The sequence below is a fragment of the Filicampus tigris genome, chromosome 2 (assembly GCF_054856515.1).
Source record: "Filicampus tigris isolate MCC_2025a chromosome 2, RoL_Ftig_1.0, whole genome shotgun sequence".
Classification (NCBI taxonomy): domain Eukaryota; kingdom Metazoa; phylum Chordata; class Actinopteri; order Syngnathiformes; family Syngnathidae; genus Filicampus; species Filicampus tigris.
This window is the reverse complement of record NC_141218.1, coordinates 20,982,768-21,115,590: the sequence shown is the minus strand read 5'-3', so window position 1 is coordinate 21,115,590 and position 132,823 is coordinate 20,982,768. Positions and strand designations below refer to the sequence as shown.

Below are 132,823 nucleotides of genomic sequence, written 5' to 3'. Positions count from 1 at the left end.
GCTGTCTGGAATTGGGGATTGCCTATTGTGTTCGCACCCGTGTGCTGCACAGCTGCGCATCCCGACGTCTTTGCTGTAAGAGCCATCCTGTTCTTGATTGAAAACAAGGGGGAAAAAAAATCAACCCGTTCGTCAACAAACAAGCCACCATTTCGTCACAACACTTGCATCGATCGCCTGCCAAACAGTGGGCTCGTTATGGATGACTCAAATAATCGAAGGCGACTATAACACTATTTCAGTTACTTAATGAGTCAGAAAGCCAGAAGATGGCACGAGCCCCCATGGGGAGTGCGGCGGGGGGCAGGGGGGTCGAGCGGGGGGACTATTTCGGTGTCGCCCGCGGCCACTGACACAGCTCCAGTGTTTACTGCTGTGCCCCTCGCTGTGGGAGCACTTGAAGGATGATGGCTGACATGATGGCGCCTCCAGCGTGTGGCGAGAAGCGGTGCAGGGACCAGCTTCGTTTAACCCAGCGCGCTAAATGCAACATGGCAGAATGTGCCATCTGTGCGGCCTGGCCGTAGAAACACCCTGCAACAATGGCTGCGGTGGGAACCTAAAAAAACACAAATAAATACCGGTAAATAAATACATAAAAAAGACGTAGGTAATATGGTATATACTGTATATTGTGTCTGTCCGGTGTAAATTATGTCTGTAAATTCTGTATAATCTATACAGGTTGTTTTTTTTAGCTAATTGAATTCAAAAATATATAATAATAAAATTGCAATATCTCAAACCCCAAGGATTCTTTTTTGTTTTTTTAATTAACTAACAAAACCCGAACACATTACATTACATAACAAAAACTCAAAAATGTTTTTGAATACATTAGTGACTGTGGTTTCACTTTGAAAACAAAAACCAAGCCTGACCAAAAGCAGGCCCGATGTAAAATGCATGAATCAAGTGGCAAACCAAACAATAATCAGCAATGTCAGGTTATAGGCGTTAGACGATTATATAGGTGGAAGAAAATGGACTTTGGCCTACCCTTAGTCTGTCTAAATGTTAACGTCTCCCGTCTAATGTTCATTGCCTACAAGTGGGTGTCCGTCATAGGCGGATAGAACGACCAGTCCGTCAGCTGGGCGGAATGCCCACCGCTGATATTTTTGCTTTTGATTGAAATGCAAAGCAAAGCATACAAAAATCTGAACATTTTAAACATCAAACGAACGTTTTTCATCTCACATACATCACAAACATTTTGAGAATATATATCTTTGCTCATGAATTAAATGTGTTTGCATTGTTTTGGGGTAAAAACAAAAGAAAAATAAATTGCAGTTTTGCGATGAAGGTAAAGTTACATATTTCATCTCATTATGTTGTTTAGTATTTTCATTTGCTCTAAGCAGTGAATTTCTTCACTGTGGGATCAATAGTCTTTTTTCTGTTCTTGTTGTGATTTAGTGAAACACACTGACGCAATGCATGCCTTGCCAAATGTGTTACGCAGACTCCCTCTAGTGGTACTCATAAAAACATACTCAAGTGCAATTCGGTTGTATTTAACTTTTAGGTTCTATACATTTGCATTCAATCTTTAAAAACTGTTTGTTTTAAACATTTGTTTTGCTGCCATTTTTATTTAGCTTGTGTGCAATATGTTTTAATTGAAACCGAAATTCTATATTTTTGGACTTTCCTATATTTAAGTGCATTATTATTGTTGAATACTTTGCAAAATGTTTCAGTGGCTTACAGCAATAACAAACATGCTTTTTAGGAATAAAAAGTCTGTCTCACTTTTGATGACCATTTTGGGCGTCTGCTGCTGTATTTTAATGTTGGCCATGACGGTGGCATTTGGGTGGTATTTTTCGTCAGTGATGCTTGTAAAAAATTGGCGTAGCGCTATCTTCTGCTGCCCCCTATTTGTAACAGAACGATGCTGGACATTGGGGGGGAAAGTGTGCTATTAAATGGTGTTCACCTCTCTTGACTCAAGATGGCACTGTCAACACATGCAGTCACAGGAGAGAAAAGGAGAGGAGAGTTTTTCCCTGCAGGTCATTCGAATGAACACAAAGCCCCCCCCCCCCAACTCATGCATTGCTCCCCACTTTGCTAGCCTGGCAACACCGCCATCTCAACGAGCACGAGAGGATTATTTGAAATGAAAATAAGGGGAGGCGGGGGGAATCCACTTTCTCAATAAGTAACGAAAGGAATTAAATTGTTTGAGAGCTTCATTTGATGATAGTGGCCCATCCTCGAGGGAGGCGAAGTTCCTTTGAACCGCACTCACCTGAGAGATGCTCATCCCCTCATCCAAACAGTGACAAACATCCGCCTGAGTGCTTCGAGGACGGATACTTTCAAGATGCATGAGAAGAAGGCTTTCATTTGAGATAAAAAGAAAGCAGAGTTCAACTGTCGTGATCTCAGTGATTAGCTTCATATTGCTGTAGGAAAAAATGGAAAATTGTATTGGCTTATCTGTTACTTATGCAATTAGGTCTGCCATAAGGCTTGGGCTGTAGGTTAACATCAGGTTAATAATTGACTTGATGCTTGATAAGGAGTGCCTAAGGAGCGTTACTGTATTATCTTGAGGCGTCAGAAAATGGATGGATGGAACTTGCATTGACTTATTTGTTATTTCAAACTGCATTCAATCAAGTCTGTTGTTGTTTTTTGTATTGTGGTTTAATATGAGTTTGATGCAGTATATGACCTGATGTTTGATAAGGAGTGTCAAACGCTGCATTGTACTGTGGCACTTACTAATAGAAACCCTTTTATAGAACTCACTCTGTTTTCAACACCACTGCAGATTTAAAACTGAGATTTCACTGGGAAGTATGGGTGGGAATGAGGCCATAGAAAGTATGTGGATAAAGGCAGAGCCATTAGGGACTGTAAAGTCAAAGACTGAGCAAGATGCGACAAAGCGTTTCAGTATCAGCCAATCTCCTTCACTTTCTAGCCTCAGTGACATGTGGCGAGGTTCATGGCTGGTGCGGTACTGACTCCTTTGGAGTTGGATATAAAAATTTGAACCCAAAATAGAAGATTATCCTGTATTTCAATTTTGACCTTCATTGAAACATGTTCCAAATGAGGTCAAAACCGATTTTTTTTTTTTTTTAAGTTTGCTTTCAAAGCTTTTAATTGTTTCAATGAATTCCATACTGTTCCACACATGGGATAGCAAGAAAAACAACAGAATATTTAATGTTAAGGTAGTTCATTGTTGGGGCGGTCAAATATTTGCTTCATGAACTTTTGTACTGTTTCTGAATTTTCCTTTGACTTTCTCAATGGATATTTTTGACAAATATATTAACACAAGAGAGCTTTATTTTGGAGAACCTCAAGAAAATACAAGGCAATGATGCAGCTTATAGCATGCTAGCACCCATGATGGGCAAGCCAAGTGTTTAAATTTAAAAAAAGTGCTCTTGGTCTTTTTTTATGAAGTGCAGCCACACTTTTGACCTGTGTCGAACATCCATAATTAGCACACCCCGCGAGAATTATCCTGTAGTCTTTGTTACTGTCTGTGTGTTGTCGGCACTTGCTGCTCGCGGGCGCGGCGTACATACAGTACATTTCCTATTGGTCGTACTTCGCTAATGTCTGTCGTTTGCTCCGCGCCACGTGCACACTATTGGTACTTTGTTTGTTTTGGGCGGCTTTCTCCACGTGACAGATTAGGGATCGTAATGTGGCACCGACATTTTAAAACCTGAACGATTCCGGGAGAACCGAAGTGCTAGTCCCGGGTCCACTCGGTTCCCGGTGCCCAACCCTAGTTTTATTGAATGTGTCAAAAACCAAAGACATGATTATGGACTTTAGGAAGTCGACTTCTATTCCACCGTCTATTCTTATTACAGGTGCTGATGTTGAAATGGTGGAGGAATACACATATCTGGGTTTGGTCCTCAACAATAAACTGTGCAAACTTTGAACCTCATGTTGACGTCACATCCAAAAAGCTTCATCAATGAGTTAATTGTACTTTTGAAGGAAAATGACAACCTTCCAAATTTCAACTGCGATGATGACTGTCTTTTACAGAAGTTGTATTGAATCGGTTTTATCCTTTCTGTATTGATGCATGGTTTGAAAATCTGACCTTGTCCGAAAAGAAGCATCTGGAGCCTTGTTAAAACTGCTGGAAAAACATCCAAATTTCGGTAAGCCGGGCTCTTGGCAATTGCTAGTTTGTATAGTCCAAAAAAGGGCTGTTAGATTTTGCCTAATAAGACAATCCCGATTATTTTCTTTCAAATCTAATTTTACGATTACGATTTCTTTGTAAAATAAAAAATAATGAAAAATGAAGTATTTTGAATGTCTTTTATTTAAACTTAATTTTTCTTTCATGAACTCAAAATGCCAGTGAATTTAACTTAATACACACAGAACAATACATTGGGATTAACAACATTTTACTTACACAATAGATTTCAGATCTGTTCTTAATTAAACCAATAATGCAAGAAGTGCACATACCATCTGAAACAAAATCATCAACATGAGAGAAGGTAGACAGTCAAGTCTGTAAACCAAACAGTCTGTCAGCAAGTCATTTTGCCAACCAGCTAAGTGACTAGCCTTTCACCTTTCTCCCTGGTCTTACTTAAACAAAAATCAATGATTAGTGCAAAACTTTCTCCCAATAATACAATGCACTGTCAATCTTAAGTACGGATGCATAGTGCAGCTGGACCAGATGTCCGTTGTAGAGGAGAAAAAAAAGGGACGACTTTCAGACGTTGAGTTACTTGCTCATGGGTTGTATTGTACATGCGGGGCACGCACTACACTACAGATCTGTTTTTGCCCGATTTATTAACTAAACGCTCACTTGCCTGAGCAAATGGAATCGCCGGTAGCCATGGATGTTGTCGTTGTTTCGGACTGCGCGCTCGTGGGAGGAAGCGGAAATGCAGAGGAAAGTACAGATACACCAAAAATAACAAAGTCGAACGTTCCGATTTGAACGTTTTTAACATCGTTTTATCCAGAAAATTCGATTACAGTTCAAAATCACTTAATCGAGCAGCCCTAGTCCAAATCATCCTCTCCAATATGAGGCTCAGCGTTTGCCCTCAGGCTGTCGGTTTAGGGCTCCTAGGAGGAGAACAAAAAGAATTCAGGTTTCATTTATTCATTTATTTATAAGTGCAATTTAGTTACTTAATGGCAACCACCTTTTTTGTTGCTCATGTTAATTGCTATTGCTTATTTGCGCATCTGCATGTTTTGCACCATTGCACTTTTTTTTTTTTTCTCAATAATTGAAAATAATTGTCTATTCATGGTATTAGCTCTGAACTGAACATGTGGTATTTTTGCTTTTTTTCCCCAAATGTCTTATGTTATTTTGTCATTGTGTATGTGGTCCTGCTGGAAATTGTATTTAAATTAAATTCCCCTTTCGACACAATAAAGAGATTCTGATTCAGAATTTAGTGGCACCAGCTCAGTCACCTCACTACAAGCGAATAGGCGAGATCACCAGGGACTCGTGGTTCAAGACGGTAAGTATGCACGTCCTCAACCAGCCGAGGCATCCACTCGTGATCATGTATGTCTATTGGCTTCGTCTACGCGTTGCGCCAATGGAGCGCAGCACTGCCACATGTTGGCAGAGGTACGCTACTTTCTTGCAGCCACCATGTATCAGAAAGACTAAATACTGGATATCACACGCATTCATGAAATATATTAGACAGACTGCTGAACGGCAGCACGTGCTGCACGTGTGTGATGGAACAGTTTTTTTTTTGGCAATAGAAAGACAAACAGCACCGTCTCTGGTGTGACTGCACGCGCCAACTGCCCGAGTCGGCAACCGATATGTGCGTGGCAATTGGAAGCACGGGACCTGGAAAAGCTTCACTTCACTTCCTGCCCATGTACTTGAACAGAAAATACACATTCAGCTATTTTAATGATAAAATCATTGATGCATATTGGATAAAGCACGGACCATAGAAGTAAAATGGAACATATATATATATATATATATATATATTTTTTTTTTTTTTTCTTTTTTCACTCTTGACGTGGATGAAGGAGTAGCAGGGGGCGGCATTGCCTCACTTGCCTTCCCTGAGAGCCTGTTATATATCGTATATATTTTTGCCGTTCCTTTAGTCTTTTGTGTTTGGACATCTTTGTGGTATGTGTATCAGTCAGGCAGGACGGTGCTCAAGTGGTTTTGTACATCTCTTCTAGGTTCAAATCTCGACTCAGGCCTCATGCAATTGTGCCCGCCCCAAAACAAAAAAAAATAATAATCAAACAAAAAAAAACCTAAATGTTAGGTTTATTAAGGACTCCAAATATTTCTGTAGATGTGAATGTGAATGGTTGTTTGCCAAAATGCCTTGTGAGTGTAACCCACCTTTCTCCGCAAAATCAAATGGGGTACGCTCAACAACAACCTGAATGAGGATAAGCACTAAAGAGAATGGATGGATGGATGGATGGATGGATGGATGGATGGATGAGTGAATGAGACAGAAGAAGGGTCAGTTCAAAGCATAAGACTGAGCTCCTCCCTGTCAGTATTTAAATGTACAATTTCCCCCCATTTTCTTTGTCTCTTTTTGTGCGTACATGTTTTCATACTGTAAATCCCTTGGTGATGCTAAGAATGGTACCAACAACAAGTAAGGTTTTCAATGCTTTCTCTTATTTGAGAATGAACTAAAATTGGTACTTCAAATACGACCTATACAGGTTTTAGAAGTTTTGTGATGGGACGAGTTTGACTTGATTCTATTTCTGTTGTTTCTGATGCTGACTAATTCATTTGCTGTAGACAGCAAATTAAAGATGAAGCTGTAACGTCATTGGCACATGTCACAAATCAATTGTCTCCTTGGCCGAACGATCACTCGAGCAACACGTGTCCACTTTATGCTTGATGTTTCGAGCCAAATGTAATGACACTCAAAGCTGTTACTCTTCACAAATCTGCAAATGCAGAGCTGGCGGTGAGCGGGCTTCCGCAGCCTCTCACCACCCGCCCCCACACTTCTCGCTCGCAGCGTACATTTGTAGTGACTTGTAGTGATGTGTATACAGTGTTCATATGTTGCTTATATGTATTATTTGGATTGCAAGGATTTTGTTTTTTAATGTTCTTGATTTGGTCAAATGCATTTGACGTAATTACGGACTTTCAAAATATAACAAAGTCAGCAAAGTATATACAAACTCAAATAATCAAGTAAGAAGAAAAATAGAAGATGAGCTCTTCAGTGATACGTTCTGCTCCGTTTAAGATCCAGCGGCTATGAAACCTTTTCCATATGTCACTGGTGAGGTGCTACATTCCGCAAATGACACAACAGGGATCCTTTAAATTTTCCAACTTCACACTTCCAGTCAGGGGCGGAGTCATGGGTGGGCCTGGGTGTGCACAGGCCCACCCATATTTTGAGTCATGAAAAAATATACATTTTTTGTAAATTATTGTTAAATTATTTTGTAATTCGTGTTTGTTATGTTATTGAATTTTAAGAATGGCAATTGTGGTTGTCTAAGGAAGATCTGAACTTCATATTATTCAGTTTGTCATTTTATTTGAATGTATGATGTGTCGGGACAGGAGGATTATGCTCAGTGAGAGAAATATTCAGGCCCACCCTGATTTTTCCAGGCCCACCCATTAGCCACGTTCTGGCTCCCCCCCTGCCTCTAGTTCTGATAAAACTGCTTCAATGGCAACATTCATGCAGTTTCCAATTTCTGTCTTGCTTTTTCTAGGCTTTTTATGAGCTCAGTGCAAGATAACAGTGTACCTCTTCAGAGCTTATTTATGTTAAATCAAAGGATTCTGTTTTGCTTATGCATTTTTCCCAAACCCATGAGAAAACATGGACTGTCATCATCGATAATAGCGCTCACTCTTTATAAATCGCGTCAAACTGTTTGGTTTTTCTGTACCTTTTTATTCTTCGCAAAACACTTATTCCCAAAAAAGGGGCAGCCATGAATGACTCATCACTTGTTCTCAAAGTCAGTGAATTTTACATTTTACTATCAAGAGTGGTTAACTTCTTTTTACACTTGCGTCCCAATTAATAATATTATTAAATCATAGGTTTTATGCTTTAACTGTTGCATAATTTTTTGAGTTGAATATATATACACACACACATATAAATATATATATATATACATATATATATATACATAAATAATTATTTTACAGACAGTTTGGAATCTCTTGAAAATGATAGTTCTTCAAAAATCTCCTTACAGTTAACAAAGCTGTTACGACGGCCACAGTTTGACCCCGGATCCAATTATTCCCATTACCTATGGTGAAAATAGTTTCAAATGACAATCAAATTGGATTGTGTTCGATTCAGCGCTTCTTAAAGCTCCAATTTTGTGGTTAATATTGAACGTGGTGTCCCAACAGGCGTGATGAGCGCTCAGTGAGCAGCCTTCAATACGCGTATCTACCAGTACTCAGCATTCAAAGGGACTCTCAGGGTTTCTGTGACAATTGACTCTCTCAACAACACAAAAGAGTCCTGGGAGACTTTTTGTGAGACACGCAAACAACCAGCAACGGCTTCTTGCGGAAGGAAAAAAAAAAAGACACCGTTTCTTTCACTTTGTGAATGAAGCAGCATCCAGACAAGCAGACTTAAATAATAAAGAACAATAATAAAGCTTGTGACGAGGTGGAAATAGAGAGAAATGAACTGCTTGTATGAACTTTCCCGAAGTGCCTCAGGTTTTTCGCCCGGCAATACACTTGTCAGGAAAATGACGTATGCTTGCAATTATTGCATTTGTTAAATTGCGCCACTATTCTTTTTACTCGACACGTTGCTCCGGGCCATCGACGTTATTGATTTAAAAATAACAATACGGTCGCCTTCGCCTGAGCTCAATCCATACGTATTTGCATCAGCTAATATGTCATTCCCTCTTTTTCATCCACAGGAAAATGGTATTTATATCAGTGACCACCATTACCACGAGGCACCGAGGTCAAGCCGCAGCACATTAGTGCTCTGCCTTGCATTAGGAACATACAGTACTTGATTGGCGTATCTTTTTTTTTTTTGCAGTGCAGAATGACCTGCATTGCATTACTTTCAATCCCACAATGCATCAGCTCTTACTCATTGCACTGGAGGGACATCATGCCTCTTTGAGGGCATTTGTATGGCTTTACTATACAGATATTGGGACATTTAATATTCGATGACATTTTAATTGAAAGAAATCAGTAAAGTCAATTATGATAACAAGTAGATTTTTTTTCTTTAACTTCTTTTGAAATAGTCAACAATACACTTGGGAATATGTGACGTCTATTAATCCCTTAGTCAGATATAACTCCTTTATGACAGATTGAAAGGTGTTTTGCTTTTAGAAGACACACAAATGATAAGTGAAGTGTGTCTGTGTATCATTAATATACTGCGCCATCTTTGTACAAGCACATGAAGACGCTTCACAGCTTGAGTGCTTCTATTTTAGCATATTGTACTATTTAATTGTCATTTTAATTGTCTGTCTCTGTGCTTGCCTGTTAAGTCCTTGCTGTGTTGTGCCCTCTCAAAAAATAATAGGATTTTATGCAAATACATTTGGAAAAATTATGAAAATATTCTAAATATATTACTGTATTTTTACTGTTGGCATCAATTTTAAGGCCTGAACGATAAAAATAAGTGCCAATGTTTGCTTAATTGCTGGGGTCCTTTAAAGGCATAACATAGAAAATCTTAAAGTTATTGCGTTTGTGGAATATGAGTTAAGCAGCAAAATCCATCCCTTTTCAGCCATCTCAGGCTGCGGCCATTTTGTCACTTCTGTCGACTGAAAATGACATCACAGATGCTCAGGGCTCAGATAACAACCAATAATGGCTCAGCTTCAGAAAACAGGTATACTATGATTGGTCGTTACCTGAGCCCTGATCAGTTGTGATGTCATTTTCAGTCGACAGAAATAACAAAATGGACACCCCCAGAGATGGCTAAAAACAGGTGTATTAACTCTTGTTCCATAAAAGCAATATTTATCAGAAAGCCTTGTAGTGGGCTTGCATAGAACATATTCTTGAAAAGATATGTTTGGGTTGACTTCCCTTTAACGTTACCTAATGTCTGAAAACTGCAATCAAGAGACACCAGTGTTTATGTTGATGTCTTTGGTGGTGTGGAAAGATAAAACCCTACTTTAAAAACATAATTACAGTTTAAAACCCTAATTTGAAACCCTAACCCTACTTTAAAACCCTAATTTGAAACCGTAACCTAATTTCAAACCCTACTTTGAAACGGTAACCTTAATTTAACACTCTAATTTGAAACCCTAATCCTACTTTAATTTGCTAATTATAAATCGTAATCCTAGTTCAAACCCCTAATTTGAAACCCTAACCCTATTTTAAAACCCTACTTCGGAACCATAATATGAGTTTAAAACCATGCTTTGAAACCCTAACCCTAGTTTAAAATGTTACTTTGAAACCCTAACCCAAGTTCAACACTTTACTTTGGGCGGACTTTTTCCTAACTTACCTTCCATCGATCCCACCATTTTGCCCCTTCATCTACGATTGGCAGATGCGCCCCCTCAGTTGGATGCCGGGGGCCACCGCCTCATTGGCCCCGCCCCTGCACACCCCTGGTTTAGCATTTAAGGCTGGGCACTGCCATTCTATTGCAGTGCACTCGTCTCTTGTTATTAAAAAATATGGACCTATTTCACAGAGATGCCATGGCCACATTACACAATGGCACATGAAAAAGTTGCAGCTTCACTTTGAAAAATGTACAGTACTCTCGCACGCCAACATCGACATATTAGCCTGCAAACCTTTTTTTCACTAAGGCCGTGATAGGCTGTTGCAAATAAGACTGGCCACCAATCAAAGTAAATCACACCATTGTTTCTTTATATTTTGAATGTCTGAGTAACTCAACATTAATATTCCTCAACATAAAAATAGCTACTATGATTAAATGAAAATTAAATGTAACAACACTTTTGGGTACAATGTCATACTACAATGTCAAGAGCATTTTGGACAATTAATGTTGACTAAGGAAGGAAAAAGTTTTATTCCATTTAATTTTTACTAACAGGAGTTTTATTATAAAACAGACATGAAAAACAAAGGAAATTTAGCCAAATATTCATAGAGTAATATTTTTTTTGCTATTCATACTGTGATCCTCTATGTAGATAGTTATATATCAGTGCTTTCCAAGCCCAATGAATAAAAACAATATTTTTTGGGGGTAGTGAAATGATTGACGTAACCATTCATTCCACAGGATCAACAGCAATGGCACTAAATGTGTAAATAAAAGAAGTTTATTTAAAAAGCAATAAAAAATGAAAAGTCTATTAAAAACCTCAACATAAATTACTGTTCTACTGTATGTAACGAGTCATACAATACAGCAATTTTCAACCCAAAATTTAACACACTCTTCCCAGAAATATTTGACATGGTCCAAACATGCTAGCATGCATTATACAGGATTGCGCAAAAATAAAAGCAAAGCAAATGATACCTGATGGCTGCCTTTTAAGAAAGCCTCCCAAATGCCCCAGGGCCCATTTAGTGTGACAAGCACGCCTCCGGCCAAAACTCAGCTCAGGAAATAATTAACGGCGGTCAGTCCGCTTTCATCTCACGAGTGGTGTAGCGATACATCAAAGCAACGATTCAAGGCGGACAACAACGCCCCCCTCTCAGATTCTCCCCAGCATGCGGGCGATCCACCAGTTGCACGGCATCACCACCTGACAGACGACGTGGCCTCCCCGGTAGTAGTACGGCCACGGGTTGAAGCCGCCGAGGGGCACGTGGTAGCGGCGGCAGAAGCGGTGGCCGTGGTGACAGTACTGGCAGCAGTAACCGCGCTCATCCAGGCGGTTGTCCAGCTCCAGACCCACACCTCTCTGTTGTTTGGGGGGTGGACATGAAATAGAGTCACGACCATCAAACACATCAACACAACAGCATCCGGAGCTCAATTTTAGAACCTTTTCAAGTTTTTATCATGCCACCTTCTCCCCTACCGTGTCTATCATCGTTTTGGGCTCTTTTAGGTGAATGTTTACATTTCCTATTCTGGTAAACTGTAAATAAAAATGAGGACGCTTGATTAGATGGACAAAAGCTTTCACTTCCCATGCTTGTTTCACACAGCTGCCACCAGGTGGCAGACTGAATTATTACCTCTGTAAATTATACAGTACATGGACCTCTTCGGAAAATCCAATGTCCTAATCTCTATGCCACTTTTGTTTCACCTTTGTTGGATTACGTCACCAGGTCAAGGAGAGATGAAAATGTGCTTCCTTTTCAACATAGGAAAGGACAGCATTGTTTCAAATGAAGTCAACTAAACTTTTCCTAACTGACATCATCGCGTGATTACGAGTATTGCTGACGTCTCGAGCTTGCGGAATTTACCAGCAAAATTTTTGCTTAAGAATGAAATGAAAAAGATGTTTTTCATTGATTTGGGAATTGACCATTCTCTAAAAATAATGGAAAGGTTTTTATCATTTTATTTCTGTTTGTGTGGAACCACATCTTTCTTTTTGCTTTGAACGTATATGTCTTAGACTCATTGACTCTCCACTTATGACCAAAACAAAACGTTTTATGAATATTTGTTTTAAAATGAGTGGGGTTTTTTCAACATTATTTTTAAAGCCTTGAGTGTGAAACTCGAACATCTTCGCAGAGTCTGTCAACTACGTTGGTGCCCCGTTGCTTTTTAATGTTGCTGCTGTAAAGAATTGTGGGTAATATCCTTTCGTTAGGTTTAGCCAGGAGTAACCCTTGCTTAAGGTGGCTTAAATGTTGCATCCTGCAGGCATCTTTCCTAATCATTTCTACAATTCAAATGATCGTATCCTTAAAGTACTTCCGGGTCAGCTCACTTGGATAGGATAGGAAAGGAAATGTTCGTGGCAAAAGCGAGAATCCGAAGAGTCCCATGACATACATGACAAACTTATGGTGCAAAATTAAATCTAACAGTTAAAGCAACAATGTGTCATGTGTCAGTTTTTGTTGATTATGGCGGTGCGATGTGGACAAAAGCGGTAGTGTTTTGACAAAAGGCAATCATATTTCCCATGCGCACCAGCGCACATAGTTGTCCTGAGCTCTCGCTGGCCTGCAAGTTGGACCGAATTACATTTCTATTTCCAGTGGCCGCGTGAAAGATGAAAGCAATGAGGTCATGAATCGAATTTTGTTTAAATAATACTTTTGTTTTGTTTTTTCGTTTGTTTTGGGGCTTCTGGTATTTTTGTTCAAACAATACTTTTTTTTCTTTTTTTTCCGTTTGTTTTGGGGCTTCTGCCATTATACCAGTAATAGCGCGTGGACGTTCGAATCGACTTCCGTCCTTGTAGCGAACGGAGGAAGGCGACGTATGCCGTAAAGCAATTCAGGACATTTGTATTTTTTTGTGTGCCAGGGTTACTCCCTCCCTCCTCAAAGTTGCTTAGTGCCATTAAAAACCATACAGACCCCCTCAGGGCATGACAAAAGTCCATTTCAACTGGTTGTAAGTCAATGTTTCATCAAAAGAGTTGTGAACATTCTTTATTAAGGTCGAATACTTGCCCAGTGTCACTTTAATGCAAAATGAATAAATAATGAGGTGGGTGAACTCACATAACGGACAATACTACTTTTTGGGGAAATAATTATCAACAACAAACCTGTAACTAATAACTGTTTACAAAAAAGGCCGCCGTCCGTCAGACGGGCAGAGTGGCCTAGAAGACATATTAATATCGTATATTGAATAAATATAATATCACTAATGTGATTTATTTTCACAATACATCTGTCAGAGCACAGGGTTATGACCAAAACTCAAAATAAAAACAAAACTCAAAGTCACTACAAAACACACCTCTAAAGGACAAACAAAACAACGTGACAGCAACAACGATCCGACAAAGACTGAAAGAAAGGAAGGAGGGAACTAAATACAAACAAGCATCCATTCCTGTTCCGGAGGCGCACGTCCTATGGCCGCCACCAGGTGACTGGTCCTGTTGTGCACCTCATGTTTGGTCTCTCAAAGGCTCACCAGATTGGCCCCATTGGGGTTTGTGTCATCCTGGTGCATTGTGTTCAACAATCAGCTCTCTCCAACACTTTGTTGTTACTTTGAGTTGTGGACTTTTCAGGACTTTGTTAGTGCGACTGTTTTTGTTCAGCGCTTTTGTTGAATAGTTTTGTTCAGTCCACCCTGCTTCTCGTGCCTCCCTGCTCTTGGGTCCTCTACCACACAACCATGACAACAGCCCTCAGTTTCATTTGGACTTTGGAGATCTGCACAATAAATCTTCCCTTTTTAAAATCAATTTGGCTCTGAAACATTTTTTGTTCATTTGGCGCGTCTGTCCTTTCACACGCAATATGTCAGCGTTCTTCTGAGAGCCACCCTCGGGGGACCTCGCAGGTTCTGATGGCGGCTCCTCAAGGTGCGAACGCTCTATGGAGAGATGCATTTGGTGAATTTGGGCCTGGCATATGTCAGCAGAATATGTGTAAAGATCAATGAAAAGAATCAATACACATGACGATGCAAGAACGTGATATGTGACAAAGAGATAGAGTTTGATTAAATCTTGGGGCAATAAAACATGATGCGATACCCTTGACCTTTCCAGCATGGTCAGCGGTGGCGGTGCTGCCATACACACACACCCACACCCACACACACACACCCACACGCGCGCACCCACACACTCAAAGTGTCATCTCTGACTTGTCCATTTCAGAGATCTTCAATCAAAATGCTCCAACGTGCCTTTAAGCAACAGAATTACACTATTTCATTCATCTCTGACCTCATAACTCCGCCGCAACGTCAGCCTTGCCTCCCTGTACGGCATCCAAATGAGCACCCTCCCCCTGACCTTGACTTTAAGTATGTGTCACATTCCTAAAGCAATTAGCAGGCTAATGATGGCCTAACAAGGATTCTTTCACTTGCTCTCGCCGGCTGTCTCTAAATTTATAGAGGGGCCAATTGGAGCCCAAACGAAAGGTAAATTAGGTAGATTTAATGACCCCTGGCGTTGGCCATTGTGCTGACTGCTTCACGCCCTGGAAGACTCGCGGGGCCCGCGCCTTTGATCAAGAGCAACGCCTAATGGGCTTCGGAGAAGTGCCACTTAACTCGACCGCCCTCGGTCCACATTGCGCCACATTTCAATCTCTTTTAGTAAATGGCTCTTCTGAGACAATCAGGCCGCGCCGCTCCGGGCCCGCGCCGACTTCGCTTTCGGAAAAACCTGCCGGAGATTTTTGGGAAGAGTCAAGTGTATTCATTGCTGGGGGAGTGAGTCACACGAGTGAGTCTCATGCTGCTAAGCTTTTGCTTGAGTTATTCGATTACCACGACAAGGTCACAAAAAATATATTAAAAAACGATTCTTGTATGACTCCACACATGGAGACCATGATGTGTGATGTGTACCTTTTAAGGGGAGAGGCCCGGTGAGGGACGTCAGAATTACGTTTTTCAACGGGGACGGCTGGGGTAGGGTCTGAAGCTGCTCCACTGTAAATTTCAAGCTTAGAAACAATTTAACTGTTACACAACGACCAGTGGATGGGAGTGATGCACTATTTTGGATATGAGAGCAGCCCGGATTGTGAGTCCACTGAGAGAAAAAAATGCATTTTGTTTAACCTACCTTTGTTCTTGGGGCTGGTTATAAAAGAACAGGAAGAAGTGTGAAAGAGTCTGTTCTTTCATTTGGTAGTTTCAGTGTATATATATTGTTTCTTAAATGGCATGTTTTAATGTTTCAATTACTATGAATAAAATATTTTTCTTCCATTACCCTTGGTTTTATTGGATTATTATAAAGTTCAAGTTTTTTTTTTGCGTCACCATGTAAAATCATTGAACCCAGTATACTGTGGGTCTAGATTAGTAAAAAATCCAAATGCTCTAAAATGGCTGGCACTAGCAGCTTGCAAGTATAAGATGCATAGAAAATACAAAACAAAAATCAAATCAAAATACAAACATTTTTTATGGTATAAACCTGAGAATACAACTCTTGCATGCTATAGTCACATTGAACCTTATTTAAAAGCGCTTTTTGAATACAACACAAAAACCACATTTCAACACAAATGTTCAGATGTTCAACCGAGAAATCTGCAATAAGTGCACAATATAGTGAGGGATTTCTCTACTCATATATTATACGTGGTGAGCATGTCTCCCTCACAGTCAAGCGGTATACATTAGCCTATAGGCTAGTCAACAGCCAAAAATGACGCATGTTTATTAAGACAAGCTTTGTTCTTTTGTCATCGGTCACATTTAAAAATAGACATGTGGACATAGCGTCAGTCAGCGTAGTGTAAACACATTTTGACACGATTCGGTAGTAATTGATTATATTTTCTCATGTCAATACTTGGAGGCTTCCGATGGGAGCTCTGATAAATCGAGTAAAACTACAAACTTCCGAGTCCTAAAACACACAGAAATGCTGCGACGGATGATATCTTGTTTAGGCGCGTTTGATTTATTACCACGACACGCAGAGGTAGTCTTCTAATGATTTATTGTTTCAGTCAAGTTTCAGGGTCATCAGCTGGCTGTCAACAATCTGTTATGGAAACAACAGCAAACCCCTCAATGGACCAACGATTATCTTATCAGCTTCTCACACAACAAAGTGGGACACTGCTTGGGAAAAATAGAGAAAATGTTTTATTCAAATGACGGCGCACCAGAAAACAAATCAAACAAACAGCCGAAAGGCAGCATTGTACCTTAAAGACAATTAATCAGAGCTAGCCTCTTAAAACGGGGGGCACATATTAATCACCGCGGCTTTGAGTCGCCTCCTCTAGTGGGAACGCTACGGTGATAAGAATGGCTCACCTTGGGAAATCTCAGGCAGTCGCTCTCAAACAAGCAGCGCTAATGAAGAGTAAGAACCATTAGCTCCCTTTGCTACGTTTGATTTGAGTGCACATGCAAGCGTGCACAAGCATACACCTCCAAAAACTGTCAGCTGTTCAATGAGGGAAAAGTTTTTCCTGCAGGTTTTCGAAAAGTTTCTTGGCGATACGCATTGTACAACTGAATGAAAATACTGTCCCAAGCTCTGTGGATTGACCGACTGTCTTTGCTGGCTGTGTTGGGACGGAGTCGGAGCGCGGATAGAAAACAAGATCGAGGGGTTGCGCGACCAGGGAGGGATGAGAAAACAAGGGGCACAACAACAGCCGTATCAACAACAGTAAGTCCGATGGGGACAGCAACATCGATGATGACAGTCCGTTTCTGTCACCACCATCCCTGACTTAGCCACCTGTCACGTGCATGCCAAAAAACACAACTATCACAAAGCCATCTTCTGAATAGTCAGCAGAATTCTGTATATGAATTGAGAATGCGATGTATTGTACTGCTGGTCACACCAGTTGTTTAGTAAATATACACTGAAGAAGTGGTCATGTAAAGTAAAAATCACAGGTTTTGTCCGTTTCGGGTAAAACAAAACAGAAAAAAAACTAAAAAAGTCAGAGACGGTAAAGAAATCATGGACGATCGCCAAGGATATAGTAGGTCAGTGATTCCCAACCTTTATTGAGCCAAAGCACGTATTTTAAGTTTGAAAACTCTCATGGCACACCACCCCCCAAAAAAAGCGACAAAAAGTGGATACATATGTCAATAATATACTATCTATGATACAATAGAAGAGGATTTATTTGTTCTGTTCTATAACTATAAGTCACTGTTATAGATGGGGAGGAACAAAGATACATTATTAGTTATAAGTAAATATTTTTTCAGCCAATTAAGTGAAATTTAATCATTTCCCACGGCACGCCTTAAGCGCTCTCACGGCACACTAGTTGAGAACCACTGCAATAGGTTGTGGCTGGACGTTAGTGATGCCCTTTGTAGTTCTCTTTTTATGTTAGCGCGTATGGATAAAATTCATATGGATTTCTCCAACCACTCTGCAAGCTCTGCTTAGCTTTTAGCTTTGACATGATTGTGGTTCTGCTCAGACCGGCCGTCGTTGGCGAAATAAAGATCAGGCCATGAGTGGAGAAACTCAAAAGGCAATATTTAAATGAGCCAAAGTGTGATATACCAAGCGGACCAAATGACATGCGGCTTGTTCAAAGACACATTTAATGACATAGGCAGGTCACAAAGGAGTTACTTGGTTTTTCAATTTCAAGAAGGAACTCCAGAGACAAGAAATTACCATAAAATGTCCCTTTAAAAAAACATTTTTGACTGGCAAAGGAACAAGTGGTAAACCATGTTCCAGCTACAAGTAGCAAATACATTTTAAAACTTGACGATACAGTGATTTATGTTAAAATGATCTGGCACAAACAAGTAACATAAATAGAATAGATTACTGTTTTATCTGTGTTCCACGACAATGTTGTAGGATGGGAAACAGCGAAAACCAAGTTTCGTTGAACATATCAGACACCATTAGCCATGCTAACAAATGACAATACTTGAGAGGAACCAGGGTCTGCATCACTGGCGTGAAGCTCAACAACTGCCGGCCAGATCGGGTGGCCGCGGAAGCTTGCTATGATCTCCTTGACTGTTAATCTAGCCATAAAATGATAAGAGCCAAATGCAGGGGCAAATGTGATGATGCAATTAGGGTTCGTAGCTATGAAAACACATTAAGTAAGGGACAAGAAATGCAACTGCCTTGCATTCATTCTCGCATCAAAAACATGCGCCATAACATTCATGCTCATTGTCATGCTTTTGAAAAGCGCCAGGCTACACCGCCTGATCTCAGATCAGCATCTCGCCAAGGTGGATGTAACTGAATAAGGCGATAGCTTTTTATTTGGCTAAACTCTCCAGTGACAAGCAGATTTGGCGCAACTGTAAAGATTCCTATGAGGGCGTCTTGCACTGATGGGTTTGAATTGCTACGGCTTAGTTTCAGTGATATGCTTGAACGCTATTTCATGTTTTTTTTTTTTTAATAACGCCATTTTTTTTTTTTATACATATTTTGCGAGATGATCAAGTTAAGTTTGTTAGTTTGAAAAAAAAAAAGACTGTTTAGACTCCTGACAGAGATGAGAAATTTCGATCATATTACCCCGATACTAGGCAATTTGCATTGGCTCCCAGTCCACTTGAGATGTGATTTCAAGGTTTTGCTACTTACTTATACAATATGCACGGCTTAGCACTTTCCTATCTTGTTGACCTGGTAGTATCATATGTTGGGCGTCCGTCAATGATGGATGTGTGGTCCATTTGGACTTGACCAGGTTCGTGATGATTACACAGACGGACAAAAATCCACTGCCGTCCGTGCTTAATCCGTCTTTATTTATTTTTCTAAGTTTCCCGTCTACCCTCAGCAAAACAGCCGTCTGTCAGTGATGGACACACGGACGGAATGCCCACTTCTGGTTATTCAATATATTACAAAATTAAATGTATAATAGACACCTATACTTGCTGCAGATGAGTTAATAAAGAGCTCTTGGCACTATTTGACAAAATATGGTAGACCATAACTTGTTTCCACTAAATTCTTGAAGACACATATTGTTCTCACAAATAAGAGTCAACAAGTATTGAGAAGTGTTTCTGGGACGGTTCTGATGAATGTGACCATTATAGGAAGTCTCATTTCTGCCCATGTGTCGCACTGCTCTGAGGAGACAGCGCCTCTGCTTTAGTGGCCATTCGCGTGTAAGTGATAAATGCGGTGTGCCGCGTGTGTGTAGTTATGGTTTGTTGTGTGCTTTTTCCTTTATGTCGGTGCCTAAAATATTTTTCTCACACAGTCATGGATAATTAATCTTGCACTGCTGAGTCGTTTGGATGCGATGCAGCAAAATATGCCGTCTGTCTTTCCCCCTTCATGTCGTACACTTTGATAATTAAAGCGTTGTTAATAAATTCAACTTATCCGCGCAGTAGTGAGTGACCTTGAGCGTGCTCCTTGTCTGGCGCGTTGCTCTGCAAAGTGGGAAAAGGCACTAAGAGGCGCTTTAGGCACAATTTGCTGCCTTGGAGAGGCTGGATGTTTCTCTCAATTAATGGAGGGACATTAAGAGAGTCTTCAATGAACTGGCCTTACTTAAACAGATATATAGAGCAATTTCTGTGCCCTCTGGTGCACAAAGTCAGCTTTAACATCAATTAGCGAGCAATTTATATGCGGACAAAGTGGAGGCAGAGCCGCGGCTAATTGAAGTGTCTCGACTGTAACCGGCGGAGGGTTCGTCGGTTGCCACAGCGCACTTACGTAGTCATTCACGGGAGGGTGGTACTCCACCTCGCGGGTGGAACGATGACCTTTGACCTCTGTATCGGGGGCGTCCACATGCTCGACCTCCTCATCCTCCAACTCTGAATCTGAGTCAGAAACACAAGTAAGATGTTCACACGATTGTTTTGAATGCTGAAATGTTGACAGAAATTCTTAATGACAAGCAATCCAAGAGGAGCCTTATGCCTCAAACAGTAGAAGTGCTGTTATGATGCTGACATGTAAAAAATAAAATTAAAAATCCAATATCCACATGAATATCTGCTGGCTGCAGTGGTAGAACAGAAACATCCCCCCCCCGCCAAAAAAAAAACAATCTAAAATTTTTTAAAACTTAGTTCCCTTTACATACTACAGTAATCTCCATAACAAAAGTATGCTACTAAGATTTGTACAATTTTTATCTGTAAAAATTCCTTTTTGGAATAGCATTAAAACACTATATTTCAGCATACGTCTAAGTGAAACTTACTTGGATACTGACTAGTTAATTTGACTAGTTAAAGTGACTATTATAGAGAAATGCACCGAAATGCAAAAAAATAATTGTATTTTATCTAACTGTATTTCATCTAAAGGCATATTGTAAGTCAGAGGTGGGCAAATCATTTTTCAGATGGGCTATGCAACTCAATAGTGCTAAATTTTGATTTAACTTTTTTTTTTATAAAACAGGATATTGTATTGTTTTAATAAGCAGCCATCGTGGAGAACTGGTGGCACGTTGTGAAAGCTGCTTTCCAAAATTCAAAATTCAATCCCACGCAAACTAATGTTCAAAAAAAGTTTGACATTTTTGCTGAAAAATAAAAACTTGAATATTACACGGGTTCACCCTCTTTGCTTTGACACTCAAGTTACTAGTGCTTGTGGGAGCGCAGCCTAAGCCAGAGGAATTATCTGTCCTCAATACTGAACAACAGCAATTTGTTGTTGTTGTTGTACTACTTTGAAGTCTGAAATGACACAACAAAGAGGAGCTATTGTCAAGTTCAAATGAGATTGTCAATCAAAATCATTCAATATATGCTTTGAATGCCATGTGTGCTCAATTCTGTACAGGGTTCGGCCTCTACAAACTATCCACATGGCTTGTACACACCCTCCCGTCCATGTGTTAATGGTGTGCATTTAAGCTTCGAAGCCCCCCGCCCCACCGTGACGCCTCACCGCTCAAGGGGAAGGGATGGATCCAGTGGATGGGCAGCTCCTGGCAGATTTCCCAGATCTTGGACTGGAAAAGGAATGCCGGGTCAACGATGGGCTCCTCGGCGGGAACCCACACTTGGGAGTCCTCCGTTTTGGTATCCATGGCATCCACCTGCTCGCACACAGACACCCGCAACCATAGTGAACCAAACAGCCGCATCAGCCTCATTGTTTTAATCTATCATTTCTATGACATGAGGTTAGTGACTCCCTGGCTCCTGTTGCCTGACCCCCTCCTCCTCCTCCTCCTCTTCCTCCTCCTCCTCCTCCTCCTCCTCCCTCTATCAAGCCTGCAGCATGCTCTTTGTATTACACATCATTGAAATTCACAGACGGTGATGATTTGACTTTCAAATGACTTTGCAAGTGATCTTCATTACTGCGCGTGTGGCGGCAGTATCGTTTAATGTGACAGACACAATAAAGCCCTGCATTCTCCTCCTCCTCATCTTCTTCTCCCCGCTCCACCACGATGCATCGCTTGGCATCCAAGCGCTATCACTGGAGCTTAATTTGTTGATACTGTAGTTTATGAGCTGTAAAGTAAACTATTATTGCTTAATGATCGCGACTACATGTCAGTGTTGTCTAATAGAGACATATGACAGGCACTGGGTAATACCCTCTGCTAATACAGTACACATATTTATTCTCATGTATATGTAAATAAACACACAGACTTCCAGGTCCTTCTTTAATTAGTCAGCCAGAAGAACAGTTCACTTGACAAATGTTTTTACAAGGTGATTTTGCCTCAGTTTAAAACTTAATTGCACATTAGTTAGACTTGGATCCCGGGGCTATCGTTGGAGCAGGACTCATTAATATTGGGCTGTGTGCCTTGTATCCACTTTTTCCCCTGTCACTCCTTATTAAAAATAGATCAATTTGAGACCTTCTAGAACCAAAACGCTCAGAACTTTACGTATCAGGGAATTGACACACTTTATTTTCACAGCCTAAATTAGTAGGTGGCAGTGGTGTAGTGTGGATGGTATTGGTACTACACTCTAAAAACAGTTGGGTCAAAAATAACTATTTTGGGGTTTAATTTTACCCAATTGTTGTGTTAAAAAAAGGACCGACCCAGACTTAGGACTTATGGTCAACCAAAAAATTGGGTTATTCAGTTTTGACCCAACTTTTAGAGTTAAATGAACATAACAAATTGGGTTAAAACAATGCAAATAATTGGGTTATTCCACTATTTTATTTATTTATTCATTTTATTTATAATGCTAAGGGTACTGTCCCTTCCCCAAAAATGTATTAATAACAAGTGAACGTTTAAAAAGATGTGTATTTATCTTCAGGTACATCATTCCTTACATTGACATAAATTCAGCAACAATAACAGTAGAGGATGATGTACATTTGGTCAGAGGTGGGCACGCCATCCCAGGGCCGGATGCCTATCTTTAGGGGTGACACATTCAAAGGTCTTGATTAAGCAAGGGCAGAAGTGGATTTTAGCCCGGCCCACTACTCTGTACTCATATGTGTGACATGGTCACAAGCTCATCTCAGCCTATTCAGTGATATCTAAACATGGCAGGGAGGTCATTGTTTGTTGTGCGGTCCTCAGTCATGGTTTCATAAAGTAGAACGCATACGTGTTCAGAATTTTGTTCAGCACATTCATGGTGGAAGTGAGAACAAGTCTAAATTAAAAAGTAGAGTTTAGAATTGTGGCAAATTTATATATTTTGTGTCACGGTGCTTTTCAGATATGAATTGAATGAATAAGACACCAACTGCAAAGTGGTGTCAGTGACAATAAAGTGACAATCACTATGATTGGCTCTCAGCCAGGAAATGCAAATCAGTACTTGAGATAAATGAATTTGTAAAATGGTATGCAATTTATTTCAGTTCTTTAAACCATTGCTTCCTTGCGATCATCACCAGACAACTGCCTCACACTATCACACGGGCTACGATGAGTTGTGGGTCCATCTTGAAAAGTGTGTTGAGATATATTGACCTCTTGAGGAGGTCAATTTTTCAATCTCCAAGCAAGGTAACCAGAACCACTCTGGTAATCATAGAAATGTTCCTGTGGATTACAGTAAACACATAAAGTTAATATGGAACATTATTTGGAGAACACATAGTTCTTGTGAAGTGTCACATCCTACAATGGCGGCAGACCAATGCCTTTTTTTTTTTTTTTTAACAATTTCAGCACTCGTCCTGTTCAACACACAAGTCAGTCACAAGCAACTTGTTTTCAAAACAATGTGTGAATTACTTACCAAAACAGTGTGATAAACGAAGAAATCAAAATGTCGTTGACTTGACCACGATGCTGCGTGTGTCGACATGAGCAGTATGTCGGTGGCTGTCATGGCCGGCAGTCATACTTAATTAAAGTGTACATCTGGCACCTGTGTATGGGCATGTAAGGTTGATTTTTGACTCAACATAAAACATTACTGGCATATAACCCAATATATAGTTAATTTGAACCAACAATTGGGTTAATTTATATGAAATAACCCAGAATTTTGACCCAACACAAACAATCCAAAAATTGGGTTAATGAAATAACCCAACTGTTTTTAGAGTGTAAGAAAAGAGTGATTATATTTTGAAGAGAGAAAAAAATCTACATTTCAGTCATAATGTCCCTTACTCTCCTCGCCTTGTGCCCCCTCCTCTACCAGTGAGTGATGTTCACATTATACAGTGATGTGCAGTTTGGCCCACAAAGGGGATGTTGCTGATATTCTACATGGCAGACTACTTACTAGACACACCATAAAAGTTGTCTTTTTCCACCTTTTTACAGCCTCTCTGTCTTGTAAGGCACCAATACCTGTAAATATGTCACCTTCTGAGGTAATGTCACACCCATTACACAGATGGAATGCTGCAAAAGTATTGGAGAGTGTGAATTTTAAAACCCCGTCTCATTTTCTAATTGTATATACAAAGTTTGCAGTGGGGTTGAATTGCATCATGAGTTACTTTGTGATTCACTCCTATAGTCAGTAATAACTAACCGTCCATCCATTTTCTATACTGTGCGCAAAGCCACAGGACTGGTCGCCAATCAGCTGCAAGGTATATACAGACAAATAATCATACACACTTACATTCTATTTAATTTATTTAATTTTCGTGGGCATCGTAAAACCTCTGCAGAAAGTATTGGAATCTCTGTTCATGGAGGATTAGGGTTAGACCCGATGTCGGTAGTTTTGCAGACGAGTGCAGGCCGGTGGATCTGCAAGATGGAGAGCTCTGCCACTTTGGGAGTGGTCACAGCCGACTTCTATCTTGGCCCCAAAGCCCCCCGAAGTCTTGAATGAACCTAAGGTGCTGGTTTTTGGAATGTGGGACAAGACGGAGTAGCAGTAGAAACCAACACAAGCATGGGGAGAACAAGCACGGCTGAAAGGAAGTGCTGTGACACAGACGTGCTAGCCACTAGATCACAGTGCTGTCCCAGTAATAACTAGTTATCTCAGGATAAACTTACGAAAGATCCAGTGTTGCGATTGGGCTAAATATGCCAAAGTACTGATTGTGTGCTGGGTTATGGTTAGTTGTGGGGGGCATAACTTGTGTGACTCACCCGCGTGCTGGCAACCCACCATACGCAACTGGGTCTGGCGTTTGGTTGGTCAGCTCTCTGAATTTTAAGTCAAAGCTGAGGAGCACAAACAGACCGTTCTAATTGGACCTCTTAACTGCTAAGGCTGCGTATAAAGTAAATGGAGGTCACGACACGTGGTTCGCAACATGACTTGGTTTTCACAGATGAGAAACGACTGCAATAACTTGGGAGTAAGTGGGAGGTGGGGGCCGGGCGGCACCCGGGAGGGAGGTGTGCTAAAAGGTCAGCCTTTTACCATGGGGCAGGGATTTCTAAATGCCAGTTGACATGAACAAAGACAACATGATTACAGTCTTTGCTTGATACACACTTCTCCAAGGCCCTTGCATTTGACGATTGACTAATCAGGTGTTGTTAGGACACAAGCAACTGTTTCTTTTAATCAGCTATTAGACCTTGAAAATAATGACAATTTGTTTTGTTATGAATACTCCCTGTGTATGTACGACATTCCGCCTACAGTGCTGTTGACTTAATTACACAACGCTTGTAAAGTTGTACGGTAGTTAATGAATTTACCCTCGCCTTCTACCGGGAGCCAACTGGGGAAACATTGGCCATGACACATTGTTTTAAGTGTTGCTACGTTTGCCAGAGATCAACAAATGTTTTATCATGGAACCCAGGAGCTTTAGTGCACATATCTGTATTTTTATGCGCAGTGCCAAGCAATGAATTGTAGTTGACATGTTTATATTGGCGACTTTTGCCATTATAGCTCTGTGATGGTGATGCTGGCATTTCAACTATGCAATATCATATCCATGAAGCTACCATCATACAGTATATTCATGAATCATGCTTCCTGAGCAGGCATATTAGCAATAAGGTCAATGGAAAGTAAATCATGTCCTGTAACATTTCAGTATGGTATAGAATATGTTGAGAGCACTTGAATGAAGTTAAATATCTTTAAATGTGAAGTTGACAACTGTATTTATGATATAAGCCATCCATCCATTTTCTATCCACTTACAAAACAAACAATTTCAGTTACTTCAATGATACTTCTGAATTTTTACTTTTATTAAAAAAAAATCCCCCCAGATGTAATACATTTTTAAAACTCTTGAATTGGAAAGTGCTTTTGAGTGTTTTATTTTTTACCACTCTCCTAAATGGTGTACTGCGCCTACCATCTTTCATCATAATATTGTACATCCTAAACAACATACTCCAGGCTCTAAATGGAGCTACTAATAGAAAGAAAACACACATATTTTTCATAATACAATATTAATGTGAGGAAGTTTTAGCTATTTTCTAGTTACCAGAACAACAAGGAAGATGAATGAGCAGCTTAAGGTGCTACTAGGCTAGCTCATGTAGCAGCTGCCTTACCATGGTTGTATTGTAAATCATCCATCCAGTGCTAGCAAGTTTGCACTGTTAGCCAGTTAGTTATCTGCCAAGTGTCATAGTCCCAATAGTTTACTGCTTTGGCCACTGACCTATCACAAACTATAACAGAACAATTTGGCCAAAGTAATAGACCCGGCAGAACAAGAGTTCTGTGTTATTTTTTCCTTCAAGAGATTTTGGCCACTCTTCAGAGCCTTTTTTTTTAGCTTGTGCATCCTGGGGACTTTGGTTCCCAGATAGCCTCAATAACTGGATCTGACATCAATGATGCCATTAACAGAGCTGGGCATTCCGTCGCAGGTATGGAATAGTCTGTCTTGGACGGAGGCCCATTTTGTGGACGAACGTAGGACGAGAAGTCTTTTAAAAAGCAAGGATGGAAGAGGATTTTCGTCCGTCCCTCTATTCACCCCTAACCGGGTTAAGTACTGACTGAATGTGTTGTGTTGGGTTCTTTTAAAAAGCAAGACCACTGTATGTTTTCTTCTACGCAGCCACCTTCTTTAAATGCATGCAAAACACTTTTCATGTGCTTCCCAGTAGTCACATTGCATATGCATCTTTGGCCTTCGAGTGGTTCAACGCATATAATACCATAGAGAATGCCACAGGTCAGTCAGGATGCAACAAAATGGATAGCAATTTTGTTTTGTTAACCGTTAACATGTCGTACTTTATCCCTTTGCAATGCAAAGTGTGTGGGAGATCTTTAAACAGTAAAAATCTCTGCCATTTAAACAACCCGGAAATGGAAGTCTTTGTTTCCTCTTAAAATAACCGTGCGTTATTTCGCAATACTTATTTTCTAAAAACTGAAAAAGTCTTGTGTTAAACGCAAAAGTTTTGCAATAAAACGCAATAGTATTGCGTTATTACTCAATCTTAAATATTCTCCTGTTGTCTCCTGGTTTGCTCCAGTCGGTATCATCAACACCATCTTCATCACGTCAAGATAGTCTTGTGTTGCAGCTCAACGGAATGTAAGGACGGAACCGCTTTAAAAGGACGAGGGTCGGAGGACGATTAATTTTAGGAATATGGACGGAGGGGTGAGGACGGAAGGGTACCCAGGTCGCGTACGGAGAACGGCGAACGGACCGGAAAAAAAGGGTCAAGTATCCAGCTCTGGCCAAGTGAAATATAACTTCTTCTTTGGGTAACAAGTAATGTAACGTTTGTACTTCCAGACCAATAACCACATTACATTTATTTATCCAAGTCAATTGGTGTGCTACTATTTGTGTCATATGTTTGATGTTATTTAGGTTACGTTAATTTTTTCATGTTATGGCTGTTTTTTTTGTCTTGCTCGTTAGGTTTTGTTTCCACCTGTTATCATCAGCCTGGTCCCTTGGGTAAAACAATCAGCTCCCTCCAACCACTCGTATATTGTCCAAGTGTTCCTCATTGTCTTGTCCGTTTGCTGGTATTTCGTTCTCTGGTTTCCTTCAGCCCTTGTCGGTTCATTGTTTGTTGTTCCTTTCAGTTGTCATTTCCCCATTTCATGATGAGTTTAGTCTGATTATTTGTTTGTTACGTTGCACCTTTTTTTTTTATACTTAATTTAGTTTCTTGATTATTCCAATGTGCTTTATTTATTTTTTTCCTTCCTAAAAACACATACAGTATTTGTTTTTTATTCCATCTTGTGAGGGGGAACGTTGGAGTGGTGGATCAGTTCATTCTACCTGCTAAGAGTCGCGAATAGCTAGTGGTAAGTGGTAAGTATAAAACACCAACAGCGTCGGAGCAACTCTGATGATCGCTAATTTGAATTAATAGATTATTTTGTTCATGACGTTGACAAAATACAATGGAAAAACGCATGGTTTGCACCTCACAGATTGAAGATACATACGGTACATACATGCCCATACATACAGTGTATGTTTTTGCTGGTGCATTTTTTCTCAATTAAACCATCTGAAAGCCATTCATTCTAAAAGGTAATGTAGCAAGATGAGTTTGAAATATTAACATTACCAATCATACTTTGGGGTACAAATACAGTTTAAACGATCAATATAGGCATTTGTGGCATTTGGGTTTTTTGGACAGGGACGTGTCAGAAACTCACAGTTTTTGGGTATTTAAAATACTACATTATCAGTTTTTTCTTTTTCTTTTTTTTCAATGTCGGGGGCGGTGTCGGCAGGCAGGGGGCTGGATGACACCTAGCATATGGTAGTGATAACGCAGTGCATTTTTACATGACTGCTAAATTCAAGCACAATATTAATAACCACATAATATTAAACTACCCGTACATTTCTTTAAACTTTTGTAATGGACAGTACTTGTGTTCTGGTGTGTACAGTATATCTCACCATTATAAACTGAGAGTGAGCTTTACCACACAATTCTCAGTGTCTCCAACATGTAGCTTCGTATTGCAAAGGATTACTTCTACTGTGTTCAATACTTTGTCATCACACACTTTTCTCTGGTGCTGTCGTGCTCCACTCTGATTTCTCGACGCATTCTACAGAAGGGGCAGCTGCTATTCTTGTACGACTTTGGTGTATTGGCTGCTATTCACTCATGTTAGCGGCCGTCTGAGTGGGAGGTTCTCGAATGCCGGGCAAGCGTTGGTCATCCATATTAAGTGACTGTTAAATGGAGCAGGCAGCATTCGTTGACAATAAAGGCAGCGAGGGAGGCAGAAGGCGACTTGTGTGTCAGTCTGGGGGAACCGAAATAAAGCTCAGGGATTACTCTCTCAGACGCGGCATGGAAGAGGCAAATTGAAAAGGGAGGGGTGGGGGAAAACTCTGCTAAACAATTCATGTTTGTCACCTGGTGGTGCCCTCGTATGGGCTGGATTTTGTTATCAGTTGCCTGCAGTTACTCCACCATTTTTCCATTGTTTTTCAAAGCCCACCGTGGTTGCTCTGAGCGCTAAAAGCCTGCGGCTGGGTTGAGCAAGGAGCCACTAGTGCTCGGCTTTAACCCTTGTGAGCTTCATGTGTTCCACCACTTGAGAAGGAAGTTGTGCTAAGCTTGGGCAGGTCAAACGTGGGAGGATTCTCACAGAGGACGGTTCAGGGGCTTCTGTCTATTGTTGGTGAGGTCAGGCCAAGGTCACAGTATATTTTCTAAACACAGCCCTCTTGATAATATTTACTGCATCTCTCCTGTGCCGATAAGGGTTTAGAGGGGGGAAAAAAATCCTGAGCAGCAGCACACAGTGGCATGGAAGTTGACTGATCAAGAAAAACTTTCTATTAAAGGGATAGAATTTGTCATATATGCTGAAAATGAATTCTTTGAATTTACTTAATTCAAACATGTACAGTACATTGGCTGGACATGATTAAAATGTGGTATGTGCGGTAGATTATTTTATTACTTGTGAGGAGAAGAGTGGAAAATGACCCAGGGATAGTGCCACACCGGGGCTAGCGGTGTTATTGCCCTGTCAGAATTTTGTAACCCTTGTTAAAATTGTTGGCGGACATCTTTGCGACCGCTTTAATGAACCCTGACGAAAAAACAACATTCGCTAGTTGCACACACATTTGCAAAGCTTTGCCACTCAGAGAGATACGGCCTTTTAATTGTTTTCTCAGCCCCTCTATGTATTGATCAACTCCTCCTTTAGCCCGGGAGAGAAAAAATCCTGGAGACATGCCTGAGCTTACCACATTTTAATCGTGTGCAACCAATGTACATGGTCAACTTAAGGACTTTTCATTCAGTCTAACTCCCTCCGTTGATCAAGTAATAAGGTTAATTCTTACCATTCACAAAAGAGGTGTCCAAAAAATGTTTTCGCGGGCCACATTGCAGTTATAGTCCATTTAAATATTTAATCACTTCATCATATTTTTACATATCATCGCTGTCCTGTGAAAAAACACTTATGTTGATTTTTTCATTTTTATTATTTTTATGTGAATGGTGTTTCCACGTTACAGACATCACAACGTGCAAAAAAAAAAATCCCAAATTGGACATGTTTTTCACAGGACAGCGACGGTATACAGTACACAACAAATTGATGGACAACTAGTTTTGAAGTCACAAGTCAAGAATAATTACTGTACTTGTACTTTACTGTAATTACTGTAATAACAAGAAAATTCACCGATAGCCACCCCGCCCCTGAACACACCACTGGGCCTGTCATGTCACTAAAGGGTTACCAAAAAGTGGGATGGTTCAGTTTGGATATTTTTCCAATCAGTAAAATTATACAGGGCTGAACTAAATTATAATGCTTGTTAAAAACAAAAAAGGGTGGAGGTGGGCAGTGTGAGAAGTCTGGGTGTTGAAAAAAATGGGCGGGTGTGGGTCTCTTGTGACACCTACATTCAATGAGTGTTGAGGATGTGGTGATAGGGACTACTACTTCTACTACTAATACAATGTTTTTTCAAATATTATTATTATAAGTTTTCTTGTGTCTGTGTTCACCTGAAGGGCAAAAGGCAAATTTTTTTTGACATGCGTGCTGCTTTTAATATCGTAACAATATCGTGGCAATTTTAATATCACGATATCGCCATTATCGTTACATCCCTACATTGTGGTGAATAAAAATAATTCATTTTTAGAAGCAAAAATTGTTTCTTCCAATACCGCCTCCTCGTCGAGGTCAAATTGAACACAATGTGCAAAGATCACATTGATGATCCTCAAGTAGTTACTTAAAACATGGTGAGGTTACTATAAATTGTTTATGTATATAAAATGTTTGGGATGAGGGGAAGACCTCTTCAAGTGGGATACAGGGCCGCGGATCACACCAAAATCTGGAAAAAAAATCCTAAAATATTTGCCTTACCGCCTTAAAGAGAACACTGTGATGTGGCAGTTTTCCCTAAATAACTGTAACATATAATCAGTATATAATTGCTTGATTGATTTTAGCACGTTTGATAAAATACAGTTGAAGAAGTTCATAGTGGCCCTTGCATCTTTCTGAGCTGTTGATTTTTCTGTACGTGGTCCTCTGAGGAAAAGGACTTAAGAAGAAGCGAAAATGCCCAACCCTAAACCCTGAAACTCATTTAACTGTCAATTATATACGATACTACTTTTGATAACTTGGCACTTAAATCTACGCACAAAATAGTTTCCCACTTAAATTGACATGCTAATGAAAACAAAGTGTGCCGATAGCTTTGAAGTGACAAACAAAAAAGGCTATCTTAACTAATGACAACAACTGAAGAGTACACCTTACCTGTATGTGCTTTCAAATTAGGCGGAGACTTTCTTAGTGCCAGAAGCTTGTATTTTTAGGGCCAGCACAAGACAATACATATTCGCCTCAAATCATGTTTGGAGCAGACAAGAATATCTTGCTTTTCCGAATCTGCTGCACCATTGTCATTTATGCTACGAATTCATGTTCTTCCATGCTGCTGCTGTCCCTGTTTTTTTTTCTGGCTCATAAATCCCCGAAATCTCAATGACTCAAAGATCTCTCTATTGACATTGTTTTTATGTTATAACTGTGGAGGTTGAAAAAAGTAACAAACTTATTTTTACAAAGTAAAGACTAGAAAGTAAGAGTATTCTTTTTAAAATGTACTGTATCAGTAAAATAAAGACTCAAGCAAGGTAGAGATACCTGAAAAGTGTAGTTAGTACTCTACTTTGGCATAACACTGTTGCTAATGCTACAGTTGATTCACATTTGTATAGCATGTGGTGGCTACTACTATTACTAGTACTATTACTACTACTACTGCTGTAAACCATGGCTTAAAAACACCATCTGAAATGTGGATTCCAGTGAACATGGACCAGAATCGGCCACACGGCATTCCCACGAACAGCGAGCACTATCTCGCCGCAATCACTTTGTTGGCTTTTGATGATTGACTTTGGAGCTGCCGTTTCGGTCAATTACACTTGGAAGTGCTCAAAAAGACATAAATTGTGTGGACATATGGTGATGGCCCACCAATTAATATCTGTTAGCATGGATCTTGCATGAAGATGAGAGGAAAACAAATGCGTGTTGCGTTACTTGGTTGCACCTTGTGTTCGTAAAGTTTAAAAATCGGAGACTTAAGTTTTGCTTGTGCTGACATTTGGCTGACTGTGTTTTTGAATGAAGTGGCTTTTCTGCGTATTTGCCAGCTTCTTCTTCTCAGCTTCAAGGTAAAATGGAAATGAGCGCATATGAGTGTGGATTTTCTCTTTGAACACGCTGCCCACTCAGTGAATTGCACTGTGACATAGAAAAAAAAACGGGGATTTTGATTGATTGAATTCCTTCCATTTCTTTTGCAGAGTTCACCATACAGCTATCTAACACCCAGAAAAGTCAAATGAATCCCTATAAACTTTGAGAAGAGGCTCACAAAAAGAAAACGTCTTTTACAAAGAAGGAGAAAAAAAACCTAACGTATTACAGGCATCCCTCTCAATCAGACTACAACCCCCCTTCCCCCCCTTAAGCTATCTGAGTGGAGCCTTTGGAGAACAGGATAAAAAATTAATTTTGGCTCAGGATTGACAGCAAACACCATTTGATGTGAGCCACAAAGAGGCTGTGGGGTTGTGGGCAGCTGACAGTTCCACAGGCACCACAAAGCCCAGTAAGAGGGACAGGATGGGATTGACAGGTTGAGAATCTGTGAGGCGCCCGCCGACAGTGTTTCACACTGCTTATCTCCCTTCAGTATGCATGGCAACTTTCTATATGCTACACGGGGCGCATACCTCTAAGTCGCCGTCCTCAGCCTCCACCTCTGCCACTGTGGGCAGTGTCCTGGTTTGGCTCCTGATATAGCATCTCTGATGTTCGGCAAAGCGTATCCCAGTGAGTCCCTTTGAAAATAGGGGGAAAAAAAGCTTGCTCAGAAATTCGGATACATCTTTCATTCATTAACTCGCTGTGATGCGCATCTCCCATTAGCACCGGGGCAGTTGTCCCGTATTGAAAGGTGTCCATTTGAAAGGCTAATCAAAGCCGTACGAGTTAAGACGCAATGCGTTCTTTTAAATTTCTTTTTTTGGAGCGCGTTCCTCAACTGAAGTGCTCACCAGGACGCTCTAAAGTGCAATAGATGGAGAAAGACGTGAGCGTGACAGCCAGCCATTATGTCCATAGAGGGGATGTGAAAAATGATCCAAGTTGATTTAGTTTTTGAGGAAAAGCTTAGATTTTCACCGTTTGTCCGCATTCGTCACTTCCCGTTCTTATCCAGTGCACCGATTCGCTCGCCCGACAGCCCGAACCGATTCTACATGTTGAATCGGCCGAACGTACCCGAGATGCCCCAACAACGGCGCACTACACCAAACAGACGGCGTGTACCGACTTTCAGACGGCCGACGTTGGATTGGTGTTTAGAGGCTTTAAAATGGTCTGGGAGTATCTCTGCAGACCCCTTTCAGATCTGTAGCAACCCAGCTTGTGTTTTAATTCAATTAATTCTTTTGGAGATTGTATTTAATGCTTTTTAATACCGTTTAAGGCCTTCATTTTCACAAAATCCCTTTTATGACTTTTAATGTTTTTAAATGACCCGCAGAAACTCTGTGTACGACAATAGACCCATGCCACTTTTTTTTTTTTTTTTTTTTGCAGCAGCATGTTATGTAATCGCAGACTATTGACCAATGCAGCAGTCCTCCTGCGAAACAGAAGACAAATGGCACGGGTGCTCTGCTGTGGCTGTGCAACACTTCATAGCGTATACGCCAGAGAGTTGAGTGACATGCTTGGAGAAAGAAGTATTTTCTGTAGAGTGCCCCCATTGAATTAGCCAGTCACAGGTTGCTCTCGCCTTCTTAATCTGTGCAGTCAAGTGTGGAAGTCACTGTCTTCAGCCGCAGCGGTGATTCTCCACCGGGCGCTCTGTTCAGTCTGACACGCTGAGCCTCAACGGGCACGAGTGAGAGAGGGAGATATTTTAATTCGCTCCACACTATTGTATGTTAATCTAACATATTCAGCCGAGAGAGGTTCTGAAACACGCGCAACAAGATCAGATTTTATCCAATTTATTTCCTGCAGGGAGCTGCTCATTCATCACACTGTATTAGAACAGACAGCAGGATCTACATCTGCCACGGAATGGCACCGGCTGAAAATTGTATGAGTGGTGCCGCGAAAATGAACTTGATTCTCTCTAAATTTAATTGCGGCAACCCGCCGATTGCTGTGACATCTCCTCTTTAATCAGTTAACTTGACCGTGTGGCCGCTGGGTCTGCATTGTGTTTTTATTTGGCAAGGTGCCGTCACTTAGAAAACAGACGGCGGCCGCACGTGACATGATACAATGTGAAGCCTGTTGTAATCTACCGGCTGTAATTTCATCTGCGTCGGGACAATAATGGTCTCAAGCACAGAAGCATGATGTTTATGCCTGGCTTTATTGTGATGAGTCTCTGTTTAATTTGGCTACGCCGTATTGAGGAGGAGCGGGCGGGAATGCAAAGGGCAATGTTGTGATGAGATACAATTATTACTGGGCTTGGTCAACCAGAAAATGAAGAAAGACACATTAACACACGAATGAGAAATGGAAAAGCGATGTCATATTGAGAGATGACGCAAGGAAAGGGGGAAAACAAAATCACTCCACGGTGCATCCATTTGAGAGATGCTCATCTGCGTGCGTCTATTCAACAGGATGGAGGACATAACGGCATGCATCATTCAGCTTCTGTGAAGAAAGATCTAAAGCAATGTCAGCAAGTCTCACACGGCCTCATTCTAAAAAAGTTACACTGCAGTTATTTGCATAATTATTTTCAACCTATATTCAGTTCAACATTTAGAGGGAGAAAAAAAATCATTAAAAACGAGGCCGTGCCTTTGTTACATCACGCTACTTCATCTCATTATCTAATCGCTTTTGTATCCTTGAGCAGTCCATGTAAATGCACCCCCCCCAAAAAATATATATATTATTATTACTATTAATAATAATAATAATAAAAATAAAAATAAAAATAAAAATAATAATAATAATAATAATAAATATATTTTTTAAATTAATATCTCTCTGACGGTGTCAAAAAAATAGAGCATTATTATGGAGTGAAAACTTCAGCAGGTCTTTGTGAAGCTTTATTCATTACTGATTGAATACCACGCTTGAATACTGGACAGCACACTGAAAAAAATGTTGTGCATTATTACTCAAATTTATTTTATTTATTTTAAGTGGTTGCACCAAATAAAATCATCTGAATCCAAATTGATTTTTTTAAGCCGACTATACATCTACTTTAAAAATGTATCCAGGTACAGATGATTTTATTTTGTGCAACCACACTTTAGGAATTAAAATTGAGTGAATTCAACCGTAATTTTTTTCAGTGCAGGCGGCTGGCCACCATAACCCAACAAGGAGGCAACGACAGCAAAGAGCAGGTGGACTCCGATGTTTGGGGGGTGGTAGTTCAGGATCCTTTTAGGATTGAACAACAAAATCATGTAACAGAAAAGTATTCAAAACAAGGTTGTTGCTATTTTGTTGAATTATTTTGTAATTGACAGCCCATGACGTAGCATATTTACTCAGTTCCATGACAAATGGTGAAACTGAGGTTGGGGCTAAGTTTTTCAAACCTTCCACTCCGGACTACTCAAGACCCCTAAAATACATTCATTTTCACCAAGGTACACGCGCTTGCAAAAATGTTGTCTGTTTCAGGTCGAGGCACCCAAAGTAGCGATTCATTAGGTGGTGTCAATTACAGCTTTTTAGTATTCACGGCAGGGCTCCGTCCCGATCCCATGGTACATTAAAACTTCATCATGCTCAGTTATCCACGTGCGTTCCGACAGTCAACTGGCTCAGCGCCACATCATATTTGTCTGGTGCTGCACTGGTAGCACTGGCCGTTCCATTAGGACAGGCTGCAGTCGCTCAGTCTGTCGTTTTATGGTCGGTAAGCGTGTACTCGCCAGTATTAATGGTGCCGTCACAGATGCGCGAGTCAGCGCATCGATGCCACGGGCGCCAAAGCAAACCCTCATTGAGACGCCGATGCTGACAAGTGGGGGGAGCAATCTGGATGTGGCTTTTCTTCCTGGGCCCAGAGGACACGCCATCCATGACGCAGGAAAACAATCTGAGACCATCGGAGCACAGCACACATCTGAACTCAACTGCACTTTTAATGTCACTTCTTGTGCGCTCCTCTACACAGTAGATGTGAAGGTCACACGGCTTAAAGGTCACGTGTTCAATGTTGCTGTTTTTAACATTTCCTCCTGATTTTACATTTGATGTTGCTGTTGGACAGTGGTGAAGGTTCAACCTCTCAATGATGTAGTTTAACAATTTATATTTACATGGGAAATGTCGAGAATAATTGGAGGTCTTCTATTCGTAGTCAGAATTTGCTGTTTTATAGGGAAAATATCTCATGTGATAAGAAGTACTCATCTCAAAGCAACACTAGTATCATGATGTTGGTGGGTGTGGTATCACACAAATATCATGATAAAGTTCTTGTTAGCACTCCCTTACTGTACATAACAGTTTGGCGACAAAGAGGGAGCTTCACTTGGTGCAGTTGTACTGTGAATATTTTAGGGCTAGTGATGACTGCTAGCGGGGCTAATCACTATTCACATCCACAATCATCTTATGTTCACACTCTCAGAGCCACGCCCAACCCATGACGACTATGTTGCCTTGTTAGCCGGACATTTTGCTACTCCACAAAGCCCAGCGACAGCAGCAGACGCCTAGTCGACAGACCTCCGTAAATTGCGCAATTGGAAGACAAGATGCCAAAAACATGTGATTAGCATGTAGCAGAGCTGGGCACTTGACCCTTTTTTGCCGGTCGGTCATCCGTCCTTGTCCGCGACCTGGGTACCCTTCCGTCTTCGTCCCTCTGTCCTTATTTATAAACATTTGCGTCATGTTACCCCGTCCGTCCTCGTCCTTTTAAAATGCTTCCGTCCTCGCATTCCGTCGGTCCGCCACCCCCCACCCACCGTGGTCGTTGGCCCATTTCGCCAAGTAGGTTGAGATGAACTTTGGCCGCCTCGCGACCATGTCACAGGCATGAGGGACGATTAGTGGGCAAGACTAAAATCCACCTCCGCCCCTTGCTTAGTCCGTCCCTTTTTTTAAAACTTGTCACCCCGCAACCTCTGTGTCAAAAATGGGGCGTTCGTCCGGGACGGACTGCCCAGCCCTGGCGGTTAGTCGATCTTAAGCTTTAAATGTCGATGCGAGTTGGGAAAGTTGACTGGTCCACGAACTGGTTCAACCCCTAGCAGTCAAATTGGAAAGAGTGATAAAAATATATATATATATAAATATTAAGGTATATTTGTAAACTGTATCAGGTCTATGATGTCAGACTTTTAACATTTGGGTTTCGTAGATGGCGCATTCAGAAATGCTGGCGTATCCTGATTTTGTTTGGAAAATTGGCTGACCGTGGGTTTTCACTTGCATAGTGCTTTTCTACCGTAGGTACCCAAAGCTCTTTAAACTGTTTCCTCATTCACTTACAGATGACGCTGCATCGGAAGCAACTGGGGGTTCAGTATCTTGCTCAAGGACACTTCAACATTGTCACAATGGCCGGTGATCGAAACCACAACCTCTGGGTTTGGAGACCACCACTCTACCACTGAGTCATGCCGCCCAATTTGATAGCAGAAAGTCATCTTAAGTATACAGCTGCTGGAACCACATCTAAGTCCGCCGCAGTAGACCTCTGGTCTCACGTGATACTGGTGAATTTGATCAGGGCACAGTCAGACTTTTATTCTGAGCCCTGGGGACATGTGTGTGGATGTCATCGTATTTCATTTATAAATAATAATAATGCAACCCCCTGAATCATTGTAGAAATCAATTTTAATGAATGCATGATTATTATTATCATTATTATAATTTTTAAATGATCCCGCGCATGAACGATCAGTGGTATTTATGACGTCCGATGACATATTTGAGTTGCCACGGTGATCACAAGCTCATTGCGAATTGAATGATGGTACCCGCTTGTGTTGTCTTTTGTCATACCGGCCAAGTGCAGTGACAATAACGCATGAATCTCCATGTGAGGTGTGAGTATGTGCAGATGTAGACTTGCCCTGTGCTGTACTTGCAGCGGTCATGAAAATAGATCCCCACGTGTTCCTGGACCTTGACCAAAGCCTCATGCCACTTTGGCCTACTCTGCAATGAAATTGACAGTTTTACTTTTTAAATGATCTCATGTGTTATGTGATGTGCTCCTCTCAGTCGTATTTTTTTCCTCATTGTGATCGACTAATGTGTGTGTATGGGCTACGAATTAAAATTGCATCATTGTTTTTTCCCTTCCTTGTAACAAATTCATGTTTCAGCGCAAGTTTGCAATCAATTTCAATAATTATGATGCTGCTTCTTTGCTCTCAGGATGTATTTTTCCTCTCTGCTGTTTATGAGTCACGAATTGCTGTGGAAGATAAGCAGCTGAAAATCATCAGTGGCTCTGAGTTCTGGTAGCATAAAGCCCAAAATGCCCTCGGGCTTGATGGGGACCGTGTCTGGACTGGCCAAGTGCGGTCATTTTCAATAACAAGCAACAGCCCCCTTTTTCTTTTTTTCCGAAATCAATTTTACCATCAGCACAGAGCTGCCTCTCAGTGTGTTTTATTCCACCTCGTTTTTCCATTCTTCTTTCTTCCACGCAGAATAAGGTTTGAATTACTGTGCTTACGAGGTTGTTACTTAGTCTTTCATGGAAGAGCAGTGAGTCTCCTCAGGGGATTTGCTTCACCAGCGCGAAGTGGAACAAGCAACAGGCTCATGTGCGTGTGTGTGTGTGTGTGGGTGTGTCAGCTTGGTGAGAAAACAGAGAAAGAGGAAAGATAAAGAAATTGTGGGGTGGGAGTGGAATGATTGTAGATGTTAACATTCTGCTGGCCATTGTAACTAAAACAACGACAAGTGAATATGTTTATTCTGATTTGAATTGAAGGTTTATCTATAAACATTTCACAGTTGAATTAATGTTCTAAGAATAATGGCTCTCACCAGCAAGTTGAGCATTAGGCTTCCTTGTCTGACGCGCTGCTTGTGCAACCTCCTGCACACTCGAGCTGGATTTAGAAATGAAAGGTAAACTAATGAGTTTTGCTGGAGACAAAATTACTACTGCAAAAGCTGTTGTGTGGAACAAATGGAGACGGGATTCTTAATGGTGTTTGTACCACAAACAACTTGCTACTATAGAATTAGTCTTTTAGAAAAGAACAAACCCTCTCCTGGGGCTGCTGTGAGTGCCTTTAAACAGTAAATCCGCTCTTCTAATGACTGTGTGTTTAAACGGTTATTACTGGAATTTGTGGTCATTCTCTCATTCATTATCTGTGCCAATTATCCTGTTTGCGGGGAGCTAAAGCCATTCCTGGCGGAGAGAAGGGGCACGCACCGGCCGGGGCAGACAGCAAATCACATATTAACGTTATCACTCGCACTCACACCTGACCTGCATTTTGTTGGTGGTGGTGTTGCAAAGTGTATAATTTAGCCTTAGCCTGCAGTGTACACCACAGTTTTATTTCTAGTGCCCTGCGTTCCATTGCTGTCCTGTGAAGAACATGTCCATTTTTTTCATTTAAAAAAAATGTTTACATTATTGGGGTTTCCGTGTTACAGATGTGTTTAATGTGAACATTAAAATAAAAAGACAACATTGGTCATACGTGTTTTTCACAGCACAGTAAGGAGTACCTGTAATAGCATTTTAAGAAATTGTTGTCCTGCTAAGTCCCAGTCGGTACTGTTTCCGCTCTATAGTCATCATCACACTTCCTTCTTTATGTTAAAGAGACACATGAATGGGCTGAACATTTATTTCCACTTAAGCTTTGCATGTAAAAATTATGTCAGCACTAAAATTCACCGCCCTAAAATAATTTGTTGGGATTTAAGTTTTTTTTTTTTTGTGATGACGTTTACCACAGATTCGTACGCCGATTTTCGGAGCGTAGCTTGTTTTTTTTTTCTCCCCATCTCAGCCTGTCCACATTATAGCGGGGAGGCAAGCATTGTAATTTGTATTGTTTCCTGGCCTGTAGCGATGTAATGATTCGCTCAAGCCCCGATTCAAACGATTTTCAGTTCCCGTTTTTTGATTCGATTCAATTTTTTGAAAATTGAATCGTGAAAAAAAAATTTCTGGATGAATTTAATCAATTCGATTTTTGATACTCGTTACATCCCTACTGGCTTGGTTTGTCACGTTCTGTTGTCACCTGTCATTAATCGCTACCAATATTCATATACACATTTCTACTCTTGTCAACTTCAAACTGTGGAAATCTAAAAACAATCTGCACAATATTTTGGATTTATTGGACATCAAATGTGAGCTCCAATGAGGAAAAAAACACCTCCACAAAATCAAAAATATTGTGCTGATCGTTTTTTCTTTTTTTTTCTTTACAGTGGACAGTTGAAGTGGACAAGAGTAGAAATGTGCATATGGATTTTAGTGGTGATTGGTCGTAGTCTTCGGACATTTAGCGACGCTAAAGTTTTGTTGTATTTCTATCGACCGACAGACAGGCAGGCATTCAAAGATGTAAGCTCCCACTGGCTGTGTATGTGGGGGTGCACATGACGTGTAGGTGTGGTGTGCGCATGCATGAGGAAGAGTGCGGTATTTGATGTGCCACTTGATTGAGTGTGCCACTCATATAAAAGTTAACACATATATATATATATATATATACATATATATACGATATATACATATATATATATATATATATATATATATATATACATATATATATATATATATATATATGTATATATATATATATATATATATATATATATATATGTATACATTTTATAAGTTAACTTATCATTTCATTTTTAGAAATGTAAATGTTAATTGAATGTTTATAGGAAATGTCATTTTTGTAGTTTGATCAGTGAAAAAGATATTTTATTACCACTCCAACATATGTTGTGACTGAGCAAGATTTTATGACTTGACTTGCAACTTGCTTGAACAAAGTAATGACTTGATTTGCTTGAAATTTGCTCGACTTAACTTGATTTTTTTTTCAAAAATGTCACTTGAGACTTGCTTGAGGCTTGAGAGTTGTGACTTGAGACTTACTTATGTGACTTGTTTATATGTGACTCACTCACATCTCCGCCTGATACCCCTGCCCCAGTGGTACTCATACCACTCTTTGTGAATTCCTGATCTAGATTATGTTTGATAAAGACAACAACAAACTATTATCATTAACAGCATTTAATTACCTGTTCGCCACTAACTCTTTCTCAAGGCCAACATGTAAACATGACGATCATTGCAATTTCCAATCTCACGGGGCGGCATGGATCTATGTTAGAGCGGTCGTCTCCCAATACAGAGGTTATGGGTTCGATCCCCGGCCCTTGTGACCATGTCGAAGTATCCTTGAGCAAGATACTGACAGGTTGCTCCTGACGCTGCGTCATCAGTAGGTAGATGAGGTACAGTGTGAAGCGTTTTGAGTACCAAAAGGTACAAAAACGCTATACAAGCGACAGCCCATTTACCATTTAGCAACATTTCTGCTGAATGCTCATGTGCATCCCTTCACTCACATGTTTAAAGTCGTGCACCTCGAGGACCTCCTGACTCCCATTTCCAATTCGGAAGATTTCAATCCGCTGAATCGGGTCAATTTCCATCAGGCTGTGTGTCTCGATGCCATCCAGCACCGCTTTGTACTCGTGGTCGTAGACCTAAAAGGATGGAAGCATAATCATCACAAAATTGTACACGGACACTACGAGGGTGCAAAACATATGAGGAAAACAAAATGCCTAAAGAATAGGGCAATGTTAAAATGCATGTTAAGAAAGATGAATGAGATTATTGATCAGAGCTTTCCTCAAGTATCTAAAATAAATAGTATAAGCGCTCTCTTCACTGTGGCCCTAAAGTGGTGCAGACACGCTTGGATGGCGGTTAAAATTCCATTTGAAAAACGATTCATGCCCACCAGCCGAAAATATGCCATTAATATTCATGCGGGGGTTGTGTTTGCGAGGAGAAAAATATCGTTGAGTCCATCTTCATCTTTCACCACCAATGAGGGACATTATTAATGAATACATTCAAACGGGACTCCGTCAGGATTTATGTACATCAGACACATCTGTCCTCCAATGCTCAAAGACAAAATTAGCTTTCACTTTACGCTCTCCCACACATTCATTGTTTTGTGTCTGCCTGCTTACATGCTGTCATCAGAAGCCCTTCTTGTTTAGCTAGAGAATAGTAAGGTGATAATGGGATATAATTCTTAATAGCAGATCACTGTAACAGTCGCATTGGCCTATAAATCTCCATTAACATGGGTCACAGCACCATCAGCAAAGGGAAGTAGAACTTAAAACTGCCAGCAGAAGCCAAATGAAGATGGCTTTGAAATTTACGCGTTAACTGGGAACTTTGTGGATAAAGTCGGGGATACTGTATTAAATAGCCCACAAGTCTGAGAAGGGAAGCATTCCTTTATATTAGCATATGCGATTGGGGTATGGATCCGGAAGGCTGATTGATTAACCCCTAAAAACATCCATCCATTTTCCAAAACAGCTTATCCTCACAAAGGTCGCAGGCGTGCAGGAGCCTATCCCAGCTCTCTTTGGGCAGTAGGCGTGGAACACCCCGAACCGGTTGGCAGCCAATAGTAATAATAATATTAATAATAATAATGAATTACCATCTCCCCCTCCATGAGCCATCACCTTACCATGGTGCAGATCCGTCACCAAGGGGGAGCAGGGGCATAGGGGGCCGTGCCCGCCCACCAAGATGCTTGTGACCCCTCCATTTGAGCCACAGATTTCTAAAAATCAACTTTTTATTATGATTATTTCATTTTATCATCGTTGCTATTTTTGTGTAGTGAAATAATAATGTTGAGTTGCTTATCACTAAGACATTAAACATATTTTTTATAAAAACAGTGATGTCATTTTTGTTTGATTGATAGCCAGTCTTACCTGCAAGAGCCAATCATGGCCTTACTGAAAATAATGTTTGGTACGTAGCAAGTGAACGAGGCATCTTCACAAATCGCTTCACATTGACACATCCAATACAGCTGCGGCGTCAACGTACTAAAGACGGCGTCTTTGTATATGTATTGTAAATGTTGCCTATGATAATATTTGCTCGCAGTTGTCGCAAAGGGCGCCAGTCAAGATGGGATCGGCAGTGCTACACGAATATATGGAGCAAAGTAATTGCTGTCTGCCGGGTATTAATATTAATTAGGCCCCCCGTGCATTTCATGTGCCTCCACTTATGGCTGAGCTCTGATGATGGGTCTTCCGTGGTGGAGGGGTTTGATTGTCCCAGTGATCCAAGGAGCTAAGTTGTCTGGGGCTTGATGCCCCTGGCAGGGTCACCCATGGCAAACAGGTCCTAAGTGAGGAACCAGACAAAGCACAGTTCACATGACCCCTAATGATGATGAATATAAATGGACATAGTTTTCCCTTGCCTGGACGCAGGTCACCTGCGCCCCATTCTGGAGTCAGGCCTGGAGGTGGGGCTCGTTGGCGAGTGCCTGGTGGCCGGGCCTGCCGCCATGGGGTCCTGCAGGCACAGATCCAAAAGGCAATGTGGGTGCCCCTTCCCATGGGCTCACCCCCTCTGGGAGGAGTCGTAGGTCTCGGGTGCCTTGTGAGTGGGTGGCGGCCAATGGGTCTGATCTCCGGCTACAGAAGCTAGCTCTTGGGACATGGAATGTTGCTTCTCTGGTCGGGGCTGAGCCCAGGCTGGTGTACGAGGAAGAAGTCATGACTAGTCAGAAACGAACTCGCCTCCACACACAGCTTGGGCTCTGGTACCAGTCTTCTCGAGAGAGCATGGACTCTTGTCCACTATGGAATTGCCCACGGTAAGAAGCGCAAAGCACGTGTGGGCATACTTATTGCCCCCACATTTTGGCTCCTATACGTTGGGGTTCAACCCGGTGGACGAGAGGGTAGACTCCCTCTGCCTTTGAGTGGGGGGGACGGTTCCTTACTGTTGTTTGTGCCTATGCACCAAACGGAGGTTCTCAGTACCCACCCTTGGGATCTCCTGAGAAGAGCTGCTTGAGTTTCTGCTGACTCCATTGCGTGACTTCACCTAGTCGACCTCAAAGCTGCTGCTGGCTGTGCAACATAATTGCTATTTTGACACCGTGAGAGAGAGAGCCTGAGTGAGCTGGGCTGCAACAAGTTGAAGGGTCTAAGACGATGCAAAACCATGTCTCGTTAAAGAGGGTAAAAAGGTATCAGTTAAGATTAGATAAAGTGCTAGTTTTCATTATTCCTATTGTGGTACTGAAACCTGAAACTATACAATAAAGTTCCACATATTAAATGTCACTGGGCTGCAAGACATTTAAAAAGTGCAAATTAATTAGCCTCACAGTGCAGAGATAAAAGTGCGTGGAAAAACTCACAACTTATGTTACAGTATACTTTCTGTACAAGAACCCTAAAAGGTCACCACATTGCTTTTTTCTTAAACAAACACTATATAATCCTTTTGAAATCTTCAGTGATCCTGCAATGACATTAAAACCAGTGACGCCGGCACGCCAAAATGTGCACGTTTTCCAGAAACGACTAATCTAACGCTTTACTTTTCCCAGTCAAGAAATCAAACTTAAGTTACTCATTAAACTCACATAACGTTATGTCATATTTATTTCCTGTATGCAGTGCGCATGTGTCAACAATGTCAACATTGACTCTTTTCCCGTGAAAAACACGTATGTCCAATTTTGGAAACTTTTTAAATTTTCACATTAATGCGATGTCTGTAACGCGGAAACACCATTCATGTAAAAATAATAAAAATGAACTAAAAGGAGATAAGTGTTTTTCACAGGACAGTGACGATATACAGTATATTCGTTTAATGTATGATTATTTGTGGGGAAAAAAAATGTGTAATGTATGTGATACATTATTGAAAAAATATTCAAAGGCTAATAACACTGTTTATAGTAGTTATATTTGTAGGGTGTAAAAAGAGGCTAAAGCAAGCAAGAGGAGTGGGCCATAATTAACAGTGGGTTAATTTTTTACATGTGACCCTTTTCCCACCACTTGAGCCCTTTTGACCCATTGTTAATTAAAATATTCATCAGAGTATTAATTAGGTTACGTACAGTAATGTCTGAATGATGTGTTTCCAGATCTCCAATGCACATTTAGCTGTACTTGAATAAACTGTTTCCAAGGAAACCACCCTGAAAAACGTAACTGCGTGTTCGATGGACGGCGCGGCTCTCTGAAAATCTCATTTTATCATTTGGGGGGATTTTGACAGTCTCCCAATTCAATTCACTGCCACTTTTTCATAACAGACTCTAATCCGAGGTTCAGTGCAGAACCCCTGTTGTCAAGTGTCAAGTGAACAAAAGCAACTGTCAGGAATGAGTAGTTCTTTTTCATAGAGATAAAAGGAATCTGAAATTCATGTTGATGCCCAAAGTAAATGTCCGCGATGTCTTTTTTTTTTTTTTTTTAGCACAAATGCCACTCATTTTCTTGGTTATTCTCTTGCACAATCTGATCCCTACTCTCATCAGGCGTTGACATAAAGGAAAATATATCCGGCGATCCATGTCAACCCCCACACACACTACTCTGTTTATTCACTCAAGGTTTCCGTCTGACGTGCTTCTTAACAACAGCGGCGAGATGCTTTCCGCCACGGTCTCACACTGAAAGCAGTGAATGAAAAGCGGCAGGCGCTGCCAAACCTGCGGGTTGTTTGTGCGAACCGGTTGTGATGGTGCTGGGCCCGGGGACATTAGGAAAAGGTCGTGTAGATGTTGTTACAGGTGACCGGATGGCTGGGTGCATAAATGCGTGTGAGGCGAGAGACAGCCGGCATATGTTCAGCGATGGGGAAGGCGGCGGCCGTGGGAGTGAGAGAGATGAGTTGATGACAATATGTCCTCTTCGTTGTCCTTGAGGGGAAGGAGATAGAGGCTGCAGTCAGGCGGAACTAGATGCCTGTCACTCACCGCAGGCGTGTGGCAGCGGAGGCAGCGGTGGTGGGTGTAAGGCGGGCAGCCGTGGGAGGGAAAGGTGGCGCGGGGGCAGCGCGGTGCATCGGGCCTCGGGGGAGCCATAGGCAGCCTTGTGATGGATTGAGGTGGGCAGCAGCTTCGACAGCTACACCGGTGAACACTGTGTCCTTTTGGGTTCACTCCTTATATGGTCCTCTCCACTTTTTCACACAACTCACTTGGCTGTTCTCATGCTGCCCGACAGCATGTGGAAAAACGAGGCATAGTCGATTTTCTATACAGCGAGCCTCCGTTTCATTGGCGACGATACATACCTGATCCACCCGAAACAGGTGAAAATCAGTGATAAAGACCTTCTATGGTTCTGTTTTTTATCCCACATGCTTTAACTACACAACTCCTTAACACACAAAAAACTACAAGCATAACATTTATTGAAAATATTGTAGCTATTCTAGTGGCTTTGCGTTAGATGTGCGGGGCTTAACGGGCTGGTGTGTGAGTGTCTGGACATGAGCTGTGGTCCACAGCAGCTCCTGCGTGAGTGTGCTTGTTTTGTTTGCGTTCGACTATTCTCCCCGCATTCAGTAAAAGGCTGAAAAGTTCATTGGTGACTGTAGCTCTCCTTTGCTCCAATTGAGGGCATTACAGTATGTATATCGTGAAAACCCATAAAAATGATTATAAACCATATATGTATATATATATGGGCGATATATATCGTTATCGATATCATCGTCAATCTTGCCCACACGATGTGTAATTTTACATTCTCGAGTATTGATACTGCCTCGAAGCGAGTCAGCCGACGGCCGCAAAGTTGGAGGGAATGCTGAAAAATCAGCGTGCATTGACGGCAGAGGAGGAGGAAGTGATAATCATGTTTCCTCCTCATTTCATGGAGGAGTGTCTAGCGGTGATTCAGAGCGAGGCCCGAGTCCACCTAGTACAGAAGTAGTAGGTGAAAATTGTAATTGTCACTTGTTGTCAAAGTTAGCTCTTATTGAGTTAACTGTCAATTATTAACAGTAGTTAGCTTCTTTTTACTCTTATGTGACGATTAGGAATTCTGAGATGAATTTGGCATGACTCACTCTACAGTGCATACGCCCTCCATCATGGTTTTACTAAGTTAACTTTGCACTAAATTTACATGAGGGCTTACGGTAGTTACTTATGATGTACTTGGGCCGCAGTGACAGTGTGAGGGTGAACAGTCTTTATAGCTGCCCTAAGATTGACTGGCGACCAATTTGGGGTGTAGTCTTTGTCAATTAATTTCATACATGACCTTTCAGGTTCAACTTATTTGTTTTTGTATTACCATATGACCTGATAGAAGAAGGGAAGTCAAACTATCATTTGGAAATTATAATTGACTTTACTTTATTACACAATATTTAATGTGACTTTTTTTTAATCTTGTATGTGACAAACACTCCATATATTCTATATATTAACAAAAACAAAAAAACTAATACTAAAGCAAAGAAAAAAACCCTGAACAAAAACAAAGCATTTTCTAGAAAAGATAAAAATGATTAAAACCATTCTAAAAACAAATTAAGATGAACTGCATTTAAAAAGCAAACGTCAAAACAAAATAGAAATGAACTGCAATGAAAAATACCAAACTATTATATCTCCAGGTATGAAGTAAAAAAAAAAAAAAAAAAAAAATTGCCAGACTTTAAGTGTAGTTTGAAGTTGAAACAGCTGAGCATGAAAAATCAGAGCGAGGCCACTTTCTGGCTCCTTCACTTCTGCTTGTGTCATGAAGTCGCCTGCAGCAAACTTATTTAGAGCTCATGTCTCTTCATATGGGCACCCACAGGAGGAGAACTACACTCGTCTTGCCTGAGTACCTCCCTTTAAAATGTTTCTTCAAGTATCACAGTCTGAAAAATGGAACATCTCAGCTACATCCTTTCTAAATTACCACTGCAGATTTGCACCTTTACAAATACAAGCAAGCCTACTGTTGTTTTTGCCAGAATAATGAAGCCAGGCCCTTGTATAATGATGATTAAAGAGACTTGCGAACACCGAGGTTTTATCAGCAAAGCAACACAGAATAATTACAGTATAGGTAATGAAAACAAACCTGGCAGCACAGATCTAGGAGGCAACACACATTAAGCTCAAACAAGAATAGCATCAGATTCATCCAAAGATAAGAATGGAAAATGAGGAACTACAAGGGAAATAATTCACAGCCCATATAGATTTTCCACCCAGGAACGAAGCCTGCTCACAGCCGTCACACATTTCTACATTTTTTTGTTGCCGTCAGCCCATGTGGGATGAACATTTGCAGATCTGCTTTCTTTCAAGAGGTGATTTGGATCTGGTAGCGTGGGGTCTCGAGACCATGGGGATTATGCTTGTGGACACTAATTACCAAGCCTGTCAACTCCCAAGGCCTGCAAGATTCAGATAAATGAAGTACGCATACTCTGCGGCTAACTAACACATGCAGCCTGCTGGGGATGCATCTGGTTCTGGATGGACGCCATCTTAGAAAATTCAGTTTGCAGAGTACTGGTCGATCACTAATGTGTCATCAACTCAGATGCTACAAATGAGGCTTTTTGCAATGTGCAACACTAATCTCTGTGAAGACGATGACAGTGAGTGCGCCGCCCCACGGTACGAGGTTCAGTTTGTGACCTCGACCCCACCAAACAGCTACGCGGTGTACTTGAACAGAGTTTGTGAGAAATTTCCACAGACATGCCAAATCATTTTACACCCCTGCAGGGGGGTGCTAGTGATCGTTTAGTTGGAATCGCTGACGGAAACCCAAATAAGGTTTTGCTGGTCAAGCAGGTGTTTGCTGTTTTTTTTTTTTTTTTTACTTTCTAGCCGAAGACAGGCCCCAGTTCCAAATGGGAAAAAAAAAGCCCCAAAGTATGATGCTTTCATCACCATGCTTCACTGTAGGGATGGTGTTCTTTTGGTAATGATCAGTGTTTTATACTTTGATCATATAACCACACCCACTCTCTGTCTGATGATCTTATTGTGCTGTTAGATGAGCGTAAACAAAGAAAATCAATTAAACTTTTTTTGTGGCACAATTTACATTAATTTATGGCATTAAGATTACATTTATTGATGTTTCAGTTAAAGATTGGGCAATATTTCAATTTGCACCATTTTATGAATTTGTCTAGTTATGCTTTGATTTTAAAATTCATGGGAATTTAACTCACCAATTACTCAGTACTTGAGTAGTTTTTATACTGAAAACTTACTCTGCTAATTATTTGGAGGACTGCTTTTTACTTACTTGAGTCCTACAATTGTAAAGTAACAGTTGAGTAAAATTTATGGTTACTCTACCCAACTCTGCATCCGATCCTAATGAGGATAAATGGCATAGAATTTGGATGGACTTAACATTCAGGAGTCAGAATCGTATTTTATTTTATTTTTTTTAATCGTGTGCTCTAAGCATATGAAAGAAGCGACTAAATATAAACACTTATAAAGTGTTGCTTACAGTACAACATAATTAGTACCATACAATTCTACAGTTAGGTTTTCATAAAGGGGAAACAGATGATCAATCTATTGAGTTTTTAAAAGTAAACACAGGAAACGTTGAAATATTTACAGATGCTGCGGTAACAGCGGAAGCCTTTGCAATTACTTAAATATAAGAGGGCCCAACAGAAATCACATTCTGAGTATGTTGTGTATGTAGCATTAAAAGCAAATGTGGCAGGGGATTCAAGTTCTTTTGGGAATCCATCCAAGCAATTACTTTGAGCATCCTTTTGATGCCAAAGACCAGTTGAAGAAAAGTCTACAATTAGCCTCTCAACGAATGAACTAGAACATGTCAAGATGTCAGGCTTAATGGAAAACTCTTACAAAACAAACTGTTAGTGGCATTTTACCTCACATGCAGCTGCATTCTGACTTTAATTTTATTGTGTGATATGTTGGACACGATAGCAACCTATAGATATTTCAAGGGGAGTTTAATCCCAGACACATGTAGAAGAACCCTTAAAAGTATCTCACATAAAGGTCAGATTTCCAAAGTCTCGCAGGAGCAAGAGACCAAAAGTTCTTTTCCTCGGTTCACCTTTTACATTGATGTTCAATAATCACATGAATCCTGTCGAGAAAAGGAAACAAGTTGAACATTCCCTCGACACAGACCTCACAACACGCAAAACAAACTGTGACATAAAGAGGAGATGGTCATAGCAAAAAGTAGATGCTTGACATTTCATCACAAACGTAAAGTTAATACAATAACCAATGTTGGCTGTTTGTCTTTAATGTGTAGCAGTCTGGAAAAGTTTGGTTTTTGTGCTGTGTAGACTTGTTGTCGGATCGCACAAATGGTCAGTGGTGAAAGATCAGTGCGGTGAGGTATGTGAACTCTTCCATTCGAGGCACGGCTGCCTCTGCAGATAGCCGTTTTTTTAAGGTTTTTGATGATTTGCTGGTTAATTAGTTGAAATGACTGTCGGTCTCTATTTTCGTTCCCAGCGCAAGTCTAGCACAAAGTACAGTGTAACTGTTCGCATGTCTGGAGTTGTATTTCTTTTGACATTTTCAAAGACGGGCATAGTTAGAAATGGGCGTTTGCGCCATGGTGGGACAGAACACAGCCGTGTTGATTCCTGGCCAATCAAAGTGGCTCTCCTCATTCCCTTTAAATTCACAGCAGGTGAGGCGCGCGGTCTACATGGTGGAAGCATAACAGTCTTCACAGTGGCAAAAATGAAAACTCTAGTCATAATCCTGCATCAACCATGTAAAATGACTGTCACAGGTGAAAATGAATCCATTTCAGTTCATCAGATGGTGGTACGTGTGGTCGGCAGCTGCCAACCTTGCAGACTGCACGACGGACGAGACTAGAAATCGGCGACTGAATCAGGCTTGAAATGGCCTTACTTGGCATGTGTGTCCCCAGCCTTACATTGGCCAGACTTCTTCTTTTTGTATACTTCTTAGAGCAAACAAAACGCGGGATTTACAAATCATCCGTGGTTTTATGACCTGTTAATGTAATCATTGACTGGTTTTACATGTCAGTTATATCTGCACCAATGATTGGTCATGCTGTGTGTGTATATGTTCATCTTGAGTGACATAATCTCACTATACAGCATATTCACCCCCTTCACTTTCCCACATGTTGTAATGTCACAGCCGTATTTCCTAAATGCTGAAAACATAATTTCCGCCAGTATTCTCCAAATAATGTGTCAAAATGACAAAGTCACTTTTAGGTATGCAAATGTATGGTTATTGAAGATAATAATGTAGTCATTTCTTAGACAAATGTTTTGAGTGAGCTTTCTGATATTTTACAGTGCATAATATATATTCTCCCTTAAAAAATAGAAGGGAGTTGAACTTCATTTTCCCTGAACCAACTGAACTAAGTAAACCATTTTTATTAGTCCTTTTTTAGTTGTTTTTTTTCATCATAATAGTGGATAACTAGTTTTCCTTTGTATTCTTAAACCAATATATTCGTTCTTAAATCCAGTGTACTACAAAAATAATAAAACATTTTTGTTTCAAGACCAACTTGTGCACCAGAAACCCATTCAGTACATCTCTGAGTGATGACCGCTCCAACCTGTGAGGTTGAGCACGTTTCCTGTTCACGGCGTTCTCGCTCATATATGCTGCCATTTTTTTTTCTTTATAAGTATCATTGCTCACCAGAGAAACCACAGTTGTGTCAGCAGCTGCCTGTATGATATATTCTATTCAAGCGGTCCTAAGCATTAAAGCACTATTGTGTCAGTTGGAAGAAGTGGCACTCAAGTACTACTCTTAACCCAAAGGAAATTGGATTTCTCTTTTGTGGTTTTTGCATTAAAAGTTGCATCGCCCTCCCCCAAGTTGTTTTCAAAGCACCAGTTACTTTTGTTTCACATTATTTTGTGTACTTGTGAAAAAATGCACAGCTGTCGCTTGTCAGTTCAATGTAGAAAAAAGCAGAAAGTCACTTTAAAATGTTTCCTGCAGTGCACAGAAAATCTAATTGGAAGTTGCTTCTTAAATGGAGTCAATTATGCTTACGCTCTGTTCTATATTTGCTTCTTCTAACTTCACTGGTCTTTTTTTTCTAGCTTAACTTACATACAGTTATCAGATATAGTATTGCCATGATTAGCCAAGTAGTCTCAGGTTGACCATTTAAAGACATACTGTATGTCAAGTGTCAACTTGCAACTTTTGGAGGAATAACACACAAGTTTTAGCACACAGCAATGGTATTGTCACTGTCTTATGATGGTGTATGTCGCATTCTTGTTTGTTTCTCAGGAGGAATAAAAAACTTTATAGCTAATAAAAACACAGGCACAGATGACTGTTACTAGACAGCTTTAGCACCCAGAACATAAATCTAATCATTTTAGAGCCATCACTGTTTGTTGTTCGTGGATGTCCAATATTTTGAAATGATTTACTGGGATTGTTTGTTCAGGATGTCTATACTATAACAAGGAAATACATGTAAATGTATTCTTGCAAACCCTAGTCTATTCACAAATTCACTCATTTGCCATTTTATATAGAACCAAACCAAACTCACCTACTTGTGTTTTGTGTGTTCTTAATGCTCTAAGATGATACCAGATGATGCCAATGCCCTAGTCAATAGAGACTAGTAATTGGTGCCAAGAAAGTATGCTGAAGTGATGCATCTCAACTGAGGGACTGCCATCTTTGTATCATGGGGTGGGGCTAAATTTAGCCTGGGTTGTTAATGGAAGTTAAAGATCGTTTTTCCGTATGTGAAATTTAAATGTGTTTTTGGTATTAATTTATTCGGGAAGACTGAGAATGAATAGCGGTATTTGATAGTATTCTTATGAGTGACCCCAAAACAAGTAAATTACCGGTACAAATCTTTACAAATAATCCAAATTGAACCGCACTTTTCTAGCGCTGATCCAAATAATTGGCCGCTGTGCGGAAGGGACCGACACAGTTGGGTGCGTCGGATGTAAATTTCAATAATACCTTATCTACTCAGGCCATTATTTTCAATCTTTCTCAAAATAACTTTGAAGAAATCTGTTTGAAGAACTACAGCAGGGGTGTCCAAACTTGGTCCTCAAGGGCCGGTGTACTGCCTGTTTTTCCAGCTCTCCTTGATGCAACCCACCTGATGATCGTTCTCAAGCTTCTTGATAACGATCATCATTATTATTATTAACATTATTTCAATGTGATTATTAGTATTGGGAAATTAAAGAAGACAACTTCTATTTTGGCATAGAGTGTTGCTCTTACACATAAATTGTGTAAAATCTGAAAACTCTATTTTATCCGGGATATTATATCGGGTTAAATGTACCCAACGTTAGTGATGGTGATACTAATTTTAACGTTAGTGTTCTAGGGTTAAGTGGCGCTCGAGGGACAATCAAACAAAATGTGTCGTAGCTAAGCTAACTCCTATTCCTTGTCAATTGATTTGTATAAATTCTTTCTTACTTACATCAGAGAGAATAAGGGAAAATAAACGTACATCACGATGATAGGAGTTGTCATTGGGTTTCCAACCATCCTGGCAATACAATTTCTTGGCCCACATTGGCATCATGGGGCAATCACACCTTTGCTGTTTCACTTGTGACATTCTACAGCCATGCATGTGCCCTTTTTTTTGCAGTATTAGTTGAAAAAATGATGAAAGATTGACAAAAAGAAAGATAATTCCGTGCCAGCGACAGAGAGCGATGAGTTGTAAGATGGCGCGTGGAAAAACATATGAGTGCTTACAGCAAATCGGCGTCCGGAGCGGTGAGAAGCGGAGAGAAGCAGCAAGAGCTTAAGTTGGTCAGACTTGTTTATATATCACATCTGTCATCAAGTGGTGATTGGTGATATTACAACTTAAAACTACAGTTGATGCATGCATATTCGCATATGTTTTCTCCTAAACCTTTGTGGAGAACGTAGATTGAATGTTTATATATGTATATGTTTTTTGAAGGTTTTGGGTGTGTAAAAAGGAAAAAATAACATTTTATTATTATCACTATTTTATTAATCAAGGTTCCCACTGAGAGTGTGGTTGCCGGCCACCGCCAGTTGCCTATCCTATTGGCACAAAAATAAATAAATAAACTGTGCTAATTCCTTTCAGTTTTTGACTGCTGCAGGGCTTGATGTCCCTCGCACATAGTGGGGGTTTACTGCTTTCCTGAAACAAATGTAGTGAAATTCTACATTGAAAGCAGAATTTACCGTCGGCCCATTTTAGCCCTGATTGTTGATATTTGGTTCATTAAAACATTGTAATGGTAATCAGCCTTGTCGTCTTTCCCTTTCCCTTAAGTGGAAGTACAGTGGTAACCAGCTCTGGTAAGAATATATCTGGTGAAGATATTAAAAAAAGAAGGCCTGATTGCATTCGTTGTTATCATTACATGCAGGTGACCACAGGATCTCATTAGCAATAATAAAGTACAGAGATGAGTTGAATCTGATTCGGTAACCTAACGGTAAAAACATGCAACGTTTAGAAACAAAAACAACTTGTGAATCAAAAGGCTCTTCAACAAGCACATTTTTGTCTGGAGTAATGAACCATGGCTTTATCTGGGTGGGTGTGTGGCCCGGTGGAATATATGGAGCATATGTGCAGCTACTCAAGTCGGATTTTGGCAGAGGCTACAGGCTATCATTCTTCTGCTGTTTTATTTCCACTGTGGAAAAATCAATTAATCTCGCAACCTCTGAATCTCAAACTAGCCTCTCTCTCTTTCCTGTCAACCCACTCCAACCTGAAAGGAGTGTAATGACCCACTTTCTCCTTGTCCCCCGGCAACTCTGCTGCTCAACGCGTTTGACCACCTCGCCGTGGTCGACTACAGTGTGCAGCTGCTGTTAATTTACAGGAGCGCCGTTCGCCTTTCTCCCCCTGCTCTGAAGCATATATGACTAATCACGGCAGTCATTTCAAACAACTCGAGCTCTCGGTGGCAATAAATCACCTTGATACGTGCTACTGTACCGATAATAGAGTCACGCTCATGGGGGAGAACAGAAGAGGTAACTTTTGAGAGCCGTTGGCTAGCGCGTCATCGTGACATTAACCCTAGGACTGGGACATATTGTTGCTCAGTGTGTAGTTCACTGTGAAGATCCAACCAAAATCAAAGCGAAAACAACAAAGGGTTGTATGGTCTTTGTGCAACAGCCAAGGGGAATATGATGCTTCTTCTTTGCTCTTAAAAACACATATTTTCCTTTCTTCTTTTCAAACAATTTTGCAGTTGTAACTTTTTACAAAATCCACAGTGTTCTCCGTAAAGGCATCCTGTAAATATGCTGTGGGGGATACACATTTTTTTTTAAATGAACAAATGTTGCATTTCTGCTCAATTTGAAACGTTTCCCAGGTGTCTTAATAACATACTTTTTGCAAAATACCCCAAGAATCAAGAAGTATAGCTCATCTTTCTATGTTATCGCTTAGATTAGCCTGTTTTGAAGCTGTGGTCCTGCTTTATCCCACTGCACACCTTCTCTGCCCACTGTACCAAGGCATAGTACGGCTTTTGTTACCATGACGGCCAGACCGAATTATGGAGTTGCGTCGAGGTGGCTGGCTGCTGCTCGCAAAAATGCAAGCGTCCATAAACACATTAAATACATTGATTGTATTTTCCTTCATGGAGGCAGCACTTCATCACCAAGGCGCCGGATTATAGATCACAACAATTTGGCACATATTTTGAAAATAGGCAGATGACAAAAGATTCACTTGGCAGGGTGAGTTTTGTATTTGATGGATGGGCAGACACTCCTGAAATCCAAATATGACACAATGTACTATTGTATGCAGTATACACAATTTTCAAGTCGATTTTCCATAATAGAGTCATCAATAGGTTTTTGTCCTTTAACCTCTGTTGTAAAGCATTCATTAGTCGAGTGGTGCCGGTATGCTATATTTAACGGCTTTATAGATTATGCCTCAACGGCACTCTTGAGGGAGGCCCAGACTATTTAGGCCTTGCCACAGGGCATTTTAATGACGTGAACTGCTCTCTTGTAACTAGTCCCAACATTGTGATTTTCCATCCGCACTGGATACCAACCCTAAAACATTCATCCAATAGTCGGTTTGAAACAAAATTCTTAAAGGGTGAGCTGCAGCACGTTTTTCAATACATATTGAAATCAAACGATATCACTTATAAACGCCCATCCCAAGTCAACATTGGATAAATGTTGAGCACAACTGTCAACTGCAGTACTACAGGGAAAATTATAGTGGATTACAGTTGATAATGGGCCTTTGATTTGTTGCCGTTTTAGATAGCGATTTTCCCCACTGAAATAATGAAAATACTGAGTATAATATACGCATATGTATTTTCAACCCGTCCTTGGCGATGACTGTGATCTGCCAAATTCTCCTCTCCCTTCCTTCCAATTTGTCGGTTGTTTTATGTTGCACTTAATGCCTTTAGCAGCCAAGAAAGAATGGCGCCCATCTGAAGACCAATCTGCTCTTTGTCAGCTCTTTGTTGGACGGACCTATTTATTCTTGCCGTAAAGATGCAGTTTTGAACGCCACTCTAAACTGTAATAAGAGTGCAGTATCTCGAGAGTCGGATGCATTGAGAGGCAAAGCAGCGGACCTGCGGCAGACCTCGACCAAGATGACTGTAAGCTGCAACTACAGTACATCCAAGCTTTTGATGCTGTGTCAAAAGAAAAGTGACCTCCATTATAAATACGTCTCCAGATTTTTGTCAGGTTCATACCCAAATAAATCAAACAAGCGCACACTCTGCGATTCAGGAGCCAAGTGGCATTTAAGAAACAACTTGTGAGCACGTAAAGGCTACAATTTGGACCATTTACACGCAAGGCCATAATTTGTCCACATGAAAAGCATTAATTGCAATCAGCCTTTTTTTAGGCTGACACTAATTAAACTTCCTGCGGTTCAGAAGGGCAAAAAAAACCCCCAAAAAACATTAAAAAAGCTTCACGGGTTTAAATGGCAGAAATCCCTCTAAATGTGCTCATGTGCTTGTGTTTGCATTTGATATTGGAGAGCATCAATATCGATGCCTTATTTGCCAGGTCCATACTTTTAAGAACAGGTTCAAAACTGAAGGTATTTGGTATTCATTTATATTTTTCTTATTTTTTTTAACACTTATATGACAATGTCATCTAAACATAGTTATGAATGGTTGTGTGATGGATTAAGAATGACCCTGGAATGCTTTTAATCATTGTCCATTTTATCCTGTGGTGAAATATATTGACCAACCTTCTGCATTGTGTTCAAATAGAGAGACTCCACTGTATTAAAACTCTGGGAACATTTAAGATGACAGATTTAATCGCGCGGCTCTTCGACAAATAACAAAAACATGGCAGCGGACGAGATGATCAAAGTTGGAGCTGCCATAACGGGTGCATGGCCTCCTTCGTTTATGATGAAGGCACAGAAATCCCAGAACAGCAAGTCCAATCCTCACTGCTTCATCAGCTCTTATCACTTATGGCTGAGACAAGATAGATAACTCGTAACATCGTTATTTGTTCAAATACCGAATGGTGCATGTGCCTTGAAGACACAATAAAAGGGGGGTGAGCGTTCGATGCCGACACACTGGAACACTGGGTACTGGTGAAAAACTTGTTTCCCATTATCCCTGAGTGGGCTCTGAGTCAGCACAGCTGCCCCCTACCTCAATAATGCCTAGACTTTGCTTTGGGGGAACATATTACATTGTGCCCCTAATTATCTTGGTCTGGGATTTTTCAGATTAGGCAAGTCTCAGGCTATTACATCAAAAGCACAGCAAATTATCGTTATATAATTGTGCAACACACCACTGGACACTCAGTCCATCAATACCACTGCTGAAACAAAACATTCTAATTCCGAATGCATCCGAAAAGCCGGTCACTATTTGTCGCTTTGGATTTCTTTACATTTAGTGCGCCTCATTGACTGCAATCCTCGAGACTTTTTCTTTAACGACTATTTAGGTTCAAGTGTGGGAAGCTAAGAACACTTACTTGCAATTTGCTAAATGCCTGATGCACACTAGAGGAAATTTAAATCGCTGCTTTTAAAGACGTGGGGCACTCAAGACATTACTACAAAGGTAATCTTTTAATCCAGAGAATGCACACACGAGACGATTTGGCCAAGACAGGGGACACTCAGCAATACAGTACTGAACAAGTGATTTCATGGACCAGAGAAGGCGCACAAACGTGTGATTAAATGTTGCTCAGTGTAGTCACTTGTACAAGCTAAAACATGCCACAATGCTGCTTTTATCACACACTCATTGGCTTCTTCACATGTTCTGCATGATGGTGTTTCTGTCACGCTACTGAGATTTTGATTTGAACTCCGATTCAGTCTGTGGCAGTAAGTTACATTCAGTAAAGGCTTCACAGTACAGCAGTTCGGACTTGCCTCGAATTGGGCCCCTTCCCATTCATGCTTGTCAGGAGAGGTGAACTGGCGCTGGTGTATCTACGATTTTAGGTGTTTCTTTAATGTTGTCACATAAGTCTAGGCATTATAGTCATATCAAGTCCAAAACTATTAAAGTTGAGTGTCATCCTGACATAGAGAATCATGTCAATATTGTGACTGGCAAAATTTAATTCAATGTATTTATTGTAGGATAATTTATTCTGATCAATATTATACCAAATGTTTAAATGATTAATGGAATTACAAAACAAAGATCTCTTTTACTGACTTAAGTTGGATAAAAGCAAGTATAATTTCTTTTTATATTTTAAATTGTGCAGTACGTCATTGTCCAGAAATAAGACACAGCAACAGGGTCATCTTATACAGCTTTATTGACCCAAGGCACATATACTGTAGAAAAATCTCACGACACACCACCAAATACTATACTAATACTGAAATAATGATGACCTGGGGTTCAATGCACTCACAAGCGTACTTTACTTTTTTAGGAAGCCATGACTTATATTATTCTGTTGTGTGAATCATAATAGGTTGATACACAGCTAAATTGTACCTTCTGTCATCGAGTGAAAGAACATTTAATTGCTCTGCCTGTCACGACATGTTACAAGCATAGATAGATGCGGAGCTGGGTATTTTATAAAAAATTTGCAGCACGTTTATCGCCTTCCGCCTACAGCCGGGGTACCCTAGCGCCGTCCGTTTGATCGCCATTTTGTCCGGCCGGACCAAATAATGATCGCCTATAGGCCGGTCCGACTTTCATTTTAAACAGGCTTCCATTCGCGTTTCCAACTACCAACTTCGCCAAACTACCAGGACCGGTCCGTCAAATAGGCGGTATGCCCAGCTCTGGATAGACAAAGTTACATTATTTGAAGTAAATCATTTTCTCCAACACACAATAATTATCTGTGGCACAGTGGTCGGGAATCACTGAGCTAACACTAGCATTTGTGTTAATTTACTAGCTGTGCATCATCAAATGATACGACAATGACGATCTGCTTGACCAATGGGCAACCATCAGTTGTTTACATCACCCATATGACGACTCGGCCTGCTTGGGACCTGCCTTGTGGTACAGGCTTTTGCAGATGAAGCATGAAAGCAGAACAAGGTAGCTTGCAGTGCAAAAAAAAAAAAAAGATGTGTAAAGACATATATAAGACACCGCAAGGTACAGCAGATAAATTACAGCCGTTAGATTCAATTTACTGAAGTACAATTTACTCCGGGAGGTTACGGAAGATAAGAAGACCACTAAGGGGAAAGGTTGTTGAATTCGCCCTGGGGAAAGGTCAGGCATGGCTGTAGTGCTGTAAAGACACGGTCAGGATACTCCTCTCAATTACCAGCAAGTCCAGACCAAGAGTTACAGTTACCCAACAAATATCAGACTATATTCTCCTTTGACCTTTCTGAATAAAGTTTCAGTAGCAACTGGTAATTAAGATGATGATAATTTAAAGGTATAAACGCTAGAAGTCACAGTCTCCAGAAGTTTCAACTCCTAATCCTGCTCGGCAGTGGGTGCTCGATATTAATGTCTACTTTATTACAGTGTTGTCGTTAATTAAACCCTGCAACATTTCACCTAGGCTATTGTTTGTTCCTGTCAGGCAGCTAATGAGCCCCAAATTATCTCAGCGAGAGACAAAAGCCCAGAGGATGCTCCATGCTCAGAGGAGTCAGAGACCCCTGGCGCAACTGAGGAGGAGTACTGTGCGCATCGTCTCCTTTCACAACAGAAAAACAGCCGACTTAATTGTCTAACATTCAACAGAATGAACAACATAAGAGATATTTTTGTTTCATTTGAAGCTGCAGTAGCTCATCTTTGGCCATTTGAGGGCAGTGGCAACATTAGCATTGACATCAGCATTGGAGAACATGTGCAGCAATAAAAGGAAGCTTATTTACACAAAAACGTTTGGATTCACATCTATCGCCATTTGGTGAGGTAAAGTCCAGTATTCATTACTTTTTAAGGACACAGTGGGAATCATCAAGTTTATGTTGTGCTCAAAGTGTCTAATCTAAATTTACATAAATCTGTGGGGACGGTGCTTGAATTTTTCATTTTCATCTCATTTTAACACTCTTCTCTTATTGTAAAAGTGTAAGTGAGAGCATTTTTCCTCTCTCTCTTTAAGCATTGTAAACATGCAATTCTTTGGAGCGGGATCAAAGCATGCTTAGAATAGATATCTGTTTCAATAACACGTACTCTGTGCGTCCGGTTTATTCGTTCCTCTAGGTTCTTTGGTTTCAAGAGCATTTCTTAAAAGAGAAGTATAATTGACTTTTTCTTTTAGCCTGGTAGGTTAATAGGTAATATTTACACATGTCATTAAAATTCTATTCTTCGGCGCTGGAACAATTTTTCACACATTAACAGGCTAATGAGCTGTGGTTATTTTTCATGAGGTGTCAGGTTGTGTATCAGACAGAGACCTGCGGTGGTGATTGAGATGCCGCTTCTTTCCTTGCATATTGAGTGAGGTGACTAATTGGCCTATTTTCAGGATAGAGATTTAATCATCCATTAGGACTCAGAGCAACAGGAAAAACGCCTGCATTGCAGCGCCAAATTCCCAGAGAAGGAGGTGCTCAATGGTCCATTTCCAGTGTGCCGATTTGTGTGCAGCCTGTTTGGGAATGTGCGACTGTTGTGCCCACCGAGACAAGCGCCGCTGACTTACCGGGCGAGTGAAAGTGAATGTGAAAGCTCAATCACATTGTAAATTGTACAACAGAGCGGTGGAGTCTTGCTTGGCCGTGGAAGTGGTAAAATGAGAAGGAGAGAGAAAACTGAGCTTTTGTGTGTGTTTATCTACCACACTGCACATCCAACACGCTGTACATACGACATGCTAAAATATGAGCTGCCGGCAAAATGAAGTGTTGCTAATTAAGATGCATAATCTTTAAGACGTAAATGACGCGTTCAGGGTGGGCAGGGGAAGAAACAACACCGCATCCCAGCTGTGTGGCACAATAAATACCTGACGGTGGGCTTTGCAGTTCTGTCACGCTCTGCTTTTGCAGCCACCAACAATCAAGCATTCCCACCTCAGGCACTCCACTGGCAACAATTTAAAACAAACTTGCTTTGTTTTTCCCTGCTTGCACCCCCCTTCTCCCCAAGTCATCCTGACTTCCCAGTGTAAAAGGCTAAATGCATCATCAAGGAAGGAAGTGTGGTGTTCAGGGTGAAATATTAGTGGACATTCGCCTGCTAATGAACAACTTAGCTTTATGTGTTGAATCTGACTAGTTAGCAAACACAGGAGTAGTTGTCTCAAAATACTACTAAAACGAATACAATTCTAAAATACAAAGTACCTTATCCCACCAGTTTAAATAAGCTCCCTTGTCACACATCCAAACATTTTATGTATTCAGGTCCTTTGCATGGGTCCGGGAAACGGGATGGAATTTTTTTTCTCACAGATTCTGGGCTTTTAGCAATTGATTTCAATGCTCAAAATCCATTTGTAATCGATTTTGCTTCGTATTGCATTTTGCGCCTCACATAAACTCATTGAAAAGCAAAACTGTGAGCGGGCACAACGCGCTGACATCACATACGTGCAGAAAGTCGGTGGCAAATTGAAATGTTTTTTTTTTTTAATATAGCGCCACGGAAAATGTTTATAGACAAGAAATTAGTTTGGTGCTATGCACAATGTGTATTTAAGCAACAGGAACTGTAAAACAAGGAAACCAATTGGTCATTTGTTGGAATTAAATGTTTTAGTTCCTCTTCTGTATTTACAATTTTAAAAATATATTTTATCCGAATATCTGATCATTTCATAGATTGTTAGAATCGGTCAGGATAAGAGAGACATTCGTTGATCACTCAAGCTCAAAATAGGACAGATTATTATTGTGTGTGTACTGAAGAGTGAATTGCAACACAACAAGTGGGTAGCCAATTGTTATTACTTTGTTTAAATAAAACGAGTACAAACAACCTTGGATGATAAACAATGTTTCGCATTGACAATTTCCAATAACGGTCTAACTTTATCTGTGATTGATCAAACTCAGATAGGTACATTTGCAATTGGAAGTTTAATTAAATGTAATGTCTAAGAAAAATGTCAAGGCAATGTATTGATAAAACAATCATGTCATTTAAACAATCCATATCCTTAAAAACTTTTAGGAACTTAGAATGGAAACTTGTGGCTTACCTGGGATCTCCTCTTTGACCATTTAAATAATCTTAAACATTTTAAAACATTAAATATACACATACAGTACTGATGCTAATGGAGGGCTTAAGAATTACAGTTGGTACTCGTAAATAAGATGCAAATCACTTTTTTTTGGTCACCAAATGTCGACTATGGTAACATGTAGTTTTGGAATTTTTGGTCAACACTTTAGATTGGTCAATAATTTGTTCAAAAAAAATCCACATGTACCCACTGATCAATAATATAGATTTATGAAAACATGAAATTACCAAATTGTGGCATAGGTGGTCCTACCTGACGCCAACGATATGTTGATTAGTGAATTATTTGCTTTATCATGATTGTTAGCAAAATATCACAATGATATTGTATCAAAAGTCAATCAGTGTTTCCTAGAGTCTTCACTTTACCAAACATACATTTGGGGTTTTGGGTGAAGAAATTGCAGTACCGAGAGAGAACACACCATTTCCACAGGAACCCTCATGAATGTGAATGAATTTAGTCACACCGGGTAAACAAATACAGCAAAATAGGCACGGACTGAATCACTTCAAGTACGTCCCTCAACACCGGTTACATGTTGACATTCAGACACTAAGGGGTCTGAAAAGGACACAGATTACAATAAATAAATAAACTTGGGGGGTGACCAAGCCTAGACCTGTATGTGTGCCGGGTGGAGAAGCAATAGTCATTGCACCAGGTGATCCAAACAGGGCCTTTAAGAGGCCATCAGGCACAAACTAGCAGATCCCTTGGGACAGGGTGAGTAATGCAATTTTCATTTGAATAATGGTATGGTTGCCTCACATTCATGTATTGCTGAGGTTTTTTTTGGGGGGCCGGGAGGGATAAGGGTTTGGTCATACAACCCAGCAGCACTTGTGAGCTATTCAAGGTTCACTTACAGGTCCGCAATTATTCCCAGCCTGGCTGTCCATTTGCAGATAATCCTCTTCAAAGTGGTTCATGAATTAAAAAATAGCACAAGATCACATCTGATATGAATATGATTTGTAATGCTTGGCCTCACACATTACGTGCTAAGCAAATGTATTATTTATAATATTTTTTAACCTTATTTACACCATCTGAAATGAAAATGAGAAGAGACTATCCAGCACCATGAAGTGCTTTAATGTGGGCTATTTCAATATAAGTGAGTTTATTGCATTTCACCATTTTGAGCAGGAATGAGGATTTGAAAACTGAATCCACATTTTTGCAACCAATTTAGAGGTGGCTCACTGGGCTTCCAGAAGTCAGAAATAAATAAAGCATAGAAGTCAGCCCATCTATTTCTTTTTTATTGTCCTTATTATGGTTGCAGGTGTGCTGTAGATTACTGTATTCACAGCAGACATTGGGCGAGAAGCAGTGTATACCCTGTTACACAGCAAACGTAGAAAAACAACCATTCAAGCCCACATTCACACATATGCACTATTTAGGGTCTTCGTTGAACCCAACATGTTTTGAATGTGTGTTTACTAATTATGCCCTGCCCCTCCCTTTTTTTAACTCAGTACATTTTAAATTTATTGGATAAGAATAATACAATTTCAGTAAAAAAGCTTAAGAGTGTATTACCTTACAGAATTTACAAAGAACACCTGTGGCGTTAACCTTGCATTTTTTTCATGTACAAACACACATCATTTGGATTTTCTATTTGTCCGGATGGATTTTTGAAGACTGCATTTCTCACTAAAGTCTCATCTTTCTGAGTCTCCCTTTTCAAAGGGTGCTGATGTAAACCAGTAATAACAGAGGATGAATTTACAGGGAAGCGAAATCCCCCAGCGAGACTTAAGGCCCAAAACAAAAATGAGCACATAGCAAACAGAAAATTCGCCGTAAGCCAAAAGAGAATGCACACTGATGTAACGGAGAGTGCACAACCCCAACATCCATACACACAAACGCACACTGGCACAGGGAAGATGGCGGAATCTTCCCAAAGCTTGTGTAACGACATATGTTTGCAGGTAATTAAAAAAAGATCCCAGGTGGTTCTCCTGTCAAATTGAGATACAGCGCACCAAGCAAATTACCAACCCGGTTTTCGACATACAATGCTGAGGGTACAACGTACATAACAACGCATTGTCTTGGTGAGCTGCTGCTAATGTTGTGATCTGGATCTCCCATCTGGCAAATTATATTACCGGTATGTAAGATTTAACATTATTCATCCATTTATTGACTTTTTGGGGAGAACACTGTGGTAAGACCTTTGTTGATCATGTGGATTTGATGTTTGTCTCTATATGACCCAAGATGCACCTCACCTCTCACCCGAAACCCGCAAACTCACTTGTGATCCTAATGAGGACAAGCACTATAGAAAATGATGAATATTATTTTTACCACGTGTATTTTGTATCAGCCCATTGTATTCAACTCAGTAATTTCACTGTATTTTATTATTTATTTTTTTGCATTAACAGCCATACCCAAAATAAATACAGAACTGTTTACAAATTGAAGTTTACAGTACTGGCCGCTGTCCCTTGCAAGTTGCATGACTTAAAAATGTTCAGTTTTCCTTTCAAAGAGTCAAACAAATACAGTAAAATAACACAATAAGTGTTCATGTCACTTGGCAGTAAACATAATTTTTATGGATGCAAGGACACAATAATTCTGTACCTATCATGGACATTTTGGAGATTCTGTATTACTGGCAATTAAGTTCTGTCCTTTTATATTATGCCGTTATCTAGGCTACTGTTTTTCCCTCAACTTTTGAATGTCTGGCTCATTGTAATAGGCTTCTGTGTCTAGTTTAGGCTGGCTTGTGTATATGTTGTTTCCACATGAATTTTCCCAATGTAGCCTTGTGTGTGTGTGTGTGTGTATTTATTAGACTACTTTGAGCTGTTGATGGGTTGCATCCCACCATCGTTTGCTTGGCTAGTGGAAGGATATGGTGGTTTGGATATGCCCTATGGTTGGACACACTATAGCTGCTGTGTGGCTCATTGTAAAGAAATGTTTGCTGAGAGCTTCCTGACATCCACTGTCTGAACTGATTTATGCTCTCTTTTGTCTCAAGCAAAGGCAAATATATTTCTTTCTGATCGCACAGTCAAAAGAAATGCACAAAAGTAACAGAAATATTACATGAACATGGCAAATTTCTAGTATATGATCTATCATTTTGAGCACTTAACTGTACAGAAATAAAATAGACTAAATGCATTGTCAGGAATCCTTCAGGAATTTAGGGGGATGGATGTAAACTAAACTTTGTATGAACTGGAACGTTTCTATGGGACATAATTGATTGAAGTCTCTGAAAGAGCAGATTTGAGGGAACAAATATGTCACACTGAAACACCGCTCATCAGGGTTTGTCTCGACAAAAATCAAGTGTGAAGACACACTGAGTTGCCCGTGGGGACCCTAAAAAAATAAATTTGAATGTGTATTTATATCTGAGGACGTCAACACTGAACTCTGAGTTTATATCCCCCAAAGTCACTATGACTACACCCAATGTTGTCCATTAGCTGTCAAATCAATGCTCGTCTGTCTTTTGGTGCCTCCCCTTGCCCAAAAAAAAACAAGGCGCTGACTACTACAGTCTTGCACTAGAACTTCTCCATCTGGCAGAATGTTTCTGTCCATCCATCTGTCTGTCTGGTTGTAAATCCATTGCTTCGCCTTTGGAATGGCCTCCGTAGTGGTTTGTGGGGCGATTGCGCTTTCACTGAAAGTAAGGAGCACCTGTCCATCAGATGGAACAGACTGGTTCTCCTCCTTAAATTGGCTCCATGTCGCTCGATTGATGAGGAGGCCAGAGAATGATCCCTTCCCCCAAAGACCCCATTAAAGCAAAAGCTGGGGTTCTCTGCCATCAACACATTTGGTGCCTTGTGAGAATGATCACAGCTTATTAAAGTGGAAATAATGACTGCTCTACCTGCAGCATGAAAAATTTAACAAGGACAAAGGAAATTGCTCAAAGGTGATTGTTAAAAGCAGATAACTTGGACAACACTGTCGACCCTGGAAGTGAAAAAAAATGAACCTGATTTAATTTTAGCTTTGAGGTGACTTTTGCATCTTTATTTGAATGTAAATCATTTCTTTGAAGTAATGATTCTGCACACAGTGATGTGATATGTGGACCTCTTCAATAATTGTGTTTAAAATACGTTCAACATGTATGAGCTACCCATAAACCATCATTTACTTTCAATTATTTTCCCTCCAAGTGTGTTTACAATGTATCACACATTTTTGGATGTCAGATTATTGATTTGTTTTCCATTTAGTTTGGGCAAATAAGCTTTTTCTGGCACCTTGGGAATATTGGGGGGAAAGCAGCCGAGTGAAAATGTTCTCCATCAAGTGTGATTGGATTGGATTTAAGAAGATAAATTGCCAGGACAAGAGTTTATCCCGATTACATTGCCAAGGGGTCCGCGTCTTGCTGCAGGCTTTCCGGTCAGCTTGTTCCATTAAGAAAACGTTGACAGTGTGATCAGAAAGTAGATAAATGCAACAGGCTGACATTTTCACATGCGAAACTTCCACAATGCTGCATGAATAGAGTGTGCACTGTACTTATGTACTTTTGCTTTGATACAACCTGTGCGATTTTGCTGTAATGGAAATGGGGTTTGGTCATCTTACTTTCATCTCGACACCATTTGCCAAATGTAGTGACAATGACATTGCTTTCACGCATGCACTGCAAACACGGATTTAGCTACATACACAGGCATACCGTACAAAGGCCTCAGCCAAAGGGGGTATTAAATTTACAGAGACCTAAAATTAAACAAATATCCAATACGCCTTTAAAATAACTCACACTTCAACTGGATGGTGTGCCTCCCTAGAATCCTTCACTCAAACTACATATGTCTTTAGTGTTTGAGTCTCTTTTGCATTCACAGAATCCAATGACATAAAGTAAAATACATCTTACTTTTCCTAGAGTGGGGGTCCACAGATATGCCAAGCTGAAAACGCAGAGGCCCAAAAGGAGGAAGACGAAAGCCAGAATCAGGGCCATGCGCTGGTAGATGCGATACTTGACCCTCTTCTCTTTAGCCCCCTCAACCTGCAATTGGTGAGATTGACATGATTTCACTCCTTTTTTGGAGTCCAAAGGAGGAAAAACAGCTTGTGAACAAAGAAGTGGAAAAAGTAGTACAAAGGCAAAATTGATTGATTTTCGGTCACGATCACAGGACCATTTGGGAGAAGGCAAAACGCTTGTAAAATGACATACATTGATGTGGCAGACATACAAAAATCAGCTTTAGTTCAGCCTATGGTAATTTGGTTTGTGTTCAAGTGGTAAATGAGGTTAAAAATGGCTTCAATTTAAGGGTGGATTGGATAACCAATATATCATTTAAAATCTGTATGCTGTCAAGATGAAGAAGGAGTTCTATTGGGCCTATTGACCTGTAGGATTTTAAAAAAAACAGCTGTTGGGCACACATAGACTAAGGGGAATGCAGCGTTGGTGGTTGCTGAGGCAAAAAATTCTGGCATGGGAGAACTTCGATGAGTCTGCGGAGAACAACTTACAGCCTACATGTACTTTGTGAACTAGGAGAAGACATTCCTCATCCCTCAGTGAGTGCTGTGGGGGTTGTTGTGGGAGTATTGGTTACTGGACCCTCTTGAGACAAGCTGCTTGGTCGCTGGTCAACCGGTGTCCTTGTTTGGTCCAAAGTGCTGTGTGTGCTGACTGACAGCAGAAATTCAGGTGGCCAATCAAAATGCATCCTTCCTTCACATGATTTCAGCGAATTTGTCGGCGGCTATGTAGTAGAGGATGAATTAGTTGATATATGGCCAAATTATACCTGCTTATATGACAAAACAGCTTATGATTTCTAAAACATGGAAAAGCACCAGCAGGCATCCCAAAAGATGGCAACAAATGTGTCCCTTTGCCAGTCCTTTAAGTTTCATTCATTAAATCGGAAGAGGCTACATCTGGCCACAATTCGACAATTTTTTCCCCTAATACTTTATATAGCCGCTGACAACTTGGCTGTGGGCCGGCATCTTAAGTCAAGAAAATGGAGGATGCGTTTTGATTGGCCACCTGAATGTTTGCTCCCAGCACGTAGCTCAAGTACCACACACAGTTTTTCACCTTGCAAGCAAAAAAATCCTACACGTTAAATGTTCTCAATGAAAATCTGCTGAGCAAAACTGGAGACTCTTATCAATTGTGCATGTCAGCCTTTCCAGATTAGGTGGGAAGCATGGTGACTGTAAATTAAATTCTTAAAGCAAACATTAGGTCTACAGTTTGCGGTTGAAAAGATTGATTTTATGACGTGCATGTCGAAAACCATAGAGCTAAGCTAAGCAGCTGGTCTGGAGCATTAAAGGCACTGGGCATCTACCCTTCTTCTGGCTTCTTTCTTTTCTCACGTCTACATTAAAACAAGAAATGACCTTTTTGACTGTGGCATTCAACAGGATTTATTCACCATTAAAAACTCTTGACGACTAAACTATCGCCACCCCGCCCTGAGCAGAGCATAGGGATGAGGTGACTGCAACAAGTTCCATGGAAAGGTTACAATTAATTTCTTTCATTTTTTTTTTCTGCCTCAAATTTAATTTTAATCTGCCCGCTGTCAGCAATTCCCTGAGCTTGACGGCACAAATTAATAAAGGCAGGCTTTTGTTCCAGCAGACTTTCTGTAGGGAGTCGAGCTCCTCATTTGCACTTGGTATTGTGACTGTTCAACCGCAGTAGACTGGACAACCTGCTGACTTCTTTTGATTACAAAAAGACACATGCTTTATTTGAAAGGAGCAGCTGGAAGAAGGTGTACAGTTTGTAATTTGACCAACAATTTCTGAAAAAAATATACCTTTCCAGTTTGTGGCGTTTTCATGATACATGAATTCCATTCAGATGCATTTCTAAAATATGTCACACTTTGATTGTGAAATTTACGGGATACTTCACATACATACGCCATTTGCGATAACGTCATTAGTTTTCATGTACATTTAATAACTTTAGAAACGATTTTTAAAAATAATATAGCTGACAGCGAATCTGCAGTTGTTTTGAGTAATAGTATTGACTTTTTTTAATATTTGACTTTAATTTAATCCCACTAGAAACGTGGAGCATAAAATGGACATTTATGCTGATAGTAGTAATCGATCAGCCACAGCTCAATCGGCTCATTTTTTTACGCGCGGTTGTGACGTGATGTCATCTTTAGTGGCGTCTCCAGATCGAAAAAGCCTCGCTTCATAATTTCCCCCAAATACTGTATCTCTACCTCTGACCGAATCGCTCCACTGTCGTAATGTCCCGACGCTGCCACCACATTTACTTCCGTAAAAGCAACGTCATGAGTGACTCTTCCTCTTCGTGTGCCGATCACTTTCGGGCTGCAATTACGTTCACACAAGAAAAGAAACCGAAGTCGCATTTATAATGTAATATGAACGCTTACACTCACAAAAAAAAACAATTTTTCTTGAAAAGACGGCAATTTACAGTCCTGCGGAAAGATGAAAATGACTTCCCAGCCCTGATTTGCAGACGCTGCATGTGCGCAAAGGGTCAGGAGCAGATGTCCCATTAACCACGTAAAATAAAATATTCAGGCAGTTATTTTCATTGTTCAGTGAAATAGTGCTCTTATTTTCACTGTATTTCTAAATTCAGGCATTTTCTTTGCTAGATGGGTAATTTAAGTTCAACTTTTTAATTTATTTGAAAGAGACCTTCACCTCTGCCCTTTTCTGTAAGAGTTCAAAATGTGTTTATTTAATGCATAAAAATAAATATTCTGAAACATCGATGGACTGCATGGATTTCATAAGCAACACACTGTTGCACAAGTGTAAATATATCTCATTTTACATGTCAAAACGTGTTTGCGGCTCTTAGTGTTTTCTTTTCCGTGGAAACCGGGTCGAAATGGCTCTGAGTGTAAATGGTTACCGACCCCTGATCTAATTGATAAGTCCAACTTCCCAACTTCCTCGAATGCAGCATTACTGAAGATAATATTTTGATGTTTTTGGTTGTGAGAGTGACTCTGGTTTTCACATTAACCCTCCGACCCTCCACCCTTGACCTGGGTACCCTTCTGGCCGCGCCCCCCCGGCCATATTCGTAAACATTGTTGGCCCCGTTCCGACCACACAAACAAAATGTGCATGATGCGCCCGCGGGAGGGATGTTAACGGAGGAGGTTTATTTAAAGACAATTAGCTGGCTAACATACTATTCAAACCCGCTGTGGACACGCTTCAAACGCGCCACTTACTCACGTACTTACCCAACTGCGTGTGCTTACTTCCATTGCGAGCCCTGGGGTTGGTTTTGTCGTATTGTATAATTATTTGGGTCCAACAGACAACAAGTCTGCAAGCATTCAACAAGTTATTTATTTTCCAATCTTCCCCTCCTTCACACTTCCCAGCCTTCAAAATAAAAGCATGCCGGGCAAACCACTATACAGCAGTATACGTCGTATTTCCGGAAGCAGGAAAGTGCATGATGTGCCGTACTTGAGTGCTGCGCGCAGCTTGAATATACTCCCGGACACAAGTTGTTTTGAAAGAAGCCTAAAAAGAAGCCTTTTACCGAGTAGGCTGAGATGAAATTTAGCCGCCTCGCGAGCACGTCACATGCATGAGGGCCGATTAGTGGGCCGGACTAAAATCCACTTCCGGCCCTGCTTAGTTCAGCCATTTTTTTAATTTGTCATCCCACACCCCTCCGCCCTAAAAATGGGCATCCGGCTGGGCCGGAGGGTCCGACCGGTCCGGCCCAGGGACGGACTGCCCAGCTCTGCTATTAGCTAATTCCGTATTTGTTGTCAGTCACTTTACAACCTTGGCAAAGCTACGGTACCATGTATTGATTGCATAAAAGCCTGAGCCAATGCGAGGTGCCAACACTTCTTTCTCTCTTCTCTACGAGTACTACACAAGTTAATAGGAGAAGGACTTGAGTCATTAGTAAAATTACTATTGTATATAATTGACTGCACATTTTTTTTTTTACTTCCATTTGTACTTAACTAGGGCGGCACGGTGTTCGATTGGTTAGCACATCCGCCTCACAGTTCAGAGGTCGTGGGTTCGAATCCGGTCCCGGCCTTCCTGTGTGAGGTTTCCATGTTCTCCCCGTGCCTGTGTGGGTTTTCTCCGGGTACTCCGGTTTCCCCCCATATTCCAAAAACATGCGTGGTAGGTTAATTGGCCAGTCTAAATTGCCCCTAGGTGTGATTGTGAATGCGAATGTTTGTTTGTCTCTGTGTGCCCTGTAATTGGCTGGCGACCAGTTCAGGGTGTATCCCGCCTATAGCCCGAAGACATCTGGGACGGGATCCAACACTTCCGGGACCCTTGTGAGGATAAACGGATTGGATAATGGATGGATGTACTTAATGAAGACATCTCAAATCTGTACTTCTGTAAAGGAGTTCACTCAGTACTTCTACTTTCAGCTTTTTTTTTTCACCATATATTTCACTTCTACTTACTTACAGCGTGTGAGTACCTTTGCCCATTCTGTCCAAATCCAAATGAAATGGATTGTATTGAACCTCAAGTGTTTAACTGTGCTATACTCATCTTAAAAATGTACTATTTAATTTGTTGTACTACCATTTTTAATGATTCAGAGAACAGCAGCAAGGTGAACAGCATTGAATATGAATATTCTATTTCTACGTACATTGCATGACTTTGGTAGGTGCATTAATGTAGTTGCCATTAATGCATTCCATGGGTATGGCACGTCAGTGACAGTGACTATAAAACGTGAGGCACTTCAAAGTGTCCTCCAGGCCTGCTGGGGAGCGTACGACTCTCCTGGGGCACCTTGCATAAGCTCTGGCAACTTGAGCTGAGTGGAAACTTAACTGTCTGCCGTTTCGGAATCAAGAGGGAAAGTGGGGCACAAGAGATGCAGAAAAGGCTGCGGTGGCGACCGACTGAGCGGTGTGAGAGTGCGTGGGCCCCCCGCCAGCTACTGTTTTAAAGGTTTTGGAGTTCAGAATAAGCTAGGAGCTTTGAGGAGAATAGCGCCTGCGGCCCCCCACTGCTGGTGTGGAAAGAGCGAGTGCTTGCTCTAGGAAATAGCAGAAGCGGCAAGTAGTGATGACAGTCTATCACACCAAGACACACTCAAACCCTTATGTATACATTTGGAATGATAATCAACCACCCCCCATTTATTCATCCTTTTTATGATTTGAATCTGATGTGAGTCTTGTCTTTGTTATATGCATAATTATTCATATGACTTCAAGGTTACCGATACTCTTTTGAGTGGAAAGTCTGCAACAGGTGAAAAGACAGGTATTTCACAGCCAAAATCCCATCTTTAATCCTCCCTAATACTAAAGAGAAGGCAAACAGAAGTCAAATCGAGCCATAAAAAAGTGAATAAAGATGGACAAATTTCAATTGTGACAAAACTCAACGCACTCAGCAAGAGACCGAGGCACACTTCTTTTCCAGACATGCAGCCTTCACTTTATTCAAAGAGCACACATTCTTTCTCCCCTTCTCGTTTTAATGAACTTCTAATGGCGCCAACATTTTAATTTGTTTTGCTGGAACATTTCACAGGTGATCACCTTTTCTTCAATTGGAACGTAACACAACATTTTCTTAAAAATATCACAAGAATAACAGTTAACACCCAATACAATATAATTCCCCTACACTATCCACATATAAATAACTAAAAAATACTCACATCATTAAAGAGAACCTGCTGGCTGCTGGACTGGCTGCTAGCCTCCATGATGCAAGCCCACAGAAGGAATGTGTTCCGATCCTCTTGGCTGGGGGAAAAAAAATGACTTTCTTCTCTGCAAAGTAAAAGAGTCACAGCCTCATTCCATCGCTGCGATTTGGGAGGGGAAGGAAGTTTCTTAGATGGAGTGGAATTACTGCAACATTTGTGATAGCCATTAAAAGCCAAGGCAAAAGTCTCCCGCATTCCTGCACTCCTTTTGAAGGTGGAACACTACCAGTGGCCCTCTGGTGAAGTAATTAAACACATCGAGGACGATAGAAAAACACTATCTCATGGCAAGCCCTTTGAGCATTTCTTCGATATCCTTGATATGCATCTTAAGGGCCATGTACCATTGCGCTCCTAGGGGTCACTACTTGAATGTCTCCCAAACAGTGTGCCATGGCACATTAGAGTCCTGTGAAAGATCATCAGGTGTCCTGCAGGAATTTATCCAAATTCACTAAATGGAGCTGAAATTGATTATTTATCTACTAAAAATAATGCATCTTTGATCATATATAGATGCCAGTGACATTCAGTGACAGTCCTGATTCCAAAGCAGACCCCCGTGTGCATGTACTTTTTGGCCAGCAAACCTTGTGAGACTTGAACTCATGAAGTTTTTTATTGTTTCTTTGGCTTTTATTTTTAATGCTCCCAAGAAAAGTACAGCTACCATCACAGAGGTTCCACTGTATATCTTTTTCCTTTTAACAAAGTTGTGTCTTCAGTGCAGTAATGTTTTTTTTTTCTAAATGCAATAAGTATTGAACTGGTTTTAACCTTAAAGGCCTTCAGGGGATGACTGAATAAGTGATTCAAGCTCTTCAAATAATGCCACCCTAAAACTTTATTCATCTCTTGGCGAGCTTTATAATGTCAGCCGCTGATACCCAGTTATTTGTCTCATCTGTACTATACACGGTTGAAAATGCCATCGAGACCCAACAAAAGGTGTGGTCGCACCGTTATTTCTTTTATTTGTCCAGAAAAGACGTGTAAAACAAACCAAAAAAGTGTATTTTGTATGTGGTTCCTACAGCCACACATAAGTTTTGAGTACTTTTGACATTGATGATATATGATCAAGGTCGCGCGTGGACAAGACATAACGCCTACATCTAATTTTTCTTTTGCTACAATGTGGAAGACCCCTTGGTGCAAGACAATTCCCAATTTCTCAATTGGCGGGCTCCTTTCAAAAGTGGAACACCTCAACTAGTCCTCTGGTGGAGAAGTTAGAGTGTCGATAAAAGAAATCATCTGATACGTCCTCTTATCTGTATATAATAATTACACTGCTAGCAGCAGCCAGCATTCAGATTTAACACAAAAAAGATTAATAATAATAATCATCATCATCACCATCATAATCATATAAATAATAGAAAAACATCTCATACACAGCATTAACGTTTTGCTACAATGTGGCTCTCATTGCAAGACTTCAAGGCAGGGCAGTTTTATTTATATAAAACATTTCATACACAAGTCAACTCAATGTGCTTCACACAATGAAAGACAACACTTACAAGAATTTAAAACACAAACGTGTTCTACTCAGAAGCAAAGCAGAGAAAACAAAAATATACATCATTTTAACACATTAACAGAAAACTTTAAACTCTAAAAATAGGTTTCTAAAATAACTGAAACAAAAAAAATGATTTAAAATTGTTTCAAGGACCTTACAGAGGAAGTCAACCCAACCATATTTTCAACAATATGTTCTATGCAAGCCCACTAGTTGAAACAAGGAATTCTGATAAATATTGCGTTTGTGGAATAAAAATCCACCCCGTTTTTAGCCATCTCTGGGAGAGGCCATTTTGTCACTTCTGTCGACTGAAAATGACATCACAACTGCTCAGGGCTCAGGTAACGACCAAGCACGGCTGACCTGTTTTCTGAAGCTGAGCCGTGATTGTTTTTTAGCTGAACCCTGAGCAGTTGTGATGCCATTTTCAGTTGACAGAAGTGACAAAATGGCCGCCCACTGATATGGCTAAAAAGGGGTGGGTTTTGCTGCTTAACTCATATTCCACAAACGCAATATTAATCAGAATGCCGTGTTCCAACCAGTGGCCCAGCTGGGAACATATTATTGAAAAAAAATGTGTTTGGGTTGATTTCCACTTTAATCAAAGGTATGGGAAAAAAGCAACAATTTTAACCTGGCTTTAAAAGCATTTACACTCCTTGCTGACTTCACTTCTGTTGCCAGCTTATTCCATTTATGTGTAGCATAGCAGCTAAATGCAGCTTCACCATGTTTACTTTGAACTCTGGGCTCCACTAATTGACCCAAGACGGCAGATCCCAAAGCTCTACTAGTTGTACAGGTACAACCCGAAAAATTAGAATATCATGTAAAAGTTGTTTTATTTGGGCAATTTAACATAAAATATTAAACACATTTTATTGAGCTATTACATGCAAATTGACATATCTCAAGCAGTTCCTTGCTGTAACTTTGCTGATTAAAAATTTCAGTTTATTAAAACCACAAACTCACAAACTCGGAAAATTGGAATAATGTGCAAAGCTTCAGTTTTGTAGGCTAATCCAAAATGGTCCTGATTCATTGATATAATACGTCACACTCACCTTTTAAGTTAAATAGCAGAAAAACAACAACCTTTTCAGGAGATTCTAATTTTCTGAGCAGTACCTGTATAATCAATCAGCATTCCTTTAAAGTATATGGGGCACGAAAAAAAGGTACCCAAAAAAGGGGTTGATTTTGCTGCTTAACTCATATTCCATAAACGCAATATTAATCAGAATGCCGCGTTTCCACTAGTGGGCCTGCTGACAGACGATTACAATTTGGTCCGACTTGAAAAATAGACAAATTAACAAACTTGTACCCAGGCTTCTGACGGATGACGAATGATGGACCGGCAAACTTTAGTAAAATGTCCACCTCTGTAAAGTAGATGTATAGTATGACTTACAATAATACCCAGCTGCATTCATAATTTTATACATACTTTACATGTGGCTAGAAAGTAAAGTGCGCAAAATATCCACATTTTGTCCTTTCATTCTGAGCCATTTTCCCTCTTCGTGCGAATCTGATGCTTTCTTGACAATCACACCATGTTTCTGCGGTTCAATTACAAACAAAGAGAAAAGGTACAGTGTATTGTATGCGGCACCTCAAAATCTGATACAAGGTCACAGTCTATCCGTTGCATGTCAGTAGATGTGTGTTGCTCAATTGCTCGGTGTGCCGCAAAGAGTTTACTTGCCAGCTAACTTTTTTTGCAATGGGCCACATCAGTCACATTCTACCGCATTGCTCGGTGTGCGGCGGGCCTCACTTGATTGTACTTAATGAGACAAAATGAGGTCTGTGCTTATTCCACCTCATTCACCCTTAAAGTTAAGACTGTTTAAAAAGTATTTGTTTTTAATGTATAAATAGTAAAACGGTCAACTTCTACGTTTAATTGGATCACACTTAATTAGAATGACAAAATGTTTTTGTAACCTCTACCTTAAGACAATCTACCATTGTTGAAATTGTCTTCCTGTGTTGTTTTCATCTCCACTTGCACATTTTAAAATGAATTGGCAGCCTCTCCGCAATAGGACACCTGGTAACAGTTGGAGATATTTTACTCTATTATGTACATATTTGACAGTTTTCTAAAATTACTAACATATTTTGTAACGGGGACTGGTGGTTGTACTGCATTATAAATACATACACTAGGTAAGATAATCCCTTTTGAATACAACCACCACCACCTGTAATGATGTGTTTTCAAGGTGAGTGATTCCTGTCACTTGTGCTTTACATTCTATTTAGAAAAGTGATGAAAGAATGCTCGGTCAATTCTGCCTGAGGATGACCATCCTTAAGATAAGTGGTCAAGCTGAAAACCGTTTAGCAGGCCTTATTTGAGCCCATATCGAAGTTGTCAAGATCTGATAGTGGCGGGACCTCGTCAGCTCTTTCCCATTGATATAAATCTTCCCAATTACTGTGACATTTGGCTTTGGTAAATCTAGTCGCTTCTCTTTTAAGATTTGTCTTGTGTCAGCAGCAGAGTTGAGCATTCTGGGACCTCTTTTACCTTCGCAGGACTAAACTGGTACATCATAAAACATTTATTAACTCCACAGGAAATATTTTTAAATAATATTTAAATGATCCATTTTAATGTAATTGTACACATACAACTCTAACCCAAAAAAAACAAAAACAAAATAAAACCAGAAACTAAAAACCATAAAACATTCTTTAAACATTCTCAACTTTAATGAAGCCTCAGGCACAGCCATCGGGAAACGGAGTCCTCACAGCACACACTGAAGCCTCACGTGAAAATAGACGATCGACGATTACATAGACAGAAAAAAAATGTGCTTCCGACTATGCTTTGTCCATTTACTTTTTAAGGTTCCAGTCTTTTGTTCATCGCCTACAAAATGGGCGTCCTTCATAGGCGGACAGATGGACCGGTCCGTCACATAGCCGGAATGCCCAGCTCTGGTTATACACAGCAATTGCCCAAACTACAGTTTTTCTGTCTGATCACATTGTTTTTAAGTTATTCCCGCCCACACACCACACCGCAAGTGGACTAGTAGACTTAAGGAAAATCACTTAAACAACACCGTTACTTTCATTCTTCTTCTGTGTCTCCAGAAAGTCAGTACAATATGGTGCAAATAGACCGAGCAGATCGAAAATGCTCTCAAACGGTTCAGTTTTACTGCAGTCAGTCATCTTGCATGAATCTGATTACAATAATTGTTTATATGTAAAGTTAGATTAAAAATACAAAAACACATCACTATTTTAAATTTTGATTGCCAATTGGAAATGGAAAGTACAAATGATACACAGATTCAGCTGAGTGTCCAATCAAGCCAACAGCAATTAAATAAAACCAGGAAGTAGAAATATACACAAAACATTCTGGTCAGACTCCAAATGTTCCACTGTCTTGGCTCTATAGCTCACGATAGCTTTGATTGGAATTTTTGCCTGCAGTATTTGCTAAAAAACGGATTGCGTCACCAGTAGTGAAGTCCACTGGGTTGCTTTTTCAAAAAGACCACAGAAGTTCTGCTCAAAGTCGTAACAGTAGTTGTTCAAGCAGATGCTGATTCCTCAAACAAAGGTATGCATTTTTCTGTCTGACTGTGACCATCTGGAAAAAACAAGTTCTTTTCAGGAAGCTTCCCTGTCTGTCACTCACAAAGAAAGAGGCCCACATATCCAAGAGTCCTTTACAACATGAAGGGAAACTGATGCTACTCAGAAAAAAAAAAAGACAAGATGATTTGCATGAACAAAACGTACGTATAAATTTAGAAAACAGACACAACCCGAGCGGGGCTGAGAATGTTTTATGTGTTTCCCACCTGCGCCCTATCTCCTCTGGGTCCATTCAGGTCAAATATGACAAGTAATCCTGTGTGATTTAATCATCCGCTTCCTGCCTCGACGTCGCTGCACCTCCTCAGGCTTTCATTAAAGAGGAAGCTGAGGTGGAGTGGAATGGGCTCGACCCGAGAAGCCAGTCACCTTTCCCATCTCGGTCTAGACAAAGAAGATTTGAGACTCTCCAACTGTCATCGTTCAGGTTTTTCCCTCATGCTCCGTTGAAGGCAGGAAAGGAAGCGCTTTATGCGGGAAGTTTACACTGTGTTCTTTTTCCCAATTGACGTTTGGCTCTTCAAGTGAAGTTCTGACACCTTGTGATGAAATACCACTTCAAAAGTGCAAAGCACTCACCGATGTTCCACAGGTAATACTCGATCTTGTCAAAAATATGCCTCACGATGGTTCTTGGATAGTAAGATAATTTTGGTGTATAAACTGAACATTTGCCACATCTTCTTGCCTTAACCATGTTGTGATACAATGGATTTGATACCTTATTTGGATGCTCTTTGACCTCAATTTGCTTAATAATCGGTTGCAGGGTCACACCGTCATCATCATAGTACCTGGATAACCAAGGTGTAATTGCATGCCGCTCACACTATTTCTTCTCACGCAAGTGTAACAGGCAAGGGAATCAATAGTACTAGCAATACACTCTACCTGTAACACCCCATATTGGGACTGTTCCTTCTTTTGGAATAAGTGTCCCTATAAAAAGAAAGAAGATTTTTTTTCCCCCTCGTTTTAGCCATAGTCTTAATCCTCTTGTTGTCTTGAAAATTCTACAATACCTCTTTTATCTTTTACTAACATCTTTTAATGCTTGGGTTAAATTTGACGACTGAAATTTAACCGGTCTGTCAGTCTGTCAGTGACGGACGCCCGTTTTACTGGCGATTGACGGTGCACTTTTTAAAAATGATGGACTAATCACTGACGGAAATGGAATTTCATCCATCAGCGTAATGGTTACTAACCACGTCCGTCAGTGACAGTTTTTTTGGGGGGCGGAGGGTATTAAAAACACAGTGTTTTTATTTTATTTTTTTTGCGGGACTGAAGAACTAACTGATCGACTTGACTAACGATGACAATTCGGTTTGGCGCGAAAAATGAGGGACTGACCCTGGCCGCTGACGGGTGACGGACCAGCAAAATTTGGTAAAATGTCTCCCTCTGTGTAGCAGTTTATTTACAAGACACTTTGTTTAAAGATGGCGTTAAATAAATAAAAACAACTACCCACCCCCTTGCATATCTAGAATACCTGTTACGCTCATATACAAAACACCTACAATCGTCACTGATTGATATAGAATTGAAAAGACTTATATTTTTGTATTTTAACAGTAGTCCATATTTCTGCTCTCTAAAAAGTCGGCAATAAAAAAACTGTTGACCTTAACAAGAACAGTAACAAATTGGGCTCAAGCCAGAGAGAGATTTTTAAGTTAAGGACCCCAGGCTGTGTTGCAGTTGGTCAAGCAGAAGGCTGATGTGCATCTGGTTAGCGATTTGTTGTCTTGAGTGTGGCTGATTTGCAGCGTATTGGCTATCAAGTCGATGGTGTCTGAAGCCAAGTCTTAAAAGAAAACAGGTGTATTATATGAAGATCTGATGAAGAGAAAACAAAAGCTGAAAATCATCCCGGCTATCTTTGACAACACTTTGTTGCTGAAGCAACCTTCCACTCTTGGCTTACTTTGCCAATATTGTTTCGTCAAGTGTATAGCAATTTGTAGCTCTCCAGGACAAATGAAGTGATAATGGCGGTGACAGAATGAAAGAATGACACGATTGAAAGATTGCTTATACATTTTTAATATACTCCTGCATCGATTCCTACCTTTCATCTCTGATGTTCAAGGCAAAGACCAAACATGTGATAGAGACAAATCACAAAGGCCAATCTCAGAGGAGTTTGTCTCTGACACATCGAGGAAGTCGATGAATAGAAATGTGGATTATGCCGCTCCACATCGCCCCGCACCTCACGCTTAAACAGCCATTTCCTCTCATCTCACCTTGCCACTTGCCGGGGAGTTTTCTCAATTTCGTGCTTGGCGAGACAGATGTATTTACTTATATAATTGTATTCCCCATCCAATTTATAATGCGATTAAAAATTAATACAATTTGGGATTTGAAGAGGGGCATTCCTGTGAAAACGATCTCGACTGGAAGGGCAGAAAATTGTTCTTCCTGCTTTGCAGCATTTTTCATTACACAAAACTGGAACAGAAGCAATGAAAGAAAATGCATTCTCCTTCTTTAGTATACCCTCTAATCGTATTTCCGCAAATATGTTTCTCCAGGTAGGAGATGAAAATATTTCTCTGCGATATTATTTTCTCTGTTTCGCTATCTTCACTTTGGGGTCGTTTAGTCAGAGTGGCGCTCCCCTGAATGAGTACCGAGCTTCAACTCCCTGACATCCCATCACTGAGTGCAACGGAATCTACCATCGAGCCAAACGTTAGTCATAGCCAGATTGTAATTACCTCTGCACCCTGCACAAGCGGACCAATTGACTCCTCAAGATGAACGGCGACAGGTAAAGGCCAGTCATTAGCCACGGGCTTCACCAGCCGTAATGGTGCAAAGGGAGGAAGAATATTTCATTTCGGGCTCATTTTATGACTCACTTGTAACGTTTCTTTTTCTTTGGGATTATTATAGACTCTCGCAACTTGACACCTCGCTTGTCATGAAAAGACTCTCTCGCCAACAGTCTAGCACATCAACCTGTCTGCGTTGTGAACAGTGGTTGCATCATGACTAACTTCAAATGAAGGTGCGCAGTATTGGCTCATATTCTGATTGAAAGTAGTCTTAGTTTCTGACTTCATATTTTTCTGCAAACACTTAACATGTGTTCATGCAAGTATATCAGTGTGTTTACAAAATAATTTGAAAAAAGTACTGTTTGCACCCTCAATAAGTAAATAAATCTTAAGAAATCACAGTAAGGTAGGTCTTCTAGACCTAGTTATAAAATACGCAGAATGATTAAATTGTTCAGAAAGGTTCTGCATGTGAGTAATTAAATACGACCTACATGTAGTACTGCAAATAAAAGTATAATCAATCTAAATTGTGGCTTGTTTTTCCCCTCCTTATTGCATCGCAAAACAATTTTATTTATCAGTCATTAAATATTAATACATTAAAGGCTGCGAATAGATGCAATTACTCATCCGTTGAAAGGATCAATAATTATAGATTATGCTGATTCAACTGTAGCACTTTGGTCCAAAACTGTAACGCAAAGCATAATAATTTGTTCTTTTATAGCATATCGTTTTCAATGTCATGCTTACTTAGCAGTTTAATTACAGTAATAGCAGAGCAGTTTTACTAGAGTTTTGTCGGATTACAAAAAAGTACAACTAAAAACAAACAACAGCATTGAGGGGGGATTGGAAGTGATCCAAATCTAATACAAACAAGAGCAAAAAGGGTTCAAATGTTGCATGTTGCTCTAATTATGTTACGTTATGATATTTGTGCAATTTGTGCAAAAGGGAAGTATAATATTATTTACAGTGATATCTAATGGCATATATGAATGAAATATAATCCACTCAATTATGTATTAAGCATTGAACAATGACTGTAAATTGAATTTTACTCAACTGATTCATATTGAATTGATGAATATGCCCATCCTTAGTGGCCATGTATAAACACACACATTTAGTGTAGGTTTTTTTTGCGCTGTTACTGAATTTCCCCATTCTACTGCTGTTTGAGTGTTTGTATTCAAGAAAATATAGTTATCAAATTTGCGATGAGCGATATTTGGACAAACGGATCAGTTTGAAGCTTAAACCAGTGCGACACAGATGGCAGCACGTGTGAAACTGACTGAAGAGAACACTGGAATGAATGATTAAATGATCTGTGAAATCACCCCATGCTGAACCATCACCCGTACACCTGTTGGTTTGGAACAACAGGCAGCAAACTGTCACCATCCATAGCAGGCATTGCACAAATAACGGGATGATGAAATTTTTATCCAGAGTATCAAGCTGACTACACAGACAATGGAGTTGCAAACTACTCGCATTCTGTTATCATTCAGTTTAAACAAAAATACTCTATGAGAGCATGGATTCCAACATGCTTTAATTGGATTAGGATATGTAGTTTACCTTAATACCTGGCGGAGGGCGGCTCTCCAGTGATGGTGAAGGTGAACAAGTGTCAGCTAAACGGTGCTGATAATCTCCTGGATACACAAGTTTAAACATTTCGAGAGGGCAAAGTATATATTGCATGAATACCTCAGGGATTTGGGAGGGTGGAATAAATAGGTGAGTAGAAAAGGAGGCTCTTTGGGAAGCGGTTTCTAAGCAACTAGAGTTGGTGAATTCATTGCAGGGAAGTGAAGGGCCTCAATCACTAAACACGGTTGCCTTTATGGACAGTGATAATGAAAAAACAAATATTTTATTGAATTTTCTGAATTCTCAAATTAAACAGGCTTGGCGTCTCAAGGCCGGTATTTGTTTGATTTCAGACAGTTGAATTGACTCAGATAGAACAGGACGGTGGTGTTTTCTTTTAATGTGGCAGTTTTGTTTTGAACGGGTAACGCTAGGGCTGGAGTACTAAATCAGGCAATATGATGTAATGGAGGCAAAGCACAGCAGTAAACAAAAAGTCGGAGTGATGGATTAAGAATGTTGGCTCTCCACGAAACTGTGCAGTGCTGAAGGTTAAAACTGGTGCAGGAACAAACAACTGTGCTAAGAAAATTCTTTATTGGACTTTTAATCAGATTTTTGAGTAGCTCTCCTGGTGGTTTGAAAAAAAGGTTTAAAAGTGAGTTTCCTTACTTGTTGAGCAGTGGATTATCACAGAGCAGCCCTGTCATCAAGTTGTGGAGCACCAATCATAAATATAGGGAAAAACCCCAAAATGGGTAGTTTTATAAATTCAACCAATAATTATTTTCAAAACTCGTTTAGTGTTGTCAAGTGATTAAAAATTTTAATCGAAGTTAATCGCATTTTTCATAGTTAACTCGTGGTTAATCGCATATTTTATTTATTGTAATAAAATCCCTTGATTTTTCTGTCCCATTATTTTCTTGAATTTTAATACCCTTAACAAGAATAGGAGGATTGATTTTCTTATGCAAATACTTTATTCAAGCGAAGTCAACCCAAACATATTCTTTTTTAAGAATATGCTCCATGCAAGCCCACTAGTTGAAACAAGGCATTCTGATAAATATTGCATTTATGGAATAAGAGTTAATCCACCTGTTTTTAGTCATCACTGGGGGCGGCCATTTTGTCACGTCTTTCAACTGAAAATGATACCGCAGTTGCTCAGGGCTCACGTAACGACCAATCACAGCTCACCTGTTTTCTGAAACGGAGCCATGATCGGTCATTATTTGAGCCCTCAACGCATCTGTGATGTCATTTTCAGTCAACAGAAGTGATAAAATGGCCGACCCCTGAGATGGTAAAAAATGGATGGATTTTACAACTTAACTCATAAACAAAATATTGATCAGAAAGCCTTGTTTGAACTAGGGGGCCTGCATAGAACATATTCTTGGAAAAAAAAAAGTTTGGGTTGACTTTCACTTCAATTGAAAAATCAAGCATTGGATTCAACTCACTGGAACTGATTCCACTCGAATCCGGTGCCCAACCCTAAGCGGTGTCTGCCGAGCAATTCATTCCCATCATCAATATTTTGAAGCAGATGTAACGCCTCCTCTACTCTAAAGCTTTTTTTTATTCAGGATACATGTATAGATCATGGTGACCAGCAGCCTTTATCAATGCAGCCGCTGGTTGCTATGGAAACCTTAATCACGCAATCCCAAAAATTGACGGCGTCAAAAGGGAGTTGGATTAATTTAGAAAATAACGAGCTAAATTGATAGCCCTAATATGTATTTATATATATATATATATATATATATATATATATATATATATATATATATATATATATATATATATATATATATATATATATATTCATGGGCTCCAGCGAGTCTGTTGTGGTTCCTCCATGTAGACCATGCGCCTCTACTCCGCTGAATTTAAAGGGAACAAAAGAGTTGCTTCCTCTGGTCGGGAAGCAAGTCTGCTGTATACTCGCACGATGGCGTGAACACCCGTTTCTACGGAAAAAGAAAGAAAACTCCACCCATGCGCACAGTTAGTCCGCGCTTTGCCCTAGACTTGCGCTCGGCACAAAAATATGGCCCAAGATGTACAGGTGTATGAAACATCAGTTCATATGTATGCAAAATAATTAGAGAGGGTGTCCATAAAGTCTCTTTACAATTAATAGAATTTATTCCAAAGGCAGTTGATAAGATGTGTGAACTAGATTTGTTTTTTGTAATCAGTGTGCAATAAAGTTTGTAATAATCACATTGAAAGATGGTGCACCACCACATTGGGAACTCCATGTACATCAGTTCCGCAAGCAAACATTTCCAGTCTGGTGGATTGTGTGTACAGTGGACCCACGCATATTTGTACTTCCGCAGTCATAAATTCATTGAAGCCTCCACTTGCTTGCATATTTTTGACTTAACCACCTGCCTATTCATGATTTTATTTAAACCTGATCCCTCGCTTATTCATGTATTGTTTCTAATTATTATGTTTTTAAATAGCAATTATAAGGGAGTGTAAATTACTCGCAGATTTCTGCAATTTGCAGTCTGACTCTGTGACTTATCCTCTCGCAAATCGTGGTGGTCCACTGCATTCATTCATTCATTCATTCATTATCAGTGTATCAGTGGAAGGCATGTTTGCCAATTTGGCAGACTGTTTTCATACCTTCTCTTCATACTTTTATGACTTGCATGTTAAAAGGTAAACCTTTACTTACATTTGAGGTTGTTCTTAAGGTAACATTTTAATGTGTATGCTCTGCTTTTGGGCGGCACGGTGGTCGACTGGTTAGCACGTCCGCCTCACAGTTCAGAGGTCGTGGGTTCGATCCCGGCTCCGGCCTCCCTGTGTGGAGTTTGCATGTTCTCCCCGTGCCTGCGTGGGTTTTCTCCGGGTACTCCGGTTTCCTCCCGCATTCCAAAAACATGCATGGTAAGTTGATTGGACTGTCTAAATTGCCCCTAGGTGTGATTGTGAGTGTGGATGTTTGTCTCTGTGTGCCCTGCGATTGGCTGGCAACCGGTTCCGGGTGTCCCCCGCCTACTGCCCAAAGACAGCTGGGATAGGCTCCAGCACGCCCCGCGACCCTTGTGAGGATAAGCGGTATGGATAATGAATGAATGAATGAATGTTCTGCTTTTCTATGTTGCTTCTCTGTCTTCACTGGTACCCTCCTAATAAAACCCACACAAAAATGTCAAATAAAATGCACATTGTGCTTTTAAGTGAATAACAGTTGAAACTCATTTTCAGTGACTTTAGAGTCCTATTTGTCACAAAAACGTAGTTTTGATTACAAATTGTACTTTGCGGTCTCTCTCTCTCTTTTTTTTTTTTTTTTTAACAATGTTCTCTTTCGGCAACAGATTGATCTCTGCAAAGCCAGCCAAAGTGTCAGCTTTAATATCCAAGAAAACCCATAATCATTAGTGACTTAAGTCTTTCACAGAGCCGCACAAAAGTGATTTTAATAGCCTGGCTTTAAATGACATTCTCGCACCAATGTAAGTATTTCCTTTATTCGGTGTTACCGCATGAATATTTGATCATGTATTGCTACTGTTGCAAGAAAGAGAGACAGTGTAGTGCAGAGGCAACAGTGCAGCAATAGTAAACTTTGGTGACGCAACACACAAGACAAATTCAACCTTTAATTAGTTACTAACGCTCCCTTTTGACTGAAACTGCTGAGAGGTAGTCATTTAACAATGTGTTGATGTTGCACTTTAACGTAGTGTTGAACCGCATTGCATGATAATGAGAGATGTCGCTAATAAAATGCCTGTTATGAATATGATAATAGTAAAATTGATTACAGTACAGCAAAAAGCTGAGAATAGGTTCCCGGGGAAAAACGTGAAGGCTGCAGGTGAATTTGTGAATTGCGAACCCGGAATGGGGTTTACAACAGTACATAGATCTTACATTCACTTGACATTTTATTTGCAAAATTACGATGGTCAGCATGTACTCTTCTAATAAAGTGATGCCAATTAAGTAAATACTGGAATGCAAGTTCAAGACAAAAATAACATTTGCAACCTGCCAATTTCATTCATGGTTTTATTGGTTTTTATATCACCATAAAGTGTAGGCCTATAATTGAAGCGAGCATATAAAGTCTTATCAGTTCTTAATTCAGTATTAATGACAACAGCCAGAAAAGGCTGAACGTAAAAAAAAAAAAAGCATCCTTATTTACCGTGAACCAAGAAGTTTTTTGTCCGTTTCTCCCTCTTGTTCTGCAGTTGGTGACTTTCCAAAGTGACACTCGTCACACTGATGAAGGCCTTACGGCTCGAGGCGGTGAAGCCTCGCAACCAGGAAGCAGGAGCCAAAACAGCATCGCTAATGTCTGCTACCTTTGGTGCACCAGTGTTAGATTGTTTCTTGGCATTTTCCATCAATGGTAAATGCTGCACCTGATAGCCGCCTGCAGCTGGCTGCACAGACACAACAGACATCGCGAGACTCACTAAAAAGCCAATTTTAAGCACAGGCATTTATTCTTGCATGTGCCAGATGATGATGGAAGAGCAACTGGGAAAAAGTACATTACTTGTTGTACGAAGTAACGTAATGCTAATTATTAGTGAATTAAATCACGTGGAACTAAACTGTACTAGCTACAGTAGTTCATGAGATGTAACAAATCCATTTACTTTAGGATTTCATTTCTTCACTGAATCACCTAATACGAATTTTGTATTTTTAAGTGTCGCTACACTTAAAAATACTTGGTTGAGTATTTAATTATACCTCCTATTGTATCTGGTTGGCTGCCACCCGGATAGGAGATATAATTGCTGGGTAATTTGTGATGTAATTATATCACGATTAGACCAGCGTTGGTTTCACTTTTACAGCTTTTATTACCATGCTGTTATTTTCAACAAACTTGTTTTGATACTCAATCTTAGTCACTACACTTAACATTAATTTTCTACCTTTGCCTATAATAGGTGCCCGATGCTTCCATAAGTGTAACCAACAACATCAACACTTTAACATCTACTACAGTTTAGTAATACTACGATTAATACTGCTGCTCAACAAAGCATTATTTTTATCATAGTCATTTATCAAATTTAATTAATATAGTCCACACTCCACTCCCCCTAACCCAGAGCACCAGGTAGCCCCACGGACCACATGAGTACCCCGTGGGCTCGTTCTGAAAATAGCTCAACAGTGATGGGACATTGTGATTTTTAGGAACCTTGCAGAAATAATCATTTGAACATGTGAACATTGGCAGAGAATTAAAAAAATACAATTTTGCCAATATATTTATCTGTTTCCTAATTACTGTGAGAAATCATTAACATGACCAGTGTCTTCTAAAAAAATAAATATCATCAATTATTAATAATAACAGATAACAATATTTACACTTTGCATTAACCAATACCCAAGAAGTAGCTCTCCGTTTCAAAAAGGTTGGTGACCCCTGCCCTAACCTATTTCTCAGTCTCTCTATCCCTCCCTGCCTGTCTACTGTCCCTCTCCTCTATCACTCCATCTCAACCTAAATGGTTGACGCAGACGGCCACCCCACACTGACTCTTGACTCTATTTGAGGTTTCTTCCTTAAGGGGAGTTCTACCTTGCCTATATCACCTTGCTTCATATGTGAAGTGCTTTGGTTTAACTGTTGTTGATTGGCACTATTCAATATACTGCATGTTATATCCAGTATACTGTATATGCAGGATTTAGTGGCACCTATATTTGGGGAGGTATATCATGACCATATTTACTGATGTATAAACATCTCATTTGGCATACCGTAGTTTTATACGACTGACATTATATATTTGCAAAATATTTTGCTGCAATAAGTGCTGTCAACAGCTGACAAAACAGGTCAGTTATTTTATATAACTTTAAAGAAGACAAAATGTGATCGATACCATAGCAAAACCATAAAACATCAGTAAAATATTTGAAAGCTAAATAACTTAAAATTAATTTTGCTTGTAGCTTTTGCTAATGTAACCCTTTAACTATATCGTATCACTTTTACATACCAAGCACGAAGTAAATGTGAGGGACAGTTTCTTAGGTTCGTCTCTAGAAGGAATAGATTTGGTAAATTGAACCAATAAATCAACACACAAACAATAAGCAACTGGAGTGACAAATATGTTTTACGAAAAGAACATATAATTACAGAATAGAAAAATATTTACAATCCCTGCCTAACTAAAGCCGGCTTCCTGGCGCACAACACGCCTACCTTGGGCCACAAAATAATAAAATAAAATAAATTGAAAATAAATTGAATGACAGTCCCTCCGAGTCGGAAATATAATTGTTCTTAGTGTTCCGGTATCCACGTCAAAGTCAAAGTTATAGTCAAAGAAACTAGATGAAGTACACTTTTTCTAAGTCAAGTCTACTGCGGATGCAGTTTGTAGGCCTACCACAGTGTAGGGGGAGGGTCTTGAACATCCAGCTCCTTGGGAAGGAGGCAGTCAGGTTCAGCAATCAAGGGTGGCTCGCCATCTCCCTCGTTAGGGAGATCTCAAAATCCAGTTCCGGTCTTTGTCAATGGTCATCAAAAACCTAGCCAAGACACCTGGCAAAAGCCTTCACTGGCTCCGGGCTCACAAAAATCCAGTTCTCCTCTCCTTTCAAAACGAGTAGAAAAGTGATCACGCGGTCTCCAACTCAGTTCTTGTTAATAAACAAGTGTTCACTGACATGTAAACTCACTATTTTGATGGGTTTTAATGATGAAAATCAGTTTAACACACTCGGTAGTTGTCTGATGCAATACCTGCCCGTTAATCAATGGTCTATACTCTCCGAAGGGTGTGGCCTCACTTCTCCTAGGGTTATTTTCTCCCATCACAAGGCTGCGCTAAAGGATAAGTCTCATTACGACACAAACGTCCTTCCAGTGACTTGAATGCCCGTTTTCATACAAAAATAAAATACAATACATCCAGTATAGGGCGGCACGGTGGTCGACTGGATAGCACGTCTGCCTCACAGTTCAGAGGTCGTGGGTTCGATCCTGGCCCCGGCCTCCCTGTGTGGAGTTTGCAGGGGGTGTCCCCCGCCTACTGCCCGAAGACTGCTGGGATAGGCTCCAGCACTCCCCGCAACCCTTGTGAGGTCAAGAGTGGTCAAAGTTCAACTCAACCTATTTGGCGAAAGGTTTCTTTATGCTTCTTCGATACTCCCGCGTTGGTGCGGGCGACAACTGTAGCATTCCATCACGTGACCGCATTGTGCTGTGAGACATGTTAGCGACAGGTCTGCAACACATGCCGCGCAGACGTCAGACATTGTCGCTGGGAATACGACTCTGCACGCACTCTCTCTCGTGATCAGTCCGTTATGTCACATGTTGCAATGACGTACAGTGTCCCTCGGCTTGGCCCGGCAATTTATTTGTTGCCACGGAGAAGATCCACCACGCAGCTTGTTGCTGCTGCGAAGCAAACTAGTTTGGCAGCGGCGTGGTTGTTGTCACGTATGTGTGTGTAAAGAAGCTACACATACACATACAACTGTCGCCACCACCTTCCAGATCGTTTTCACAATACAATTAAATGCATCGTCTAGTCATCTAGGTCCCTTTGTTGTCGCAGGCACGAGATCCATTGTTGTCGCTGTCTTTTTGATTGTTGCTCGACAGTAAAAACGCCGACCGTAGTTGGCCGTAAAAGGCAGAGGAAATTCCGCCCTGCACTGCCTTGTCAGTAGCCGTAGCGACGCCCCATTAACACATTTTCAAAACAACGTGTGTGGTTTGTGCGCGAGTATAAAGGCAAACTGCGAGCAGCACTGTTGCAGTGACGTGCTCGCGGATGCCGCCCGCGGGAGTATAAAGAAGCCTGAAATGGGCAAACGACAAGAATTGCCTTCCAACGCTTCAAACGCGCCACTTGTTACCCAACTGGGCCTACTTACTTGTTTGTAACCATCAAAAGTTGTTCTACCTTTTCCGGTGTAGTACATGGTGGAACACTACCGTGAGCTATTTTGGTTCCCAATAATCATCTTGCCTGAGCTATCTATGCTCTACAAAGTATGACTATAACTAAAATGAGATGTGTAGTAATAATAATAAAGTCGTAGGCCCTAGAAGTATGGTCATTATCTGCTATACTACTTGCTCAATGCTTACTCTTTTGTATACAGCTGGAACCAATTACAGTAATTGACTGGATGCACACGAGCAGGATCAAACATTGATCTCTTTGTTTCGCTCTCCTCCCGCCGTCTTTCTGCACTTGGCACCTCAGAATTCCAGCGAGTTGTTCCAGACGTGTGACCATTGTCTGGAGGTCATCACGGCGGTCACCTGTCATGCAGAGGTACACTCGTCATCATGCCGAGCGCCGCACGCTTCAGGGAGTAATCCCGTGCCTCTCGCTCCCTCCCCCCACATTCTTCGCTGCCCTGAGGCCAACAAACCAGATTTTTCATGTCAGTTGGCATGCACCTTCAACTTCTAAGTAGCGGTTTGACTTTCACAAGTCTCCCATCATCACAGCACACACACTCCCGGGCAAGGTTGCCACATCCTTGCTCTGTAATTATATGCCAGTTATAAGTGTCCACTTGCGCATGCAGATGGAACCTGTCTCCTTAAAAAAGAAATTCAGGTACCAGGTCAAACTTATCTACACTGGCTATTTATTATTCCCTAAGGAGGATTTAAACTATTTCTCATTACTTTTTGCTCAACCTCCTCAGATGAAGAAAAAGACGGAGATCATTTATGACTGAGATCATTTTTAATGATAAGTGCCTTTAAACCTGAGAGTCATGTGCACTATTTGGCTTTATGGGGGACAAATGTCATATGTAGAATGACTATACAAGAGGATATCAACAAATCAGGCACCATCAAAATAAAGTAAAATATCGGGCCGTATTTTGGTAGACTAGTGCCCGTGCGCTCGGCATATAAACGACGTGACTTCCTTTTCGTGCCAGCGTAATTCTCGTCCAACATATTTGATGCCATGTTGCGCCTCTTTGGTGTTACGGCGCACGGAATTGCCTCTCCCCCGACTCATCTGACAATTTGGTAACAGAAAGTAGTCGTTGGTGTGACCATTGTCTAGTCTGCGATTGGCATGAAAACAGACGCATTGTAATTTGTATTTGTTTATTTATTAAAAATTTAAGTGGTGTGTATTAGCAGCAATTTTTATGTCAGTATCTAGCCTGCCAGCAGGTGGAGCTACAGTATGAGGCTACTGTGTGCCTGGCTGTGAGAGTGAGTGTTATTGACAGGGGGAAATTACGAGGGGCCTGACCTGCTGAGTCATTTTTAACAAAGACAAAGTCGCTGGGGGTCGGTAAAGTTTCCGGATCAGTTGAGAACAATGGAATCAAAAACGTTTTCATTCCATTGTTTATACTACAAAATCGCTGATTCACTTAATTCACTGTCAGTCAAAGAGGGAGTCACCTCAAACAGATTATCCAATCATCATGCAGAAGCCGCGTGTCCAGGCCAGCCCACTTCCCCACAGATCCCCCAGAGATGCTGAGCATCCAATGAGCAGGCTAAAGCTCAGCATTTACCTAATTACTGTCCAGTTTCACGCATTGGTCCAACCCGCTCTAGGGTCCTCATCAAGGGGTGGGTCAAAAGTCTCTGGATTTGTGGTATGATTCTTTTTTGAAAAATAGTCACTGGTTTGGGGTTTTGGGTGTCTGATAAGTTGTGATCTCTACTGATTAAGTCGCTAAGTTGGCAACACCAAGGTATTTTCACTTTATCTTAGTCTTATTTAGGTTTATTTCACAGGGATAACACAATTAATTGAGCTGCAATTAGTTAAGCAATAAATTGTTCAGTTTTATTTTACCACATCACCCAGGAGTTATTGTTAGAAATAGGTACCTTTGTCTTTGTTGTCAAAATGGTTTAACATCTGAAAGTTTAAAGATGGAGTGTTCGCTGAACACCGGGGGAAAGTTGGCCTAATTAAAAACGTCATTGAGAATGAACTGAATGATGATGAAACTGGCAGCATTGTGTGCTTTTCTGTATCAACCAAGCAGGCTTTGGGTCAATTTCTGTGCAGGGGATCCAATCAGTAACTTTGTCCCGTGAGGCGAGCCCAGCATACATCCTTTACATTCCAAAGCCTGGCAAAATAGTCATTATAAAGTTAAGCGCTGTCAGCAGATTTGAGGAGCGCCTCCATGTAACAGCGAGGGCAGCCAAAAACTGCCTCTCGACAAGATAAAACGTATATCAGGCTGGATTTTAATTAAAGTAAGTTGATTACTTACCACTACTGCAGTCATTTACATTAATTTTTCACTCTTTTCCCAAGTTTTTATTTTTCATTAATGTGAGCCTCATCAGACTGTAATGAGATGGGAACTGATTAGCAGAGTGCATGCACTCACAAAAAACACTGTACAGTATTTGGACACTTGTCCATGACACATGAATGAAGTGAAGATTGAACTTCAGATTGATTAATTCATTTGAGTAAAAAGAAGCGTGTCTAGATACATGTGAACTTCACAGCTATCTCAGCTAACGACCAATCACAGCTCACCTGATTTCTGAAGTTGAGCCATGATTAGTCATTATCTGAGCCCTGAGCAACTGTGATGTCATTTTCAGTCGACAGAAGTGACAAAACAGCCTGACAGGGTTAACTCATATTCCAAAAATGCAATATTAATCAGAATGCCTTGTTTCAACTAGTGGGCCTGCATAGAACACATTCTTGGAAAAAAAATGTTTGGGTTGACTTCTGCTTTAAGAAATTCTGAGGTGGTAATAGACGATTGCATAGACGGAAAAAATGGGCTCCTGACTATGCTGTGATTTTTTTAGGGCAGTAATGGAGATGCAGACGATCACTCTGAAATAAATGACGGCAGTGAAAAAGATGACACGCTTGTGGACTTTGAACCAGCTGAACGTGTATATGGTTAAGATTTGTTTGTAGACAATGACCACATCAATGTCTTTGTAACAGAATAGAGGATGGTAATTACCAATCGATTTAAAAAAAATTAAAAATAGTGCTTCTCTCATCTTTGATTGAAACAGTACATAATAAACTCTGGCCTGTGTGAAATCCACATGTCTAAGATCTCAAATCCTTTTGGAATTATGTTTCTATATGCTACAGGGACTGAGATCTCAATTATTTTGTAGGTGTCAAATTTTTGGGAGAACCTCACGTTTAAGACGGCAGCTGCACAGTCACCCATAGGTTTTGGGAAGATGTTGAGCCAGACGCTTTAGGCCTTAATGGGCTCCCCCCAAAAAAGGCTAAATGAAGTGCCATAAAAGCTGGGAAATGCATAAGTTTGCTTGGGACTATTTTGCATTTTAATAGTATTCAAATTTAGAAGAGAGGTATATAAAGAGTTCGTTCTGCCTGTATGGGCCATATTACCATACTTACCGTGTAACTATTTGAATATCTTTACATCTGAAGACGTAAACATGTTACCGTTATTGCGACAAACGGTTATCACTATGAATTATCCTGGACATCAGCTCGAAATATGCAGTCTCTAAGAATAACAAACTGTTCCCCGTGTTAGCTATTATGTGAGTGTCGTCATAGGCCTGTTGAATGGGGAACAGGTGCACATGAAAACCAATCATGACCGTCCATCTGCATCCGTTTCTGGGTCATGCCGTGTGTGTCTTGCAAAAGGTAATATTTTCCTCTGAGTGCAGCCAATTTTATTGGGACCAAGAGCTTTTATAAAGACAATGGGAGCAGTCAAACACTTGTCCTTTTATAAAGTTGTCGCATCAACATCGCTGCGATCCTTCATGTAATATTAACTACCTGAAGAGCGGTTTTGAGGTGAGTACTTGTTATCCCGAGATGTTTCTTTGTAGTTGCATCATTCCAGCTCTCTCCTTTGGAGCACACCCTTGGGGTTATATGCTATATTTTTTTTCCTACTTGCAGGCCAACCTTGTGATTACGGCAAAACCAGATGTATTTGTGACTGAGCTTTTCAGAATTTGTTCTCTAAACGTAATTACAAGGTGATTCTTAGAAAGAAAGAAAAGGTCTCTTGGTGAAGTGCATGTAACCATAGAAACCATCAGAGGTGGGCATTCCGCCTATGTGACGGACCGGTCTGTCTACCCGCCTGTGACGGATGCCCATTTTGTAGCCGATAAACGAAAGATGGACTAAGCATTGTCAGAAGCCTATTTTTTCTGTCTCTGTAATCATCTATCGTCTATTTTCGCGCTGAGGCTTCAATAGCCGCGGCGAAGTTTCTGTTTCCCGTTGGCCGCAGCATTTTGGGTCCTAAAAGGAGACACATTTAGTCCGGCCACAGTGAGGCCTACATGCCGTGGTGAGGTTTCCATGTCACGGTGAGCCTTTTGTTTCAAATATTGCATAGCGGGGTGGGGGTGCTAATGGAAGTTGGTCGATGGAATCGCTAACAGAAGCCTGTTTAGAATGATAGGCGTACCGGCCTATAGGTGATTACTAGTTGGTTTGCCCGGACAAGAAGGAGGATAGATGGATGGCGGAAGGGTAGCCTGGCTGTAGGCAGAAGGTGATAAATGGACAAGGGAATCTTAGTAAAATGCCCAGCTCTGGAAAGCTTGTGGTCATTCGTAAAACAGCTTTAACTAGAGCCGCAAGGGCCCTTTATAGCTGCTTGCAGCTCTAGTTAAAGCTCTGGCAATGTTGGGGTACCGGCACGTTGGGATGCTCGCACACCGGAATTGAATAATCGAAATTATCATGTGAATCAAGTTACGGCTGCTTTTGTAGCCAAGGTGACTTCAAATTTTTAAGTAAATTCAAAATGGCAGACTTCCTCTTCAGTTTAGCATATGGCACCAGGAGCCTATTTTGTAGGTCTATTTCTGTTACATTCATTCATTATCCCTACCGCTTCTCCTCACAAGGGTCGCGGGCGTGCTGGAGCCTATCCCAGCTGTTTTCGGGCAGTAGGCGGGGGACACCCTGAATTGGTTGCCAGCCAATCGCAGGGCACACAGAGACAAACATCCGCACTCACAATCACACCTAGGGGCAATTTAGACAGTCCAATCAACTTACCATGCATGATTTTGGAATGTGGGAGGAAACCGGAGTACCCGGAGGAAACCCACGCAGGCACGGGGAGAACATGCAAACTCCACACAGGGAGGCCGGAGCCGGGATCGAACCCATGACTTCTGAACTGTGAGGCGGACGTGCTAACCAGTCGACCACCGTGCCGCCTATTTCTGTTACATATACTACCAAATTTTCATAGATGTAGGTGAAACGTACAACCGGGGGTGCTGTTTCTTAAAACATAAAACATTCTAGGTGGCGGTAGGGAGCCATCTTTTAAAGATTTCACAATTGAATAATTGAATATTGATGAATTTACCAGGCCTTCTATGTGTATAAAATTTCATGAGTTTTCGTGCATGTTTACATTCTCAAAATCAGCATTGTTTATTGGCAAACTGGGCGTGACCATAGCAACAGCTTTTTGTAAAAAATCTCAACCCTGGTGTTATAACATCATGAAGGCCTAAACACTCTTCTGAGCACATATGAGGTAGGTCAGGCTAACCTGCCAGGAGAGAAACAAAGAATAAAACATGTCCTTCTTTTCGCCAGTAGGTGGCGCTACCACGACGATGAAAAGTACGTTCGTAGACGTCTTCAAGTGTAGACTGTTATCAAATGTGTGAAATGTTGACAAGATATTATTGCGTATCAGGTTACAGCAGCTTTTAAAGTAAATGTGACGCCGAGTTCTAAAGTAAAATCAAAATGGCGGACTTCCAGTTAGGTTTAGTACATGGCTCCAAGAGACTTTTTTGTACGCCTTGACCTGTTACATATACCACCAAATGTTCATAGATGTAGGTGAAACGCACAACCAGGGCTGATTGTTTAAAATGTCTAGGGGACATTCAGAACCTCAAAATCAACGTTTTATTGTATTTTACTGGCGAACTGCCTGTTGCCATGGCAACAGCCTTCTACGAAAAATCACAAATTTTGTATTTTGATATCAGGAAGGCCTAAACACTCTTCCAAGCAAAGATGAGGTAGCCCTGGTTAAACTGCTAGGATAAAAACATCAAAGAAAAAACATGTATTTCCTTCAGCCACTAGGTGGCGCTACCACTACGATTGAAAATAAGTTTGTAGATGTCTTCAGCCCTTGGCTATCATCAAATATGAAAAATTCTGAGAAGATTGGATGATCTGAGTCAAGTCAAAACTACATTTATTGTTATGTTGAATAATCAGACGGCACTGTCATGGCCATGCCCTCATCGAAAAGTCACAATATTCGGCGTAGAGCAAGATCAACATCTTGATGCTTTTCTGACAAATTTTCAGTTGGATTCGTTCAACAGGCTTTGTGCAGTATATAGAAATGTAAAAAATTACAATTTTGGTCGTCACTAAGTGGCGCTATATGTATAACCAAATATTATCATATAGATGTCTTCAGGTTGCGACTCTTTGCGTACAGGTGAAGTTTGGGATTTTTTGGAGCATGTGCAGGGGAGTTATTAAGGTTTTTCTCCTGTATGGCGTAGGAAAAAAATGATGCCAAATTTGATGCCCTGCCCCCGTCATATAGTTTATCCAAAACTCAAAAACATTTTCCCGGTTGTTGACCCACATCTTAAGATGATATATCCAAAGTTTGAAGTCACTCGGATTAATCCTCCGGGTCATGGGTGCAAAAATATGCACCCTGTAAATGTGCAAAAATGGTCCAAAATTGGACATTCAAAAATGTATAGCTCACTTCCTGTACACTTTAGACAATGGCTGCAATGGCTCGGGGTGCTACACGTGCCTGCCAATTTTCATAGGCCTAAGTCAAACTAGGATGGGATTGGTTTTTTTCTTTTGCCACTCTAGGTGGCGCTACAGAGCCAATTTGTTTGCGTCGTTTTACGGTGACTTTAAAATATCAAATTTTTCGCCAGACCCGATGAGACTGCAGTTTGGTGAGTTTTCGTGAATGTATAGGGTGTCAAAAATGCGATCAAACGCGTAGAAGAAAAATAATAATTTCTACAGCAACAATAGGGACCTCGCAGTGGTCGCTGCTCGGGCCCTAATAATATATCGGCAAAGTAGGAGAGGGGGATTTAATAACTAACCATAGATGCCAGTCAGTGATTATATATGACTTGGTGAACACAATACACACACAAATTGCACTCCGGGCTCTGAAGGCCAAGTAATATAGAGCACTGACATAAATGTGTTGAAAAAACACAGTCTAGAATTTGAAATGATCAATTATAAATGGCTAAACACACAAACGCACACGTAGATAGATAGATAGATAGATAGATAGATAGATAGATAGATAGATAGATAGATAGATAGATAGATAGATAGATAGATAGATAGATAGATAGATAGATAGATAGATAGATAGATAGATAGATAGATAGTTCATCCTTTGAGGGAAATACCCTAAAACATTATATTTGTCACACAATGGTGTATGTCACTTTTTTCAAGAGCAACAAAAAATGTTTTACAGCAAAAGATTCCACAAAACCACAACACAAACTTCTTTTATGTGTATATTTAATGTTTTGCTACGTTGAATTAGACAAAATCACAATTTGTGCGGCAGCGTAATAAGGGCTTTCTATGACAAACCAGCATTTTTAGGTCATAATTAGTTAGTTAGTAAAAGTCTGAAGTCAAGTATTTATTTCAATAGAAAATATAATCCACTGATTTGCCGTAGCCAGTGGAAAAAATGGCTGTTCAGCTTTGATGGAAATTAAAAGAAGAAATCAAAACATTACTCTGGGCTCTTTTAAAGATTCTGACCTCAATGCATAAACAATGCCTCTGGGCTGAGTTCACACCTGTGAGATTGTGATTGCACCACCCAGGTGACACCATGTGTGGAGGTTATATAGAACTAAGGGCTTGTATACAGTACTTGAGGTTCTCAAACTTTTTTGGTTCAAGGACAAGAAATGTATCTAAGGAGTCAAAAGACCCTCTTATAATTCTAACCAGTGGTGGTGCTAGCGTGATTGGCATCCTGTGCAAGACTCCCTCATCACGTTTGTAAATTTAACCTGTACAAAAAGCTGTTAAAGGAATTAAAAGGAACTGTGTTTCTGTTGTTGGAATCAAATATTGGAATGATGAAAATATATATTGGAAAACCTGCAAATCACTTTTACTTAAAAAAAAAAAAAAACTTGTTCGCTTGTTGTCTATTTTTATTTTTCGTTTTGTTTTTTGTATTTGCATACAATGTAAATAGGTAGCTTCATTTTATATATTACCGTTATAAGAGGAGAAAAGGCCGCGGTAAGCTCTAGCTTATGCCTGTGCCATTCTGTCACTAATATTTGAGTGTGAATTGTAATATTGTGTGTTTTGTGGAATGTACTTCATGATGGCAGACTAAACAATGTACTACAGCAACGGTATTTTGGGACACATGCGGCCACATATATTGCACACGTCAGAAACTGCCAATGACCCTAATGTGTATTAAACATAATATGTCTACCATGTGCACCCCCGAATACCATGATTATTAGATTATTAGTTTTTGTTTTTTAAAACATTTAACAAGGACTTGGGAGTGTGGGTGATGTGTAGCAGTCTTGCGCTGAAAAGTTGTCGTCGACGGGCCATTATTCGCCCAAATGTTGTCGGGGCCATGGTGCGACCATCACTCGCTGAAACGGCCGCTCGAGAAAATTCGCATATTTTCTGAAATTCCTGATGGCCACCCCACCCTGGCCAGTCCTCCATTGTAGGTATTCACTTTTTACAAACAATACGACATAATTTATTGTAAATTGCAGCTTGATCCCCGATGGTCCTCGGATCCCAGTTTATTTTGTACGTAATTCGATTCATTGCACTTTTGAGTTGCTACTTTTTTAATTGTGTTGCGGGACGGATGCTGTCTTGAGCTAAAAAAAAAATAGACCCCTTCTGTACACTCGAGTCCAGAGTGTAGTTGACTTGTTTAATCAGCTGGGATAAGCGATAGGGAAATGGATAGATGGATGGTTGTAGTACTAACTGGCAGCTCCTTGATTAGAATGTGATTAATTGTTATTGTATATACTGTACTGTAATTCTATCTAATGTAACTCCTGGCATTGCAGGCAAACTTTACATGATTTCTCTTGCAGTAGTTTATTGGCTATTGAACAGATGAAAGTGTATTGAACAGACAAAAGTGGAGACCCCTATTGACAATCCCTGGAAGTAATATGTGACCGTGTAATATTTATGCATCGGAGACCTTCACTAATAATTTATAATCTATAATGGCATTACAGGTATTAGTGTATGACCCAGTTTCTTATGTGCAATTATTGAACAGAAAGTAGTTTCAAGAATAAGAAAAACTTCAAGTAAATTCAAGGCAGCCTCCTATTCTGAACATTTGACAGTCTAATCCCCAAACCTTGATTGTAAATTTTAGTGTCACAATAAAATAACACTCTGAGCAAACTTTCCGAGGTGTATTAAATGACATGCTCTATTATTCCCATTGTAAACTCTTGTGAGTGTTTGTACTAAAAGGTTTTTTTTGTTGTGGGCTATTTGTGAAATGAGAAGTAGTTGTTGCTCATTAGTCCAATGGTGAAGGTAAGGACAGAGTGGAAGTGATTATGCCAAATGTGGAAGGGAAAAAAACTGTTTTATATGCAGCTCTAATCAATGTAATGTAGGTATGACGAGCACTACATTTGCTCTGTCCTTGATGTATATAATTTGCAGAGGAGCTACTTTTCAACTGTATACACATGCTTTCTTTGCCAAGTTGCTAAGTGATGCTTTACCCTTCACAAATACTTTGCCTGGAAGACTATGTAGTGGCTGCAGCAACGTACTGACAGAATGGCACTTAACGAGTGTTTTACCTCTGACGAAAATCTGAAAAAATAGCTCCCAGAATGTTTTCAGCCTTGGCCCAGTCCATAGGAGCCTCAACATGTTGGCAAAGGAGAAACAAAAGAAAGAAAAAAAAAGTTGAATACTGGACAAAATTACAGATTGACATTTTCTTGCCTAAGATATTTTTGTCTATTCATTCTGATAAACTGACTTTCCCTATTAAATGGCATGGGTTAGGAAAGTGGAAAAGATGGTGAACAAAGATAACCATTGAGGAAATTTTGAAACAGATGCCAGTTGAAGCAGTTTTATCGGAACTGGACATCCACAATGTTCATTTTGGTTCAGTTTGTAGAACTAGTTTGTTCTACTTTATACTGTGAAAAGTATAAGTATGTGAAACACATTATGCATTTTATCCCCATATTTTAAAACCGCAGTCCAAGGTTAATTTAGACTGTTTTGTCATTTCTGTCCACTGAAAATGACATCAGATAAGATCAGATAATTACCAATCACAGCTCACCTGTTTTCTAAAGCTGAGCCATGATTGGTCATTATCTTAGCCCTGAGCGTTAGTGATGTCATTTTAAGTGGACAGAAGTGACAAAATGGCCGCCCCCGAAGATGGCTAAAAATGGGTGGATTTTGCTGATTACCACTTATTCCATAAACGCAATGTAATTCAGATTGCAGTGTTTTAACTAGTGGGCCTGCATAGAACATATTATGGAAAAAAATATGTTTGGTTGACTTCCCCTTAAAAAAAAATGAAAAATTTGATGCAGCACATGAACTGACAATATTGTAACAGAAACTCCCAGGAAGGGATCAAATGTATTTAAACTAACATTGCAGCAATTCTTCTCTTTTTTAACCAGTCTCATGCAGAATGCCAACGTTGGCATTTAACTATATTGACATTAAGGCTCAGCTCTCATGCCTGACCCATCACCCCCTGACGGTGCTTGTGATTTGATTAATCCACTGTAGAGCAGGGTCCCCAAACCACAGTGTGAAACAACCACAGAAAATACTTGATTTACTTGATCAAAGAGTGTGAGTCGGAGATAACAGCGTTTTAGTTGTGATATTTATTAGTGGAGAATATTGGCGCAAATGTATCTTTTTTCATTTTGTTTGTTTACCATGCTCACCTATAACTGCGAGGAGCTTCAAACGTATTCCTGGCCAACATTAAAAGACAAGGCTTTTTATTTATTTTTTATTTTATTTTTTTTAGATGGACCGGTTCATTGAAGTGAACTGGCAAAGAGCATCCACTAAATACAACAACTACACTGTTTGAAATGGTGAGCTGTATATTTAATTTTTGGTTTTTATTTCTTTCTATGCCAGTCCGTCAAAATATGTCAAAAGTGAAACAGATCCACACCACAAAAAAAAAGGGTTAGAGACGATTAAGCTGATTAAGTGAGAGAATGGTAGTAGGCCCACCCCTTTTTTATTGATGGACATCCAAATATGCATTGAGTCATAAGCATGCATTCTTCTTCAATTATATTTATTTCATACAATTAAAAAAACATGCTGTCTTTGTTTTCAAATTTAAAGTGTGTTTGAGCTTTTTCACAGATTTAAATGACAATGCTAAATCTCAGCAAAAGTACTCGCTCCAGGATTTCCCCATAGCCTCAATTTGCATTCAATCCCTGATTACAGATGGTGTCTGTGTGGTAGTGTGTAGATGAAAAGTGCGCAAGCCTAGGTGAATAAAAAGGGATTTCCGTGTGAGGTAGAACATGACTCGATATTTGGTAGATGTCCACCGTTCATGACAACAAAATGTGTTTTTTGTGCAATTTTTTTAGACAAAGGGTCCTTCATAATCATACTAATTTGATTCCATCTTTCCTTGATCCTCTCAAAACATCCAAATTAAAATGACCCAATGAGGCACCCTCCAAAAAATTGATACCATGTCTAAATTAATTATTGATCACAAAGTCCAGCTGCCGATGGACTATCGAATTTCTGCATTTGGACTACTGTTACTAATGATTTTACTATACATGCCCAAAGTCAAATGTATACAAGATTAAGAGCTGGGCATTTTACTAAAATTTTGCGTCTGCAGCGTGGGTACCCTTCCCCCATCCGTCTATCTGCAAGAGCCGCACGGCACTCCACCAATTGTTTCTCATTCATTTATATGACATAACTTACATTAAATTATACTCACAATAGAATCTTAATAAACAAAATACCTTTATTAGACACTCGAGCAGTGAGTAATAATCATTTTAGTCGATGATGTCATTGCTAGAGTTAAATTGACGGGTCTCGTGCGTCTTGTAATGTCAAAATCCTGGTACTCCTAATGTTAAAAGATCCCCACACCACACATCAGGTGGTACTTGATCAACGGACGAAGACCCATTTGCTTAGTCCATCCTTCTTTTTTTAAATTCTCGTCCCCCGTACTCCATCCACCAAATGGGTGTCCGTCCGGGACGGATGGAGGGACTGTTCCTTCCCTGTGACAGAATGCCCATTTCTGGAGAGACAGATGCAACAAATCTCATAGGAGGTAACAGAGCTGGGCATTTTACTACAAAATGAGCGTCCGTCATTCGTCATCCGTCAGCAGCGTGGGTACCTTTCCGTCGTCCTTCATTCACCTTTTTTTCCGGCGGGAAAAAATGAGTACCCGTCCATAGGCTGGTCCGCCTCTAATTTTAAACGGGCTTCCATCTGCGATTCTGACTAAACTTTCACTAGCTTTTTTACTTTTACTCACAAATGTACTTACCCTGTGTGAAATCTGTGAATGTTTAGTTGAACACACAGCTGTAATTTAATCTGTTGTATGGTGTTGATATAACAGGTTAAGGGTGGATAGACAGGTTAATTGCACCTTCTGCTATCTATAGGAAGACCATTTAATTGTTTTGCAAGTCGACATGTTGCTGACATAGATAAAGATGACCAAAGATATGCTATTTTTTTTATTTTTATTTTTATTTTTTAAGAAGAAATTGGACAATTCCTGCAGTATAGGTTGTCGTTGGGACTCATTGCCCTTGATGATGATGTTTTGTGTGAGCAGTTTTTCTTTGCTAAACACTACCACCTCCTTTACTCAGACAATGTGATGAGTGAGTTGGGTGAGTGGATAGTCCTGATAAATGTGGCTTAGCGCTACACTGAAAGTAGTAGGCTGTGACGTCGCTGATCGACTCTGTCCACGATTGGTGTTTACAGCAGGCTTAAGCCTTGACATATGTTTAGGAAATGAACATCTGCTGAGTCTAGCGATAATACTATGAACAGCCCATTAAACACCCGGGGTTCACAGATAAGATGAATACTGTGTGCTTATATTCCCCCTGTGTGGCTATCATCTTGAAACTGATTTTCAATAACATGCATTAGTCTGACCTCTTAAGCTGTCCAAGGCTAATGCTATTTATCGCAGCTAAAACATTAAGCAGGGTCCTTATGGAGGTTAACACATCCAATGGAAGCCTCAATCACGTCACTGAAGAGCGGCCAGAGGTGATTTTTTGAAACATTTATCTTCCACATCATGTGATGCTGTATATTCACTGATATTTTATGTGCCTATCATTTAATATGTGCAGCCTGGCACCAATGACCTCACACAATTTACTGTATTCAGTGTGTTATTGTGATGGCAACTGCTGCAAAATATGTCTGAAGTGTTATATAAAAGGGTGTACATACTGCAGGTTCCTTTTCACATTCAGGAGCCACAAGCCATTACGTTAATCCACATATTTTCAAGAGAGCTATTTATTTTCCTTTAGTGACCAGTGTAGTTGGGCGGGCTTCATTGCTCTGACATTTCAATTCAAACATGAGAAATGGTTGAAAGCCAATGGGTTCACTCCTGATGGAGAAGATTGAATGTTGTTGGTCATCCAACACATATTATTGTATTATGTTACTACCATTTAGATGCAAAATGTTTCCATTTAAGATGACAGACATACCATTTGCAAATAAAAATACAACAAGTAATCATCGGTACGAGCACAATGCATCTTGTTTGTAATATATGTCAAATGCCATTTTCTGATTCTGCCAAAAACACATTTCAACACACTCTATTAGACTAGGAAGTTTCTTCTATGAAATGGAGTAAATAGACAACAAATAGAAATGTAGTTTCCTGTATAGCTAATTTACTGGCCAGAAATTGTGCAAAGTACTTTGATAGATTGGCATATTTCTTAACAAAACATCAATTATTAATTGTATTTCGTACCACAAAAATTTGCTTAAAAATGTATCTTTTGGAAAACTGAATAAGGGCTATATTGTAAATGAAGGGATTTGCGGTCAGGGGAGGCAAGTGTATCAGTGCCACCCCCTGCTAGCTTTTCTCTGCACGTGAAGAGTAAAAAACGGGGAAAAAACAATTCCGTTAAATTATGTTCCATTTTAGTTCTATGGTCGTTGCTTTACATTGATTTTCTTTTCATTCTAATAATTATCAATGATTTCATCATAAAAATAACTGAATTTGTATTTTCTGTTCAAATGTGTGGGCACAAAGTGAAGAGAGGCAACGTTCAGTGCCTCCACTGACCACACACACAGGCTGTTGGCACGTCCACTCACACTCAGGCGTTGCTATTTGTCTTTCTATCACCAAAACATGTGTTTTATTTACTATATTACATGAAATGGTGTGACATATTTAGTATTTCTGATTGGCCAGAAAACTGACTGATAGTGCATGTTGCCGGCAAGAAAATACATTGCCGTTGCCAGCACATTGGTGCAATGTGTAGAAGTCCATACAAACTTTCCAAATACGGATAATAAATAAACTGGAAGTACTGTATGTTTTTTTTTTTTTTTCATTTGTGCCATCCAAAGTGGCCTGCGGCTCGGTACCGGTCCGCAGCCCGGTAGTTGGGGACCCCTGACTTAATGGATGTTCCAATACCTAAACAAATGACTAGGTTTCCATCCTTAATTGAAGTGTTTGGGATGTCAAGCGTTAAATATTGAATACGATTTTATACTCCCCGAAGGCTTAAATAATAATTAAACAAATCTTTAGGTCCCCAAAGATTTGTCAAGTCCTGGAAATAAATAGAAATTTCAGTAGTGTGTAAAAAATGTTATGTTTTTCCTTTTCAATTGTTGTAAAGTGTTTAAAAATGTTCAAAATATATTTTAGAATGTTATCAAAAGCATGCAATTAGTATCATTTTAATATTTTGTTGAACTAATACGAGTAAATTTAATTTGAAGTCGTTTCGCTCTCAGCTATTATTTCACAGCTTTTTACTGATGTTCTAAGTTTTAGCCGTGGTTGTTTCCTTTTTTTTTGGCCTTCTTTTAAAGTTCATAAAATAACTAACCTTATTTTTGTCAGCTATTGCTTGTTGCAAACAAAGTTCTTATTACATCCAATCAGCCATCCATCCATTATCTTCCGCTTATCCGAGCAGCAGGGAAGCCCAGACTTCCCTCTCCCCAGCAACACCTTCCAGCTCTTCCGGAGGGTACCCAAGGCATTCACAGGCAAGCCGGGAGACATAGTCTCTCCAGCGTGTTCTGGGTCGTTCTCGGGGTCTTGTGCCGGTGGGACATGCCCGGAACACCTCACCAGGGAGGCATCCAGGAGGCATCCTTATCAGATGCCCGAGCCACCTCAACTGGCTCCTTTCAACTCGGAGGAGCAGCGGCTCGACTCTGAGTCCCTCCCAGACGGCCGAACTTCTCACCCTATCTCGAAGGGAGAGCCTGGACACCCTGCGAAGGAAACCCATTTTGTCCGCTTCTATCCGAGATCTTGTTCTTTCGGTCATGACCCACAGCTCATGACCATAGGTGAGAGTAGGAACGTAGATTGACCGGTAAATTGAGAGCTTCGCCTTTTGGCTGATCTCCTTCTTCACCACGACAGACCGATACAGCGTCCGCATCACAGCAGACGCTGCACCGATCCGCCTGTCGATCTCCCGTTGCATCCTACCCTCACTCGCGAACAAGACCCCAAGATACTTAAACTCCTCCACTTGGGGCAAAATCCCATCCCTGCACCCTCGAGGACTCTGCTGAGGGTGTAGAGCTGGTCCACTGTTCCACGGCCGGGACGAAAACCACATTGCTCCTCCTGAATCCGAGATTCGTCCTTCCGACGGACCCTCCTCTCCAGCACCCCTGAATAGACCTTACCAGGGAGGCTGAGGAGTGTAATCCCTCTGTAATTGGAGCACACCCTCCGGTCCCCCTTCTTAAAAAGGGGGACCACCACCCTGATCTGCCAATCCAGAGGCACTGTCCCCGATGTCCACGCGATGTTGTAGAGGCGTGTCAACCATGACAGCCCCTCAACATCCAGAGCCTTTATGAACTCCGGGCGGATCTCATCCACCCATTTGGGCTTTGCCGCCGAGGAGCTTTTTGACTGCCTCGGTTACTTCAACCCCTCGTCCCGAGTTGAGGTCAGCAGCACCCCATCGCCACTATAAACAGTGTTAATAGTGCACTGCTTTCCTCTCCTGAGACTCCGGATGGTGGACCAGAATTTCCTCGAAGCCGTCCGGAAGTCATTTTCTATGGCCTCCCCGAACTCCTCCCACACCCGAGTTTTTGCTTCAGTAACCACCAGAGCTGCATTCCGCTTGGCCAGCCGGTACCTGTCAGCTGCCTCCGGAGTCCCGCAGGCCAAAAAGGCCCGGTAGGACTCCTTCTTCAGCTGGACAGCATCCCTTAAAGCTGGTGTCCACCAGCGGGTTCGGGGATTGCCGCCACGACAGGCACCGACCGAGTTGCGGCCACAGCTCCGATCGGCCGCCTCAACAATGAAGGCACGAAACATGGTCCACTCGGACTCGATGCCCCCCGCCTCCCCCGGGACGTGGGAAAAGTTCTGCTGGAGGAGGTAGTTGAAACTCCTTCTGACAGGGGAACGTGCAAACTCCACACAGGGAGGCCGGGGCCGGGATCGAACCCACGACCTCTGAACTGTGAGGCGGACGTGCTAACCAGTCGACCACCGTGCCGACCCTATATAAAAAGTAATAAAACAAAAATAAAGTACAAATACTACCCCATCACGGTGAGTGCTGTAGTCTTTTTAGTTTTCTGATTGGCTAAAAACACTTGACAGTTGGCAAATTAGTTTTAATTTGTGCGACATCGATACCAAGTGTGTGCGTGTGTGTGTATGTGTGTGAGCGCCTTTGTTTTTGTGTTTGTGGACTTAGAACTTTCTGACTGAGTATGCGGTAAATAGCTGCAAGTGTGGTCTTAGCATTATTTCTCAGTCAAGCCATTAGGAATTTGGTTTCAATCAGTCTCTTTGTATCATTATTATTATTTAAATTGCAGCCTTTGCCTCTGATCTCCATATTTTGGTTATTCTTTTTCGAACACTGGAACATGGTTTTCTTCATGCCTCATTAATAATCCAACAACAGTGTATTTATATGCAATAGAAGTTACAAGGTCAGTAATCTGCTCTTGTTAAACACTATATTTTGTCCCGGTCTTGATGATTCATACTGTCCACTTTTTGAGTGATTTTGCATGTTTAAATACTGTATCAAATATATTCACACCCGGCTGCCTTCTATACTTTATATGAATTTGAACCGAGTTGAGTGAAAGTCAAGTTGAATTTTTCAGTATTCATGAAACCAAAAAAAAAGAGAAGAGTAAGTGAGCGTGTGGGAGAAGGTGGGAATGAAAAACATAACAAATCCAGACAGACACTGCAAGAGAGAAACACATAACTTCCAATCAGTATCCAGAGATGAGTATCAGTCTGGCCAAAGAGCTTTCCTGTGTGCCACAGTCGTCCTTGGAACTATTTAATCACAAGATGGACCACTGTGGCCAATTGTAGCCTCCTGATTGGCTGGTGCTTGACAGCCGTGACCATATGGTGGGAAGTGATATACCTAGCTGCTATCTCCCTGTGACTGATGTCTCCAGTAAAAATGATTACTTCATTTAACCACGCATTATTCGGCAGGCTTGAGGTTGGCGTAAAGAAAGAAAAAAAAAAAAAAACAATAACAAAGAAAAACCTGTGTGTTGTGTTAAGCCACTGCAGCAGCTGGAGCGTTCATGAATGTGGCTGTTTTATAAAAAACGAAAAAGAAAAAACTTGGACATTCTTGAACTAACTAAACATGGATGCATCCAATTATAGTCTTTCAGCTTTACTTACTCTCTTTTTTGATTATAGAAGTGACACAAAAATAAGCTTTACCCAATTAAAAAAGGACAAAACCACACGCACAAGTCCCCCCCCCCCCCCCCCAACACACACACACCCCATGAAAAGTTGAATATTACATGTGAATGTACCCCATTCAGTGATATTTGCCAGATGGGTTTTTTAGTCTGGGATGTAATTTTGTTATTGCCATAGCTACTGTCCCTGATAATGATATATGTATTTTCTAATATGCTTACCGTCCAAGAGGACTGGCCTTGCAGTTTTCTCTTCTTCTGCTAGATACTGTAGATATACTGATGCATTGTTGTTGTTTTTCCCCCAATATGAATCAATTATTTCTTGATTGTGGTATTGTGATACTATTATCATCATTGGTAAACATAGCAGTTTGAGTTACTCTGCCATTCCCACGTCTAACAATTCCAATTTCATGCACCATGTTTTCATAATAGCGGCAGCACAGATATGTGGCATTTAGGTAAATGTCAAACAAACGGATGAGTCCCATTCTGCATCCATTCTCCGATGATCGTGACATATGCTGGTTAAATATAATAGATGTATTTTGACACTACACATCCGGCAATAAATGCCGATAAATGATCTTTGGTGACGGTAATCTTGAGTTAAGTGACGGCAATATGGCTACAAATGAGCAATTACCATTATCGGTGCCACATGCAGATTAGAAGATACTACATGTGATTGCCTAGTACGGTCATTAAATCAACCGATTTAATAATGTGCACATTATGCATGCACTCGTGGGAGCAGTGTGCCTTTAAAGTTGAAAAAAAAAAAAGATTTTATGACACCCTGTTGTGCAAGAGCACCGAGACGTTATTGCATTACAAAATTGAGTTATCGTTTCAATTAAGCGAATCCCAAGGACTCGTATTACATTACCTATTGGCATGCAGATATATACGGCAGTAAACTGCATATTAAGCAGGGCATATGATTATATCAATATAGGCTACTATCAATCTGATATGGTAATGAGAGAGAAATAATCAGGGCTCCAGTCATATCACGTGTGAACATTTTCACGGATCTTATGGTACAATGAACCCAGGCCAAGTATTATTAAAATTAAAAATTCAATACTGAGGCTTTTCACTGTGAGTCACCACATTCCCGTGCATTCCAGCCACAAAGATTTTTCATAGATACTTAGAGCGGAATTCAACCCAAACCCCTTTTTTTTCAACGATATGTTTTATGCAGGCCCACTAGTTGAAACAAGGCATTCTGATTAATATTGTGTTTGTGGAATATGAGTTAAGCAGCAAAATCCACCCGTTTTTATCCATTTCAGGGCTAAAAACAGGTGGATTTTACAATATTCCATTAAAGCAATATTAATCAGAATGCACTGATGCACTGTTTGAACTATTGGGCCTACATAGAACATACATAACGGTACAGTATTATAGAAAAAAAACAATGTTTGAGTTGACTTCCTCATTAATACTGCCTGTTATCGTAATGCTTTGACATTGTTTGCGCAAATTACAGTTCGCTAGAAAGTACAAAATGCAGTTGATGCAACCTTCCCTTTCTCCGCCAAGAGCTTCCTTCCACTAATAACTACTAATTCACTGTCAAGGTGCTCTGATAGTTGTTGAGAACAATTGTGACGTTTGACAGTAGAGTGGAAAAACACTGCACGCTCCGAGCTGCTCTCTGATGAGCCACTCTTGAACTATAAATTAGTAATAAAGGACTAGTAGAGCGCTGACAGACACCGTTGTTCTTCGCTATCGCCATTACTGTGTGTTGTTTACACCTGACATTTAATCGTTTTATTTTCAATGCATCTATCTCGCAGTCCTCACAGGCACAGCATCATAAGAGATTGAGTTTTGTTGACATCCACAATTGGCTGAGGCTGCAAGACACTGCTTTTATTCATTTTGTTTTTATTGACTGTCATGATGTTTCCACTTGACTATGACAGAGTGTACTGTACTGTTAGTCTTTACCAAAGGGATCTCACGGTGACATGCCTGCGATACAGTCAGTAGCCAAAGCATACAGTTAAGTGTAGGGAATTCATAGACGAAGCTCTGTAGCCTCGTCAGGTAAAAAATATCCATAATGGTATTCCTTCTCCCCGGTTCTTGTAATCTTGATAGGTGATGATGTATCCATATGAAAATACACTAAACTTATCTTTGAGTATTTAATACAACACGTAGGAAGTACAAACCTATGTGGTCGAGGAGAAACAACAAGCGCTGGGTCGTACCTCCGTCTCTTGTGAGATCAGGAAGTCACACGACCGCCCCTGGTGCGATAATGGGTTATACATCAGAGCTACCCCCACCTTCCCAGGAAGAGCTGCCTATTCTAAAATCTACGTTTCCCCATGTGATTGCATCATCATTTAATGTCATCAGTGTTATGAAAATAGCTAATGTGTGCGTGCGTGTATCTGTATGCCCAAATGTGAAGTGGAAACTGCAGTATAAAAATATATCTTATAAGACACAGTAATGGATTTGGGAAACAGATTGGCACCAAAAACAACATATGTAGTTTTTAAACCTGATGATTACACATGTTTGCACCCACACAGGCCTACACCATATTTAAATATTTATCAGTCTTGGATACATTGGTAGCTGTAAACACTTTGCAACCTTCAGACAAAAATATATTGTTTTAAATAGTTATTTTCAAAGACCGGCTCAAAGCCTGTGGCAAAAATGAGGTGATGCAGACAAAAACATAGGCTATATGAATGATTTATTTCAGCAATAAGTAAGTTTAAATAAAAAAAAGGTGTATGGAATGTGAGCATGTAAATACCTGAAGTGCGAGTGTATGTGCGATAATATGTGAACGTAACAACCAAACAAAACCAGAAACAAACAAACCAAGGAGTGTTACCTCAGGGCAAAGCCAAAGTGATCAATGAGCACACCTATTTATTGACTGAGGCAGGTGGCTCCAATCAAGAGGACCCTCCCCTTCCTGCTTGAGGAACCGCCCCAGCAGAACAGGGGAGGGGCCGTGACATAATAATAACTAGAAAATCCCTTATTTGAATATATTTCATACTCTTAGGTTGTTGTTCATTTACTTTTTTGAGGTGTAAATATACGTTTTGTGTTCTGATAATTGAAAACATATTTTGTCACTCCACTATATGTGTGTGACAACGACTTGCTTGAACCAAGTAATGACTTGCTTGAAATTTAGAGGTGACACGATTTGACTTGTTTGATTCTTTTTCGACATTAACATGGCCTTGCTTGAAGCTTGAAGGTTACAACTTGAAACTTGCTTGTGAATTTCACAGTTGTGACTTACTAAAAATGGATGAATCTGACATAAAATGAATGTACAGTAATTCATGTAGTGGATGCTATATTTTTGAAAAAATTCCCAAATGAACCCGGAAAGTCTACACGTCAGTCACATCTTGATGGTTTTATTTTAAAATTCATCGTATATCCACAAGGAGGCCAGCCATCAGCCACACACCCAACCAGAAACCATATCCAAGCAAACTATCATAACATCTCATCTTTTGCCAGCTATATGAGAATTGTCCACGAGTGCAGCGTCTCTTGCGGATGTCTGCTGCTGGAGGGAAGGCACTTCAACAAACAGACATGCCATGAATTGTGAGGAGAAAAGGTCTGACAGGTGAACAGATGGGTTTGCTCTATTACTCTCTCGCTCTCTTCCTGCCAGCAAAGTGAGAAACGAGGAAAGAGATGTAGCGTGCAATGCATTAGGAAAAATTGATCTTTCACCTGAACACACAAATGAGACCCAATGGTGTGAGGAATATCAGAGCAATTAGGATGCGTTTTGGGGTTACATTTGCTACTGCCTCTGGTGACATTATGGTGTAACAAGGCAAACGCAGACAGGCTGTGATTGACTGGGCTACAGATTTGAGTGAGTGCAAGTCATTCGAGTGAAATTGTATCAGCAAAGAATGGGTAGGAGTGGAGAGAAAACTCTAATTAACATTGAAACAAATATTGATTTACAGATGCATGGAGTTATTCCCCATGGTGACAGTTGGCTTGTGCTTTCAACGCAACCTGTAACACCCCAACTGCTTCATTACTGTGCAATGTTTAAAATTCATGCCTGGTAGTTGGCGGGTTCTGGCTGGAGCACAAAGTACTTGTCTTTTAATTGCCTTGCTCAGGGGCACTCTGACAAGCGGTGGTGGTAGAGACACATGCGGCTTGTTCCCTTCTGCCTCGGAGGGAGGTACTGCAGTGTCAGTGGTTAAAACCAATAACCTTCCAATCATGCGCCTAACACTATATGCTGGAGGGTACCGCTGGCACAGAACTCTCAGTGCAATCATTGGCCCATAAAGATGTGTCGAGCACACTTTGGAAACGGCGAGGAATATATGCTTAATTTCACCTTTTGACAGATCATTTCCAGGAAACATCATGCAGACATTTTAATCAGCTTGTCAGATGTGGCCATTTTACAGCTTCTTGACAAGGCAAATGTCTGCAGTGTTGCTGATAAAAAAAACAAAAAAAAAACGGCCATCAGTCTTAATTGAATGGAACAAAAAAATAAGTGGTCAAAGTAGTAGCATTTGTATGTGTGTGATTTGCCTGCAGATTGTTAAAGAAGGCTTCTTATACAAGTTCATATGGGACCCTGACCCCCCTGAGAAATTAAATACCTCCTCTTTGACCCATGTGCCAGTTAAAAATGTTTTAAACCAGTGTGTCCACTTATTTGGTAGTGCCGCTACCATTTTAATTCCAATGTTAGAAAATAAATACAACTACTGTATAGAGAATGTATGTACTGTAAATACAGCAAATGATAGACTACACAGAGGTGCTTCAACATTTTAACCGCTGTGCATGATTACAGTGCCTTACCAGGCAAAAAAAAAACCCATTGAAATTAAGGTTGATGAAATAACTACAGAGAAAAACATGAATTACAAACAAGGCAACAAAACCATGGAAACTAATTCTGATTAAATAACTACAGCAAAACATGTATTACAAAGAATAATTATACATTTCAAGCCTATGCTGTCACCAAAATACGCTGCAGCAAGTACAGAAAGCACAGCTAACATTTGTTGTAGTCATTTGTTGTAGTGCAAGCAAGGATTTGTTTCTGTGACGGCCTGAAAGAGTTTTTGAGTCCTTTTCCTCTGCCTGCACAGAGATCTTAACTAATATTACGAAGGGAGTTTATCCACAAAATAGAGCCAATATGCTTCGTTTGAGTTTTCTCCACGGTTGAATGCACACACAGTTAAGAAAGTGCATTGCTTTATGGTAAGTATTGTTTTTACCATTAGCATTCCTTGTCCACAGATGTCAGGAATGCCTTCTTCTTCTTGACAGTCAAATTATTCCAAAGCACACTACTGACATGCAACATATTTTTGTGGAATAACAACGACCGTTTTTTTTTTGTATTGTAATTGAAAAAAAGTTGCGTCAGATATTTTGAATACAGTAAAATGTGATTACTAAACACTGATTGGTTAGCATAACGTGACACCAATCCTGGAATTTTCCCGACACACCTCATCCGTGTTGGGCTATCTGAATTCGACAGGTGAACCGCCCAGGAGAGGAATCAATTAGCATTAGCTCAGCTAATATTAAGATCAATAGGAGACGCAAGGACTAACTCCCTGCCCCCTACACCCCCCCCCCCCCCCGCGCCCCCACGCACACACACACACTTCAACCAGCTGCTTCCTCTGATCTACAAGCTAGGTTCACTTGGTTTGGATGATAACGCCATCTTTATATGCACACTCACATATTTTATCCAGCAGGAAGCCAGAATTTGTGCCATCTGACACCACCTCTAAAACAACTGCAGATTAACAACAGAAGGCCAATCAAATTCCCTCAGCGAGCATGTTCAAGATTCACCAATGCTCTTATGGTGGCACATATGGCCAGTTTTTACACACTGCATAAATTATTATATACACTTTTTTCTGTCATGGAGGTATTATGCCACTGATGTAATGCTACACAAATGCACATCATCAAGTTTTAGACATTTAAGTTGAACAATTTGCACAAAGGGACAAGTTTTAAGGTTGTATTTGTATTTATATATGGACTCCAGTGAAGAAAAAAAAATGGAAAGTGATTTACCTTCAGCCATTTAGTGAACAGGACAAATAGCCAAACACAAAAATAATGACAACAAAAATGAACGATGAAAACACTCGCTAGGTGCTACAGTAGACCAAAATGTATGTATAGATGCTGGCAAGGCGGCACGGTGGTCGACTGGTTAGCATGTCCGCCTCACAGTTCAGAGGTTGTGGGTTTGAATCCGGCCCTGGCCTTCCTGAGGGTGTTTGCATGTTCTCCCCGTGCCTGTGTGGGTTTTCTCCGGACACCCCGGTTTCCTCCCACATTCCAAAAACACGCATGATAGGTTGATTGATCACTCTGAATTTCTCCTAGGTGTGATTGTGAGTGTGTATGTTTGTTTGTTTCTGTGTGCCCTGCGATTGGCTGGCAACCACTTCAGGGTGTACCCCGCCTACTGCTCGAAGACAGCTGGGATAGGCTCCAGCACGCCTGCGACACTTGTGAGGTTAAGCGGTTAGGATAATGGATGGATGGAGATGCTGACAAGCAGACTTACTGTTAGCCATGTTCCTGATGTCACGCACTAGGCCACACCCTTTAAAGCAGAGGGTGTCCAAACCTTTTACAAAGAGAGTCGGATTTGGTGAGGTGAAAATGCGTCCGACCAGAAGCAACGGCCCTCTCAGTCATATCTCTTTTTCTTTGCTACAGTCTCTGTTTCAGAAATGGACTGGAAAGGGCCACACTAAGGTCATTCAGCGAGGGGTTCACTCTGACTAATACAACTTTAAGAGTGGTGTGTTCAGAGAGGCAGAGCGTGCTTGGAGCGTATTTCGAGAGGCACCTGAGACAAGGGCGCGGCCACGGCTCTGCTGCCATCTTCTGGTGAAATATAAAATAGCTTTTTTTATTTGTATTTCTACTGTGGTCAACAGTCCTGGCAGGCCACAACTTTTTTATTTTATGCAAGAGGCTGCCGCCCAGTGGAAATTTGAACAAAGGCCTGAACATTTGGCCCCCTGGCCGGACTTTGGACATGGCTTCTTTAAAAGTACGCACACACTATAGATGCTGTCACTTTCTGCTTGTCCCAATGTATAGTAGTTGTACTTTTTAAAAGCCAGTTCATTCGTTTAAATTCCCTTTTTAAGTTTGTATACAATACTGTGCTATATTTCCGTTTAAAAACACATTAAAAATGATGGTGCTTTTGGGAGGGTGTAGCAGATTATTGGGATTTCAGTTCATTTCAGTGGAGAATACTGATTTGATATATGAGTCCATTGAGGAGTTATGAGCCTGGAGGAGGTAGAAATGTTTTGCAGTAATGAGACGATGTCACCATTTAATGGAGACGTCTGCTAAATATGACATCACGTCATTGAGGCGTAACACAAATGCACCGTCTGCATGTCTGAATTTTTAATATCCCCACAAATGTCCACTTTTTGCTTTTCAAGTGGGATTAAATTAAAGTCAAATATCAACACTGTTACACTTAACAATTTAGCAGATGTGCTGACGCTAGGATTACCTTCGATTGGTTGCCATGACATTGGAAATGTACAGTATTTGTTTGAGTCTAATACTGTATGTGATGTATGTGTATTTATTGCATATAAATATGTATGGGTATGGTTTATTTATTTATTTCAAGAATTTTTTGTAAACACTTATTTCTGGTTTGGGTCACATATGCTGGATGGAGAGTAAGACAGAGAGAGATCGCTGGAGAGTCGGGAGCTTAATGTTGTATTATGGACTTTTATTATCTTCAATTTATCAACTGCTGGTTTACAAGGTGCACACGGTATGTTATATTTTATTTATGTATTTAATGTTCAAAGAGATGATGGTAAATATTGATTTTAATTACTATGAAATACCTTTGTTTTAGTTTTCACAGTGTTCCATAATGGACGAGCAATAAAACATTAGTGCGAGGCGTGGTTCTTTACAGATATAGATACATTGACTGTGCTGGGAAGACGTGTGACGTAGTAAGCAGCAGAACTGGGCACTTGACCCTTTTTTGTGGGTACCCTTCCGGCCTCGTCCCTCTGTCCTTATTCAAAAAAATGATCATCCTCCGACCCCGTCCGTCCTTGTCCTTTTGAAGTGCTTACGTCCGACCCCATCCACCAAAAAAGACGCATGACGCCACGGGAGAGATGCTAACGGCAGAGGTTTATTTAAAGTGCAAAGTTTGTTTAAAGCTCATTATCTGGCTAATTTACTATTCAAATCCGCTTACCTTATGGGCATCCACTTCTGGGTTAACGAATTGACGAACCGTTTGCCACCACACGTTGGTTGTGTGTAAGGAGACGAAGTGATTGAGTCAAGAGTAATAATGCACGTAACTGCTTTATTTAACTGTGAGGTCAGTCTCTGAACGGATGGGCGGAGACGCCCGGTCCAGGGGGCGCTTCCGTTGGTTGCTGATTTGCTCGCTGGTTTCCACTCCGCTTTCGGGACAAAGATTGGGACACCATTAGTACGTGTGTGGGAGTTGATGTACAAGCATCAGTCCGCGTGTAGAGAAACAAATCACGCAGGAGCAGTTTCAGTGCTGCGACATGTGTGTGCACTTGTCCCATGCATAGGCTAGCCGTCTTACACAGTGAACAGATCTGAACTCTCAGTTAAAAGCCCAGTAGAAGAAACAGCAAAAATTATTTTAAAGACTGAAGAAAGCGGGTATAAATGACCCCATGTGACCGATCGTGCACAGCGTTCCCGCCAGGGCATTCCCAATGCAAGTAAGTACGTGCAGTTGGGTAAGTAGTCGAGCGTTTAAAGCGTTCGGAGGCAATTTTTGTCATTTGCCCATTTCACCAAGTAGGTTGAGATGAACTTTGACCGTCTCGCGACCACGTCACACGCATGAGGGACGATTAGTGGGACGGACCAAAATCCACCTCCGCCTTGCTTAGTCCGTACCTTTTTTAAAACTTGTCGTCTCACGTCCCAAAAAAGTGTATCCGTCCGAGACGGAAGGACGGACCTTTTCGCCCCCTAGGACGGAATGTCCTGCTCCGGTAAGCAGTACGTTCTCGACGCTGCCGCCGAAGAAAAAGATGATGATATGACGGTCCTAAAACAGTGGTGACGGACTGTAATTCAGCGTTCATGGAAGCATGGTTAAAATAACGATGACGGACTGATGATGACGGACAGCTGGCCCGGCCGCTGGCGAACGCTGAAGACGGACTGGCAAAATTCACTGATGCAGCCACCTTTGGTAATTGCAATGTGATTGTGTGGTATTAAGAGGTGGATTAAGTCAAGTGCATCCATACTGAAGGCCCAGGGACAAATGCACAGCCCTCCACTGCAGGGTATAAAGGTAGAAGAGGCGTGACAGTTAAGTTTTAGAACAGACACTTTATATTTCCATTCATTTCCATGAGGAATATATATTGAAACGTGAACAAATGCACAAGAAATTGTTTTCAACTTTCACAGTGCAAGTAAAATTTAACCCTGACATTGTCCCACGCTCTCCCAACGTTACCTTTGTAATCTCTATCAGTGGCCCCATTCCAAATCAGTTCAATTCTATCACAACTTCGCTGCAGAGTTCCACTCCACAGGCAGCCACACTGTCTGAGAAGCTATAAATAAACAAACACGTTTTTGACGGCACGTGGAGTCTCTGTCCCCCCACAGCAAGCAGAAGTAGAAGCTGCAGTCTGTACTCATTCACACTGTGTTATCTTCATCAAAATTCAACCATGTCGCCATTTACAAATGGACTCAAACCCACTGTTGTCGAAATGTGTTTCTTCCCCAAGCTGTTGTAGGACTATGATGCTGCCAGCATTTAAAGGTGTGTCATGATTTTAAGTTAGCAAGTCTGCTTTAAGGAAGTTGATCTAAAAATGGACAGTCCCTTTCATTTTTCTGACAGTCTCCTGTGATTTTTGCCGAGTGTCGTCATCTTTGCCTTTCTTCTCTCCATCACCTATGTCATCTGTCTCATATCCTCTTGTCTGTGTGTATATATATTATATTATATCCGGTCTGCTCCTTTTTTTACTCACGCTCTCCTCTGATTTTGCCCTTTGAAGGAAACTGGCTGTATTCTACTGTGGCATGGACGTCTGTCAAAGTAGAAGGAAGGCTGTGAAAAGGTCCAGGCATATGCCTAGATTTGATCACAATTACGACATTAATCACTGAGAAATGAAATGAATGATAGATATGTAAAATGTATTGAATTGTTCACAAATGTGAAGGTGGAAAATGCTGGAATTGTGTCACTATCACAATTGAAAGGGTTCTTCTTTGGCCATGAGTTACAGCAGTGGCGGGCGGTGAGGTTTGGACCCGGGCCTTCAATGAGTATTCAAGTGACCTAATACACCTCAGTAATACCATCATGTCACAAAATGTACAAAAACAAATGCTATATCACAATGTGTGGCAAGAAGATACAGAGGCTTTTCACAGATTTGAGGATGAACACGATTATTACAAAAGAAACACAATCAGAGCTGGGCATTCTTCCTATGTGACCCATTTTGTAGGCGATAAACAATAGATGGGAATCTTAAAAAAATAGACAGACGAAGCATAGTCGAAAGTCCATTTTTTCCGTCTATGTCATCGACCGTCGTCTATTCTCGCAGTGAGACTTCAATGGCCGCGGAGAGAATTCTTAGAAAAATAAAAGCATTGATAAATGCCCACCTCTGTGTGGTTGACACCCCGACATGAAATTTTGAAGGTGTGGGACGTAATAATATTTGCATGGCAACACATCAAAGCTGAAAACTAATGGGACGAAAAAAGATTTAACCCACAAAAGGACTGGAAGCTGCGTGGCCATGAAATGAAGACAAAAGATTATTATAAATAAATTATTACCATTTCATGTAAGTAAAAAAATGTAGGTCTGCATGTGCTCCTCACGATGTTTGGGCCTGCAGAGAAGGTTTTGAAGGCCCTGATGGATACAGTATGTGCTAATGATATTCACACAACCAATCATTGGGGCTGCTGTAATCGGACGTCTGTATCGTTCATTGATGCTTCAAATGTGACTGAAAAGCCAGAAAGTTACAGTACAGTGAGACTGTGCAGGAAGGTGTCACTTAATTAGAAACCTAAGCCACACATAGAAGTGTAACGCTGTGTGAGAATGTAATCGCAGTGGGTCAGAGACAAGACAACGTCTGGTTGCTAAGTGGTTAAAATGCACTATAATTCGCATCACTGAGGCATAATATTAACAAAATCGTATTAATAATGCGGCAGACTGATGGGCAAGCATATCTGCCTCACAGCTCTGAATTTGCGCTGTGTGCTAGTGTGGAATTTCTCAATTTTAAAGCCTCTAAATAGTGCATAGGTGTGAGTGTGAATGGTGGTTTGGCTCCAGCTCACCCGTGACCCTAATAAGGACACGTGGTATACAAAACGGATGGATGGATACACTGAATTCATTTTATGACAAAGTAATAACCTTATGAGACTTGTTTTAACTCTGTGTGGGAAAAAAATGGCATTTAGGTGATTAAAGCTGTAAGATAAAAAGAAAAACGTATAATTTTATAAATAAGGTCATAATAAAAAACAACAATTTGGATGGATATAATGGATGGATGTTTTTTTAATAATAGATTTTATGATTGCATGAGTGCAACGAGTGCTGGTAAAGCTAGTCAAGGAACTAAAAGAAAACAGAGCCCCTTGCGTTCGAGTCTCAATCATGTTGATGGCGCATCCACTCGGTAAGAAAGCTGCTTTTTTTAAGTTAATAAAATAACTTACACTTTGCCTGTGGAGGTGACATATTTGATATGCGGCTGCAAGAGGATCGGCAATTTCTTTCCTGACATGGGGTGTAAGAATAATAATGTATATCATGATTCATGTGTTAGATTTTTCATGATTAGGCTTGTTAGCTTTATTAGCTTGTGGGTTTAGCTTTAGCTTTTTCCATAGCTAGGCCCAACTTGATTGGTGTACGCACACCCACGCGCACAACCACACACATAGACAAAATAAGTTCAGAGTGTTCCAGCAGCTTTCGCTACCCTTTCCCTTAGAGCTGGAACACCTTTGTAATCAGGAACTTCTAAGAAAATAAAAGGGAGGAGGCGCAGGAGACGGGCAGAGAGTTTTAGGAACTGTAATCGTACACTTCCCTGCGCTCAACCTGAAAAGGTTGAAGTGAGAATTACTACAACAGGAAATTTGAATAGCTGTCCTACTGATAAAAATCAAATTTTTAGAACACACAGGTGTTAGCAAACTGGACCAAATTCTATACAATGTGGAACATAGGTGGTAAATTTAAATAATAAAAAGCAATGTAAGGATTGGAAGTTTGTTGAAAAACAGGACCCTGATAAGTATGAAAGTAAGAAAGTCCAATATTTAGACACATCGATAGATGAACACATTTTTAGTGGTCAAGTTAATTACACATATAGTTGCCGTGTTAAAGGAATCAATCCTCAAGCAAAAAGTAAGAAACGAAGATAATGTGACTAGAGCGACGGCGCAGACATCAGGGAAGGGCACCTGGGTCCTCTGCTCCTCTCTTGTCTAACCCTGCAACAAGGCGGAACAATTCTTGTTCATTATTATAACATTTGTCTGAAGAAGAGCACAAAGTAAGCAAAAATAAACTTCTAATGTAGAAACAACAAGTCAAATATTTGGGACGCAATCTTAGTGCTGGAAAAATAATTGTAGTGGGGAATAGAATAAAAATGCAATTCTCCATGCTCCAAAACATCATACAAAGGAGCGGATGATTAGGTCTAACAAATTATTGCTGGATCTGGGTTCCAAATTATATGCGAATCATTGGTAAAATAATGTATGGGGAAGACCTCAAATGACATCAACTTTAAGTTTGACCGATGGAGCAGGAAAGTTTTTGTGTGAAATAAAGCAAGTTTTAGTGTTAAGCACAGCATTATCTTAAATTATGGCGACCCCTTATTCAGTTGATAGATTGTAAAGGTCATTTTTTGACCTCAGTTTTGGTGCAGCAACATAGAGACAAAATGAATCATGATATACATCATTATTCTTACAGGGGTCACTTGAATATTTAATTATTCATCCAGCATATGTTGCGATGTCAGTTGTTGCACTTTGGTCAAAAAACGAAAAAAGATTAACAAAAAAAAAAAAAACGTCTGTCTTGTCGCTTGGCAATTTTGAATGAATACATTTGGATTGCACAAATGTGCTGCAGGAGTAGAGCGTGTGCACAACTCTGAGACAAATGAATGGTACATGGCAAAGGGTAGAATAAGAATAAAATTAAATATCTCAAATCAAACCAAAATGTGCTTGCTGTTCATCTGCCATGATTTTCCTCCGTACCTTTTTTGTAAGCATGTATATCATTTTTTTCCCTTAAAAATCTTGATAAGGTATTGTAATTTGCAGAGCTGGACAGTCCGTCCCATTTTTGGGAGGGAGGACGCAACAAGTTTTAAAAAAGGGATGGACTAATCAAGGGTGGAGGTGGATTTTAGTCTGACCCACTAATCGTTCCTCATGCGTGTGATGTGCTCGAGAGGCGGCCAAAGTTAATCTCAACCTACTCTGCGAAATGGGCAAATGACAAAAATTGCCTCTGAATGCTTCGAACATTTCGGACATTTCTCAATAGGAGATACAGTTCAGGAGTTCTACGTACGACAATTGATGAGACCCAGTAGTGCGAGCAGCGTCAGAGGCAGCACACCGGCGGGTGACGCTTGACTCTCCGCTGCTGGAGGAGTACGTAGCTTTAGTTGTGCTAAAGCTAATGCAAACAAATATTGTCGTTTTGGTAAAGGTTCAACAGCTGTAAAAAAAACTAAAGAATGTAAAAACATACCAGGTAGAACAAGCTCCTCGCTCACGGTTCTCCAAGCCTGTTCTATTTTTTTTTTCATGTCCCGGTACTGGTAGCTGGCCAAGTCATATAGTTTTGGATGACAAACCACAATGATAATTTTTTCCTTCATTTTGCACTCTCCACACAAGACACTCCAAGTGTACAGGACACTGTGTGTGACGTAGTACTCCCCGATGCTGAATGACTGCCGTGAAGCAAAGAGGGAAAAAGGTTCATGTTTAGCCACTCCGAATGGATGAATGGGCGAATTTTCGGTGCTTCGCACCATGTCCCACCGCTCCAGATGCATCATCCGCACCGCCCGCGCTAACTACATTGACTTCAATTGAATCCGTAAGGATGGAACCGCTTTAAAAGGACAAGGACGGACGGGGTCGGAGGATGATAATTTTTATGAATAAGGATGGAGGGACGAAGCTGTAAGGATATCCCGGTCGCGGACGGAGGACGGACCGGCAAAAAAAGGGTCAAGTGCCCAGCTCAGGTAATGTGTTGATTTTATTACTGATTATGAGTACATTTAGATTTAAAGGAGACATACCGGATGTCTATTAGTATCACTACACTAGTTTATTATTTTTTTAGGCTCACTAATTTTACATAAAAAAGTATGTCTAGTCAAAATTTCCTGTTCTCTTGGCAATCATTTTTTTTTAGATTAAGTAATATGTGCCTCATTTCATGACATTTTCTTGTTTTTTTTCAAGCCCAATTTTTGTAATTTAGTGGGTTCTCTCTATATTGGAGAATGCTATATACAATGTTGAGCGTTGAAAGAGAGTAGAGCTGCTGGATGGATGGCTTTGAAAACTTCCTGGAAGTGTTGCCTTCTGCTGCCCTCTCGGGATGTCCATACCTTGTCTTGGAGTCTTTTCACTGTCGAAGTCTTGATACAGAAGTATTCTTGAAGCTGTTGCAAGGTCAACGTAGGTCCATCACTCTCCCTCCTCCATGCTTCTGCTTTTGCCTGCACCACATTCTGCTGTTTGTGTTTTAACACAACTATGATGCGTCCTTGGAGACCAAAGTACGCTGGCTGTGGATGGGGATGATCGATCTGGTACTTCAACTGACCCACTTCAGCAATGTATTATTGTGCATTTTGAATATTGTTTAAATAAATGGTGAGAAACACTTGTGTAGGTTGAAAAACTAAGCTAAGCTATTGTGGAAACTCAGTCTCTGGATCACATGTAATCAACAGAAACCTAATTAAATTGTTATTGCAATTCTCACCACTGATTGGCTGCTGTGCTATATTTCCATTGACATTGCATTGGGTTTTTCTCACCTGTTGCGTCCAAAGTAGCAGATGGGCTTGTAAACAAATTCAAAGCATATTGGTCCCAGGCAGAGGCAACAGCATCTAGCGATCTATCTAGCTATCTATGTAATTTATTTACAGTGTTCAGACCAGAAGTCCAACTGATCAGAACCAAGGGGGAAAAACAACTACAGTTAAAAGAGTTTGGCTAAAGGGACGTTGTGTGAAAAGACCTTTGGTTTAAATTGCCTTCAGTGGATTTATCCGCCCAGGCAACATTGCCTTTTACGACCCACATGTGCCAAAACCTCAGGTGGCCAATGTTTCATGACTTAGCTAAGGGCATGTTCAGTGGCGCGGTCACAGGTCATCATTTATCATTTTGATTGGTTAATGGCACAAAGTGAACCTGCTGGTGGAAAATATGTAAAACACAAACATAGGAAAGTGGTGGGCAAAATGTATTATTTAGTCAAAGACACATTTCATAGGGGAAGACAGAAGTCAAGGACGGGAATAAGAGTAGGGTCCTAATGGGTTCCATGGCTCAGCACTGTACAGTACTCTAATTTAAAGGTCTAACCTGGGTAACGTGGTTACTGTGTCTGCCTCATAGTTAGAGGTTCTGAGTTCTGATCTTAGCTTTGTCCTTTCATTGTGTAGTTCTCGTGGTTCCCCTGTGCTTGCCTAGGTTTTCTCTGTTTTTCTGTCCAAATTCCCAAAACATGCCTTTTTCGTAACTTGAAAACTCTAAAACATGGGTGTCAAACATACGGCAGGTTGACGGTAACTGGCTGGCTAAGGGGTCCAACTGGGCTCACAGGATGGATTCTGGAAGTGATGAAATGCATGAAAAACAAACACTTGATTTTCAAATACATTACAATGCAATTCCTAAATTATCCTCTAGGGATGCCCTGTTTTAGTCAGAGTAGAGGGGCTCACTGTTTTATAGGATTAGCAGAAGCGACACTGAACACCAGATGGAAAAAGATGAGAGAAGTGCTCCTTCTGCTAATTTCAGTATACTCTACCTTTATTAGCCAAAATGTCTCGTCAAAAAAGAGAAAATTGATGCTGAGTGCATCCTATTCCTACGTATTCACTAAGGTGAATGCGAAACCTGTGTGCTTGGTGTGCAATTAACAATTATCGGAAGGAACATAATATGCGGTGCGACTATGCGACTCATCATGATGAAAAATATGCCCGCTTGCAAGGATAACTGAGAAGAGAGAAGATAAATTAATTGCTGGTGGGTCTGAGGAAACAGCAGTTTATTTTCACCCGGCGCCGAGAGGTTAGTGAGACAGCAGTAAAAGGTAGCTACCTGATTGCTAATGAAATAGCATCACCATCAAAGCCGTATTCCCACAGAGCCTGCGTTAAAACATGCAGAGCTGGGCACCGCATAACCGTCACGAAGATGTAGTCTGCATATTTAGCAGACCCACGTGGTCCCAGTCCTTCTCTCGTCGTCGACAGCCAATCGGTGTCGAGAACATACACATCACACGCAAGGTCCTTTCAGGGTGGCCTTTTATTGTGGGCAGTCTCAGGCACACGTCCACCAATCATGGTGTCTAATCAGCATCGTGCTATGGCACACCTGTGAGGTGGGATGGATTATCTCGGCAAAGGAGAAGTGCTCGCTATCATAAGTGTATGTGTATCTCACGAAAAATAGGTGCAAAAACAAAAGTGCTGCATTTATATTTCTGTTGAGTGTTTGGACCTTTTTCCAAGGACTCTAAAGTATTTTTGTGTTTTTTTTTCTCCCTTTGGCATCGAAGGTATTATTTTTCGCCAAATGGTCCAAAATCCAATCGTTCAGTGCAAATTACATGAGTCAGCAAAAAGCAGATTGTGAATAAAAAAGGATAACAAATAACATGAAGGCTTCATTAAAAAAAAAAAAAAAAGTGCTCTTACATGAAAGCCTTTAAACAACAGCAAATTTAGATAAAAAAAACATATTTTGAATTTGTGTTATCTGAGGAAAAAGTTGCCCTTCTCCACGCTGGTCAAAAATATCAATACCTTCTTGAAAATATTGAGGCTTATTACGCAGCATGTGAGTGAATGCTTTTGACATTTAAAGAGAGTTGACAAAAAGGAGAAGAAAAACTCATCATCTCGTTGTCTTAGCTCAAGGTTATATTGCATCTCACCTATGTTCTCAGCCGTGAATGTGCAATACACACATACCATACAGAGGTGAAAAGGACACAATGTACAACAACAAAAAAATTGAATACTGTAAACAGTGGGCGGTTGGTTGGATTGTTAGTGCGATGATGTGCATCTTGTCTTCTTATGAGTCAAAGTAGGTTTAAAGGCCTAGATAGACCAAAAAGACGCTGGCCAACATTGACAGACGCTTACGCCCTGTGGCGTCCGGCCGGCTATCGGCACGTCACGCTGGAGGAATACACCGCAACGACAGAAAGTGACGCTGACAATTAAAGTACCTTCTGGGCATGCATAAGATATAATACCCTTCCATACCATCGGCGGCGGTAGTCACCATTTCTCATGGTTAGAAAAACCCAACCGGAAAGCTGTTGGCCGGGGGCGGATTATAAAAACGTAAACAATGCATTCAGCTATATTCTTCGCTCACTATGAACTCCCACGTGAAAATTTGTAGCTGTTCTTGAACCATTTGGAAGGGAAAACCCTTGAAGATTGGCTAAAGTGAGGTGTCAGTCCAAGGCCAAGGATTAGGCCTTTCGTTTAATATTGTACGTGGCTCATCCGCTCATGCTAAGTGAAGCTACGATCGCAAATGCATCAAAAATAGTGACATTTGATAGAAATTGGTAACGTTTGCAGCTGCAGATAACGTGGCTTTATGGATGTAAAGCTTGGCATGGACTCACTATTTTACCGGAATACTTTGACTGGACCGCTGTCGATGTAATGGGACCATGTTTGATGGCGTTGGACATTTTCGTGTACATTTGTGACGTTGTTATGGTGAGTCGCTATTTTGTTTTTAGATCTATGATTGTCTAACATAAATGCTCACTTAGTCTGCAGATATGATTGTATTGTAAAATGTTGGGCACCATTCAAATCTCCAGAAACTCAGCTTTTAAAAGATGTATAACATGTTTACACATGTACTCAGCTGACGACGTGCTTCAGCGATTTGTTCTGACAGATGACGTAGGGCCCCTCGGTGGGCCGTCCTCAATTAAGGCAGCGGAGGCGTGCTCACTGTTTTTTCCGCATTTGTCACTTCCTGTTGGTGCTCAGAGTGCTGATTTGCTAGCTAACAGCCAATCAGAGTGACCAATTGTCACGACTGGCGACGCCGATTCAACATACGTAAACGCCCCCAAGACGCTTACAGACGGGTTACGACACTACGACGGTGGCCACTACACCAAACAGACGGCGCATTCAGATGCCACGATGCTTCACGACCTCCGACGTCGGTTTGGTCTATCAGGGCCTTAAGGTTTAGTTGACAAAGTAAGAGCGGCATATCAGTTCATGTCAAATAAAGATAAATTGCTAATTGATCAAATTATTTTTAGTTTAGACACAATTGTTTATACCTGCGAAGGCATTTTATTACACCCCAAAATGTCAGCTATTTTTCCATGTAAAAAATAGTTATGTTTAGCATAAATTAGAAGTAGACTAATCAACATTTAAATTGAAACGATATCATTACCCACCAGATGGTCTAATCTTGGGATGTTTACTTCCTGCTTTGCCCCCGATACAGACAAATGAATAGGTTTTAATCTGCGCTAATGGCCAAAGGGCTCTGATTTTGGAATCTTCATTATTTCACAAGTATTAGAACACATGGTCACTGCAACCAAAGGAAGTGTAAATGGGAGGTGAGGGCGGATGTTTATGGAGGCTTCCTTAAAGTTCCTCAAACATTGGAAGCACAAGTGTCTAAAATGTCTTGTTCAGGGCCACAAGTTAGCAAGAGTCTGTCCCACTTTGTGCGGGAGGTTGGGTACATCCTGGACTGGTCATACACAAATCAGTCACAGTGCACATATCGAAAAAAAAAACCATTCACACTCACATTTACATTTAAAAATGTTAAACACTTTGAGTTGCATTGCCATGTATTACATGCACGCTGACATGTTAAATTGGAAGTTAAATTGAATTTTTTCTTTACAAGAATATATTCTATGCAGGCCCACTAGTCAAAACATGGCAAACATGGCTGCCTGAGATGGGCAAAAATGAGTGGATTTTACTGCTTAACTCATATTCCACAAACGCAATAGTTATCAGAATGCCATGTTTCGACTAGTGAAGGCGCAAAGCACATATTGGAAAAAAAAAATTGTGTGTGCGTAGGGGGGCGGGGCGACTTCCTATTTAAGATGCAGTGTTTGAATGCCATTATATTTTACAAATATTACCTTCCTAAAAGTATGAAAAAAACCCCAAACATTTTAAGGTCAGGTTCGGTTCAAATTGGGTGCAGTAAGGAAATAGAATAAAGACAATGTATTTTGTGTAAGCAGAATGCCAATAAAGTACACTTAAAATGAAACAAAACTAAACTGGTAACCGATCGCAAATGCGTTTTTTCTATAAAAACACCAATGGCATTTGTTATTGCTTTCCACCTGGATAGTGTGAGAGAGGCTGTTTAAATGCTACTCAAAGTTGCGTTTGAACTGCGTGAGTTTGATGTCCTGCCAAAAGCATGTTGCTAGCTATGACATCCACTAGCCAAAGGCTGTGTTGCACTGAATATGTTTACGGAGTAGATGTGTAGTAAGACAGGAATTAAACTTTCTTCATCCACCCTTGGGCTTTGCCGCCGAGGAGCTTTTTACCCACCATGGTGACTTCAACCCCAGAGATAAGAGACCCCCGTCTGAGTCCCGAGGCTGTTTCCTCAAAGGAAGGCAAGTCAGTGGAATTGAGGAGGTGTTCGAAGTATTCTCCCCACTGACTTACAACGTTGCAGGTCAAGGTCATCAACGCCCCATCTCCACTCTACACAGTGCTATCGGTGCACTGCTTACCCCCCTTGACACTCTGGATTGTGGACCAGAATTTTCTCGAAAACGTCCGGAAGTCATTTTCCATGGCCTCACCAAACTCCTCCCAGCCCCGAGTTTCTGCCTCTGCAACTGCCGAAGCGGCATTCTGCTTGGCTAGTGGGTTTGAGACGGGGATTGCCACCATGAGAGGCACCAGCCACTTTACAGCCACATCCACATCCCGGTATGTGGTCGAAGTTCAGCCGAGCGGCCCAGCGGTGTATCACTGATTGTATACATTCAGCACTTTTGGTGGAATAACACTATTCATTGCTTTGATGTTTTTATAGATTTGTATCACAAGAGTTGGATTTTCTGTTGCAGCTCTCAAAAAAGGTGTCACCGACCTACTTTTATCAGTACAGCTGTGGTTAAAAATAATAATTTTACTAGCAACGTATTCTAAGAATATTATATTCAATTTACTTCAACTTCAGCACACACCAAAACTGTCAAAAACCGTGACCAATTTCATCTCTTCAGTCCGCCCAAATCCAATCTTCATCCCTATCTGCTTTGTCAAAATAATTAAAAAGTCCATCCATCCATTATCTCCGCCGCTTTATCCAATGTGTTCAAAATCTACAGCTACTCACGTAGTGGGTTAGGAAAACTCAACATTTTTTAGCATGTACGATAGTCAACTCAAACAACCAGGGCAGTGATCATTTTGCATTTCAACCACCTTTTTCAAAAGAATGCTAATATATGCATCCACAAAGACAGTTGATTCTAAACCAGCGACCGCTTAGCTAAAACAGAGAATTATGGGGACAGGGATTGGATTAGTTTAATATTTATCCTATGAGTTTGTAATGCATCTACCTCAGCCTCGCTTCTGTTTGTGCATTGTTTGTGCTCAGCCAATAAAGTTAAGACCAAACTTTCTCCACTTTGCAATTTAACCAGATTACCGTTTTTTCAGAGAGCCGCAGATGACACAAGCACTGTTCCGGGCGATACTCTTTGCACTTGACAATCCACCCCCACCACAACGCATTTCATAAATTTATTAGGGGATTTGTATATGCGTTGACACCTGCGCCCTGCCACCAGAGTAATGTAAATAATCCCATCACACAGCAGTGACTCATCAGCGACAGGCTAATCCCTTGTTTAAGGCAGTTACAGCGACCCCACCCATTAACAGTGCCCTCATAAAGCAAGAGCTTAGCATACATTAAAGAGTCCTAATGTGGCATTTGCTCACAGCCAACTTGGGCAAATCTGCAGCTAGAACATGTCACCTCTGCCGGCTTCATCAAGTGTGCTGCCATCCCGTATCACCGTTCGCCTCCTCAAACCCAGCGAATACTTCTCTATAGGAAAAAAAGAAAGCCTCCCTGTGTAATAAATTAGACCGAGCCAAGGGAAAGTAGTCTTTGGTAAGAGATGTTAAGAGAAGTGGGGGAGTTAGCTGTGAGAACTAAGCTTGTGTGACGACCTCTCTCCTCGCCTTGCATATTTATTTATTATTTTTTTTATGCTGAAGTTTGAAACTCACGCAGCTCCATGTTGCGTGACTGCGTGAGTACAGCAGAATACAAGCAGAGGCAGCCAGCACATTCTCTGTGCTTAAATCATACATATTTGACACGCTGATACATAAATAAGGACATTTGCAAAAGTTTCCCCATCAATTATACTGGGGAAAAAGTCATACTTTTTTAGTATACTGTACCATCTTTTTCAACAGACCACATATGTAACAACAAAAAGCAAAACCAGTAATATCTGTCCCACTAAAACATGTATCTACACATTTGTAGTGACTTTATTTTTTATTTTATTTCATGTGTTTTATATTAAAAATTCACAAACTTTGAAAAATGTTGTAAAGCCACATTTGTTGGACAGTAACAATATTATTGTGTCAGTAAAATAATGATATCATAGTAATAATAACATTAACCAACATAAGTTCAACAGAATATTAGAAACCCAGCATGTTTTCAATATTTTGGTCACGTTATCCTTCTGATGATAATAAAACTAATAATTCTAATAATATGAAGAAATTGAAATTCAGAAGTTTATGGATGGATAAATAGTAAGTGTATTTTGTTGAAGATTGTATGTTTTGACTTGAGAACATGGGTGTTAAAATCATTTTTGTCACTGTCATGACTGTGAACCCAAATAAATGTATGATCGTCTCATTACATATTCACTATATATAACTAATTTTGAAATCAGAGGCCAATAAAACTGTTGGTTCACAATATTATTACATTTTTATTTTAAACAGGGGAATGGTAACAAAGAATGCTTGCATTATTTCAAGTGAAGACAATTTGCAATTTGGGTATTTTAGCAAGAAAAATGAAGTTGATGTACATAATTTGCTTTTGCGGGCCACAACAAGATGATGTGATGGGCCAAATCTGGCCTCTGGGCCTTGAGTATGACATGTGCCTAAGAATATTCATTCATTCATTCATTCATTTTATGAACCGCTTTTCTCCCTTCAAATGCCGCAATAACAACAACACTACCCCAACTGCTTATACAATACATAATTTACATAAACATAATTTGGACCTTACTACCACTAATTAATAAACTACTACAAATTTGTATACTTCTACATACTCTACATCAACATAACATCACATTATTAACAAACTGCAAATGTTACAAATAAAGCATTCTAACAGGAAGTACCTTCTACTTTTTTGCTCTTTTGTGTATTCACATTCTGACAATTAACTTTTCTGTGGGTCTTAAATGTTTCTTCTGGTCACTGAATAAAAGTTTGAACCTTGATGCGGCCGCCGACCGCTTATGCCCACGTTTGGTGAATCCAAGCACCACAGCATAAAAGTTTCCATGTTAATCAAACCTTCCATTTACTGACTCTATCTGATTTATTAGTTATTTTCTGTATCTTTCAAATTATGTGTTTGTGGCACTTGTGCAGGGAAGAGGAGAAAAGAGCTCTGCATGTGCCC

The 132,823-nt window shown here is 40.5% G+C and overlaps 1 protein-coding gene across 2 annotated transcripts; it reads right to left on the bottom strand.

Annotated features, from left to right (window-relative positions):
• Positions 1–11,223: 11,223 nt before the first annotated feature.
• Positions 11,224–74,025, bottom strand: tnmd (tenomodulin). Of its 2 annotated transcripts, XM_086023341.1 has the most exons (8): positions 70,507–70,522; positions 68,774–68,936; positions 68,163–68,297; positions 42,069–42,209; positions 33,197–33,304; positions 21,496–21,646; positions 20,302–20,411; positions 11,224–11,925 (listed from the first exon to the last, which is right to left on the bottom strand). In XM_086023341.1, exons 3-8 carry the CDS (start codon positions 68,247–68,249, stop codon positions 11,716–11,718), a joined length of 807 nt encoding a protein of 268 aa, XP_085879467.1. In that variant the 5' UTR covers positions 68,250–68,297; positions 68,774–68,936; positions 70,507–70,522; the 3' UTR covers positions 11,224–11,715. The 2 variants fall into 2 exon arrangements, with proteins under 2 accessions (XP_085879467.1, XP_085879466.1); XM_086023340.1 differs by lacking the exons at positions 68,774–68,936; positions 70,507–70,522 and adding an exon at positions 73,953–74,025.
• Between the last annotated feature and the right edge of the window lie 58,798 nt (positions 74,026–132,823).

Bases quoted from the DNA above. Each gene is read 5' to 3' on its own strand.
- tnmd (XM_086023340.1), bottom strand. From the start codon at position 74,000: ATGGAGGCTAGCAGCCAGTCCAGCAGCCAGCAGGTTCTCTTTAATGAT. The intron at 68,298-73,952 runs GTGAGTATTTTT...CACCAATTGCAG, and splicing joins AGCAGGTTCTCTTTAATGAT to GTTGAGGGGGCTAAAGAGAA. The intron at 33,305-42,068 runs GTGAGTGAAGGG...CTATTTTCAAAG, and splicing joins AGGTGCACGACTTTAAACAT to GGACTCACTGGGATACGCTT.